The sequence below is a fragment of the Salvelinus fontinalis genome, chromosome 25, assembly GCF_029448725.1.
Source record: "Salvelinus fontinalis isolate EN_2023a chromosome 25, ASM2944872v1, whole genome shotgun sequence".
In the NCBI taxonomy this organism is placed as follows: Eukaryota; Metazoa; Chordata; class Actinopteri; order Salmoniformes; family Salmonidae; genus Salvelinus; species Salvelinus fontinalis.
Genome location: NC_074689.1, coordinates 23,940,170 through 24,063,702, shown reverse-complemented (window position 1 = coordinate 24,063,702; position 123,533 = coordinate 23,940,170). Strand labels below are relative to the sequence as shown.

The 123,533-nt window shown below is 44.4% G+C and overlaps 1 protein-coding gene across 2 annotated transcripts; it reads left to right on the top strand.

Annotated features, from left to right (window-relative positions):
* Positions 1–2,007: 2,007 nt before the first annotated feature.
* Positions 2,008–83,827, top strand: LOC129823004 (TGF-beta receptor type-1-like). 2 transcript variants are annotated; one of them, XM_055881656.1, is made up of 9 exons: positions 2,008–2,150; positions 33,336–33,584; positions 45,697–45,933; positions 49,685–49,915; positions 50,955–51,122; positions 60,519–60,675; positions 72,743–72,867; positions 73,677–73,795; positions 78,942–83,827. In XM_055881656.1, exons 1-9 carry the CDS (start codon positions 2,081–2,083, stop codon positions 79,065–79,067), a joined length of 1,482 nt encoding a protein of 493 aa, XP_055737631.1. In that variant the 5' UTR covers positions 2,008–2,080; the 3' UTR covers positions 79,068–83,827. The 2 variants fall into 2 exon arrangements, with proteins under 2 accessions (XP_055737631.1, XP_055737630.1); XM_055881655.1 differs by having other exon boundaries at positions 2,010–2,150; positions 73,665–73,795.
* The last annotated feature ends 39,706 nt before the right edge of the window (positions 83,828–123,533 follow it).

Sequence of the window (123,533 nt, the reverse complement as noted above, 5' to 3'; positions counted from 1 at the left end):
TGTAAATTCTGCGTTTCTTCAGTTTGGGTAAACTGTGAGCAAGAATCAATAAAGCTTAAGCAGCATGCTCCTTAATTCTATAGAAAATGTAAATGTGACCTAAAAATAGGATATAATGACAATGGTTCAATACATGTCCCAAAACAAATTCTGATTTAGGACAGACACTTCAGAACAAGTTCCTTTAGATTTTTGGGGGGGACTATCTGTTTTTCCATGTAGTGAATCTGTTGTTCAATGTGTTTGTATGGGCTAATAGCAGTAAGGACTATCTGTTGTTCAATGTGTTTGTATGGGCTAATAGCAGTAAGGACTATCTGTTGGTCCATGTGTTTGTATGGGCTAATAGCAGTAAGGCCAAAAATATGTTTTTATCAAATCATTTTTTTAAATATACGTCACAGGGTCTTAAAATTCTAAATCATATAGCAAAATGATGTTGGGCAATTAGGCCTGGCTCGCAATCGACGTTCCAATTAATCTCAAAGGTGTTAGATGGGGTTGAGGTCAGGGCTCTGTGCAGACCAGTCAAGTTCTTCCACACCAATCTTGACAAACCATTTCTGTATGGACCTCGCTTTGTGCACGGGGGCATTGTCATGCTGAAACAGGAAAGGGCATTTCCTAAACTGTTGCCACAAAGTTGGAAGCACAGAATTGTCTAGAATGTCATTGTATTCTCTAGCTTTAAGACTTCCCTTCACTGGAACTAAGGGGCCTGGCCCGAACCATGAAAAACAGCCCCAGACCATTATTCCTCCCCCACCAAACTTTACAGTTGGCACTAGTGCAATGGGGAAGGTATTGTTCTCCTGGCATCCACCAAACCCAGATTCATCCGTGCTCCAGAGTCCAATGGCCTAAGCTTTACACCACTCCAGCTGGAGCTTGGCATTGCGCATGGTGAGCTTAAGCTTGCAATCACGAGACTCTGGAGGCATGCAGAAGCCAAATCGAGCACCATACCGCATCGCGGTGCCCCTCTCAAGTGTTTTATGGCTATTCTCTGTATAGCTCCGCATGCACATGATTGGTTGACGGTAGGTGGGGGCGGGAGGTTTTGTATAAACACAAACTCACTTCCTTGACAACTTCTTTCAAGACAGCTCTGCACTGTTCCGGCCAAGCGCAATAAGTATGAAAATGCTCTAACATCTGCAGACGCCATATCACCGTAAATGCTGCACGGCCAAGGCATTGACCATGCAGCGCCTTTTAGTAGAGCAATAGAGTATTTTTCACATGGTTTGACAAACTAGTCTTGCCACAGGTTAGGAACGTCCATCGCTATTTTCCCTGAAAACTCCATTGACAGCAGAGTGAAACAGGGGAGAGAGAGCTTTACCGAGGCGAACAAAACACGCCACGATACACCACGCAATTTTGAAGAGATACTTTCCTTAATATACAAACCAACAAAAAGATGACCGTTGATTAGATACCCACAGGGGACCAGTTCGGGAAATGTATGCACTCACTACTGCAAGTTTCTCTGGATAAGAACGTCTGCTAAATGACTCAAATGTAAGTGCGTTTTGCCTATAAAGACAAGCAAGCTGTAAATGGGCTTGTAAAAGGCCATTTTAGCATGTAAATCTTTGTGAGGCAAAAAAAAAATGTTTTAGATGCATGCCAACAAAGCCACAACACAACACTAAGCAATACATTAATTCCATTATAACGGTGACAATCGGTGCCCACAAACTATTAAGGCCTACATAAAACTGTCCCAACAGCAGAGCTTTATTTTCAGCACCATGGAGTGAATCCTTACATCACTGCTACACCTTGCTATCAGCAGAACATTGTTTGGCAGGGTAACAGTTAATTTTGCTTAATTTGCTGCCTTTTAGCTGATATGGCTGACTTGCTTAAACAAATGTGGTTTCTACTGACAATTGAGATGAACAAATGGATAATTCTGTAAACTGTCAGGAAATGTTTACAACTACACAAGAAGGCTTGCTTGGTCTGGGCGGGGTGTGGTACTAGCGGTCCCAGCCAATCAGACGTTTTTTTTCTCAACCATGCACTAGCGAGAGAAGTTGAGACAGTCAGTCTGGAGTAAGTCTGAACTACGATGGATGCAGTACCCTATTCTCTCGTGTTTATAGTCCTGTTCTTTGGGACTATGATTCAAGAAAATGATGGTAAGTGAGCGAGGCTATGTCTGGGCAGTTTTTCTTTATTTCAATATGTTGTGGCCACGAAGTTGATTTCGGGGCGTCGGTTGTTGCTCTTTGTTTCAAGAAGCGGTAGCCTAAAGACGTCTCAAAGATGGCGCAGGTCAGACTCGGAGCAAGCCGCGCTGTCAGAGCCAATGTTTATTTTTGAGGGGAACGTCTTTGCGAGAGAAAAGAGCTAAAAGTCACATGCACCTTTTTGAGGACTTCGGCTTTAGTCCAGGATCAATGCGCGAAGTCATTTGTAACATGATGTTTTCGAGCTCTGACTGATTAACTAGTAACTGTTTTTCCTCAGTTGAGAAAATACTTTAGTTTGCATCACTCACAGCTGTTTTTTAAAATATTTTTTTTTTTATCGGCCTTAATCGTTCATTTCTCGTGCTGGACACTGACCGAGGAGTGGACTGGGCTGAAGAAAGCCCCATGGCAGAAATGTCCAGGCAATGGTTATGTTTCGCATTTGTGTCCGTGTAGCTAAATAGTCACTGTTAATAAACTGCCTGCTACTGTTGGCTGTCTATTTTGAGGGAGGATTCCCCTTAGTTAACTAGCAAATACTTGTTCAATCGAAAGAGATGGGTTTGGTTGAACTTGACACCGTAATAGCTATACAGTTGGCTATAATTCATCTATTTAGCCAGTCTTTTTTTGTTGTTGCCACAGTATGCAGTTGCTCGTCACTCGTGCTTTTTTTTTTGTAAAACAAGGTTTCAACGCTGTTGACAAAAGTTAAACGGCAAACTAACGTTAGCTTGCGCTAGTGACTGATCTGAGGGGCTATTCAAAGTCATACTCATTGTACGAGCTAGTCGCTGTGCTGTCATGCGAGATTCGCTGGGAGCTGAACTGGCAACATTTCGTTTCATTTGTCTTGCATCTCACTCGTGGAGATTTCAAAATAGCCCATATTTCCTTGACACACCGATTGCTGGTAACATTGTGGCTGAAAGGTTACTCGGACACCCCCTAGATAGTAATGTGAGCTAACCCGAGTTAGCTAATTGTCAGCCTTTGACCAAGTAAGTCTTATGTAACTAGCTAGTCGTTTATCAGTTTGATGAATTTTGCTTGAAATTGAGCGGAGCTGCTACTAAAGTGTAGAGCTGGGCAGCTTAAAGTTCTCGTTCAACATTTATCCAACCAATTAAACATCGTGAGACAATCCCCTAACAAGGACTTGGATCCCCCCTCTCTATGTTTTCTAAATCCCTAATGTCGATTATTGTACATTTCATTACAGCTATGTGGCTGACAATGTGCATTCACACGTTTCACGAGCCTTGATTTCCTTCATCCTAAATCCCATTATTGTTTAATTAATTAAACAAACAAAAAAATATTTGTTAATACGGTCAGCCTGTGATTACCACAACCTAACTTAATTATTAACTAGAATATAGAATAATTCTGCTGGTTTGGAACCTCACAATATTCCGTTGTGTGACATTCCTTTGTGTGGACGGAGAGATGGAGAGTCGATGGAAACATGATGAATAGAGTCCCAGCTCACAGGGCTTGTATTTTGATGACATAAAGGGAACCGTTCCCATACGTTTTAACCAGTGTCCTTAAAGAATGTTATTAAATAAAACTAAACTGTTATGTTGACCTGCAGAGAGTATTTTTGTCCATTTTTGAAATATGATTGACATGCTTCGGTGACGTGGGAGCTTAAACAAGACAGGAGTATTTGCATCAGAATGAAATCCGTATGCTTGATGCATATAATCCTACGGAGAAAGGAGCAGACCACTTTCTCAGATTGAAGGTGCTGGACAATTTTTTAAAATTACATTTATTTATTTTTACACCAATAAGAAGCTTAGCATCTAGGCTATCTGCATTTCTGGGAAGCTGTTGTGTGTATAATAGGGGGGGATGAATCTGTACATCCCCAGTTTCCCTCCCCTAGAATATTTGATGCTATCACCGCTGTCATAAATAATGCACAGCTTCAAGATAGACAGGATATGAAATAGTTAATGTAAACACACCTTTACGTGTCCTCATATCAGCTGTTGGTGATAGTAGTGCTCACCATGCAGTCGTAACATGCATGACACTCTTCCCTCTGAAATCGGACAATTGTCAGTTAGATTGGACCTCCTACCAATGCTGTTTAGGCTTCATCATGGTACTTCTCTAAACGGACTTGGAACAATTCCATCACCTTTAGCTGCGTTGGATGGGACATTTGGTGACAATAGCAGTTCATTTCACATTATCTGTTGAGACAGCTGGTGTTTGACCTTTGCATCCTCCAGTGACCTTTTGCAAACCTCATTACTGTCCAGCGTAGAGCTCCCGTGGTGTTCAACAATCCTGTGTGCCGGCTCAGAGCCCCCTTTAATTTGCGATCTGCCTAAAACTTGCGTTGCTTGCTCCCTGCATACTGCAAGTAAACAGCGCATGTTCATCAGGGAAATAAAAATATGTGCAGCTTAGTTTAAGTGCAATCTCCATGTCACCGATAAGACCACATCAAAAGCTTTAATCGCCTGTGCTGCCGTGTCGATTCGGCATCAGAATATCAAAAAGGGGAAGAACTCCAGGCCGCAGCGGCACAGTGCAGAGCAAGACTTTTGAATTCAGTCACATCCATAACCTCTCCCCTGGAGCGACCCCCCCCCCCCCCCCCAACTAGTCAAAAAGGGGTGTTTGCTATGGTCAATACAGTAAATCTGCCTTTTGGTCAGAGGAATGTGAAACGTTTGAGTGACCGACCCCAAACTGCCTCTTGTCCTTGGAGTAAGGAACCACAACTAATTTGAGAAGTTGTATTTGTGCCCAGCTGTGATTGGATTCAGGGGTTGTGATGCATTCAAACGGCCCCCGCTTTCGCCCGGAATCGAGAATTCTGCTGCGACTGTAGTTTTTTTTTTTTTTTTACCTTTTCACGTATGAGCTCCAAATATCTCCTCAGCGTGAGTTGTTTTATGAACGTGATGTCACAATGCACTCACTGTTCCAATATGTGATTTGTTACGCAACAGTACAGTTAACGCATGCTGCCTGATAATTATCTAGGCTATGTTTCGTCTTGTCAATTTCAAATTATTTTCGGAACAAGTTTTATTTCCTAACAGTTTAAATTGAGGTGTGTTCCGCCCTCCTCATTAATTCATGTAGAAGTAGCCCATTTCAGTATTGAGGACAATTTTATTTTTGAGGCTTTACTGAGTCTGACAAACTTCTCTCTTTTGAGGAGAGCCCAAGCACTTCCCTAGTTTTTCCGCAGATCAAGTATGCAGACATTTGCGCAGTCTTGCACGAACTGGTACATTTTCTGGCTGGAATTTGCAGTTTTATTCACATGTTTTCAAGTACTGGTGACATCTAATGCATTCTAATTATTGCGTAGATTGTAATGGACACATGATGTGTGTAAAATACACTTTTGAAGGTTGTACTGATTTACAATGAGCTAATGCTGTACTGTTTGCCAGCTATGTGCGGAGCCATGTTTGTTGACATTATACAATGCATTCTGGGTGTCACGTAAACGTCTGTCAGACCAAAGACGTTCTACTGAGGGTGAAGGAATGGCAACTCATCTTTCGAGTAAACTACCGGAAGTGAATGATCATAGATGACACCCCCGCCCCCTTCAACATGCGTACTGCAAACATACCAAACTCATCTGGTCTCCTCTTTTCTATCTCTGGTTGACGCGAAAAAACAAACATGACGGCGCCCACAAACTACCCGTCATCGGATTACTTTACTTCACTAGAAAGTGTTTTACGTAGTTTCGATCAATGGTGAGCTCACCCGTGATGTGATTTAATTATAAATAGTAATTGCTATTAGCTAATTCATATTGTGGTTTCTGTCAGCCGAGAGTTATCTAAATACTTGTGTTACCTCAGTCTTTCCTCAGTTTGCGCTAGGACAAATGTAGCCTACATTTTCACGGTCTGGATGATTGTGTGATGCTGTCGCTACTTCTGTGAATGTCTGAACATTGCATCCAAAGATATAAACTGGTTACATTCGGGAAATAACTTTTGTAAAGACTGTTTGTGCAGGAAAAAAATCGGAGGAAACAGTGTGGACAGCTCAAATGTGCGACTGTTGCGTCAGTCGAAACTGGACATTCTAAATAATCTTTCTAGTCATACCTGTTTGAACGTACGCTGCATGGACCACTGTAGAATGATCACACCCGTTTCAACGTACGCTGCATGGATCACTGTAGAATGATCACACCCGTTTGAGCGTACGCTGCATGGACCACTGTAGAATGATCACACCCGTTTGAGCGTACGCTGCATGGACCACTGTAGAATGATCACACCCGTTTGAGCGTACGCTGCATGGACCACTGTAGAATGATCACACCCGTTTGAGCGTACGCTGCATGGACCACTGTAGAATGATCACACCCGTTTGAGCGTACGCTGCATGGACCACTGTAGAATGATCACACCCGTTTCAACGTACACTGCATGGATCACTGTAGAATGATCACACCCGTTTGAGCGTACGCTGCATGGACCACTGTAGAATGATCACACCCGTTTCAACGTACACTGCATGGATCACTGTAGAATGATCACACCCGTTTGAACGTACGCTGCATGGACCACTGTAGAATGATCACACCCGTTTGAACGTACGCTGCATGGACCACTGTAGAATGATCACACCCGTTTGAGCGTACGCTGTATGGAACACTGTAGAATGATCACACCCGTTTGAGCGTACGCTGCATGGACCACTGTAGAATGATCACACCCGTTTCAACGTACACTGCATGGATCACTGTAGAATGATCACACCCGTTTGAGCGTACGCTGCATGGACCACTGTAGAATGATCACACCCGTTTCAACGTACACTGCATGGATCACTGTAGAATGATCACACCCGTTTGAACGTACGCTGCATGGACCACTGTAGAATGATCACACCCGTTTGAACGTACGCTGCATGGACCACTGTAGAATGATCACACCCGTTTGAGCGTACGCTGTATGGAACACTGTAGAATGATCACACCCGTTTGAACGTACGCTGCATGGACCACTGTAGAATGATCACACCCGTTTGAGCGTACGCTGCATGGACCACTGTAGAATGATCACACCTGTTTGAGCGTACGCTGCATGGACCACTGTAGAATGATCACACCCGTTTGAGCGTACGCTGCATGGACCACTGTAGAATGATCACACCCGTTTGAGCGTACGCTGTATGGAACACTGTAGAATGATCACACCCGTTTGAACGTACGCTGCATGGAACACTGTAGAATGATCACACCCGTTTGAACGTACGCTGCATGGACCACTGTAGAATGATCACACCCGTTTGAGCGTACGCTGCATGGACCACTGTAGAATGATCACACCTGTTTGAGCGTACGCTGCATGGACCACTGTAGAATGATCACACCTGTTTGTTGGTACATGAAGAAAGGAGAGACAGAATGCTGCCAGAGAAGAAGTACATTGATCATTCTCTTCTGTTACATTGGAAATAGTGAAGGACTACCTGTTTTGCAATCTGTTTTAATCAGTCGCTGACTTTCTGTCCCCCAAATGCTCTACAGACACTCGTATTAAGCCACCGGGTGAATTGCTTTTGTCATTATCCTTTTATCTGGAGGATATTTCCAAAAGCAATTTTGGCTAAGTGCCTTTCTCAAGGGCATAACAAAAAGCGGAAAAACGGTACCTCTACCCCTCCCCATCCCCTATTAGTATGAACTTGACCCATCTAGCCCATAAAACTCCTGGCCATCATGAAGGAATGACGTGCTGTTCACTGCACATACATCCATACAGCCGGAACTACTTTCCTGCATCGAGGTGTGTGTGTTGCGCTCCCCCCCCCCCCCCGCTCCCACTTCAGACCTTCCAATCACCTCAGCTGACACATGCTTTGAATAGCCTACCTGCTATGAACTCACTTTTTTGGGGGGGGGGGGGGGGGGGGGAGGGGGGGGGATCAGTTTACGTAACAGTATACAGCCCACTTGAGTCGGTGCTTTTGAACACTTCCTGACATATGCAATTTTTGAAACCGTCAACTGTGTACATAACCACACGGCACAGTAGCTCCACCGCACTGAGTAGTTCAATGTGTATCGGATTTATTTGCCTCTGCGCTGATAGGAAAAAGCCTCCCGACAAATAAATGTGCTGCTAAGATTGTCCCCCCCCCCCCGTCTAGCAGTGTTACAGCAGAAGTGCTGCTAAGATTGTCTCCCGTCCCCCGTCCCCCCCCCCGTCTAGCAGTGTTACAGCAGAATTATTTTGTCTTATGGTTTCTTCAACTTTCATCAGTCTTTTCTGTTTTTATCCTACAGTAATCTTCTTTGTGAATTCTCCAGCCCCATGGAGAAATGTGTGTCCAGTTCAGTGTGTGTGTGTGTGTGTGTGTGTGTGTGTGTGTGTGTGTGTGTGTGGGGCAACGTCTATTTGGTTAATGGCTGAATGTGGATGCTGGCTTTGTTTGGGTTTTTACTACTGCAGCCCACTCTCGGGCTGCATCAAACAGAAAATGTGCCCTCTCAGGGCTCCCTCCTTCCCCTCTAGCAGCAAAGGGGAAGGTTTTACGACTCCTCGGTGTGCCACTGAGGCAGCTTGGTGAGCTGGGTATTTATAAAGAACACTCAGTCATGTGCTCTGACATGCCAGCAATTAGTAAGGTCTATGCAAAGAGAGGGGTGGAAAAAGTTGCACTTAAAGGGGCAATCTGCGATTTTGTTACATCGATTTTTTTTTTATTTGACTTTTAAATGAATGACTCATAGCCATTTGATTCTTGAGCATAAATGCGTCACAAGCTTAGTTCAACTGTCTAACCTAATCGGAACCCAAAATTATAAGCTTGTAAACAAACACTGTATAGCCTCAACATGGTTAAAACTGTAATGTTGATATCATGGATGGTCAGTCCTTGGATCCATAGCCCTGAATTTGAGAGTGGTTACATTTCTCCAGCCCTATCCCATAGCTGTTTACCAGAAACAGTGGCAGCAAGGACATTTTTTTTGTTTTTGTTTGAATTGCAGATGGCCCCTTTTACGCATTGACTGGTACTCACTGTGCGACTTACTGCTCTCTGAAGTGTTATTAGCAGGTCAGGATAGTGGCAAACACCAGTAGAAATGCAATGTACAGACCAGGCATACACAGACTGTTCACATGGCTGTGAAGTATCCTTGCATATCTTGAACACTCGTGAGCTATAGTCTCCCACAAACCCATTGCAGTATTGATAGTTGAAAATTTGGCTTTGTTGTTACATTTTTGTTTGGGTGAATAAATGTTCAACCGTTTTGGCAGGAGTTTCGCTTTTTGAACACACTAAAGACATTGGCCGACTTGATGAGACTAGATGGTGTTTTTCTGTCCAATGTTATGGTTGAGATTCGTGCCTTTTAAGCTCCATGCTCAACAATTTGAGGAGGCAGGCAGCAGCAAAAAAACACATCTAATCCTGAGCACATTTTGAATGAAAGGCTGTGTGAGAGATATATAAATAAATAGTTTTCATTTTTTGCAGATATTACTACCTTGAGGTATTTTGTGGGCTCTTTTGCGAAAACATCTGTTGCTAACCGACTCGCATCCCAGTGAGTCAGTGGAGCATCTGCTCTGGTGGAGCTGAAGGTCTCTGCTGAGCAGCTGGCATCAACGGGAGACTTTCTCTTAAATCAACCTGATGCATATTCATTAGAGGGCTCGTTCAGCCCTCACCATGTTTATATTGAATGTCTGCTCGCTGGGAATTGGCCGTCAACAGTATTTAAACTCACTGCTCCCTCAATGCACCTGTGAAGAACGATATTGGCCATTTTTAAAAATGTATTTAGACTTTCTGTTTTAACCTACAAAGAATAACTTACAAATATTATCATAGACAGTTATTTGTGACACGTAGGGCCTAATTGAGATATCAGTTAGTTATGCTTCCTTTTTGCCACCAGTTCCTTTTTGAGAGTCCTAAACCCTGAGCTTGTGCTTTGTTTCTGCTTGAGCAGACGGACAGTGTTTTTGGCCGTGAGGTTTTGGTCTGAGAGGACGGTCCACATCGCCCATCCCCACATCTGGTGTGGACAAAAGCACTGCCGTAATAGAGGGAAGGACGGGGAGCGGCTCAGGTCCTGCCATAATGAGGCGGACCGGGGGAGCGCAAGGGAGCGGGGCAGGCCCTGCCATAGTGGGGTGGGGGGGGGGGGGGGGGGGGCTGCCATAATGGAGGGGGAGGGGGCAGGCTCTGCCATAATGGGGCGGACCGGGGGAGCGCAAGGGAGCGGCTCAGGAGGGGGAGGGGGGCGGGCCCTGCCATAATGGAGAGGGCTGCCATAATGGAGGGGGCAGGTGCTGCCATAATGGAGGGGGAGGGCCGGGGAGTGGGGCAGGCCGTGACAAGGGATGTTAACCGTTAATCGGTTGGCACTTAGCAGCCAAAAATACATTTGACCAGTCATTCTTATCGGACTATAGGGTAATTTGCATAATTTTGTGCAATTAAATTGGCGCGTGAACTAGAGGCAGCGTAACGCAATGTGAACTGGAGGTCGGCGGCGTAACGCAATGTGAACTGGAGGTCGGCGGCGTAACGCAATGTGAACTGGAGGTCGGCGGCGTAACGCAATGTGAACTGGAGGTCGGCGACGTAACGCAATGTGAACTGGAGGTCGGCGACGTAACGCAATGTGAACTGGAGGTCGGCGGCGTAATTGTTTGAAATCTGAATGTTTTGCTTTACTTCAAATAATGAGGCATGCCTTGCTTAGTCATAGCAACCCATCATAGTTGTTGATATTAGATTCCCCCTCTTTCTAAGTTTCTAACAGAGATTTTAATCTCAACTGCTTGCATTAGGTTTGAACTGTGTTTTCTGCGAATTGGATTTTGGCATATGTTTGAAAATGAGGTTTTTATTAGCTACTTCATTACAGGAGTTGCATGTACTATATAGCCTCTTGAACTGGAAGATGATAGGCTTGTTATTGTTGCATGTTTCCATTAAGCTCTTCAATAAAAATGTCAGGTCCTTGAATGTCAGGTCCTAGGTCTGTCCAACCTTTCTGAATTCTTAAATCTTTTAGCTAGGCTTTTAGGATTGTGTAAATATCAAACATATATGTTTATTTTGAATGTGTATATAAACTATGTAAATAATACAAATTATTTGATTTATGTAAATTCTCTGAATACTGTATATGTCTATTTTGAGTTCATATGTTATAATATGTTATAACTTATAAACTCAACTTATTTGATACATATAAACTCAAAATAGACATACAGTATTCATGGAATTTACATAAATCAAATAATTTGTATTATTTACATAGTTTATATACACATTATTCAAAATAAACATATGTTTGATATTTACACATAATTACACAATTCTAAAAGCTTAGCTAAAAGATTTAATAGTATCAGAGAGGAAGAGGCAAAGCAAGAGGTTTCACTCTCACTAGAATCTGTCCAAAATAAGCCCAATGTGTTTCTATGGGTTATTTTGGACCTAAGCTTGTCGCCTTCCTTCCCGCCTTGGGCCGACTCCCATTGTCAGGGTGGAAACATAAGTATCTCGTCATTATATACAGATCTCTAGTAGTATTTTGCTGGTCACGTCATTTTACTGTTTGGAAATAATTTAACCGTTTGTTGACTGGTTGATGAGGGTTAGTTTTGTCGGTAGCAAAAGTGACCGAACTTTGCATCCCTAGCCATGACTGAGAAGCTCCGCTTATTAGTGGTGAGTTAAGACCATCAGAAATCAGACATCCCCAAATTAGCACTTTGCTACATTTGTGCGCAGCAGGTCAGGTACTCAACATTATCAGGACAAAGAAACCAGAGACATTCTCATTTCTCACTTTTTATTTATATTTTTTTACCTTTATTTAACTAGGCAAGTCAGTTAAGAACACATTCTTATTTACAGTGACGGCCTAGAAACAGTAGATGAACTGCCTTGTTCAGGGGCAGAACGGCAGATTTTTACCTTGGAAACTTGGGGATTCGAACTTGAAACCTTTCGGGTACTGGCCCAATGCTCTAACCACTAGGCTACCTGCTAGGCTACCTGCTAGGCTACCTGCTAGGCTACCTGCTAGGCTACCTGCTAGGCTACCTGCTAGGCTACCTGCTAGGCTACCTGCCACTCCACATGGACCACTCCAAACCAAAAGACAATAAAAAAATAAAAAAAATTGACAACTCATAAATAATGATTATGAAATATACCAGAAACAAGTGTAGCAGCTTGTGATCTCTGGAAACCACGTTTCCACTCAGAATGAGAACGGTAAATTACTGTAATTTTTTACGGACGTTAACAGAAATGAGTGTAACCAAATGACAGGGATTAACGGTACATTTACTAATGGTGACATGCCGTACCAGTCAAAAGTTTGGACACACCTACTCATTCCAGGGTGTTTAGAAAGAAAAAAAAGTTCCAAATTGTAGAATAATAGTGAAAACATCAACTCTTGGAAGCATGTAGTAACCAAAAAAGTGTTAAACAAGTCACAATATATTTGAGATTCTTCAATGTAGCCACCCTTTGCCTTGATGACAGCTTTGCACACTCTTGGCATTCTCTCAACCATCTTCACCTGGAATACTTTTCCAACAGTCTTGAAGGAGTTCCCACATATGCTGAGCACTTGTTGGCTGCTTTTCCAGTATGTATTTACTTTCAGAATTTAGATATGAGCTAGCAGACTGGTTTAGACCACTGTGACACCACATCCCTCCTGTCTTGCTGCCACTTCTCTCAGCCTGGTCTAGTCAGAGAGATAATGAGAGTTCTGCTACCCGAAGGCTGATTGAGTGGTGCAAAGCACACAGACTACCCCAGTCATAGGCTAAGCTCTGGAGCAAAGCAGGTTACATATTTATTTATTTATTATCTTTTTATTTTATACCTTTTTTATTTTGACAGGTAGGTTTTATACTGAGACTAAGGTCTCTCTTTCAGTTGAGCCCTGCATAAATAACTCAAACATTTATTTAGAGATATACGTATTAAGAAAAATACATTTATTAACAGAGGTCTCTGATCATTTATCTGAACAGACCAATGGGGGCCAGAACATCTCATTTCATTGTAAGATCTCTGTTGTTCCACATTTCAAAGCCCGTGTGTCTGTAACATCTCTGTCAGTTGTTCCACATTCGAAGCATGTGTCTGTAAGGTTTCTAAGTTGCTCTACATTCAACGTGTGTGTGTGTGTGTGTGTGTGTGTGTGTAAGGAAAGGCAGCGACTCAGACAATTTGCATAGTAGTGTAGAGGGGATGAGGTCACACCAATTTGGCAAAGAGAATGTGATACTCACATTTGTGTGATTTATTAGCAAGAGAGAACTCTCAGCCCCAGGTGAACATTGTTTCAAGTATAGTGTGCTAAATCGAAGTAGGCCATCCGTTATTTCAGTGTTCGTGGCGGTGGCTGGCTGTGTCTTGTTGCCCTCGGCAGGAGAGGACCAACGCCTGACCCGGTTGGTCTGAGTGGATGACGCAGAAAGTTATCAGTGGATTGTCATAAACTCTTGAGATTTTAAAGAAGAGCATTGGTACAAGATAAAACTGTAATTAGCGGCTGTCGCCGAATTAAAGGCAATGTCCTAAAAGAGTTTTATAGCCACACACTCGAAGATGGAATGCATGTTATCAGTGGGCTATCAACAACAAAAAATATAGCCAGTGTCATGTTCACGTTCCAATAGTTCTTGATTTACATGATATGCTGCGCCCATCAAGGAATCATATTCCACTTGAACAAGATTACCTTTTTCTAGAGGAGTTATACTTCTGTAATTCGTTTTAGTCTCATGCCTGTAAATCGTACTGTGCTTTTTAATGAATGAAATTCTAACGAAGAGATAAATTAGGCCTACCCACCATTTTACTGTGAGAGAACGCACACATGCTATCAATTGGCGCAGTCGTCTATACACCACAAAGAAACGAGCAAGGACTCCTTTCTCTTCTCTCTCTCTCTCCGCTGCTGCATAGCAATTGAACGGGTCGCTCTGCTATTGAATGCGAGATAATTCAATTACCTCATTAGAGGTTGCAGCCACAGGCTCCAAAGATGTGAAAATCCAATTGCCATTGATTTCTGAAATCTGAGGCTGTTGTCTTTTGCTTCTCTTTTTGCAGTGAACCGGGTATTAGATGAAACTTTATACCGTCCTTTTCATTTGCAGCCTCTCTGGGGGCTCTTCGGTGCAGCAGGCACTTGAAGCTTGGTCTTAGCAAACTCCACCTCCCCCCTAACGCTGTTAGAAAATGGCTTATTTAGTCGTAATCAGATTGTGCGCTATGGAATGAAGTTAATTGGAGGTATTGGAGGACTTCAATGACTCCAATGACTCTCTCAAATGCCTGTGTAAATCACAAAGGTCTCGCTGTTGCTGAAATGTATTATTGACGACTGCTGAATGTTTCATTCAGATAAATGTGGCGTCGCACTCCGAAACAAGTTTAACCCCGTGGACCCTTATCGGCGTGAAGTCGGCCACGTTCTCTGCTTTGTATGTGATAATGCTTTGTCAGTTGTGTTTGCATAGGGGGCAAAGAGGAGAAATCTCTTGATTTTGGTTCTGAAAGTTAACTGATAGGTCCAATCGTCTAAACAGCCTTGCTTTCAATCAGTACAGCTTCTTTGAACCTGGAGAGACCAGACTTTTCCTTGGTGCCTTCTAGCAGCAGTTCCCACTAGATGGCCAAGCTGCTAAGTCAAATTTGGTGATATACGGTGCATTTGGAAAGTATTCAGACCCCTTGACTTTTTCCACATGTTGTTATGTTACAGCCTTATTATAAAATGGATAATCGTTTTTTACCCTTTTATATCTTCTCATAATGACAAAGCAGAAACAGGTTTTTAGAAATTTTTGCAAATGTATTAAAAATACAAACCTGAAATATCACATTTACAATAAGTATTCAGACCCTTTACTCAGTACTTTGTTGAAGCACCTTTGGCAGCAATTACAGCCTCGAGTGTTCTTAGGTATGATGATACAAGCTTGGCACACTTGTATTTGGGGAGTTTCTCCCATTCTTCTCTGCAGATCCTCTCAAGCTCTGTTAGGTTGGATGGGGAGCGTCGCTGCACAGCTGTTTTCAGGTCTCTCCAGAGATGTTCGATCAAGGTTCAAGTCTGGGTTCTGTCTGGGCCACTCAAGGACATTCAGAGACTTGTCCCGAAACCACTCCTGCCTTGTTTTGGCTGTGTGCTTAGGGTTGTTGTCCTGTTGGAAGGTGAACCTTCGCCCCAGTCTGAGGTCCTGAGCACCCTTAAGCAGGTTTTCATCATGGATCTCTCTGTACTTTGCTCCGTTCATCTTTCCCTCAATCCTGACTAGTCTCCCAGTCCCTGCCGCTGAAAAACTTCCCCACAGCATGATGCTGCCACCACCATGCTTCACTGTAGGGATGGTGACAGGTTTCCTCCCAGACATGATATGTCATACAGGCCAAAGAATTCAATCCTGGTTTCATCAGACCAGAGAATCTTGTTTCTCATGGTCTGAAAGTTCTTTAGGTGCTTTTTTGGCAAACTCCAAGTCGGCTGTCGTGCCTTTGAAGCCACTCCTCAGTAAGTCTACCTAATGTTCCAGGCAGCCTGTAACCAGCCGCTCGCTCTCTCTCGGTCAAGGCCAGCATTCTTTTAGCCTCAAATCTCTTCGTCCACCTGCCTATGTTCTGGCCTAGTTGCCTTAGTGGTATTAAGGCATGGTGGATGTCCGTTCCGTCTACCCAGTAGTGACAGCTGAGACAGTGAGCTGTACCCTGTGTGCCAGCAGCCTCTCTAAGTATGCTGTTTTAAAGATTCACTTTTTTTCCCCCTCCACCCAGAACCAGAGTCTGTCTCCTCTCTTGGGATAGAGGATGTGAGCCCTCGCTTCCTTATTGGGATGCAAAACTACATTTCCGCTGGAGCATCCATAAGTGATTAGGTGTGATATGCCTGGGCTGGTACACAGTGTCCCTGATCTGGAGGGCAGGCGGTGGGCTGATTCGTAGAGCAACGCACCGCCATGCCCCAATGGGCACTCTGTTGCTACTACCCCTTCCCAGCGTACCTACCGAATCCTTAACGCACCTATCCAATCAGGGTTGTGTGAAGCCCCCAGTGCTCTGAGCACATTTATTTTGTTGTTTTGGGTAATTCCGCAGTAATGGAATTACGCTTTGACTCTGATTTTTCACTTTAAAATGTCTGCCAAACAAAAAACACAATGGGAATTACACAATGGGTTCTTGATAGATAGGGCGACAGGTAGCCTAGTGGTTAGAGCGTTGGGTCAGTAACCGAAAGGTCGCCGGTTCGAATACCTGAGCCGTCAACGGGAAAAATCTCTCTGTGCCATTTGAGCAAGGCACTTAGCCCTAATTTGCTACAGGGGTGCCATACTACTATGGCTGAATCTGTAAAACACATTTTTCTGCACCTATCCGGTGTATGGCACAATATATTTTTTATCTGTACTTTATAGAAATGCATAATTATGGATATCATTCTCCTTGGTGATGTATCCTGAATAGGTACACAAAGGTAGAAATATGCAATTATCCTTCTTTTGCATATTTGGATATTTGGACAAATATTGATCCAGGAGGGGGTTCTCTGCGGTTACTAAGCGATGCTTGATTTTGGAAGAAGCTAACCTACTTAGCTAGATAGCTAACTAGCTACAAAATTAGCAAACCAAATGCAGAACTGCAGAGCTTTTTAGCACATTTTAGTCAGATAACTTAATAGTTGTTATAAGATATCTAGCTGGCAAATATTTTACTTGTTAATTCCATACTGTAATCTATGCAACATAGATTCTATGCAAATCTATGCAACATAGATTTGGGGAGCTAACATGATGCATCCCAGACTCCCAGTGCAGGCTAAGTGGAGCAGGCATGGTGTGCGCTATACTAGGTGGTTGGCTGTGCTGATACAGGCTTGATCCGTGAGACACATTTGACAGAAGTACCGAAAGTAAAAATTCTAGTACCGAACTGTTTTTCATGTTTTAGAAGTCCGAAGTTTTGGTATACCGTGCAAACTATTCTGCGGTAACATAGACTCTTTACAACGTGATAAAACTTAGTTGCACCTTGCTAACACAACCAAGGTGTTGTATCAAACAAGTCTTTGGTTGTCTAGGAACCCCCCCCCCCCCCCCCCCCCCCTTCCCTGCAGCAGTACATGCAGTCAGAAGCTGTCACAGCCCTAGGTAGTAGTGTGAATTACTCATCAGCCCAGATGTGCCTTCTATACAGATTCATGCTGAGCGGATGCCCTGTCTGTTGATCTCAACGTAATCCCAACCAGCCATGCATGTTCACAACACAGCCTTCCTCGTGTCCATCTGGCAGTTGTTAATTTGATTCCGCTAAATACTTTCCCAGACTGTTGCCTCTGCTAATGATTAGCAGTGCTTGTCTTTTTAACTGGAGGTTCCTGAAGGCGGGATAAGGGGGCCCTGGGACACAGAAGGATGTGGGGGGAACATAGAACGACGTACCTTCTCTACTTTTTACGCATCAGTTTCTCATAGTTGTTCTGTTGTACCCTGAAACAGTCTATGCACACGCTGCTGCCCCTGACAACGTGGTTTTACCAATCAGAATGGGATATTAAATCCTGGCCTCGGTGCAAATGTAAATTATGCGTCGGAACTTCAGACTTAGATTAGACCAAATTCATTTCATGCCCCCCTCCGCTAGAGTGTTGACCCGAGCGCCCGGGCTTGTCGCTAGTTCTAGCCTATTTGTTCCCCACTCTTGTTACTTTGTCACACTGTTACAAGAGGCAAGGGGGTGAGATTTTACCTCCCTAACTGCATACTGACAGCTATGCAATGTTCGTGCGTTGCCTGGTTACGGCATGCTGGTGAAAATTGTGTAGTGTTTAATGGATTAAAGGCTGTGGCTCGAGGCTCTGTGTGCTCTAGGCGCTTGGCACTGGACTAGTGTGGGTAGTAGCGTGGCTGGGGCACACGGGGCAGGGCAGCGTGTCACCAGACCTCAACCTCCCTCACCTCTTTCCTCCTCTTGGGTTAGGATGAGACCCCACTGGAATACTGGAGGCTGATAGCTGAAAACAACCTCTTCTTCTCCTCAAATCCCCCCCCCCCCCTGCTCCTCTTCTACCCTCTTCCTCCTCCCTCTCTATCTATCTCCCTTTCTATGTTGGTCCCAGAAAGCCTTCTCTTGGCACCGCCTCCATGCCAGGATGGCCTCAGTGACATAACGTGGATATACACATTTACACTCTTCTGGTCTCCTGCTCTTTCTCCGTCTTCCTCTCCTTCAAACCCTAGCTCGGCAGTCAATCAGATGTGGATTGTGGAAGGCCCTCTTCCAACTCCCTCTCTCTCTGCTCTGGTTAAGGCTGTGTGATATGGCCTAAAAGGATATCTAGATTTTATTTATTACTTTTCTAAATAAGCTTTGTTGCACAATTTAAAGGTCAATGCACTACATTTCAAACAGTCAGTAATCTATTGAATACAGGGCTTGTAAAATTATACCTAAGCTGAATATAAGCCTTTTAACCATAAAACCCACTAATAATATAACTATTTTATCAAAATAGGTTCACCTGCTTTTTTTTTGCAATAATACATGAAGTTTGTTGATAAAAATGGCCTTTTTTTTTACAGATGTAACCAGAACCATTAGTGCTAAGTGAATAGTGCTTTAAAAAAAAAGTATGTTCGGTTTCATTTCAATTATTAAAAATTAATCAATAATAATCAATCGATTTGCAGTTTAGATATTTTTTTATTTTATTAAACATTAAATTCACTATGCATTATGTAGGTTGAATGTATTAACACAGAATAAAAGTCCCATGATGGTATTGACTGCCCATGACTGCTGATCACTTAACCATCATTTATTCATATTACTTTACGATTTCATTCCAAGTCATCACATCTTTGTAGAGCTGCTGCCTGACAAAATCACTATTTTAGTAGTTCTTCAAGGTAAATAAGACCTTGTTTTATGACTGCTGAATACCAACTATCAGTCACTTAGATCGTGTATTTTCAGTTTCAAGATACATCGGGGAGAAACTGCTATTTATCCCGTCTTGATCACTCATTCTTCTGTCTCTTACATCGCAGGCGTAAAAGAAACACATGCCGGACATGTTTAGACGCGCAATGGATTATGGTCATTGTAGTTAACTACGTAGAACATTGGCCTGTTGGAAATTTAACACCCTACTACATCGCACAGTTCGGGCATATGATCTGATTGCGCTACATTTTCTCTAGAGATCAATGTGTGCATTGAGCTCACGGAAAACAAAACTGAACAAAATGGAATTCAAATAATTGAACAGACATATGTCAATTCGAAAAAAGAAAAAAAAACTGAAATAGAACAAACATTTCGGTTAATCGCTCAGCATTAAGAACCATGCACAATGCATATCCACTGATAATGACAAACTTCTGGTAGCAGGCATTCTAGAATATGAACACAGGTCTCATAAACAATCTCTCAAGCACAAGTCCACGTGAGTAGCCAGCTAAACTTTGTATTTAAAGTCTAGCCAATGTTAGCAGTTGATGTTACTCTTCAATCAACACAAACCCCAAATCAAATCAGGGTGGAGGCAAATTAGGTTTATTCAAAGCAGACAAATCATCCTTGGAAGTAGATGGTAGATGTTCATGCTCCCCTGTCCTCTGTGATTCTCTCCAGTGAACAAAGGGACAGGATGTAGTTTATAACCAAGCCCTAGCCTGTGGTTGACCAATTAGAATTCCGTGCAATAAAACTGGGCCAATGGCCAAATAACAAGTATCCTATTTCAGGCTCAATGTATAGACAAATTCCTCTCATGGCTCTGACTCATCGCTCATTTAATTCCCTATTGCAGAAAAATCTCTATTTTCATTGATCGTTAGTACTCCATTGACTATTAATCCTCTTGACCTTTAGTCCTGTATTGACCTCTCGTCCTCTGTCTCTGCGTTGTGTATTTATCTTCAAAATATTCTTATACCAACTTGGATCTATATGCTTGCTAACAAGGTAGAACAGTTGAACTGTTATGAATACACCCTCCTGCCCGTCTTCAACTGTTTGGAACAACACGGCCTGTTCATTTGGTTTAGATGTTGAAATCCAAGTGGCCTACCTGGATAAGATTATGCTTATTTCTCAGAATGAGAACGAGTTGTCAATTCCTTATGTAAATTGATATTTTTATGCTTTCTTGCACATTTTATGAAACACAGGCTAAACAGTCTGGGGGCTAAAATGCTGCTAGCAACATTAATAATCCACAGTGATGTTCATTGATACTCCCGTTTTAGTAGGCTCTGTTCTAAATGTTGGGAGTTAAGAAAGGTTACGGTCTCCTCTATTACAGTAAAATAATGTGTCCATATAACCACTTTTTTAAATGTCGGACCAAACCTCAAATGTAAATAGCGAGTTGAAACTGCTTGTTGTCCGAGAGGAAGAAGTGATCTGTCATCTCGTTGTTGTTGTGAGTGGCAGGGGGAGGGGCTTGGTGTCTGTGCGAATGGTAGGCGTGGGCGGTATACAGTCCATTCGGAAGGTATTCAGACCCCTTGACTTTTTCCATATTTTGTTACGGTACAGCCTTATTTTTAAATAAATGAGGGGGACATTTTTTTTTTTACATCTACACACAAGTATTAAAAATGAACTGATATCACATTTCCATATAGGCCGTCATTGTAAATAAGAATTTGTTCTTAACTGACTTGCCTAGATAAACAAAGGTTGCACATAAGTATTCAGACCCTTTTACTCAGTACTTGAAGCATTTTTGGCAGCGATTTACAGCTCTGAGTCTTCTTGGGTATTAAGCTACAAGCTTGGCAAACCTGTATTTGGGAGTTTCTCTCATTCTCTGCAGATCCTCTCAAGTTCTGTCAGGTTGGATGGGGAGCGTTGCTGCACAGCTATTTTCAGGTCTCTCTCTCGAGATGTTCCATCGGGTTCAAGTCCTGGCCCTGGCTGGGCCACTCAAGGACATTCAGAGACTTGTTCAGAAGCCACTTCTGCATTGTCTTGGCTGTGTGCTTAGGTTTGTTGTTTGGTTGGAAGGTGAACCTTTGCCCCAGTCTGAGGTCCTGAGCTCTCTGGAGCAGGTTTTCATCAAGGGTCTCTGTACTTTGCTCCGCTCATCTTTCCCTCAATCCTGACTAGTCTCCCATTCCCTGCCGCTGAAAAACATCCCCACGGCAGGTGAGTCCAGCTGTGTATTGACGGGTCGCAGTTTATATTGAAAGTCAAGTCTTTTTTGTTGTTGTTGTTTCAATTAGTGATCAAGGACGTGCAACTATAGTTTTCCTTCACAAAAAAATACATTAGTGCAACAAATTCGGCAGAAAATAGCTTCATTTTCATCAGATGACAACAGAAGTGCAACGCTATTTGGCTAACAGCCACACAAGTAAATTAGCTTACAATGAAAGGCAAGATCTTTTCTTGCAAAAACAACACATGGCCACCATATTTCTGTTTAATCATATAAAGAATTTAGCCAACTAAATTTCCTAATGTTTTGCTTAAAATGAATCTTGCATTTTACTAGAGAAAAGTAGTCTGGCTACACCGAGAAAAGTACAGGGAAAAAGTAGCTACACATCAGTTAGAACGCTGTCTGCTGATAGAATGGCTGTTTGAATTTTCATCTGAGTGGAGAACTTCAACTGAGGCACAAAATGTGTCTGATGCCGAGCAGAAATTACATTAAGAAGCATTTCAGATCTGTGTTTACAAATCGCATTAAGATATTTCTTTATGAGTTCGTCTTTTTTTCCGACGTGAGAAATTACGAATTCTGCTTTAACGCGACACCTACGTTTAAGATGCTACTTATCTTAGTAAGTGGCTGAATTAATAAGGTGACGGGGCATCATATTGTGTTTAGCTTTCTGCTGTGTTTGAGAAGTCAAAGCCCTTTTGGATGAGTTATTTTTTACCGCTGCCACTTCTATCTTATGATTTCCTTGCAGTTTTTCTCCTCTCCGTTCTCGGCCCGTCTGCTCCTCCCCCATCTTCTGCGAGCAGAGCAGGCAGATCCGTTGCCCTAGCGACTCCAGACTCCACACAGACACAGTGTATACACATGTTGCTCCAGAGCCAGTACTGTTCTTCCTCAGACAAGCATGTGTCAAGACTTTGTTCATTTGTAAAATGTCTCTCATTCACATTCACTTGTAAATGTCCAAACTCACCAAAAATTACTTTTGATAGCTCCTACCTAATATATTTATAACTTTATGAGCTGGATTGCCTGTCTTTGCAATTTGTTTTATTTTTGTTTGAAGGATGGTATGACGATATTAAAATCTGCATTCCGCCCAACCCTAGCGAGTGGAATGTTGCACACCGCCCTTACGGAGGCGAGACCAAAAAGACAGTCATAAGAACTGAAAAAATATAAACTGCTCGGTTCTTGCGATACGGGCATTTGGAACGTCGCGCTAAGACATGAATGCAAATGAATTCTATATACCACCCTAATATGGTCTGTGTTCTTTGCCTCTGAAGTCTTCTCTCCCCCTTGTTTTCTTCTACGCTGAGGTTCTCTCAGACTCCCCCTGGTTCCCGCCCCTTTCTGTTCCCTTGTAGTGAATCATCTTGGAAGATGTTTGATGCTATTGTCATTGACCATGTGCCTGTTGTCTCGGGTCATTACACATCTGGCATAGTTTATTATCATTTTTTGTTGATTTGGTGATCTTAAATATGTTAACATTTTAGTTATTGACATTGAATACATTTGGAAGGGCTTTCTTTGTGAAAGTGACAATGTCCTAACCTTATTTTCAGAAAAAAAAAAAGAGATGTAAACAAAAAAACAACAACATTTTCTCTGATCTGTCTTCGAGACTAGTTGGCACAGTATCTAGCTTCCATGTTGCAGCCCTGTTCTGTTCCTCTGACATGCTGCCTGGTCCATTAGCGACACAACGAGGGAGGGACAATTTGACCCGTCAGCACAAAAGCCAACCCCCCCCCCCCCCCCCCTCCTAAGGAAATATAAATAACATGTGGCTGGCCACTGCACCATACACAGCTAAGGGTGGGAGGAAAAAAGGGAGCGAGATGGAGAGGCCACTGCCCGGCATACAGCCAAGAGGCCGCCACGACTGAGGGCAAGGAGACGAGGAAGGAAGAGCAAGGAGACGAGGATGAAGAGAGGATATCAGTCGAAGGGATTGCTGCCTGCCAGGTGGCGGGTCGAGCAGGGCTCAGTCAGGCATGAATGAGTCCCTGCCTGGCAGGCCCAAGCTGCTCTACTCTACTCTGTCAGTGCAGCTAAGGACCTAGAGTGGTGCTGTAGTGGAAGAATGAGAGGGGATACTCGCGACTTGGCAAGCGTGGGAGCCTGGCGTGTTGATTCAATTTTGGCATTGTCTGGATGGATGGCTATATATTTGCTTCTCACAAGAGAGAGTCACGTCTTCCCTGTGGCGATCTCCAGGTTGAAGCATTCTCACAGAAGTCACTGGGATCACTGACGCCAGGAGAGGTGTGACGACGAATGAAAACTTTAATTGACTAAATGGATGTTACTGTGTGAGTTAAAATGGTCATGTTTGGATTGTTTCAAGAGTTCATGAAGAGCTATGAATGTTGATGTGTTTCATTGTACTGGATGGATGGATGTATTTTTTTTCTTTTTCCGTGTCAAATCGCCAATTGGCATCCCATCCCTTATGCGATTAATTGACACAAAGTGAATTATTGTAATGTTTGTTTATCTGTGTTTTTGTCCGGTTAATCATGAGTCTCCGTCTTTTACACCAACAGACTTCACATAATAACATGTTCTGCAGGTCTTGTTCAGTTTCTGCCATCATAATAATATCATCAGTATATAAAAGGATACTTAGCATATCATCATATCTTACTCCAGTATTGAACTGTTTAATTTATTTAGCTATGGATGTTGTGTTTCATTGCACTGTAAGTGCTATGGATGTTGTGTTTCATTGCAATGTAAGTGCTATGGATGTGCTACAGAGACAATATAAGTGCTATGGATGTTGTGTTTCATTGCAATGTAAGTGCTATGGATGTGCTACAGAGACAATATAAGTGCTATGGATGTTGTGTTTCATTGCAATATAAGTGCTATGGATGTGCTACAGAGACAATATAAGTGCTATGGATGTTGTGCTACAATATAAGTGCTATGGATGTTGTGCTACAATGTAAGTCCTATGGATGTTGTGCTACAATGTAAGTCCTATGGATGTTTTGTTAGAGACGCTGTGTTATTATTTTCGTCAGACATGGCTTGCTTTATTATTCAGTGGAATGTCCAATGGTAAAATGTTATTCACAATATACATATCCTATATTTATAGGTCTCTAACTGTGCATCTTTGATTGAACTTAATCATTTAATGCTAAGACATCGGTTGCAAGATATTAGCTCCTTGTCCCTTTTCCTCTTAATAACGGTAAACTTAGACGTGTGCATCTTATAATATTTGGAGTAGTGACGCAAGCCTCGCTCCCTAGGCTGTACCCACAGGATACGATTATGGGCCTGTAGCATTCACATAGTAATGGATTCGGATGGATAGAATGTAGTTTATTATTATTATTCAACATTTTTCACACATCTACATAATGGAGACCTCTCATCCTCAGTCAATGGGAATTTCCACCAACCTACATAATGGTTGGATAATATCCACCAAAACTATAAATGGTCAATTATCCAGTTGATGGGGATTTTACGCTACAGTGCTGCCCAGACCTCGGAGACTGGGCTAAATGTGGGCCCGGCCCTTAGTACCCCATCCAGACCAAGGGACTAGGCTATATCTGGGCCATGCCCTTACTACCTTACCCAGACCTAGTGGACTAGGCTATATGTGGGTCCTTACTACCTTACCCAGACCTAGGGGACTAGGCTATATGTGGGCCCTGCACTTATTACCTTACCCCTAACACCTACCCCTCTGTGTATTTTTATTTAGTGTGACTGGGACTGCCTCATTGCCACATATCCGCTGAGTGGTTTATTTTCTTTTCTCTCGACACGATTGTGATTAACAGTAGAGGGAGCCATTTTAAGAAATTAATTAGGAAATAATTCCAATTATACCTCAAGAGTTATTATTTTGTCATGAGAGCTGTTTTTACCGGCAGCTGTTGTATCTACGCAAGCCAGCAGGCGGTTGGAAGAAGTGACAGAGAGCAGGGTTTTATATATTTATTTAAATGTTTCTCCCTACTGAATTTAGTTGAATGCATTGACTGTAATTCCCTCTGTATGAGAACGTCTGCTAAACCACTTCAATGTAAATGTAGTCATCTACTTGGGTGTAGTTTGTACATGTAGCTTGTTTTATCCAGCCCAGCTCTTATATACGTGATTCAGCTGATCAAGGTCCAAGTGGTCAGGTGATGAGCTGACACACGTAATCCTCTTTAGGAACAGAAACAGACCCCCCCCCCTTCAGCCACTGTGTGTTGTTTTCACGTAGCCCTAGTCACTGTGTGTCTGATTCATTTTCCAAGCAGGCGGTGAGTCACTCCCCCCAGATCCAGAATAGGACCAGGCTGTGACTGAGACAACTTGTCCCAACCCTGACTGTCTCTGTCTGTCACACCCATCCTGCTGTTCTGGCAGACATGACAGACTAGTCTCGTCTCAACACTGTTAGCCTAAATGATTTAATCTCTCTCCTCAGTTTACCTTCTCTTCAATGATCACTGATAGGCGAACCTAGATTTCCATCGTAGTGCCTTGACATGCCATGTTGGTTCAGAGCAGTGCTGTTTAACTTCATTACAACATTTCTCATGTTTTCTGATAGGAGGGGAAGCAAGGAAGTTGAGGTCTATTGGGCTCTAGAGCCAAGGTGTCTTTCCCATGACCACAAATCTACACAAGTTGCTTACCAAGACAACAATGAATGTTCCGGAGTGGCCTAGTTACTGTTTTGACTTAAAATCTGCTTGAAAATTGTCTAGAAATGATCAACAACCAACTATACAGAAATTGAAGAATTTGTATAATAATATTGTACAATCCAGGTTTGCAAAGATCTTACATGCTGATCTGTTCTACGTGTGCAAGCATGGCAAAATACATTTACACATGCTATTTAATCATTTCATCCAAACTGCTTGCGAGGGTCTGCGTAGCCAGAGGCTAAAATAGAACTTGGTTCTATTGTTATTATATTTATCGTGGTACTTTTTACCCCCTTTTCTCCCCAATTTTGTGATCTCCAATTGGTAGTAAGTCTTGTCCCATCGCTGCAACTCCTGTACGGTCTCGGGAACGGTGAAGATCGAGAGCCAAGCGTCCTCCGAAACACGACACTGCTCGCTTAACCCAAAAGCCAGCCGCACCAATGTATTGGCGAAACACCGTGTCAGCGTGCATGTGCACGGAGTTGCTAGAGTGCGATGGGACAAGGACGTCCCGGCCGGCTCCCCTAACCTGGACGACACTGGGCCAATTGTGCGCTGCATCATGGGTCTCCCCGTCGCTGGATCTTTGTACATAAAAAAATCGACAAAGTTCCCAAAAAAAGTACCTTGTTCATTTCAGGTAAAATAACAACCAAATGTTTAATATCCCAGGATAAATTAGCTAGCAACAGCAAGCGAGATACAGTTGAAGTCGGAAGTTTACATACACTTAGGTTGGAGTCGTTAAAACTCGTTTTATCAACCACTCTACAAATTTCTTGTTAAATAAACAGTGTCTTGGCAAGTCGATTAGGACATCTACTTTGTGCATGACACAAGTCATTTTTCCAACAATTGTTTACAGACAGATTATTCACAATCACAATTCCAGTGGGTCAGAAGTTTACATACATTAAGTTGACTATGCCTTTATACTTAATGGAAAATTCCAGATAATGATGTCATGGCTTTAGAAGCTTTTGATAGGCTAATTGACATCATTTGAGTCAGTTGGAGGTGTACCTGTGGATGTATTTCAAGGCCTACCTTCAAACTCAGTGCCTCTTTGCTTGACATCATGGGGAAATCAAAAGAAATCAGCCAAGACCTCATAAAAAATATTGGAGACCTCAAGTCTGGTTCATCCTTGGGAGCAATTTCCAAACGCCTGAAGGTACCACATTCATCTGTACAAACAATAGTACGCAGGTATAAACACATGGGGCCACACAGCCGTCATACCGCTCAGGAAGGAGATGTGTTCTTTCTCCTAGAGATGAACGTACTTTGGTGCGAAATGTGCAAATCAATCCCAGAACAACAGCAAAGGAGAGGAAACAGCAAGATGCTGGAGGAAACCGGTACAAAAGTATCAATATCTACAGTTAAACGAGTCCTATATCGAAATAACCTGAAAGGCCGCGCGGCAAGGAAGAAGCCACTGCTCCAAAACCGCCATTAAAAAAATCCAGACTACAGTTTGCAACTGTACATGGAGACAAAGATTGTACTTTTTGGAGAAATGTCCTCTGGTCTGATGAAACAAAAATAGAACTGTTTGGCCATAATGCCCATCTTCATGTTTGGAGGAAAAAGGGGGAAGCTTGCAAGCCGAAGAACACCATCCCAACCCTGAAGCACGGGGGTGGCAGCAACTTGTTGTGGAAGGCCACCCTCCGTGTCCTGATCGCGTCAGCAAACTTTGTGGAAATTAATATTTGTGTCATTCTCAAAACTTATGGCCACGACTGTATTGTAACAGGCCCACTACGGTTACTGAAGTCTAATTTGGAGATATATTACATATGGCCTTTCCAGCCACCGTGCTTCTACACCTGCATTGCTTGCTGTTTGGGGTTTTAGGCTGGGTTTCGGTAGAGCACTTTTGAGATATCAGCTGATGTAAGAAGGGCTTTATAAATATATTTGATTTGATATTTGGTTGTTTTTGCTGCACAACATTTTTGAAGTTGTCCCTTTTCAGGTTTAGTATTTGTGACTGCTAAATGCTAACTCCCATTTGTATAAGCTGGTAGCATATAGCTAGCATCGAGAAATCAGTGGGGGGTGGTAAGGTTGTTTTTAACTAATGCAGTTGATTGGTGACGATGACAGTAACATTTTTGGGGTATTTACTATGGGTCCACATTAGCTGTTGCCAAGGCAGCAGCTACTCTTCCTGGGGTCCAAACACATTAAGGCACGTTCATTGTTTTATATGTTATGTTTTTAAAATTGAATAAACTGCCTTCATTTTGCTGGACCCCAGGAAGAGAAGCTGCTGCCTTGGCAACAGCTAATGGGGAGCCATAGTAAATACAAAATATAAAACAGTAATCATATAACACTATTACACCCCTACATATCTACAATACAAAATGTATAATTAAAATATCATTTTACTCATATTTTTACCTCAACATATAGTGTGAAACAATAGCTTAAATATAGACTTGTTTTCCTGGGGTGCAATGAGGAGACTCGGGATCTTTCCCCCACACATTTCCATGGCATTTCTATTGTTTTGGTTGAGTTTCCTTGACCACTGTACCGCAACTGCACTGAGAGTGGAAAAACATGAGGAACACCTGCTCTTTCCATGACACAGACTGACCATGTGAATTCAGGTCAAAGACATGATCCCTTATTGGTGTCACCTGTTAAATCCACTTTAATCAAGTTAAAAGTTTTTAATGTCGCATGCACAAGTACAGTGAAATGACTTTCTTGCAATCAGTGATTGGGGAGGAGACCGGTTAAATGACTGTATAGATCCCCCCCCCCCCCCCTTTCGACTGACAACCATACCATTAGACTAGGAATAAAAGACGGTAGGAGTAGACTCTATGACTCTATGTAAACTGGAAATCATATATCCTGAGGCTGTGTTTGTTGTAGCTGGGGATTTTAACAAGGCATATTTGAGAACCAGGCTACATAAATTCTATCAGCATATTGATTGCACGGCACATAGGGGTGATACTCTTGACCACTGCTACTCTAACTTCTGCGATGTATACAATACCCTCCCTTCGGAAAATCCGACCACGGCGCCATCTTACTCCTACCGTCTTTATAGGCAGAAACTCAAACAGGAGGTAGCAGCGACGAGAACCATTCAACGCTGGTTTGAGCAATCGGAAGCCACACTTCGCGATTGTTTTGATCACGCGGACTGGAATATGTTCCGGTGAGCCTCCGAGAATAACATCGACCTATACACTGACTCGGTGAGTGAGTTTATAAAGAAGTGCATTGGAGATGTTGTACCCACTGTGACTAAAACCTACCCTAACCAGAAACCGTGGATGAATGGTGGTATTCGAGCAAAACTGAAAGTGCGAAACACCACATTTAACCATGGAAAGGGGTCTAGAAATTTGGCTGAATATGAACAGTGTAGTTATGCCCTCTGCAAGGCAATCAAAGAAGCGAAATGCAGGTACACGGACAAGGTGGAGTCGCAATTCGACGGCTCAGACACGAGACGTATGTGGCAGGGTCTACAGGAAATCACAAACTACAAAAAGAAAACCAGCCACGTCACGGATACTGACGACTTGCTTCCAGACAAACTAAACACCTTTGCCTGCTTTGAGGATAATACAGTGCCACCGTCGTGGCTCGCTAACAAGGACTGCACACACCCCTCTCCTTCTCAGTGGCTGACGCGAATAAAACATCTAAACGTGTTAACCCTCGCAAGTCTGCTGGCCCAGACGGTATCCCTAGCCACGTCCTCAGAGTATGCGCAGACCAGCTGGCTGGTGTGTATACAGACCTATTCAATTGCTCCCTATCCCAGTCCCCACATGTTTCAAGATGGCTACCATTGTTCCTGTACCCAAGAAGGCAAAGATAACTGAACTAAATGACTACCGCCTCGTAGCCATGGACACTAACAGCTTACAGACGGTAGGCAAGGTCACAGTTATGACAATTGGGACACTAAAGAGGCCATTCTACTGACTCTGAAAAACACAAAAAGAAAGATGCCCAGGGTCCCTGCTCATCTGCGTGAACGTGACTTCGGCATGCTGCAAGGAGGCATGAGGACTGCAGATGATGCCAGGGCAATAAATGGCAATGTCCGTACTGTGAGACGCCTAAGACCCGCGCTACAGGGAGAGAGGACGGACAGCTGATCGTCCTCGCAGTGGTAGAAAACATGTAACAACACCCGCACAGGATCGGTACATCCGAATATCACACCTGCAGGACAAGTACAGGATGGCAACAACACCTGAGTTACACCAGGAACGCACGAGAGTTGAAAGAGGCTGGACTGAAGGCTTGTAGGCCTGTCTTAAGGCAGGTCCTCACCAGACATCACCGGCAACAACGTTGCATATGGGCACAAACCCTGGCAAAAAGTGCTCTTCACTGACGAGTCACGATTTTGTCTCACCAGAGGTCATGGTCGGATTCATGTTTATCATCGAAGGAATGAGCGTTACACCGAGGCCTGTTCTCTGGAGCGGGATCGATTTGGAGGGTCCGTCATGGTCTTGGGGCAGTGTGTCACAGCATCATCGGATTGAGCTTGTCATTGCAGGCGATCTCAAGGCTGTGCGTTACAGGAAAGACGTCCTCCTACCTCGTGGTACCCTTCCTGCAGGCTCATCTTGACATGACACTCCAGAATGACAATACCACCAGCCATACTGCTCGTTCTGTGCGTGATTTCCTGCAAGATAGGAATGTCATTGTTCTGCCATGGCCAGCGAAGAGCACGGATCTCAATCCCATTGAGCACGCCTGGGACCTGTTGGATCGGAGGGTGAGGGCTAATACCATTCCCCCCAGAAATGTCTGGCAAATCTGTTGCAGTCCATGAGGAGGAGATACACTTCAGTACTTAATGCAGCTGGTGGCCACACCAGATACTGACTTACTTTTGATTTTGACCCCCCCCCCCCATTTGTTCAGGGACACATTATTCAATTTCTGTTAGTCACATGTCTGTGGAACCTGTTGTTTGTCTCAGTTGTGGAATCTTGTTTTGTTCATACAAATATTTACACGTTAAATTTGCTGAAAATAAACGCAGTTGACAGTGAGGATGTTTCTTTTTTTGCGGAGTTTACATATTTGTACATATTCTCATTCACCCCTTTTTAGATTTGTTTGTATTAGGTAGTTGTTGGGGAATTGTTAGATATTACTGCACTGTTGGAACTAGAAGCACAATCATTTCGCTACACTCGCATTAACATCTGCTAACCATGTGTATGTGACCAATAAAGTTTGATTTTTGAACCTTTAGCGGAGGTGAAGAGACGTTTTTCATCTGCAAGTGCCCTGGCTGCAAAAAGGCTGAGCAAGAAGGAAGCTGGCTTAGAGGCAGTGAGACCACAGGTGGTGAGGTGGATCACCTTGGAGACGAACTAGCGTTGTTGTTGACTTGTTGTTTATTGTTGTTTTTGTGTTGCACTGTAGCTATTCATCTGTTGCTTTTAGCCTAACTCACTCGGAACACGCATCGTACACACACACACACACGCTGTTATGTGAAATTGCAATCTGGTATTTTATCAAGTGCTTTGTTGAGTTTCTTTTTGTGGGGAAGAAATCATTCCGGAGTAATTTTTTGGTTGGTATTAATTAGAGGTCGACCGATTTTATGATTTTAGATCGCCGATACCGATTATTGGAGGACCAAAGAAAGACGATTTACCAATTTTATATATATATATTTAAAAAAATATATTTTATATACATTTGTAATAATGACAATTACAACAATACTGAATGAACAATGAACACTTTAATTTTAACTTAATACATAAATAAAATCTATTTAGTCTCAAATAAATAATGGAACATGTTCAATTTGGTTTAAATTATGCAAAAACACAGTGCTGGAGAAGAAAGTAAAAGTGCAATATGTGCCATGTAAAAAAGCTAATGTTTAAGTTCCTTGCTCAGAACATGAGAAGATATGAAAGCTGGTGGTTCCTTTTAACATGAGTCTTCAATATTCCCAGTTAAGAAGTTTTAGGTTGTAGTTATTATAGGACTATTTCTCTCTATTCCATTTGTATTTCATATTCCTTTGACTATTGGATGTTCTTATCGGCACTATAGTATTGACAGCCTAATCTCCGGAGTTGATAGGCTTGAAGTCATAAACAGAGCTGTGCTTCAAGCATTACTAAGAGCTGCTGGCAAATGCAGGAAAGTGCTGTTTGAATGAATGCTTACGAGCTTGCTGCTGCCCACCATTGCTCAGTCAGATTGCTCTATCAAATCATAGACCTAATTATAATATAATAAACACACAGAAATACGAGCCTTTGGTCATTAATATGGTCAAATCCAGAAACTATAATTTCAAAAACTAAACGTTTATTCTTTTAGTGAAATATGGAGCCGCTCCGTATTTTATCGAACGGGCGGCAACCCTAAGTCTAAATATTGCTGTTACATTGCACAACCTTCAATGTTATGTCATAAGTATGTAAAATTCTGGCAAATTAATTACGGTCTTTGTTAGGAAGAAATGGTCTTCACACAGTTCGCAACGAGCCAGGCGGCCCAAACTGCTGCATATACCCTGACTCTGCTTGCACTGAACGCAAGACAAGTGACACAATTTCCCTAGTTAATATTGCCTGCTAACATGAAATTCTGTAAACTAAATATGCAGGTTTAAAAAAATATATATACTTGTGTATTGATTTTAAGAAAGGCATGGTGTTTATGGTTAGGTTAGCAACGATTGTGCAGTTTTTTTCGCGAATGTGCTTTTGTTAAATCATCACCCGTTTGGCGAAGTAGGCTGTGATTTGATGATAAATTAACAGGCACCGCATTGATTATATGCAACGCAGGACAAGCTAGTTAACCTAGTAATATCATCAACCATGTGTAGTTAACTAGTGATTGTGAAGATTTATTGTTTTAAATAAGATAAGTTTAATGCTAGCTAGCAATTTACCTTGGCTCTTTGATGCACTCGTGTAGCAGGTGGTCAGCTTGCCATGCAGTCTCCTCGTGGACTGCAATGTAATCGGCGTCCAAAAATGGCGATGACCGATTTTGTTATGAAAACTTGAAATCGGCCCTAATTAATCGTTCATTACGATTAATCGGTTGACCTCTAGTATTAATCTCTCTCCTTTGTCCTCTCTCTTGTTCCCTCCACTGCTTTCTCTATCTCTCGCTCTTTCTCTCTCTACCTGAATCTCTGTTCCATCACTCTTCTCCCTCCAGCCCTGCAGTGCTATTGCCAGCGCTGCGCCAACTCTACGTGCACCACGGACGGCCTGTGCTTTGTAACGGTCATGAAGTCTGGCAGCCGGCTCACCACCGAGCGCAGCATGTGCGTGCACGAGAGCGAGCTGATCCCGCGCGACCGCCCCTTCATCTGCGCGCCCTCCACCAAGGACGACACGGGCATCTACCCAATGTGCTGCGCCTCCGACTGGTGCAACAAGAACCCCAACCTCAGCGTCTTCCCAGGTCTGTCCCCATTTCTCACTGTCAGTCAGTCCCTTTTCTCATGGTTGCATCTCAATAGAGCAGAGAGCTGACCCCTAATAAGTAACTTAGTGCAGTTAGCCAGTCCCTGTACCAACGTAATGCAGTTAGCCAGTCCCTGTACCAACGTAGTGCAGTTAGCCAGTCCCTGTACCAACGTAATGCAGTTAGCCAGTCCCTGTACCAACGTAGTGCAGTTAGCCAGTCCCTGTACCAACGTAGTGCAGTTAGCCAGTCCCTATACCAACGTAGTGCAGTTTGCCTGTCCCTATACCAACGTAGTGCAGTTAGCCAGTCCCTGTACCAACGTAGTGCAGTTAGCCAGTCCCTATACCAACGTAGTGCAGTTAGCCTGTCCCTGTACCAACGTAATGCAGTTAGCCAGTCCCTGTACCAACGTAGTGCAGTTAGCCAGTCCCTGTACCAACGCAGTGCAGTTAGCCAGTCCCTATACCAACGCAGTGCAGTTTGCCAGTCCCTGTACCAACGTAGTGCAGTTAGCCAGTCCCTGTACCAACGTAGTGCAGTTAGCCAGTCCCTGTACCAACGTAGTGCAGTTAGCCAGTCCCTGTACCAACGTAGTGCAGTTTGACAGTCCTTATACCAACGTAGTGCAGTTTGCCAGTCCCTATACCAACGTAGTGCAGTTTGCCAGTCCCTATACCAACGTAGTGCAGTTTGCCAGTCCCTATACCAACGTAGTGCGGTTTGACAGTCCCTGTACCAACGTAGTGCGGTTTGCCTGTCCCTATACCAACGTAGTGCAGTTTGCCTGTCCCTATACCAACGTAGTGCGGTTTGACAGTCCCTATACCAACGTAGTGCGGTTAGCCAGTCCCTGTACCAACGTAGTGCAGTTTGCCTGTCCCTATACCAACGTAGTGCAGTTAGCCTGTCCCTGTACCAACGTAGTGCAGTTTGCCAGTCCCTGTACCAACGTAGTGCAGTTTGCCTGTCCCTATACCAACGTAATGCAGTTTGCCAGTCCCTATTACGAATGCATTATCTGTTGTATTCTGGTCCAGCTAAGTTGCTGCAGTTATCAGGAGTGGCCTGCTATCTATGGCAATTCAATGACGATAGAAACAACCGATTGGAATGATGTTCATTGCTCTTTGAGAGTAGTCTGAGTGAGGTGCTTTATGGTTACCTAACTGCTCCATTACTGGAATGATCTCTGCATCCTTATCCCTGATTGGTGTATCTATAAATATTGAGCTAATTTCGTCACGAATGTTCATGTTCAAGGTTGATTCATTTGGTTTTAGATTCACTTTTGTATTCAAGCCACGGGACAATTGTGTGGTTCAGTTGGGAGGCAGATATATTAACCGTCCTATAAGACTGTTAATAACCCCCCCCCCCCCCCTTCGAGCATCATATACACACACACACACACACACACACACACACACACACACACACACACACACACACACACACACACACACACACACACACACACACACACACACACACACACACACACACATCCCTTATTATGTATGTAATTTCCTTGCCAGTCTTGAGTAGCCTTACCTATCAATTATAATAATCGTAGCACCCTTCTGTCTAGCCATTCCCAACTACCAGCACGATGACGACTCCATCAAAACACATCTTTTCAACTGCCCTCGGCACTGAAATCCTAGTATTAGAATTTTCACAGAAATAACCGTCTGAGAATTAGGGATATGCACGGTTATTTGTATAGCCGAACTGACGTTAGTATTCGAACACTTGTGTGAGTATTTATTTTTGTTTATTTTGACACTGAAAAGGCTTCTTTTAAAAAATATATATATATTCAAGGTATTTTAACTTTATTTAAGCAGGGAGTCACCATTGAGACCAGGGTCTCTTTCACAAGGGAGCACTACGTAAACAATTAAATACCATATTAAAACAAGTAAAATACAGCACGACCCAAATGTTCAAGAAAAATGATGACGTTCCTCAATTAGAAGGTGCCCAAACAATATATAAATAATAAAAATAATAATAAAAAATTGCCCAAATTGTACTGGAACATCCTGTTGTTGGTTCCAGCAATGAGGTGTTTTAAATTAAAACATGTATTTACCTAGTTTCGGTGGAGAACGAAGTAACCTCAAGTGTTTGTGAACGGGTTTGTGAACGGGTTGGTTAAAACAGAAATCATGCATTGTGTCGTATCTGACAGATAATTCGCAAACCACTTGCAAAGAGGCCTGATCCAGGCGTATTTCAGTCAGCCTTTGAATGAGAATGTAATGGTCAACTGTCTTGAAGGCCTTGGAAAGGTCTATCAATAAGGCAGCGCAATGTTTAAAAAATATATCCCCAGATAAGACATGAAATGTTGCTCATTAAAATTCCTAAAATTGTCGCAACGGTCTAAGGTACTGCATCGCAGTGCTTGAGGCGTCACTACAGACCAGGTTTGATCGCAGCCGACCGCGACCGGGAGACCCATGAGGCGGCGCACAATTGGCCCAGCGTCGTCCGGGTTAGGGGAGGGTTTGGCCGGCCGGGATGTCCTTCTCCCATCGCGCTCTAGCGACTCCTGTGGCGTGTCGGGCCCATGCACACTGACACGGTCACCATTTATACTGTGTTTCCTCCTACACATTGGTGCTTTGTGCGGCTGGCTTCCGGGTTAAGCGAGCAGAATGTCAAGAAGCAGTGCGGTTTGGCAGGGTTGTGTTTCGGAGGACGCATGGCTTTCGACCTTCACCTCTCCCGAGTCCCTTACAGGAGTAGCAGCGATGGGATAAGACACTAACAACCAATTGGAAACTGGGGTAAGCTTAGCATCTCTTATGCAGGCACTGGGATAATGGTCACTGAGCTTATTAAAAAGGTTTCCATTGGCAGTATACTAATGAGGGGCATTTGTTGGAATGCTATGTAAAAGGGGAGATTTATCTGGGTGTCTTAAAGTTGGGGTGAGTTGGTTTAGGTCAAATCAAACTTTATTTGACACATGCGCCGAATACAACAAGTGTAGACTTTACCGTGAAATGCTTACTTACAAGCCCTTAACTCTTCTTGAACTGCACTGTTGGTTAAGAAAATATTTACCATGCAGACTAAAATAAAAAGTAACACAATAACAATAACAATATCAAGGCTATATACAGTGGGCACCGGTACCGAGTCAGTGTGCAGGGGTACAGGCTAGTTGACGTAATCTGTACATGTAGGTGGGGGCGAAGGGACTATGCATAGGTAACAAACAAACAGTGAATAGCAGCAGTGTACCAACGGGAGGGGGGTGGTGTGTGTCAACATAAATTGTCCTGTGGGGATTTTATTAATTGTTCAGCAGTCTTATGGCTTGGGGGTAGAAGCTGTTGAGGAGCCTTTTGGTCCTAGACTTGGCGCTCCAGTACCACTTGCCGTGCGGTAGCAGAGAGAACAGACTAGGTGACTTTAGAGTCTCTGACAATTTGATGGGCTTTCCTCTATAGTTATCAGTTAGATTTGTTTCAGTATAAATATCTCATTACTTGTTTAGTGCATGTGTAATGTTAGTACACTGCATTTTCCTTCCTATTCTGTTCGGATGCAAGCTGTCCCTTTTTCAAGAACCTGAGGTCGCTCCCAAAAACAAATCTAAGTTATCAATGAAGTCCAACGCGGGGAGAGTTAAATTTTAATTTTTTTATCCAAGAGTCCAGTGCATATAGCCTGGAGAAGTGATCAACTCTAAGACCATATGTTAAGATCAGACCAATCCGCTTGCCATCAGCCTGTCTCAACTTCCTCGATTTGCCGGCAGCTTGATGTCATTAGTACCGGCATGCAGGCACCACCATTTGCTGCTCAGAGTTTTAATCTAGAATGATCTTTTAAGCTCACAAGTAATATCTCGCACCAGGAAAGCAGAATGCCTTTGCTCCGGCAACCACCACATCCCATACAATAGAACTCCCTACAATGGCCACACTAAGAGGGGGAGTTCATGGATTTTCCATGCTGTGCGGGAGCCGCGGTCTGGCTTGCGCTGGGTACTGTGGTGGGGGGAGCGTTCGGAGGGCCCTGGTGAAGGGCCGTGACGCTGCTTGATGGTCACAGGTCTTGATGAGAGGGCAGGGGGTGGGTGCGTTGGAGTGGATATCATCTCCTACCTCTAATTCTCTGGTTCTTGTCGGAGGGAAGTGTCAATACTGGACACTGGTACATATCCATGTTAGAATCACCAGCAGCCACTGCTGAGGGACTCCAGTCTCCTGGTCTATATCCATGTTAGTATTCCTAGCAGCCACTGCAGAGGGACTCCAGTCTCCTGGTCTATATCCATGTTAGAATCACCAGCAGCCACTGCAGAGGGACTCCAGTCTCGACGAGCACCTGGGATGATCCCCTTGATCGTTTAGCAGTGTGGCATCTAAATCGGCGTTCGGCTTTGAAGTGTCCTTGTTCAGAGCGAGGTGCTCATCGAGAAGCTCAATTTACTCATAGTTCTGTGGTCTGTTAGAGTTGTCTACACTTATTACAAGGTCTGTAAAATCTTCCTCTTTTTACTACCGTCGACATGTTGCAGGTCTCTAAGGTGTCCAGTGGACCCATGGAACACCCAAAATAAAACAATTAAAACAAAAGTATTACGTATATAAACAACAAACGTTCCCGAAGTGACAAGTCATGGAAGTATGTAACATTGTTACATATGAGTGTATACAGGTATCCCTCGTTTATCGCGGGGGTTACGTTCCGAAAATGACCCGCGATAAGTGAAATCCGCGAAATAGAAAACTTTTTTTTTTTTTACAATTAGCAACTATTACATGTATACAAATACAGTGACTCACGTGTAGGCCGTTTCACTGCTCTTCAGAGCGTTTCGTCGACATTATGGGTTTAGGAGATGTTCGAAATTACAAGATAATTTGGCCAACTTAATGTAAATTTGCCAAGCTGTTTTATGTACGTACACATAACTGCACGAGACGACAAAATGATAGCACAATTCGTAGCATGTTTTGATACAAGAAGCGGGAGTGAGTTTTTAGCGAATCAGAATGCAGAGCACAATGCACCAAAAAAAAAAAAAAAATGCATTATGAAAATCCGCGAAATAGCGAATCCGCGATAAGTGAACCGCGAAGTGGCGAGGGATCACTGTATACACATTTCAAATGATTCATTTAATGAAACAATCAACTTTTCAATGTAGTTTTTGTCATGTGCGCCCTATAAAAAGACGGGTAGCCGACAGGTAGCCTTAACGTGTCTATCTTGTTGTTTATTTTGGCCAATCAAAGCGGCACAAAGCTACAATGTGTAGCAAGTTAAGCGAATTGAAAGTTAGCGAAATGAGACAAGAGTAGGCTACAACAAGCAACCATCAGCTGTTTTTGTCTGAATGTGGTTGGGGAGAAAGTGCATCATGTAGCCACACTTAGCCTAGCTAGCTACCGTATAGCTACAGTATAGCTAGTTAATCTAGGCTACTCCAGTCAAGACAGGAACTGTTATATGGGATGATAAATAACATTGTGTGGGCTACAAGTCAGATAGCCGAGTTGCCTTGGCTACTGGATCTCTCTCTTCCTCCGTCGACCCGCTCCAATCTCATAGCGACCCATCTGCAGCAATAGAGCACCAGCCCCTCTCCCTCGCGCAGCAGCTCTCAGGTTAAAAATGTACGTTTAAAAAAAAAAAAAAAACACGTCTTTACAGTGAACTATTTGGTTAACTATTTAACTAACTACACTGAATAAAAAATATAAATGCAACATGTTAAGTGTTGGTTTCATGAGCTGAAATTAAAGATCCCAGTAATTTTCTATACGCACAAAAAGCTTATTTCTCAACTTTTAGCCTCAAATGTGTTTACATCCCTGTTAGTGAGCATTTCTCCTTTGGCAAGCTAATCCATCCACCTGACAGGTGTGAAATATCAAGAAGCTGATTTAAACAGCATGCTCATTACTAGGGCTGTCCCTGACAAAAAAAAAAATATATATCTTTGTCGACCAACAGACTGTTCTTTCGACCAATCAATTGGTAGAAATGTTTAGACGTGTATTTTTCCATATGTAGACATATCCTATGTATTTTAATCAAATCAACTATATTAAATGAGTTTGTCTGATGCTTTAAGCGAACTGTTTGATGAAATAACTAAGACACACACAAATGACTAGAGGGAGTAAGCCCGCAATTGATTCTATTCTGCTGGGCCTGACTTGGACTTGCTGCACTGTGTTAAAATAATACAGCGATTGACTGTGACTAGCAACCGTTCATTCTCTCTCTCTCCTCCCTGCTGCTGCGTCCACCACTGAACATTAACGTGTATCGTGCTGTCCGTGTTGCTGAAACATAATTACAGACATTTCTGACTGAAGTTCTGTTACCTTAATCCCTCCATTTGGTTTAGGATAAACATTTCCTATTCGCTCAACCCGTGGCTCCTATTTCCTATTTCCTATTCACTCTCTTTACGTGACACATGTATGTAGGGCTGACCCCATTAGGCGTTTGGTCGATTGGCTGTTGGTCGACATGAGATTTATTTTAGTTGAGCAGTGGCAAATATATATATATTTTAAATTATGGCATACGAGACACCTGTCTCATTCACGCCTCTGAATGGACTAGTCCACTGCGGAGGCCGCGGGGGCACACCAGTAGTACCTTTTATCCTTAATTACCATCATTTCTCATCTACAAAGTTTATTTGGTTATGGGAATTTGTCATTTCTGTTAATGAGTTCAATATATTATTATTATTATTATTATTACAGTCTTCATTGTAGAAGTGGACACATTATTTGCAGAGCGTACAACCTAGGGGACACTTGGTTTATTTCATTCTATTTAAGAGTTGCCCATTTATTCATTGTCTTCTGTTTGGAGCGCTCCTGTCAATCTTGTGAATGACAAGCACCTGATTTTACGCATAGAAGTAGGCCAAGGCTACCTGGACTGTGTGTAAACGTAGGCCTATAAATGTTATGATTGTCTTAACTTTCCATCACTGTGGAGCTTCTCAAAGTCATTTTTCTTCACCTCAAAAAGTAAGTAAACTAAGTCTGTTTTTTACATCCATTGAGAATGACAATAGTTCCTCAACGTAGCCCATTTGAAAAAATCTTTCCAGCTCTTTCCCTTTCGATAACCACTCAGCATGAAAGGGGAAAACATGTCATGCTCTGATCAGGTGGAAATGTCATAAAAGAGGCCTGCCTGATTTACTTGTTTTCCCTTTTGCGCAAATAGCCTTCGGTTGTGTCTGTCTGTTCGGAGCTCAGTGGCGCAGGAAACTCTGAGGGCCCAGAATATTTTCTACAATGTCGCAAGTTTGCTAGTGTGAGTTTCACGCCCGACCCAAGTCGATACAATGTTTGAAGTTCCGTGCAGACTGGCTATGCATAGCTTATGTGAGTTATAGTATATTTATTTTCTTCAGCATATTTTCTAACTGCTGGCTGCAATGGATTTATTTGTTGGCTTTATGTAAATTTACTTTTACATAATGACAATAGATGTAAAAGTTATACAAATACTTTTAGATTTGTATCAATTTCATTTAGACTTTTATTAACTACATGACATTGATTTTGAGAGATTAAAACTTTATTATAAATTAAATGAAACTGTTCCACCAAAATCATAACTGACACACAGATCAGTAGAAATGGTAGGATAACCTGGCACTCCACATGGAAAAGGTTACCGACCGCTAGTGTAGCCTATTACCGGTACCTTCAGGAGCCTAATGGCAGAATCTGTAAATGCCAGCAGCAGAGGGCCCGTGGGAGGGGCAGAGTCTAGGTTTTTTTCCCCTCTTCTGGTTAGGCTTTATGGATCTCTGGCTCTCTCTTTAGTAATTTGTGTGTCTTAATTTTTTACCGCGGTGCTTAAAGCATCAGACAAGCTCAGTAGCCTACATATAATCATTTTTTTTTTGTGTCTATATATCAGAAAAATACAGGTTTTAAAATTTTCGACCAGTCGATTGGTCAAAAGAACAGACGAGTCTTGATCGACCAATTATTTATTTTTGGTCGTGGACAGCCCTACCAATATACATCGCATGCACGTGACCAATAGGGCCTGACCTATTGCATATTATAATCACATCAATAAATTGGTTATACCAAACTCTGAACATCGTAACACGCGACAGCAAAATGGATGCAGAGGATTTGACAAATTAACTCAAACGGGGGAATGTTTACTGGTTACTCAGGAAGAGGAAGTCAGATGTGTGGACTGAATTTGACTTGTTGTGGAAAAAAACTGGAAATCCAAGAAAAAGAATGTAAGGAACAAATGCTGCATGCATATTAGGTGTGACTAACAGGTGCTATTAGATTAGAATATCATTGTTCTGACCGTTTAGAACAATGTAAACAACACTAAATACATGATAGTCGGACCAGAGAGTCTGTTGTAGCATTTTCTTTTGTGAAGCCTTTATTACAGCAAAGACTAAAAACAGTCGCATTCATTCGAGAATGCAATTTCCTGAAATGGAACGGTTTAGGCCCATGTAATTGTTTTATGCAAATTATTCAATGGTCGCTTTTTTATTTTATTTTGAAACTATATAAAATGCATTGATTGCATTTCAAATCATGAATGACTCCTATGCTGTGATGACATGAACAAAATAAATGATTGATTTGATTCAGTAGCCCATATAAGTATTGAAGTATAGGCCTAAGTTGAGGTTTAGAGACTAAACAGGATGCGCTCTCAGACCTACAGCTTAATGGTGGTTATACAAGGCTGCTATACTAAGCCTTACTAATGGTAATGACATTACTGATTTATTATAATGTGGATCATAATAATAAGAAGGAGATCAAGGATAAAGGAGGGTTATCATTATAAATCTATATTTGTCTGACGATTTGGAATAGTGTAAACAATACTAAATCAATTCTGAATAACACCAGACAAGCTGGTCTAATGAGGAAAAGTATAAAGTCTTAATTACAGCATAGCAAAGATTTTGACATTTTGTGAAATTGTTTATTCGACATGTTGTGGTTGCCTGAGGGCATTGTCGCTCACGAAATCAGTAGACTATTAAACAAACACTCAAACAGGCAACAGAGGCAGGATCTGTCTTCTTTCTGTAGATATTTATGGATTTATTATAGCTAATGAAACCGGCTTTGCACAACGGTAGATTTTTTTCCGCCAACTGTCAGAAAGCGTCTCAGGGAAGCTCATCTGCGTGCTCGTCGTCCTCACCAGGGTCTTGACCTGACTGCGGTTCAGTGTTGTAGCCGATTTCTCCAGTGGGCTGTAACCGTCGTAACTGACTCCCCTTCGATGGCCACTGGCACGTTGGATAAGTGTGTTCTTCACGGATCAATCCCGGTTTCAACTGTACCGGGCAGATGGCAGACAGCGTGTACTGTATTGAGTGGGTTGCTGATTTCACCATTGTGAACAGAGTTCCCCATGGTGGCAGTGGGATAATGATATGGGCAGGCATAAGCTATGGACAACGAACACAATTGCATTTTATTGATGGCAATTTGAATTCCGAGATACCGTGACGAGATCCTGAGGCCCATTGTCGCGCCATTCGTCCGCCACCATCCCCTCATGTTTCAGCATGATAATGCACGGCCTCATGTCGCAAGGATCTGTACACAATTCCTGGAAGTTGAAAATGTCCCAGTTCTTCTATGGCCTGCATACTCAGCAGACATGTCACCCATTGAGCATGTTTGGGATGCTCTGGATCGTTGTGTACGACAGCGTGTTCCAGTTCCTGACAACATTGCACTGCCATTGAAGAGGAGTGGCACAACATTCTACAGGCCACAATCAATAGCCTGATCAACTCTATACGAAGGAGATGTGTCACACTGTCTGAGGCAAATGGTTTTCTGATCCATGCCCCTACTTTTTTAAGGTATCTGTAACCAACCGATGCATATCTGTATTCCCAGTCATGTGAAATCCATAGATTAGGGCCTAATGAATGTATTTTAATTGACAGATTTTCCTTTACATATGAACTGTTGTTCATTAAAATCTTAAATTGTTGCATGTTGCCATTTTTATATTTTCTTGTTCAGTGTAGAAAATAACCGGATATTCAACAAAAATTAATGATACTATTCAAATAGTGGAAATATTTCAAACCCTCATCTCTACTGAGAATGCACTATATAGGTGGAGGAGGCCCAGAAGCCTGTTTTTAAAGGATCATCCTAGGTTAGCCGATACCCGTTTTTCAGTGGAGGTGTTTGAATGAACGTATTCCAGCTACACGAAGCATTTAGTTCTGGCATTGCGGTCTGTATAGGGACATGTAAATGTTGTCGACAACAGATGGCTTTTAGCCCACACAGTGTAGTGGCACTGTTTTCACCAAACTCCCAACAATTCTCTGCCGTTGCACAATGTAAGCCCACCTCTGACTTGGCAAAAACTTTTTTTTTTTTCTTTTTTTTTTATGGCCTTGTGCTAGGAAGCACACTGTTCCAGGTACATTAATACAAGGCAGTGGCTCTCAAACAGCTCAATGAGGACCACCAGACGTTTCACAATGTTGTTGTAGCTCTGAACTAGCTCACCTGATTGATCTAGTCAAGGGCTTGATGATTAGTTGACCAGTTGAATCAGGTGTGCTAGCTCTGGAATAGATGAAGTACATGGAATGGGTGAGGGTCCCTGAGGAGAGGTTAGAGAACCACTGCACCAAGTTACTGTGTGCTAGCTCTCAAACACATGGAATGGCTGAGGGTCCCTGAGGAGAGGTTTGAGAACCACTGCACCAAGTTACTGTGTGCTAGCTCTCAAACACATGGAATGGCTGAGGGTCCCTGAGGAGAGGTTTGAGAACCACTGCACCAAGTTACTGTGTGCTAGCTCTCAAACACATGGAATGGCTGAGGGTCCCCGAGGAGAGGTTTGAGAACCACTGCACCAAGTTACTGTGTGCTAGCTCTCAAACACATGGAATGGCTGAGGGTCCCCGAGGAGAGGTTTGAGAACCACTGCACCAAGTTACTGTGTGCTAGCTCTCAAACACATGGAATGGCTGAGGGTCCCCGAGGAGAGGTTTGAGAACCACTGCACCAAGTTACTGTGTGCTAGCTCTCAAACACATGGAATGGCTGAGGGTCCCCGAGGAGAGGTTTGAGAACCACTGCACCAAGTTACTGTGTGCTAGCTCTCAAACACATGGAATGGCTGAGGGTCCCTGAGGAGAGGTTAGAGAACCACTGCACCAAGTTACTGTGTGCTAGCTCTCAAACACATGGAATGGCTGAGGTTCCCCGAGGAGAGGTTTGAGAACCACTAGACCAGTGAGCGTGCTGTTCTAGGACTTTAATACACTTCTTCAGCGCACCCCGAACTTGATTTATTTTTTCCCTAGCTTCCCCAAGCGATGTTTACAAAGATGGCCACCCCTTGTGAGTCATGTTTTTTTCTTCTAACTATTACAGATAATGTATAGCCTATTGAGTGGCCAACACAGTAGGAGCCTTTTATCAGTCTTGTGATCAAAACAAGATTTTCCAGCAGCTTGGGGTTTTGAGAAGCTTCTCTTCCATTACTATTGCTGTAGCTAGAGACTTCCTGTCACCATGGGTCATCCTTTAGGCATGTACTGTAACGACTTATGAATGCGTATTAACCAGTGACTTGGTGAAGACACTCGTGACACAGACAAGCGTATGAGTCATGCGATTCAGAACTTTCATTATATTGGCTGCCTTTCGACGACAAGGACCAAAGAGCCAAGACCAGGTAATGGTTCGACATTTTTGGGGAACACTGGCGTGTGGGAATTCTGGGTATTGTAGGTTACCTGTCCTTTTGTACCCAGCACTTAATGGGTGTACAATTGGACGCACTCGATGCTCTCTCAACCAACAGCCCATTCACCCACTCTTATCCTGGAATCGTCTCCACATACAGCTGCTTGGGAGTTATCTGATAGTTACATATTCAGATGGAACAATTTGTAAATAATCAATGATGTTGATAGTTGCCAAAAAAAGATGAACTCCTATGAATAGTTCCTGTCTATTGTGGCGTGTCTGGCCAGAGTGGATTTTTGTTGTTATTGTGTCTAACTCTTAAAATCCTTTAATACTCTCCCCTCCCTTTCACCCTCCCGCAGTGCCGACGGTGAAGCCGGTTCCTCTGGGGCCTGTGGCTCTGGCGGCAGTGATCGCGGGGCCCGTGTGCGTGCTGTGCTTCGTGCTGGTGCTGGTCTTCTACGTTTGCCACAGCCGGGTGGGTGTGCATCACCGCGTGCCCAACGAGGAGGATCCCTCCATGGATCACCCCTTCCTCAACGTGGGTTCCACCCTCAAAGACCTCATCTACGACATGACCACCTCTGGCTCCGGCTCTGGTGGGTTAGGGAGCCGTGGGGTGTGTGGGGTTTTGGGCAGGGATGTGGGTAAAGCGTGTGACTATGTTCGTGTGACTGTGTGTAGAGTGTGGGACAGTGTGTGACTGTGTGTGTAGAGTGTGTGTGTGTGGGACAGTGTGTGACTGTGTGCGCGTGACTGTGTAGAGTGTGTGCGTGTAGAGTGTTCTCTGCTCATGCAGGACCGCAAATGGTTTATATTATTTAGGTTTGTGTGTTGTATTAGTAACACGGCCTGACGGTGCGTCGTGTTGGTAACACGGCCTGACGGTGCGTCGTGTTGGTAACACAGCCTGACGGTGCGTCGTGTTGGTAACACGGCCTGACGGTGCGTCGTGTTGGTAACACAGCCTGACGGTGCGTCGTGTTGGTAACACAGCCTGACGGTGCGTCGTGTTGGTAACGGTGCGTCGTGTTGGTAACACGGCATGACGGTGCGTCGTGTTGGTAACACGGCATGACGGTGCGTCGTGTTGGTAACTCGGCCTGACGGTGCGTCGTGTTGGTAACGCGGCCTGACGGTGCGTCGTGTTGGTAACGGTGCGTCATGTTAGTAACACGGCCTGACGGTGCGTCGTGTTGGTAACACGGCCTGACGGTGCGTCGTGTTGGTAACACGGCCTGACGGTGCGTCGTGTTGGTAACACGGCCTGACGGTGCGTCGTGTTGGTAACACGGCCTGACGGTGCGTCATGTTAGTAACACGGCCTGACGGTGCGTCGTGTTGGTAACACGGCCTGACGGTGCGTCGTGTTGGTAACACGGCCTGACGGTGCGTCGTGTTGGTAGCACGGCCTGACGGTGCGTCGTGTTGGTAGCACGGCCTGACGGTGCGTCGTGTTGGTAACACGGCCTGACGGTGCGTCGTGTTGATAACACGGCCTGACGGTGCGTCGTATCTGTTAAGGTGTGGCTTCTTGTGTTGATTCTCTTCTTCGTTTGCCCTTTGTGTGTGAAATTGTATCAGAGTACTATTGTTCAGTGCGTGTGCTTACCAGCATGCGTCTCTGTGTGAGTGTGTGAATGACTCTGCCAGTGAGTGTAGCCATAGAACAGCTCTTAGGGAGGCACCCTGCTGTGACATGGTGGGGCAGACTGAGCCACTGACTCTCTCTCTCCCTCTGTGAGGTGAGTGTGTAGTGAAAGCAGCAGTTATCTTATCGGTCCATCTCTGGCTCAGATGGGCTCAGCCTTAACCACGGCGTAATGGGAGCAGAGTTGTGTAGGGCTCTAATGACAGGGTGGTGTTATTGGAGTGGTGTAGGGCTCTAATGACAGGGTGGCGTTATTGGAGTGGTGTAGGGCTCTAATGACAGGGTGGCGTTATTGGACTGGTGTAGGGCTCTAATGACAGGGTGGTGTTATTGGAGTGGTGTAGGGCTCTGATGACAGGGTGGTGTTAGGCTCTAATGACAGGGTGGTGTTGGAGTGGGGTGGTGTTATTGGAGTGGGTGGTGTTATTGCAGTGGTGTAGGCCTCTAATGACAGGGTGGTGTTATTGGAGTGGTGTAGGGCTCTAATGACAGGGTGGTGTTATTGGAGTGGTGTAGGGCTCTAATGACAGGGTGGTGTTATTGGAGTGGTGTAGGGCTCTAATGACAGAGTGGTGTTATTGGAGTGGTGTAGGGCTCTAATGACAGGGTGGTGTTATTGGAGTGGTGTAGGGCTCTAATGACAGGGTGGTGGTGTTGGAGTGGTGTAGGGCTCTAATGACAGGGTGGTGTTGGAGTGGGGTGGTGTTATTGGAGTGGTGTAGGGCTCTAATGACAGGGTGGTGTTGGTGTGGGGTGGTGTTATTGGAGTGGTGTAGGGCTCTAATGACAGGGTGGTGTTGGAGTGGGGTGATGTTATTGGAGTGGTGTAGGGCTCTAATGACAGGGTGGTGTTATTGGAGTGGTGTAGGGCTCTAATGACAGGGTGGTGTTATTGGAGTGGTGTAGGGCTCTAATGACAGGGTGGTGTTGGAGCGGGGTGGTGTAGGGCTCTAATGACAGGGTGGTGTTGTTGGAGTGGTGTAGGGCTCTAATGACAGGGTGGTGGTGTTGGAGTGGTGTAGGGCTCTAATGACAGGGTGGTGTTATTGGAGTGGTGTAGGGCTCTAATGACAGGGTGGTGTTATTGGAGTGGTGTAGGGCTCTAATGACAGGGTGGTGTTATTGGAGTGGTGTAGGGCTCTAATGACAGGGTGGTGTTGGAGCGGGGTGGTGTAGGGCTCTAATGACAGGGTGGTGTTGTTGGAGTGGTGTAGGGCTCTAATGACAGGGTGGTGGTGTTGGAGTGGTGTAGGGCTCTAATGACAGGGTGGTGTTATTGGAGTGGTGTAGGGCTCTAATGACAGGGTGGTGTTATTGGAGTGGTGTAGGGCTCTAATGACAGGGTGGTGTTATTGGAGTGGTGTAGGGCTCTAATGACAGGGTGGTGTTATTGGAGTGGTGTATGGCTCTAATGACAGGGTGGTGTTATTGGACTGGTGTAGGGCTCTAATGACAGGGTGGTGTTGTTGGAGTGGGGTGGTGTTATTGGAGTGGTGTAGGGCTCTAATGACAGGGTGGTGTTATTGGAGTGGTGTAGGGCTCTAATGACAGGGTGGTGTTATTGGAGTGGTGTAGGGCTCTAATGACAGGGTGGTGGTGTTGGAGTGGTGTAGGGCTCTAATGACAGGGTGGTGTTATTGGAGTGGTGTAGGGCTCTAATGACAGGGTGGTGTTGGAGTGGTGTAGGGCTCTAATGACAGGGTGGTGTTATTGGAGTGGTGTAGGGCTCTAATGACAGGGTGGTGTTATTGGAGTGGGGTAGGGCTCTAATGACAGGGTGCTGTTGTAGTAGGGTGGTGTTATTGGAGTGGTGTAGGGCTCTAATGACAGGGTGGTGTTATTGGAGTGGTGTAGGGCTCTAATGACAGGGTGGTGTTATTGGAGTGGTGTAGGGCTCTAATGACAGGGTGCTGTTGTAGTAGGGTGGTGTAGGGCTCTGATGACGGGGGGTGTTGACAGAGCTGCTGTAAACTGCTCCCCCCCCCCCCCCCCCCAGCTCTGCTGGCCAGGAGACGTGGTGTGAGAACTGGCAAGCGGACAGGACACAGTGTCATCTCGTTCCGACCAGAAATGAACAGCTTGCCATCAGTACCGGCATAGGAATCCAAACATTTAGAATACCTGGATTTAATTCTGAATCATCTTCCTTGGTTATTTTAGTTGGGACGAGTGAGAATCAATATTTATGTAGGATTTTTTAAATATGGGGCAAAGTGAATTTTTTACTTTTTTTCTGTGCGGTACCAAGACAGTCGCATCTGGCAGACTGGCTAAGTCCACAGTCAAGTTTTATTTGATGTCCACACCAACCCTATCTAAGTTTCCTTGTTTCAGGCTTTTAGAATGGGATTTCATTGTGACAATAGGGTCATGAATGATGACCCAGCTCAATGTTTTGCTCTTTATCGAGGCAAGTAGATCAATCCACAGTCTGCCTGGAATTTGTACACATTAAGGTGGAGAGTGAGTGGGTTTAAGGTTTAAATATCTTTAAATTGTCTCAAAAGCCATAGCACAGCCAGTTCGTTTGATAACTTTTTAAACTGACGTTTAGTCCCGGTAATTTTCATGTCTTCCTTTGAATTGAGTCTTTGCTAGTGTTAAGCAACTGTTACTATGTATTGTACATTGCGGTGAGAGACCAGGCCCTTTTGTAGTGTTTTTCTGAAATACCTTCCTCCTCCTCTTCTTCCTCCCAGGTCTGCCCCTACTGGTACAGAGGACCATAGCCCGGACCATCATCCTCCAGGAGAGCATCGGGAAGGGCCGCTTCGGCGAGGTGTGGCGGGGCAAGTGGCGAGGTGAGGAGGTGGCGGTCAAGATATTCTCCTCCCGTGAGGAGCGTTCGTGGTTCCGTGAGGCCGAGATCTACCAGACGGTCATGCTGCGTCACGAGAACATCCTGGGCTTTATCGCCGCCGACAACAAAGGTACAAACAATCACAGCTCACCTCTAAAGCGTCAAATCACTTTTGTAAAGGTGCATTTATTGACTAGGGCCTCTTTTCCTTAAGGTCTGTAGTACCCTTATATCAGTGATCTAGGTAGGGGTTCAGGTCTGTACTACCCTTCTATCAGTGATCTAGGTAGGGGTTCTGGTCTGTAGTACCCTTATATCAGTGATCTAGGTAGGGGTTCTGGTCTGTAGTACCCTTCTATCAGTGATCTAGGTAGGGGCTCTGGTCTGTAGTACCCTTCTATCAGTGATCTAGGTAGGAGCTCTGGTATGTAGTATCCTTCTATCAGTGATCTAGGTAGGGGCTCTGGTCTGTAGTATCCTTCTATCAGTGATCTAGGTAGTCGGTTCTGGTCTGCCGCGTCAGTAAGGTGGACTGGACTGATGTGGGCTTGTAAGGTGGACTGGACTGTTGTGGGCTTGTAAGGTGGACTGGATTGCCGCGTCAGTAAGGTGGACTGGACTGCAGCGGCAGTAAGGTGGACTGGACTGGTGTGGGCTTGTAAGGTGGACTGGACTGGTGTGGGCTTGTAAGGTGGACTGGACTGTTGTGGGCTTGTAAGGTGGACTGGACTGCCGCGTCAGTAAGGTAGACTGGTGTGGGCTTGTAAGGTGGACTGGACTGCCGCGTCAGTAAGGTAGACTGGACTGCAGCGGCAGTAAGGTGGAGTGGACTGGTTTGAGCTTGTAAGAATATTTGGATGATCTCTGTGCACAAACCCTGCTCGAGGTGTGTTTGTTTTTATGGAGCCGGGCCAATGTTTGTCTAGCTGCTCTGAGCTCTCTGGCTATCTGTAGGTAACATCACATTGCTCTGAGCTCTCTGGCTATCTGTAGGTAACATCACATTGCTCTGAGCTCTCTGGCTATCTGTAGGTAACATCACATTGCTCCGAGGAGAACCGACTCACTGTGGTCATTAACCTCTCCTCTCCTTCTGTTTTTCTCTCCATCGTTCCAATTACTCAACTTGTTTTGTCTTTGTACATCTCTCACCCTTTGCTCTTTGTCAGATAACGGGACATGGACCCAGCTGTGGCTGGTGTCAGACTTCCACGAGCACGGCTCTCTGTTTGACTATCTGAACCGCTACACAGTCACCGTGGAGGGCATGATCAAACTGTCACTGTCCACCGCCAGCGGCCTGGCCCACCTCCACATGGAGATCGTTGGCACGCAAGGTGAGTGACAGCCACGTTGACCAATCAGTCAGAGGGGACAGCAACTCCCACCGTGGAGTATTCCTTTTGGTTTCATGTATAATATTTATGTTATAAAATCCTATGTTATAAACTGTGTGGGTGACACGCATATAATGCATACTGTTAACTGCTATTGCATACCTTGGAGAACTATTTATAACTTGTCAGCTAATGTTTTCAGCTCATGTCAGCTGTTTTTTTTAGCCCATAGATTTTGTTCGTGTCACTCAAATATCACATGAATGCACGTTAGACATGGCAAAATGTATAGAATTGCAGGAAAATGCACTTGCTCATGCAGGGGGGTGCGGGATGTTCTCCAATGCAGGAAGGGGGACCTGAGTGGAAAAAGTTTGGGAACCCCTGCCTTAGAGAGCAAGGTAAACGCCAATAAATACAGAGCCATTCTGAGTCATGACGTTCAACCTGTGGTGAATCGTTTCTATCCTGATGGAAGCGGATGACAATGCCCCCATCCGCAGGGCACTGTATGGTTTGATGAGCATGAAAACGATGTAAACCATATGCCATGGCCGTCTCAGTCAGCAGATCTCAACCCAATTGAAGACTTACGGGAGATTCTGGAGCAGCTGAGACGGAGTTTTCCAACACCGTCAACAAAACACCAAATGATGGAATTTGTCCTGGAAGAAATGGTGTCCCATCCCTCCAGTAGAGATCCAGACACTTAGAATCTATAGGTGCATTGAAGCTGTTCTGATTAGTGGAGGCCCAACGTCCTATTAAGACACTATATGTTGGGGTTTCCTTTATTTTGGCAGTTACCTGTATATTTTCACTCTAATCGCATTGAAGTATTTCTATCTGCACATATTAGGTTTGCGTCATATGTCGGGCTGACCCCATTTAGTTGATTGCTTGGTCGATAGGCTGGTTGACCAACAGGTTGACCAATAGGTCAACGGAGATTATTTTAGTCGAGCAGTGGCAATTATCTAAAAAGAATTTATGGCACACGAGATACCTGTCTGAATGGAATAATCCATTGCGGCGGTCTCGGGGGTGGCACACCAGTATCACCAGCAGTACTTTTACTGTTAATTACCATCATTTCTAATCTACAATGTTTGTTTGGTTATGGTAGTTTCTGTTAATGTGTAATAATATATTTAAATTAGTCTTACTGTTGTCATTTGTAGGAGTGGCCACGTTGTTTGCAGAGCGTACAACACAACCTAGGATACACTTGGTTTATTCCATTTACGAGTTGTCCATTTATTCATTGTCTTCTATTTGAATCGCTCTGGGTCAATATTTGACTAAGGACAAGCACCTGATTACGCATAGAACTAGGTCTAGGCTACCTGGACTGTGTGCAAATGTAGGCCTATAAATGTTCCCATTTGGGGATCTGATACTGTTTCTGGTTGTCTTAACTCACCACCACTGGTGTAACATATTACCGGCGACTTGAGGAGCTTAACGCCAGAATCTGTGATGGCCAGCAGCAGGAGGAGGGTCAGAAACAGTTTTTTTCCCTGTTTGTCTGAATTTTAAATCGCAGTGCTTAAAGCATCAGACAAGCTCAGTAGCTTACATATAGTCGATTTTATTAACACATAGGGTGTGTCTATATATGGAAAAATACACGTTTTAAAATGTTTGCCAATCGATTGGTCGAAGAACAGATGACTCTGTCGACCAAGATTTGTTTTTTTGTTGTAACTTGACAGTATGACTCATTCAACTAGGTCACATGTCTTGTCCACACATAGTTCCTCCACAGAACAGTAGGGAAGCTTCTACAGGAGTCTAGACTGTTATAGGAATCTACTTTCCTCATTGTACAGTTCTGTACATTGGGTTTTGCCTTCTTGCCCAGGATACACGCTATAGGCCATGTCCACGAGGCAGTGGCGCAGTATTTGGGGAATAAACAAAACTGTTTATTTAGCTAGTGGAGCCTCCGAGCAGAACATCAGTAAAGCAGAGCGTTCCGTAGAGACTATGTGAAATCCCCATCCCCCAGCAGTATCTGTAAATGGATGTTAAATCATCCCTGTCAGGCCTCTGTAGTTTCTCTTCTAATTATACACTATTACCCCCTATATGCCTAGTTATTACCCCCTACCTGCCTAGTTATTACCCCCTACCTGCCTAGTTATTACCCCCTACCTGCCTAGTTATTATCCCCTACCTGCCTAGTTATAATCCCCTACCTGCCTAGTTATTACCCCCTACCTGCCTAGTTATTACCCCCTACCTGCCTAGTTATTACCCCCTACCTGCCTAGTTATTACCCTCTACCTGCCTAGTTATTACCTGCCTAGTTATTACCCCCCTACCTGCCTAGTTATTACCCCCCTACCTGCCTAGTTATTACCCCCCTACCTGCCTAGTTATTATCCCCTACCTGTCTAGTTATTACCCCCTACCTGCCTAGGTATTACCCCCTACCTGCCTAGGTATTACCCCCTACCTGCCTAGGTATTACCCCCTACCTGCCTAGTTATTATCCCCTACCTGCCTAGTTATTACCCCCTACCTGCCTAGTTATTACCTGCCTAGTTATTACCCCCCTACCTGCCTAGTTATTATCCCCTACCTGCCTAGTTATTACCTGCCTAGTTATTACCCCCTACCTGCCTAGTTATTACCCTCTACCTGCCTAGTTATTACCTGCCTAGTTATTACCCCCTACCTGCCTAGTTATTACCCCCTACCTGCCTAGTTATAATCCCCTACCTGCCTAGTTATTACCCCCCTACCTGCCTAGTTATAATCCCCTACCTGCCTAGTTATTACCCCCTACCTGCCTAGTTATTACCCCCTACCTGCCTAGTTATTACCCTCTACCTGCCTAGTTATTACCTGCCTAGTTATTACCCCCTACCTGCCTAGTTATTACCCCCTACCTGCCTAGTAATTACCCCCTACCTGCCTAGTTATAATCCCCTACCTGCCTAGTTATTACCCCCCTACCTGCCTAGTTATAATCCCCTACCTGCCTAGTTATTACCCTCTACCTGCCTAGTTATTACCTGCCTACCTGCCTAGTTATTACCCCCTACCTGCCTAGTTATTACCCTCTACCTGCCTAGTTATTACCTGCCTAGTTATAATCCCCTACCTGCCTAGTTATAATCCCCTACCTGCCTAGTTATTACCCCCCTACCTGCCTAGTTATAATCCCCTACCTGCCTAGTTATTACCCTCTACCTGCCTAGTTATTACCTGCCTAGTTATTACCCTCAACCTGCCTAGTTATTATCCCCTACCTGCCTAGTTATTACCCTCTACCTGCCTAGTTATTACCTGCCTAGTTATTACCCCCTACCTGCCTAGTTATTACCCCCTACCTGCCTAGTTATTACCCCCTACCTGCCTAGTTATTACCCCCTACCTGCCTAGTTATTACCCCCTACCTGCCTAGTTATTACCCCCTACCTGCCTAGTTATTACCCCCTACCTGCCTAGTTATTACCCCCTACCTGCCTAGTTATTACCCCCTACCTGCCTAGTTATTACCCCCTACCTGCCTAGTTATTACCTGCCTAGTTATTACCCCCTACCTGCCTAGTTATTATCCCCTACCTGCCTAGTTATTACCCCCTACCTGCCTAGTTATTACCCCCTACCTGCCCAGTTATTCCCCCCTACCTGCCCAGTTATTACCCCCTACCTGCCTAGTTATTATCCCCTACCTGCCTAGTTATTACCCCCTACCTGCCTAGTTATTACCCCCTACCTGCCTAGTTATTACCCCCTACCTGCCTAGTTATTACCCCCTACCTGCCTAGTTATTATCCCCTACCTGCCTAGTTATTATCCCCTACCTGCCTAGTTATTACCCCCTACCTGCCTAGTTATTACCCCCTACCTGCCTAGTTATTACCCCCCTACCTGCCTAGTTATTACCCCCCTACCTGCCTAGTTATAATCCCCTACCTGCCTAGTTATAATCCCCTACCTGCCTAGTTATTACCCTCTACCTGCCTAGTTATTACCTGCCTAGTTATTACCTGCCTAGTTATTACCTGCCTAGTTATTACCTGCCTAGTTATTACCTGCCTAGTTATTACCCCCTACCTGCCTAGTTATTACCCCCTACCTGCCTAGTTATTACCCGCTACCTGCCTAGTTATTATCCCCTACCTGCCTAGTTATAATCCCCTACCTGCCTAGTTATTATCCCCTACCTGCCTAGTTATTACCCTCTACCTGCCTAGTTATAATCCCCTACCTGCCTAGTTATAATCCCCTACCTGCCTAGTTATTACCCCCTACCTGCCTAGTTATTACCCCTTACCTGCCTAGTTATTATCCCCTACCTGCCTAGTTATTACCCCCTACCTGCCTAGTTATTACCCCCTACCTGCCTAGTAATTATCCCCTACCTGCCTAGTTATTACCCCCTACCTGCCTAGTTATAATCCCCTACCTGCCTAGTTATTACCCCCTACCTGCCTAGTTATTACCCCCTACCTGCCTAGTTATTACCCCCTACCTGCCTAGTTATTACCCCCTACCTGCCTAGTTATTACCCCCTACCTGCCTAGTTATTACCCCCTACCTGCCTAGTTATTACCCCCTACCTGCCTAGTTATTACCCCCTACCTGCCTAGTAATTACCCCCTACCTGCCTAGTAATTACCCCCTACCTGCCTAGTTATTACCCCCTACCTGCCTAGTTATTACCCCCTACCTGCCTAGTTATTACCCCCTACCTGCCTAGTTATTACCCCCTACCTGCCTAGTTATTACCCCTCTTGGGTCCCACAGACTTCAGCCCTTTTCGAACGGGATCCGTTTTACTGGGGGAGGTTGAGTAATGTAATGTAATTATGTGCATGAGCACGAAACACCACATCTGTAATTTTACTCTTGTCCTAATCTGCCATGGCAGTAATTTTTACTTTTCCAGCCAGAATAACCTACTGTTTTTTTGGCAAACTCCAAGGTCAATTGATACTACTAGCCCTGTGTGTATCGACAACCCTGTGTTTTGAGAGAAATGTCTGAGTATGACAGGTGTTGCTCATGTTTTGAGCAAGAAAACAATAACTGTTTGATAAATTTAACAAAGTGCTGCGCATAAGCAATACAGTGCTTTCGGAAAGTATTCAGACCCCTTGACTTTTTCCACACAACAGACTTATTCTAAAATGGATTCAAACGTTTTTTAATCTAGAAACAATACCCCATAATGACAAAGCAAAAACTGAAATATCACATTTACAAAGTATTCAAACTCTTTACTCAGTACTTTGTTGAAGCATCTTTGGCAGTTATTACAGCCTCGAGTCTTCTTGGGTATGACGCTACAAGCTTGGCACACCTGTATTTGGGGAGTTTCTCCCATTCTTCTCTGCAGATCCTCTCAAGCTCTGTCAAGTCGGACGGGGAGCGTCGCTTCACAGCTATTTTCACGTCTCTCCAGAGATGTTTGGTCCGTTCATCTTTCTCTCGATCCTGACTAGTCTCCAGTCCCTACCGCTGAAAAACATCCCCACACCATGATGCTGCCACCACCATGCTTCACCGTAGGGATGGTGCCAGGTTTCCTCCAGATGTGACGCTTGGCATACAGGCCAAAGTGTTCAATCTTTGTTTCATCACACCAGAGCAAACTCCAAGCAGGCATTCATGTGCCTTTTCCTGAGGAGTGGCTTCCGGCTGGTCAGAAGAACTCTGGAGCTCTGTCAGAGTGACCATCAGGTTCTTGGTCACCGCCCTGACCAAGGCCCTTCTCCCCCGATTGCTCAGTTTGGCCGGGCGGCCAACTCTAGGAAGAGTCTTGGTGGTTCCAAATTTCTAACATTTAAGAATGATGGAGGCCACTGTGTTCTTGGACCAGCAGACTTTTTTTGGTACCCTTCCCCAGATCTGTGCCTCAACACAATCCTGTCTCGGAGCTCTACGGACAATTCCTTCGACCTCATGGCTTGGTTTTTGCTCTGACATGCATTGTCAACTGTGGAACCTTTTATATAGACAGGTGTGTGCCTTTCCAATTCATGTCCAATCAATTGAATTTACCACAGGTGGACTCCAATCAAGTTGTAGAAACATCTCAAGGATGATCAATGGAAACAGGATGCACATGAGCTCAATTTTGAGTCTCATCGCAAAGGGTCTGAATACTTATGTAAACAAGGTATTTCAGTTTCTTATTTTTAATACATTTGCAAAATGTCTGAACCTGTTTTTCACATGTTAAATAAGGAGGAAGGGGTCTGAATACTTTCCGAATGCGTATGAATGGCCTGCATATAGGGATGCACCGATATTACAGTTTTGGTCGATACCGATAACCGATATTTAACTATACTAGCGTTCTAGTATAGTTAAATTGTTTGAAACACACACACACACACTGACCAAAAAGTTATCTTGTTGGTATTTACGTATGTCCCCCATTACCAGTAAAATTTCATCAAAAAACTTTATTTCTTTCACTTACTTGCTGTGCGGTTTTCGTTGTTCAGTCGTTTCATTCTCATCCAGGATTTCATCATACATGTCAAGCAGTGAAGTTTCAGCTCTGTCTGTCCGTAGCCTCTCTTCCTCAGTGCGCACTGTCACTGTGTCCGTTTCCATCTTGTCCAGCTGTGTCTGGAACATTTCACGAAATCCCTGTTCCTTGTCTGCATTGAAGTAGCGGTCCTTGTACCTAGCATCGAGCATGGTTGAGACAGTAGAGGCTCAGAGAGAACGCCACCGAATCGCTTGTTCACCGCCTCTAGTAGAGTACATTTCCAAGTTAACCCGACGGTCTGTGTTGACTTTTTTGTTGAGCAGGTGTTTCAATGCCATGACAGGGTATCACATCTGCTGCAGACACAGTTGAGCTTATTTCTCCAGTCAGTTGTTCGAATGGATCTAGGAGTGTGTTCATGTTTCAAACATGTTCTCAAATGCCGCCATTGAAATGGCAGCAGCGGTATGAGAACCAGCACATTAATGAGCAACGCAATACGGCTATCCTCAGTACGAAATCCTCGTCGACCCACTGTGCTGTCAGACTCACCATGCTCATAGGGCTGATAATGCTGGTCCAAATGTCATTCGTGCAGCTAATAGCAGTGACGCCCATAGCAAGTAGCTCATGGATATGTTTCAACAATACTGTGTAACTCCGGGAGTGGAACATCCTGAAAAACAGCGCCTACTTGGTAGTGTGTACCGGTGCTCGACCAGTCGGCGAAAGCCAACATCCACGACCGAGAACGGTTGATTGAAATCGATTATCTTGGTGGTAATGGATTTCGCCTTTTTTAGCTGTCTCGCTGAAATTTCCTTACTCTTTCAAATGACTGCTGGACTTGTTGACTGCTCGATCCACACAGCAGACATTGTGGGCTAGATTCGGAATGCTGTGTTGCACGTGTAGCACTATATTTTACGTGGCGTCATTACGTCATCTACCTACGTTATATAGGTATGCATGTCAGCTTTGACATCGGTTTTGGACATCGGCGTTAAACTAGACATCATGCCGATGTTGGCATTTTTAGCTAAATATCGTCCGATTCCGAGATATATGATGTTATATATATATATATAGTGCATCCCTACCTCCCATGTATCAACTTTCACAGAGAATGCTTTTGTTTATATGTTTGGTGCGTATGAATTGAATATTGCCAATTGCATCAGTAAAAAAGATTTGCGCCTATTTAATGCTATTAATAAATCGAAAAGCAGCATACCACTGGCCTAAAGGTTTGGGAATGATAAGTTAACGTCCTCATCTATCCATCAGCCTTAAAACACATCTCAGGTGCACCTGCACTGTTTTGGACGTGCAGCGGATCAATAAAATATTCTAATAATTGTAATCGCACTTCCTCAATTAAAATATTATGGCGACACTATCCCAAAGATGGTTTATTGATCCGCCCTGTTTTAAATACGCTTCAATCGGTTTAGAAGAGGGGGAGGAGACGGGTTAAAGAAGGATTTTTAAGCTTTCAGACAATTTTAAACATGGATTGTGTTTGTGCCATTGAGGGGGGGGGGGGGGGGTGGACAAGACGAACGATTTAAGTGCCGTTTCGAACGGGGTATGGTAGTAGGTGCCAGGCGCACCGTTTTGTGTCAAGAACTGTAACGCTGCTGGGCTTTTCCACACTCAACCGTTTCCCGTGTGTATCAAGTACTGGTCTGTCTGCCCAATATAAAGGATCAAAGCTGGCGGTGGAATATAAATAGGAAAATAAACCAATTTCATTTGAAGACCAGGATGTTGACAGCTGTGTCATACAGATTGCAAAATAGTTGGGAAGAGATTTTTGCTGTACCGATTCCATGGTACAGGGTGTATGAGTTGATGTATAAAACAATGCAAGATTCATGATGTTGTTTTTGCTAAAAATCACGATTGTACAGAGTTCTTGCCACCGACAAAATGTTGAATATTTGGGGCATACAATCACCACAGCTCTGCAGATTTTGTTGTGAGGATACAGAATCAATAGACCATTTATGTTGGTATTGCCCTCAGGTAGCCTGTTTCTGGTCTCAGGTTCAGAAAAGGCTGAAAATGCATAGCATTGATCTAAAATTGACACTACAAATAGTATTGTTAGGAGGTCTGGAGAGACCAGGTCAGTCAGTTACTAATACCCTTAGGGAAAGTATTTATCTTCAACTCGCAATCTGTAGATTTTATTCGATTTAGATTCAAATTGAATGTTAAACGTCACAGCATAGTTGAAAGATAGACTGTGTGGGGAGGGTTCTCGAATGTTTGAGTGGCAGCTCTTGGGGAACTGTGGGGGGGTGGGGGGGGGGCATCTTAGAGGGCTGGCGGTTGGGAGTTTGGGTTGGTGGCTGATGCGTCGCTGTTTCAGGTCCCTGTTTTTTTTCCCCCTACCTTGTGGGAGATCTGTCGCCGTGCCTTTGAGCAGGGCGTTGACCCTGGTTGCGTCTGTGGGTCGTGCTCTGGATGGGAATCTGTTAGATGACTGAATGGGACGTAGATGTTGAGCGCCTTCACTGCACGTAGATTCTATGTTGTATATATTCAATAAAATGGTCCACCACCCAAAGGGGGAGAGATTCAAGTCAATATTAGGAAGGATGTTCCTAATGTTTAGTATATGACATCTACCGGACCATATTATGGACTCCATTTTCTTTTCATATGAAGAAGACGCAGCATGATTTAAAAGCTAAAAATGTTCTTTCAGACGTCCAGTTGTTTCACATCAGTGTCTACGGGAGGAGTAAGAAGAGACTGCTGAGAGGCTCCTCCCTGCCCCCCATTCTCCCTCTCCAACATGTCAAATACAATCACGTTCTTTTGAATCAGTGAGCTCTCATCTAATGCTTTTCCTCTCTCCTCTCCTCTTTTCTTCTCTCTCGCTCGCTCTCTCTCTCTTCCTCAACGCCATATGTCATAAATTCCAGGGAAGCCGGCCATCGCCCACAGGGATCTGAAATCTAAGAACATCCTGGTGAAGAAGAACGGGACGTGCTGCATTGCCGACCTGGGCTTGGCCGTGCGCCACGACTCAGCCACCGACACCATCGACATCGCCCCCAACCACAGAGTGGGGACCAAAAGGTAACTGGATCCCCCATTCGGGCTCTGTTAGGACTATTATTTGGGATGGTAATTTGATAAGAGTGAGCCGCCATGCCGCCTCTTTGATGTGGTTAGTGGCAACTTCAAACTACTCCACCTCGACCATTGAGCAGGAATCAAAAGGTAACAGGTGGGAGCATACCTGCTCCGCAAGCTGTCATTTGCTGTAATGATGTGATGGGAGATGCCATTCTGGCTCCCACAGCTCATTGTAATGGCTGGAGGTGCCTTGAAACTGGTTGTCCATTCTGGTTCTAGAGTGCTGCCGAGCTCCCAACCACAGAGTGGGAAACTCAAAGATAACTGGAGCCCCACGGGGCTGTCATTCCGCCTCCTTTGAGCCGTCATTTGTAGTGACGGGAGCCGCCATCTTGGCTCTCACAGCTGCCACTCGCCATCATAGGTTAAAGGTGATGGGTGCAGTGAAACCGGGCATCTTCTCCGGCCCTCCAGAGAGGTGTAGTAGGTAGGTAGGGAGGGGAGGAGGAACACACGGCGTGCGTCATGCCATGGAAAGACGGCGCTCATACCCTGCAGCAGCATTGATGACATTTCCCCCTTTTCCACAAGACAAGCCTGTGTGGTTGGAAAAACACACAGGGGGATGATGGCCACCGCACAAAGCCGTTCCTACCAGATGAAGCCAGGCGGTTACTAGCAACGTGTGTCGACTCTTCTATAATTCAACTCCAATAGGACGAGGAGAAAATTGTCTTGACAACCGTAATCGCTGATTTTGCTTTCTTCTTGAATTTCACCGTTTTGATTCAGGCTTGATATACACCGCAGAAGACTATCAACTCTATTCCGACTGCTGTTATTGACTGGCCGGCTGCCACACGGAGCAGCTGCGTTACAACACTCTGCCGACTACGGAGCATAATGTGTTGTGTAACACAGCTCTGCTGGTATAGAACTGAGGCACAGCTCATTAATATCTCATGGTATTATTCATAGTTCACATCAGTTGTTGTTGCACTTGTTGGTATCGTGGTCGGCTCCAGGACACGACAACATGTAAAATAACACGCTCAAATGGTAGCAGATTGAATCCTGCCTCCCTTGTCTAAGTGCCCTCGACAAGCATCTGGGAACCTGCTAGCCATTAGCCTAGAGGTGGAACCCTGTGTGACTTGCTTTCTCTGCCTTCATGTCCCCTCTTCCCTTCCTTACTTCTCTTGTTCTCCTCCTCCCATTCTTTCTCTCACTTGCTCCCCTTCCCATCCCTCTCTCTTGCCCTCCTCCCCCTCTCTCTTCTCCCTTCTCCCTATTCTCTTCTCCCCCCTCTCATCCTCCCCTCCTCTCCCCTCCCTCCTCTCTTCCCTCCCTCTCTTGCTCTCCTCCTCTCCCTCTTGCACTTCTATCCCCTCTTTCTCTTGCTCTTCTCCCCTCCCTCCCTCTCTTGTTCTCCTCCTCTCCCTCCCCCTCTTGTTCTTCTCCTCTCCCTCCTCTCTTGCTCTCCTCCTCTCCCTCCCTCTCTTGCTCTCCCCCTCCCCTCTTTCTCTTGCTCTCCTCCTCTCCCTCCCTCCTTCTCTTGTTCTCCTCTCCTCCCCTCCCTCCTTCTTTTGTTCTCCTTCCCTCCCTCCTTCTCTTGTTCTCCTCTCCTTCCCTCCCTCCTTCTCTTGCTCTCCTCTCCTCCCTCCCTTTCTTGCTCTCCTCCCTTCTCTCTTGCTCTCCTTTCCCTCCCTCTCTTGCTCTCCGACTCTCTATCCCTCCCTCCTTCTCTTGCCCTCCTCCCCCTCTCTCTTCTCCCTTCTCCCTATTCTCTTCTCCCCCCTCTCATCCTCCCCTCCTCTCCCCTCCCTCCTCTCTTCCCTCCCTCTCTTGCTCTCCTCCTCTCCCTCTTGCACTTCTATCCCCTCTTTCTCTTGCTCTCCTCCCCTCCCTCCCTCTCTTGTTCTCCTCCTCTCCCTCCCCCTCTTGCTCTTCTCCTCTCCCTCCTCTCTTGCTCTCCTCCTCTCCCTCCCTCTCTTGCTCTCCCCCTCCCCTCTTTCTCTTGCTCTCCTCCTCTCCCTCCCTCCTCTTGTTCTCCTCTCCTCCCCTCCCTCCTTCTCTTGTTCTCCTCTCCTCCCCTCCCTCCTTCTCTTGCTCTCCTCTCCTCCCTCCCTTTCTTGCTCTCCTCCCTTCTCTCTTGCTCTCCTTTCCCTCCCTCTCTTGCTCTCTGACTCTCTATCCCTCCCTCCTTCTCTTGCTCTCCTCCCCTCCCTCCTTCTCTTGCTCTCCTCCCCTCCCTCCTTCTCTTGCTCTCCTCCCCTCCCTCCCTTTCTTGCTCTCCTCCCTTCTCCCTGCTCTCCTCCTCTCCCTCCCTTTGCCCTCCTCCTCTCCCTCCCTCCTTGCTCTCCTCCTCTCCCTCCCTCCCTCTTGCTCTCCTCTCCTCCCCTCCCTCCTTATCTTGCTCTCCTCCCCTCCTTCCCTTTCTTGCTCTCCTCCCCTCTCTCTCTTGCTCTCCTCTCCTCCCCTCTCTCTCTTGCTCTCCTCCCCTCTCTCTCTTGCTCTCCTCCCCTCTCTCTCTTGCTCTCCTCCCCTCTCTCTCTTGCTCTCCTCCCCTCTCTCTCTTGCTCTCCTCCCCTCTCTCTCTTGCTCTCCTCCCCTCTCTCTCTTGCTCTCCTCCCCTCCCTCTCTTGCTCTCCTCCTCTCTACCCCTCCCTCCTTCTCTTGCTCTCCTCTCCTCCCCTCCCTCCTTCTCTTGCTCTCCTCCCTCCCTCTTGCTCTCCTCCCTCCCTCTTGCTCTCCTCCTCTCCCTCCCTCTCTCTTGCTCTCCTCCCTCTCTCTTGCTCTCCTCCTCTCCCTCCCTCCCTCTTGCTCTCCTCTCCTCCCCTCCCTCTTGCTCTCCTCCCCTCCCTCCTTATCTTGCTCTCCTCTCCTCCCCTCCCTCCTTATCTTGCTCTCCTCCCCTCCTTCCCTTTCTTGCTCTCCTCCCTTCTCTCTCTCTTGCTCTCCTTCCCCTCTCTCTCTCTTGCTCTCCTTCCCCTCTCTCTCTTGTTCTTCTCCCCTCTCTCTCTCTTGCTCTCCTCTCCTACCCTCTCCTCCCTACTTTCTCTTGCTCTCCTCTCTCTCTTGCTCTCTCCTCTCTCTCTTGCTCTCTCCTCTCTCTCTTGCTCTCCTCTCCCCTCTCTCTCTTGTGCTCCCCCCTTTCTCTCTCTTGCGCTCCCCCTCTTTCTCTCTCTTGCTCTCCTCTCCTCCCTTCTCTCTTGCACTTCTCTCCTCCCCCTCTCTCTTGCTCTCCTCTCCTCCCCCTCTCTCTTGTGCTCCCCCTCACCTTCTCTCTTGCTCTCCTCTCCTCCTCCTCTCCTCCCTTTCTCTCTTGCTCTCCTCCCCTCTCTCTCTTGCTTTCATCTCCTCCCATTCTCTCTTGTGCTCCCCCTCCCATTCTCTCTTGTACTCCTCCTCCCCAACCTCTCTTGCTCTCCCTCTCTCTCTCAATTCAAAGGGCTTAATTGGCATGGGAAACATATGTTTACATTGCCAAAGCAAATGGAATAGACAGTAAACAAAAGTGAAATAAACAGGGTAAACGTTAAACATTACACTCATTATACAAACGTTTTAAAATAATATTGACATTTCAAATGTTATATTATTGGCTATGTACAGTGTCGTAACAGGTAGTTGAAGTATGAAAGGGAAAATAAACAGATAAATATGGGTTATATTTACATTGTTTGTTCACCACTGTATATCCTTTCTCGTGGCAATGGGCCACACATCTTTCTGCTGTGACGGCCCACTGCGATATTTACCCTAACAGATATGGGAGTTTTTCAATCTTTTGATTTCTTTTCAAATTCTGTGTTGGTCTATGGGAAATTTGTGTCTCTAATGTGTTTATACATTTGGCAGGAGGTTAGGAAGTGTAGTTTAGTTTCCACCTCCGTTTTGTGGGCCGTGGGCACATAGCCTGTCTGCCTATGGCGGCCTCTCTCAATAACATGGCTATGCTCACAGAGTGTACATTTTGGTCTCTCTATTGCTCTCCATGGGCCAGGTGGGTGGTTGTGTGTTTTGGTCCAGGCTGACTGTGTGTCTGTCTACCTGGCTGGCCCACTGGAATCTGTGGGGCTTAATTAAGCGGAAGTCTCAGGGACTTTACCCCCCTCTGGAACCGTGGAGGGAGATTAGGCCCAGCGCCGCTAACACCCTTCCTTCCTGTGGCTCCAACTTTCCAGAGGAGAGGGGAGCCACCTTCCCAAAAACATTACCCCCCCCCCTATCATCTCCCGCTAGGAATCTGGAATTTCCCCCCTTTACGGAACAAAATGGCCACTAACAGGATTAGAGATGTTGCCCCTGGAGACTGATTTAAGGTCAGTCTAATGATGCAGGTTAGGATCTGGAGGGGAAACTGATCCTAAATCTGTGCCTAAAGGCTGGGAAACTTCCAAACTGTGATAGATTAGCTGGCTTCATCTCCAAATGTTAAGGGTGGATAGTGTTTCATGGCTCTCTGAGATACTGTGTTGGGTAATTGCGCCTGACTGAGGATGCAATCAGTTTTATTGTAGTTTCTTTTAAAATATTTTTTTAAATTAAAAACCGAGAAACGGTTGCATTTATTAATGCTTTGGCGTGTTGGGCAAATATTGATTAACTACATTTAGTGTTCTGAATTATAGGACACATCACTGCACTCTATACTCCTCTGTAAACTGGTCATCTCTGTATACCTGTCGCAAGACTCACTGGTTGATGTTTATTTATAAAACCCTCTTAGGCCTCACTCCCCCCTATCTGAGATATCTACTGCAGCCCTCATCCTCCACATACAACACCCGTTCTGCCAGTCACATTCTGTTAAAGGTCCCCAAAGCACACACATCCCTGGGTTGCTCCTCTTTTCAGTTTGCTGCAGCTAGCGACTGGAACGAGCTGCAACAAACACTCAAACTGGACAGTTTTATCTCCAACTCTTCATTCAAAGACTCAATTATGGACACACTTACTGACAGTTGTGGCTGCGGAATTCAGACATCTTTTCCCCTCCAGTGTAGAAGGTTGTGATTGGGCTTGTGAAATGAACGCTTGTAAATTGTTTATGGTTTTTACCCTTGTGGGGAACAGGGGCTTCATTTTTCAAAGGTGCCTTAACCTAAACCCTTAACCTAACCCCTAAACCCTTAACCTAACCCCTTAACCTAACCCCTTAACCCTTAACCTAACCCCTAAACCCTTAACCTAAACCCTTAACCTAAACCCTAAACCCTTAAACTAAACCCTTAACCTAACCCCTAAACCCTTAAACTAAACCCTTAACCTAACCCCTAAACCCTTAACCTAACCCCTAAACCCTTAACCTAACCCCTAAACCCTTAACCTAACCCTTAACCTAACCCCTTAACCTAACCCCTTAACCTAAGTTAAGGGGTTAGGTTAAGGGGTTAGGTTACCCCTTAACCTAACCCCTTAACCCAACCCCTTAACCTTAACCCAACCCCTAAACCTAAACCCAACCCCTAAACCTAAACCCAACCCCTAAACCTAAACCCAACCCCTAAACCCAAACCCTTAACCTAAACCCTTAACCTAAACCCTTAACCTAAACCCTTAACCTAAACCCTTAACCTAAACCCTTAACCTAAACCCTTAACCTAAACCCTTAACCTAAACCCTTAACCTAAACCCTTAACCTAAACCCTTAACCTAACCCCTTAACCTAACCCCTTAACCTAACCCCTTAACCTAACCCCTTAACCTAACCCCTTAACCTAACCCCTTAACCTAAAGCCCCTTAACCTAAAGCCCCTTAACCTAAAGCCCCTTAACCTAAAGCCCCTTAACCTAAAGCCCCTTAACCTGTCTAGGATCAGGGTGGCGCTAGCGGCACCCCCCCCCCCCCCCCACTGAAAAACCAGTGCCGCGAAATTCAAAAAAAATATTTTTTTTAAATATTTAACTTTCACACATTAAAGTCCAATACAGCTAATGAAAGACACAGATCTTGTGAATCCAGTCAACATTTCCGATTTTTAAAATGTTTTACAGGGAAGACACAACATGTAAAGATGTACATCTATTACCTAAAAACACATTAGCATAATCCACCATCTTTTATTTGTCCACCAACACCAGTAGCCATCACCAATTCGGCTAAACTAAGATATTTATAGCCCCTAACCAACAAAAAAACTCATTAGATGACAGTCTGATAACATATTTATGGTATGGGATAGGTTTTGTTAGAAAAAAGTGCATATTTCAGGTAGATGGCATAGTTTACAATTGCACCCACCATCACAAATGGACTAGAATAATTACAATGAGCAACGTGTTTACCTAACTACTAATCATCAAACATTTCGTAAAAATACACAGCATACACGAATCGAAAGACACAGATCCTGTGAATACAGACAATATTTCAGATTTTCTAAGTGTCTTACAGCGAAAACACAATAAATCGTTATATTAGCTTAGCACATAGCAATTAGCAGCCCAGCATTGATTCTAGCCAAAGTGAGCGATAAAAGTCAACATCGCCAAAAGATATTAATTTTTTCACTAACCTTCTCAGAATTCTTCCGATGACACTCCTGTAACATCACATTACAACATGCATATACAGTTTGATCGAAAATGTTTATATTTAGCCCCCAAAATCATGGTTAGACAATGTGAAATGTAGCTCAGTTGGTCAGAAAATGTCCTTGCGCCACTTAGACAGTGATCTACTCTTATACATAAATACTCATAAACGTGACTAAAAAATACAGGGTGGACAGGGATTGATAGACAATTTAATTCTTAATACAATTGCGTTATTACATTTTTTAATTTATCCTTACTTTTCAATACAGTTTGCGCCAAGCGAAGCTACGTCAAAAAACATGGCGTCCTAAGCCACTAAAATGTTTCGACAGAAACACGATTTATCATAATAAAAATGTCCTACCTTGAGCTGTTCTTCCATCAGTATCTTGGGCAAAGGATCCTTTCTTGGGAGAAATCGTCTTTTGGTGGAAAGCTGTCCTCTTGCCATGTGGAAATGTCAACTGCGTTCGGGATGAACTGAAAAGCGTGCCCAACTTTTCACATCGTTGCAAAAATAAATGTCCCAAAATCGCACTAAACGGATATAAATTGCTATAAAACGCTTTAAATTAACTACCTTATGATGTTTTTAACTCCTATAACGAGTGAAAAGATGACCGGAGAAATATAACAGGCTAAACTAACGCTTGGAACAGGTGCGCGCCGGTGTCTTCTTGGCTCATGACGCAGCTCCCAAAGAATGACTAGCTTCAGGGTTTTTTCATTTGTAGGGCCTGTGAACGCGCAATCGACCCCGTTGGAATCGTCATCACGTAAAGGCATCCAGGGGAAGACGTAAGAAGTGTCCGTATAGTCATAGCAACGACAGTGCCCTTTTAAATGACTTCAGAACAGTGGCCAACATTTCTCAAATCTGACTCCATGTCAGGGAAATTGCTGTAGAATGGGCTCTGTTCCACTTAGAGACAAAATTTCAACTCCTATAGAAACTATAGACTGTTTTCTATCCAATAATAATAATAATATGCATATTGTACGATCAAGGATTTTGTGGGAAGCCGTTTAAAAAATTAGCCAAATTAGCATAAGTAGTCTAAACAGCGCCCCCATCCCCAACAGGTTAACCTAAAGCCCCTTAACCTAAAGCCCCTTAACCTAAAGCCCCTTAACCTAAAGCCCCTTAACCTAAAGCCCCTTAACCTAAAGCCCCTTAACCTAAAGCCCCTTAACCTAAAACCCCTTAACCTAACCCCTTAACCTAACCCCTAACCCCTTAACCTAACCCCTTAACCTAACCCCTTAACCTAACCCCTTAACCTAACCCCTTAACCTAACCCCTTAACCTAACCCCTTAACCTAACCCCTTAACTAACCTAACCCCTTAACTAACCTAACCCCTTAACTAACCTAACCCCTTAACTAACCTAACCCCTTAACTAACCTAACCCCTTAACCTAACCCCTTAACCTAACCCCTTAACCTAACCCCTTAACCTAACCCCTTAACCTAACCCCTTAACCTAACCCCTTAACCTAACCCCTTAACCTAACCCCTTAACCTAACCCCTTAACCTAACCCCTTAACCTAACCCCTTAACCTAAACCCTTAACCTAAAGCCCCTTAACCTAAACCCTTAACCTAAAGCCCCTTAACCTAAAGCCCCTTAACCTAACCCCTTAACCTAACCCCTAACCCCTTAACCTAAACCCTAACCCTTAACCCTAAACCTAACCCTTAACCCTAAACCTAACCCCTAACCCCTTAACCCAACCCCTAAACCTAAACCCAACCCCTAAACCCAACCCCTAAACCCAAACCCTTAACCTAAACCCTTAACCTAAACCCTTAACCTAAACCCTTAACCTAAACCCTTAACCTAAACCCTTAACCTAAACCCTTAACCTAAACCCTTAACCTAAACCCTTAACCTAAACCCTTAACCTAAACCCTTAACCTAACCCCTTAACCTAACCCCTTAACCTAACCCCTTAACCTAACCCCTTAACCTAACCCCTTAACCTAACCCCTTAACCTAAAGCCCCTTAACCTAAAGCCCCTTAACCTAAAGCCCCTTAACCTAAAGCCCCTTAACCTAAAGCCCCTTAACCTGTCTAGGATCAGCGTGGCGCTAGCGGCACCCCCCCCCCCCCCCCCACTGAAAAACCAGTGCCGCGAAATTCAAAAAAAATATTTTTTTTAAATATTTAACTTTCACACATTAAAGTCCAATACAGCTAATGAAAGACACAGATCTTGTGAATCCAGTCAACATTTCCGATTTTTAAAATGTTTTACAGGGAAGACACAACATGTAAAGATGTACATCTATTACCTAAAAACACATTAGCATAATCCACCATCTTTTATTTGTCCACCAACACCAGTAGCCATCACCAATTCGGCTAAACTAAGATATTTATAGCCCCTAACCAACAAAAAAACTCATTAGATGACAGTCTGATAACATATTTATGGTATGGGATAGGTTTTGTTAGAAAAAAGTGCATATTTCAGGTAGATGGCATAGTTTACAATTGCACCCACCATCACAAATGGACTAGAATAATTACAATGAGCAACGTGTTTACCTAACTACTAATCATCAAACATTTCGTAAAAATACACAGCATACACGAATCGAAAGACACAGATCCTGTGAATACAGACAATATTTCAGATTTTCTAAGTGTCTTACAGCGAAAACACAATAAATCGTTATATTAGCTTAGCACATAGCAATTAGCAGCCCAGCATTGATTCTAGCCAAAGTGAGCGATAAAAGTCAACATCGCCAAAAGATATTAATTTTTTCACTAACCTTCTCAGAATTCTTCCGATGACACTCCTGTAACATCACATTACAACATGCATATACAGTTTGATCGAAAATGTTTATATTTAGCCCCCAAAATCATGGTTAGACAATGTGAAATGTAGCTCAGTTGGTCAGAAAATGTCCTTGCGCCACTTAGACAGTGATCTACTCTTATACATAAATACTCATAAACGTGACTAAAAAATACAGGGTGGACAGGGATTGATAGACAATTTAATTCTTAATACAATTGCGTTATTACATTTTTTAATTTATCCTTACTTTTCAATACAGTTTGCGCCAAGCGAAGCTACGTCAAAAAACATGGCGTCCTAAGCCACTAAAATGTTTCGACAGAAACACGATTTATCATAATAAAAATGTCCTACCTTGAGCTGTTCTTCCATCAGTATCTTGGGCAAAGGATCCTTTCTTGGGAGAAATCGTCTTTTGGTGGAAAGCTGTCCTCTTGCCATGTGGAAATGTCAACTGCGTTCGGGATGAACTGAAAAGCGTGCCCAACTTTTCACATCGTTGCAAAAATAAATGTCCCAAAATCGCACTAAACGGATATAAATTGCTATAAAACGCTTTAAATTAACTACCTTATGATGTTTTTAACTCCTATAACGAGTGAAAAGATGACCGGAGAAATATAACAGGCTAAACTAACGCTTGGAACAGGTGCGCGCCGGTGTCTTCTTGGCTCATGACGCAGCTCCCAAAGAATGACTAGCTTCAGGGTTTTTTCATTTGTAGGGCCTGTGAACGCGCAATCGACCCCGTTGGAATCGTCATCACGTAAAGGCATCCAGGGGAAGACGTAAGAAGTGTCCGTATAGTCATAGCAACGACAGTGCCCTTTTAAATGACTTCAGAACAGTGGCCAACATTTCTCAAATCTGACTCCATGTCAGGGAAATTGCTGTAGAATGGGCTCTGTTCCACTTAGAGACAAAATTTCAACTCCTATAGAAACTATAGACTGTTTTCTATCCAATAATAATAATAATATGCATATTGTACGATCAAGGATTTTGTGGGAAGCCGTTTAAAAAATTAGCCAAATTAGCATAAGTAGTCTAAACAGCGCCCCCATCCCCAACAGGTTAACCTAAAGCCCCTTAACCTAAAGCCCCTTAACCTAAAGCCCCTTAACCTAAAGCCCCTTAACCTAAAGCCCCTTAACCTAAAGCCCCTTAACCTAAAGCCCCTTAACCTAAAACCCCTTAACCTAACCCCTTAACCTAACCCCTAACCCCTTAACCTAACCCCTTAACCTAACCCCTTAACCTAACCCCTTAACCTAACCCCTTAACCTAACCCCTTAACCTAACCCCTTAACCTAACCCCTTAACTAACCTAACCCCTTAACTAACCTAACCCCTTAACTAACCTAACCCCTTAACTAACCTAACCCCTTAACTAACCTAACCCCTTAACCTAACCCCTTAACCTAACCCCTTAACCTAACCCCTTAACCTAACCCCTTAACCTAACCCCTTAACCTAACCCCTTAACCTAACCCCTTAACCTAACCCCTTAACCTAACCCCTTAACCTAACCCCTTAACCTAACCCCTTAACCTAAACCCTTAACCTAAAGCCCCTTAACCTAAACCCTTAACCTAAAGCCCCTTAACCTAAAGCCCCTTAACCTAACCCCTTAACCTAACCCCTAACCCCTTAACCTAAACCCTAACCCTTAACCCTAAACCTAACCCTTAACCCTAAACCTAACCCCTAACCCCTTAACCTAACCCCTTAACCTAAACCCTAAACCTAACCCCTAAACCCTTAACCCCCAAAAAACTGCCAGTTTTACTGCAAAGGTCGGTATTTATAAATGTTGAACTTGACGGGAAAGTGTGCGTATGTCCAGGCAAATCTCAAACCGTACGTGTGCACAACTTCTGGAAGGTTGATCAATTGTAATTGCAAGCAAATAGGCTTATTGATCATTTTGGTGAACTAGGTGTTTGATGCACGGGAATTATAATAATGGTATTAAAAAAAACGTTGGCCATGTGTATATGTTGCGTACGACAATCCCAATAAATCCTAGAATCTCCACATCCGGCAGAATTTAGTAACAAATGTATGCGTTGTTGATAAGAGGCCCCAGGAGTCCTCAAGGATAGTAAAACAAGGAAAATTCAAACAAGGGGATATTTTACGGGTCCCCAGACTCCCCACGAGGATAAAGGCTATTTTAGGTTTACGTTTAGCTGTACAATTAGGGTTTGGGGTACAATTAGGGGTTAAGGGATACAATTAGGGGTACAATTAGGGGTTAGGGGTGCAATTAGGGGTTAGGGGTGCAATTAGGGGTTAGGGGTGCAATTAGGGGTTAGGGGTACAATTAGGGGTTAGGGGTGCAACTAGGGGTTAGGGGTACAATTAGGGTTTAGGGGTTAGGTTAGGGGTTTGGGGTTAGGTTAAGGGTTAGGTTAAGGGTTTAGGGGTTAAAGGGTTAGGGTTTAAGGCAAATACGATTTTGAATTGGAATCAATTGTTTGGTCCCCACAAGGATAGTAAAACAAATGTGTGTGTGTGTCTACTGTCGTATCTAACCGACATTACGGTCTCTCCCTCCAGGTATATCTAACCAACATTACGGTCTCTCTCCCTCCAGGTATATCTAACCAACATTACGGTCTCTCTCCCTCCAGGTATATCTAACCAACATTACGGTCTCTCTCCCTCCAGGTATATCTAACCAACATTACGGTCTCTCTCCCTCCAGGTATATGGCACCAGAGGTGCTAGATGACTCGATAAACATGAAGCATTTTGAGTCGTTTAAGAGGGCAGATATCTACGCCATGGGCTTGGTGTTCTGGGAGATAGCCAGTCGATGCTCTCTGGCAGGTATGTGTGTTGCCCCCCCCCCCCCTATAGTCACTCAGTTATCCAGTCGATGCTCTCTGGCAGGTATGTGTGTTGCCCCCCCCATAGTCACTCAGTTATCCAGTAGATGTTCTGACAGGTATGTGTGTTGCCCCCCCCCCCCCTCTATAGTCACTCAGTTATCCAGTAGATGCTCTCTGGCAGGTATGTGTTGCCCCCTCTATAGTCACTCAGTTATCCAGTCGATGCTCTCTGGCAGGTATGTGTGTTGCCCCCCCCCCCCCTATAGTCACTCAGTTATCCAGTCGATGCTCTCTGGCAGGTATGTGTGTTGCCCCCCCCATAGTCACTCAGTTATCCAGTAGATGTTCTGACAGGTATGTGTGTTGCCCCCCCCCCCCCCTATAGTCACTCAGTTATCCAGTAGATGTTCTGACAGGTATGTGTGTTGCCCCCCCCCCCCCCCCCCCCCCCCCATAGTCACTCAGTTATCCAGTAGATGTTCTGACAGGTATGTGTGTTGGTGTCCCCCCCCCCCCCCCCATATAGTCACTCAGTCATCCAGTAGATGTTCTGACAGGTATGTGTGTTGGTGTCGTCCCCCCCCCCCCCCCCCATATAGTCACTCAGTTATCCAGTAGATGATAGAGTCCGGATGTGAAAGTCCTGGGCTGGCATGGTTACACATGGTCTGTATGTATATTAAGCAGAGGGAAAACACAATTTTCCATTGAGGAACAATAAAGTTATTTTTATTTGTATTGCACTCTGTCAGCTATTGTTATGTATTTTAATGCTTCTGACGTGTTTTGCGTCAGGCATCGTTGAAGACTACCAGCTGCCATACCATGACCTGGTGCAGTCAGACCCTTCTGTGGAGGAAATGAGGCGGGTGGTGTGTGATCAGAAGCTACGACCCAACATTCCAAACAGGTGGCAGAGCTGTGAGGTAGGTGACGCGTGTACACATATTTATCTTTGGTTTTTAAACCTTTCACATTCCTAGTTCTGAAGTGGGAATCACCTCGTGGGAATGTGTAGCGTCTTCTCTTTGATGCGGCTATAATAACTTGCCAATTTCCTCAACTGAAAATCCACACGAGAGGATTTCTCTCCAGATAGTCTTTCCGAGCTACTGTCTGCCTCACGGTGCGTTTTAAACCAAGAAAGATCACAGCCCACAAACATGAGACTCTCCAATGTGTCCATCTATCTCAGTAAGACTCACGTGTCACATAAGAGGCGCACAATTGGCCCAGCGTTGTCCGGTTTAGGGGAGTGTTTGTCCGGGGCAGGCCGTCATTGTAAAATAAGATTTTTTTCTTAATTGACTTGTCTAGTTAGATAAAGGTTACTTCCCACCCTAGGGGAAGTAAGTGTGAAGCAACTCTCCCTCTCTCGCCGTCTCAACTTTTCCCGCTTCACACTCTCATTTTACTTGACACCCTCTCTCTTTCGGTCTCTCTGTCTCCTCCTCTCTCTGTCTCCTCCTCTCTCTGTCTCCTCCCCTCTCTGTCTCCTCCCCTCTCTGTCTCCTCCCCTCTCTGTCTCCTCCCCTCTCTGTCTCCTCCCCTCTCTGTCCCCCCCCCCCCCCCCCTTGTTTATTGGTGTCCCTGTTTATTGACTGTAAAAACTGATACATTAGATTAGAGTCAATCCACAAGTAATAAAATCCTGTAATCTTATCTGGCAGCTATGACCTGGCCTAAATGGCCGCCAAGATGTTAGGACTGAGCTGAATCTGTTATTAACACATCACCGTGACAAGACCCTGAGAACTCTGTCCCTGATAACCAAAATGACAGTCTAATTGGCATAAATAGTGCTTCTACCCCTGCATTGCTTGCTGTTTGGGGTTTAAGGCTGGGTTTCTGTACAGCACTTTGATATATCAGCTGATGTAAGAAGGGCTATATAAAAACATTTAGATTTGAAGATATATTTATGGTTTGGCCAGAAAATGCATTTGAGAATCTTGATCTCAGACATCACTGTTGCCCCCCCTCCCCCATACCAATTTTTTTTTTTTTTTGGTAGATAACACAAATATTAAGCATGGTAACAAATCAATGCCAATTGATCACACTCATACTTACAATACAGCTAACACACGATGTCAAGACATTCAACCTGCTTAAACTGTATCTGGTTAACCTCCCTTTATATGTATATAGAAACAGTAGGTCTATCTATCTACAGTGCATTTGGGAATGTATTCAGACCCCTTGACTTTTTCCACATTTTGTTACGTTACAGCCTTATTCTAAAATTGATCAATCTACACACAATACCCTATAATGATAAAGCAAAAACTGTTTTTTTGATTTCACATTTCCATAAGTATTCAGACCCTTTACTCAATATTTTGTGGAAGCACCTTTGGCAGCGATTACAGCCTTTAGTCTTCTTGGGTATGACTCTGCAGATCCTCTCAAGCTCTGTCAGGCTGGATGGGGAGCGTCGCTGCACAGCTATTTTCAGGTCTCTCTAGAGATGTTCGATCGGATTCAAGTCCGGGTTCTGAGGTTCACTCAAGTACATTCAGAGACTCGTCCCGAATCCACTCCTGTGTTGTCTTGGCTGTGTGCTAAGGGTTGTTGTCCTGTTGGAAGGTTAGCCTTTGCCTCAGTCTGAGGTCCTGAGCAGGTTTTCATCAAGGATCTCTCTGTACTTTGCTCCTTTCATCTTTCCCTCAATCCTGGTAGTCTCCCAGTCCCTGCCGCTGAAAAACATCCCCACAGCATGATGCTGCCACCACCATGCTTCACCGTAGGGATGGTGACCGGTTTCCTTTGGAATTCAGGCCAAAGTGTTCAATCTTTGTTTCGTCAGACCAGAGAATCTTGTTTCTCATGGCTAGAGTCCTTTAGGTACCTTTAGGCAAACTCCAAGCGGGCTGTCGTGCCTTTTCCTGAGGAGTGGCTTCTGTCTGGCCACTCTACCATGAAGGCCTGATTTTGGTGGAGTGCTGCAGAGATGGTTGTCCTTCTGGATGGTTCTCCCATCTCCACAGAGGAACTCTGGAGCTCCTTCAGTGTGACCACCACCTTGACCAAGGCACTTCTCCCCTGATTGCTCAGTTTGGCCGGGCGGCCAGCTCTAGGAAGAGTCTTGGTGGTTCCAAACTTCTTCCATTTAAAATTGATGAAGGCCACTGTGTTCTTGGGGACCTTCAATGCTGCAGGAATTTTTTGGTATCCTTCCCCAGATCTGTGCCTCAACACAATCCTGTCTCAGAGCTCTACGGACAATTCCTTCGACATCATGGCTTGGTTTTTGCTCTGACGTGCACTGTCAACTGTGGGACCTTATATAGACAGGTGTGTGTGCCTTTCCAAGTCATGTCTAATTGAATTTACGGTAGGTGGACTCCAAGTTGTAGAAACATCTCAAGGATGATCATTGGAAACAGGATGCATCTGAGCTTAATTTCGAGTCTCATAGCAAAGGGTCTGAATACTGGTCTGAATACTTGTGTAAATAAGGTATTTCTGTTTTTTATTGTAATACATTTGCAAAAATGTATGGGCTATTGTGTAGGAGAGAATTATTTATTTATTGAATCCATTTTAGAATAAGGCTGTAATGTAACAGATTGTGGAAAAAGTCAAGGGTTCTGAATGCTGTGTGTGTGTGTGTGTGCACGCGCGCGCACACACACATTTTTACAGTTGAAGTCAGAAGTTTACATACATACACCTTAGCCAAATACAGTCCAGCCCTTTTGGCATTCTCTCAACCAGCTTCATGATGTAGTCACCTGGAACGAATTTCAATTAACAGGTGTGCCTTGTTAAAAATGTATTTGTGAAATTTCTTTCCTTCTTAATGCGTTTGAGCCAAATCAGTTGTGCTGTGACAAGGTAGGGGTGGTATACAGAAGATAGCACTATTTGGGGTGGCAGGTAGCCTAGTGGTTAGAGCGTTGGACTAGTAACCGAAAGGTTGCAAGATCGAATCCCCGAGCTGACAAGGTAAAAATCTGTCGTTCTGCCCCTGAACAAGGCAGTTAACCCACTGTTCTTAGGCCGTCATTGAAAATTAGAATTTGTTCTTAACTGACTTGCCTAGTTAAATAAAGGTTAAAAATAAATGTTTTAAAGACGAAGCTGTCATCAAGGCAAAGGGTGGCTACTTTGAAGAATCTCAAATATAATATATATTTTGATTTTTTTTTAGCACTTTTTTGGTTACTACATGATTCCATACGTGTTATTTCATAGTGTTGATGTCTTCACTATTATTCTACAATGTAGAAAATAATAAAAATCCTTGAATGAGTAGGCGTGTCCAAACTTATGACTGGTACTGTAAATATTTCAGTCATTTTACGACTCCTCTTCTCTCATGGCTGTCATTGAAGCTATCTACGGCTGAGGTGGTTTAATGTGCGAATGGGCAGATGGTGTCTCAGCATCCACCGCTCCTTCACAGGTCAGGCCGTAAACACAGATGGGGGGGGCCCACCTTGGGGCCCAGTCTCCAAACAGACAGTGTTGGTGGGGGGGGCCAGTGTCCAAACAGACAGTGTTGGTGGGGGGGCCCAGTGTCCAAACAGACAGTGTTGGTGGGGGGGGGGGGGGGCCCAGTCTCCAAACAGACAGTGGTGTAGTGTTTAGCATGATCTCCAGGCGCATGGCCAGAGGTACAGATTACTATCGTAAGGACTTCTCAGAGGACTTCCTTTGCAGACAGACCATACAGGAAGTGGGCCTGCTAGGGCAGTTTTGGTATTCTGAGAGAGAGACTTTTTTTCAAACCCAGATTCGTCAGTCGAACTGCCAGATGGTGAAGTGTAATTCATCACTCCAGAGAACGCGTTTCAAATGCTCCCTAGTCCAATGGAGGCAAGTTTTACACCACTCCAGCTGACGCTTGGCATTGCGCATGGTGATCTTAGGCTTGTGTGCGGCTGCTCGGCCATGGAAACCCATTTTATGAAGCTCCCGACGAACAGTTCTGTGCTAATGTTGCTTCCAGACGCAGTTTGGAACTCGGTATTGGTACATCCAAGGACAGAGGATTTTTACGCTCTATGTGCTTCAGCACTCGGCGGTCCCGTTCTGTGAGCTTGTGTGGCCTACCACTATGCGACTGAGCCGTTGTTGCTCCTAAACGTTTCCACTTCACAATAACAGCACTTACAGTTGACCGGGGCAGCTCTAGCAAGGCAGACATTGGACTAATTGATGGTGCCACTTAGAAAGTCACTGAGCTCTTCAGTAAAGCCATTCTACTGCTAATGTTTGTCTATGGAGATTGCGTGGCTGTGTGCTCGATTTTATACACCTGTCAGCAACGGGTGTGGCTGAAATAGCCGAATCCACAAGTTTGAACGGGTGTCCACATTAAATAAAGGTAAAAAAAAAAATATATAGATATATTTTTTAAAATAAACGTTGTGTTTATGCAAATGCTTGAGTAATAATGTTGAACAGTTACACACAACAGGAGCACATACGAGAGACTCTGACGTGGACTGTACTGTAGGAGATGCTGTACTGTAGGAGATGTGTCAGAGAGGCCTACTTGTCAGAAGGCTACGGAGTGGTATTTGTCACAGTTAGTTCAAATGAGTGCACTCTGTCTTAATAAGCACTGGTGGAAATCCCCAAGATGACGTCCTCGACAGGCCTCTGAGAAATGTAGACAAATGATGGGCTGAACACAGATGCTGTTTACAAGGCTGGCAGGAAAATGATTCCACCCCCCCCCCCCCCCCCCCAAAACAAACTGTTACCTTCTTAAACAAGCTTTAGAGGATTGAGCAATTAGCAGTGGAGAGGTCCTGGTTTTGAGGAGGTAGGTATTGGGTAACCTTGTCTGCCCAGTGGTCACATTCTCTCAGGAGTCTAAAAGTGGAAACGATTAAAAAAGCCCTGGCGACTCTGCGTTTGATTGAGGGTGTGTGGGTGTGTGTGACACACACTGGTACATTGCCTCGCTCTGTGGTGCTGGAAATACAAAACCTCACTGTTTTTTAAATGTAATGTCATATCCATGATTAAAAGAACTCCTACACATTACCGCTACAGTCTTTTTAGTGATGTTTTATCAAGTCATCCTTAACTCCCTTACTCTCTCCTTCCCTCCAGGCTCTGCGGGTGATGGCTAAGATCATGAGGGAGTGTTGGTACGCCAACGGAGCCGCCCGCCTCACAGCGCTGCGCATCAAGAAGACCCTGTCCCAGCTCAGCCAATCAGAGGGCATCAAGATGTAGATATTATTATTTTCATCACCATCATTCGTTCTCTCCAGGCTGCTCCTCCTCTTGGTTTGAAAGGGGAGGCGATGCAGCATGGTGAAGTTTTACTCTGATACCCCCGCCCCCCCTCCCCCCCCACCCCTCTCTAAACGCGGTCATCCTTATATTTGTCGCCGTGCCGACCGCCGCGATTTTGTGTCTCACAGAGGTGGATGGATCTGATGGAGGGATGTTGTCAGAGAGTGTGTTGGGAGAGAAGTGGTATGGCTGGATGCTAAAGCTGTCCCCCACTACACACCACCACCAACCTGTGTCAGTTCAGACCCCACCACCTGTCCTGACGATTGGTGGGATCTCCCTCACCCAGTGCTCGTGAAGGACCTATAACAGTGATTACAGACAGCCGTAGTCCCGCCCTGCCACAGACCCATCTGTAAACCGGAGGAAGAGATGATCAAAACACCACCAATGCCTCCATTCAAAACAACAAGTCTGTTACATTCTGTCACTGGCTGCGGTGGCTCGGACTCGACGAGAACCGCCCTTGAAAAAGACTGAACCAACCAACTTTACTTTTATTTAGGACCACCTGGTACTTTATTAACAATCATTTTATTGTAATTATTTGTGTGTGTTTCCATGGAGAGATGCTGGTGTGCTGTGGACTCGTCTCTCCAGAGCATGTTGCACTGTGTGTTTCTCCCTCTTTTCTCGATGTATCACTGTACTGAGGGACTACAGGTCTGTTTAACTTATTTGCTTAGATTGTTTGCAAAAAACCCAAACAGGACATGACCTCATTCAGTCTCCAACCAACAGGACACGACCTCATTCAGTCTGCAACCAACCGGACATGACCTCATTCAGTCTCCAACCAACAGGACATGACCTCATTCAGTCTCCAACCAACAGGACATGACCTCATTCAGTCTCCAACCAACCGGACATGACCTCATTCAGTCTCCAACCAACCGGACATGACCTCATTCAGTCTCCAACCAACCGGACATGACCTCATTCAGTCTCCAACCAACCGGACATGACCTCATTCAGTCTCCAACCAACCGGACATGACCTCATTCAGTCTGCAACCAACAGGACATGACCTCATTCAGTCTGCAACCAACAGGACATGACCTCATTCAGTCTGCAACCAACAGGACATGACCTCATTCAGTCTCCAACCAACCGGACACGACCTCATTCAGTCTGCAACCAACAGGACACGACCTCATTCAGTCTCCAACCAACCGGACATGACCTCATTCAGTCTCCAACCAACCGGACATGACCTCATTCAGTCTCCAACCAACCGGGCACGACCTCATTCAGTCTCCAATCTGTTTACACGATCTGTTTAACTTATTTGCTTAGATTGTTTGCAAAAAAAAACTAACAGGACATGACCTCATTCAGTCTGCAACCAACAGGACATGACCTCATTCAGTCTGCAACCAACAGGACATGACCTCATTCAGTCTGCAACCAACCGAACATGACCTCATTCAGTCTGCAACCAACCGAACATGACCTCATTCAGTCTGCAACCAACCGAACATGACCTCATTCAGTCTCCAACCAACAGGACATGACCTCATTCAGTCTTGGCAAACATGCTATGACATATGCAATATAGATAGTGTATCTATTTTATATACTCTGTTCTGCTGCTACAACAACGTCAACTACAACAGCTCGACAGTCGCCACCATGCCTTCCAAGCCAGGTGTTAACTGGTGCCACTGCTTTAAACCTACCCCTTCAACCCTCATGTTGGTTTGTGCCTGTGTGAGATTCTATGAACTATTGACAGAAGCCCTCAGCTGGAGGAGAAGCATGGAGTAAACCCTCTCAGAGCTGAAGGAGCAGCATGGAGTAAACCCTCTCAGAGCTGAAGGAGCAGCATGGAGTAAACCCTCTCAGAGCTGAAGGAGCAGCATGGAGTAAACCCTCTCAGAGCTGAAGGAGCAGCATGGAGTAAACCCTCTCAGAGCTGAAGGAGCAGCATGGAGTAAACCCTCTCAGAGCTGAAGGAGCAGCATGAAGTAAACCCTCTCAGAGCTGAAGGAGCAGCATGGAGTAAACCCTCTCAGAGCTGAAGGAGCAGCATGGAGTAAACCCTCTCCGAGCTGAAGGAGCAGCATGGAGTAAACCCTCTCCGAGCTGAAGGAGCAGCATGGAGTAAACCCTCTCCGAGCTGGAGGAGCAGCATGGAGTAAACCCTCTCAGAGCTGAAGGAGCAGCATGGAGTAAACCCTCTCAGAGCTGAAGGAGCAGCATGGAGTAAACCCTCTCAGAGCTGGAGGAGCAGCATGGAGTAAACCCTCTCAGAGCTGGAGGAGCAGCATGGAGTAAACCCTCTCAGAGCTGGAGGAGCAGCATGGAGTAAACCCTCTCAGAGCTGGAGGAGCAGCATGGAGTAAACCCTCTCAGAGCTGGAGGAGCAGCATGGAGTAAACCCTCTCAGAGCTGGAGGAGCAGCATGGAGTAAATCCTCTCAGAGCTGGAGGAGCAGCATGGAGTAAACCCTCTCAGAGCTGGAGGAGCAGCATGGAGTAAACCCTCTCAGAGCTGGAGGAGCAGCATGGAGTAAACCCTCTCAGAGCTGGAGGAGCAGCATGGAGTAAACCCTCAGAGCTGAAGGAGCAGCATGGAGTAAACCCTCTCAGAGCTGAAGGAGCAGCATGGAGTAAACCCTCAGAGCTGAAGGAGCAGCATGGAGTAAACCCTCTCAGAGCTGGAGGAGCAGCATGGAGTAAACCCTCAGAGCTGAAGGAGCAGCATGGAGTAAACCCTCTCAGAGCTGAAGGAGCAGCATGGAGTAAACCCTCTCAGAGCTGGAGGAGCAGCATGGAGTAAACCCTCTCAGAGCTGGAGGAGCAGCATGGAGTAAACCCTCTCAGAGCTGGAGGAGCAGCATGGAGTAAACCCTCTCAGAGCTGGAGGAGCAGCATGGAGTAAACCCTCTCAGAGCTGGAGGAGCAGCATGGAGTAAACCCTCTCAGAGCTGGAGGAGCAGCATGGAGTAAACCCTCTCAGAGCTGGAGGAGCAGTATGGAGTAAACCCTCTCAGAGCTGGAGGAGCAGCATGGAGTAAACCCTCTCAGAGCTGAAGGGGCAGCATGGAGTAAACCCTCTCAGAGCTGAAGGAGCAGCATGGAGTAAACCCTCCTATGCAAATGGTAGGACGTGACCTCACCACGCTGCCAAGGGCAACCACAACGGCAGCAACAACACCAGCTTGTTGGTGCCATCTACTCAAGGGATGTCTCTCTCCCTTCCCGTCTTCTCTCTGTATCTCTCTCTCTGCTCTGTATGGGAAAGTTCTAATGACTCACTGAATACCAGACTGATAGAGGTGCTAGTACTACCCACTGGACTACACTAAACCCCCTCCAAGGAAGAAGGAAACAACTACTCATTACTGGAGTTGTTCTATAATCATGCATTGTTGGATTTCACTTTTTGTCTTTCTTTGTGTTGTTTCAAAGTGTCTTTTAAAGACTAAACAAGGTGAGGTACATTCATTTAAATATAGAAAATGAATTTTTACTAAGCCATAAGTTTCCAATGTTTTTGTTGTTGTTGTTGTGGCAACTTTTTCTACTACAATAAGAATGTATGTTTACGGAGGAAAAACAACAAAGTATCACTGTGTGAACTGCTTGACATTTCAGCTTAGCAAGCTTTATGGGACCAATGGAGAGAGTCAGAATCTTATGTAAAAAGTCAGATTTATAAATAATTACTATTATAAAGTAGGGTCAATGTTCTATAAAAAGGAATACAAGTCAATGTAGCAGCAGATTTAATAAGTAATGTTTTGTGTTTTGTATTTGTAAGATATCCTATTGCCACACGCCTAAACCTGCAAGCTGCCTATTTATACCAATTTGGATTGTGTTCGTTTTGGTATGTTTCACAGTCTTGATGTCATTCGAGTTTCTTGCTCTATTTCAGCATGTTTTTGAAATACAGTACCGCAACCATTACAATAGAAAGACAATGGAGCCCCAAAAGAAATCTGATTGTAGTGTACCTCTCCTGACCTACGTGCAGGTTTACCTGTGTGGCCATCAGGCTGTTTTGGACTTTTTTCTTTTTATTGTATTCTTCTTTTCAATGCCTTTTGAACAGTCTGCTGTTTGGATGCATTGTATTTATCCATCTGTGTTACTACAAAACGTCTGACTCTGTTCTGAAACCAGACGAGGCCAGAGACACTCTGTTCTGAAACCAGACGAGGCCAGAGACACTCTGTTCTGAAACCAGACGAGGCCAGAGACACTCTGTTCTGAAACCAGACGAGGCCAGAGACACTCTGTTCTGTTCTGAAACCAGACGAGGCCAGAGACACTCTGTTCTGTTCTGAAACCAGACGAGGTCAGAGACACTCTGTTCTGAAACCAGACGAGGTCAGAGACACTCTGTTCTGAAACCAGACGAGGCCAGAGACACTCTGTTCTGATACCAGACGAGGTCAGAGACACTCTGTTCTGAAACCAGACGAGGCCAGAGACACTCTGTTCTGTTCTGAAACCAGACGAGGCCAGAGACACTCTGTTCTGTTCTGAAACCAGACGAGGCCAGAGACACTCTGTTCTGTTCTGAAACCAGACGAGGCCAGAGACACTCTGTTCTGTTCTGAAACCAGACGAGGCCAGAGACACTCTGTTCTGAAACCAGACGAGGTCAGAGACACTCTGTTCTGAAACCAGACGAGGTCATAACATTACAACATATCACATGCCTCTTATTAAATATGTACCATGATGCTTTTGTCTCTACATGACTATTCACTGTTGGTGTTCCCCAAGGGTAAGTGCAGGGACTTCTGTCTCTCTGCCTCTCTCTCTCTTTCTGCCTCTCTGCCTCTCTCTGTTTCTCTCTCTCTCTCTCTCTGCCTATGTCTCTGCCTCTCTCTCTGCCTCTCTCCCTCTCTTTCTGCCTCTCTCGCTCTTTCTGCCTCTCGCTCTCCCTCTCTCTCTGTGTGTTTCTCTCTGCCTCTCTCTCTCCCTCTCTCTCTCTGTGTGTTTCTCTGCCTCTCTCCCTCTCTCCCTCTCTCTCTCTCTCTCTCTCCCTCTCTCCCTCTCTCTCTCTCTCTCTGTGTGTGTGTGCATCAGGTCAGTCTTCATCTGGTAACCCTCCTCCTCTAGATAAGTGCAGAAGTAGTCCTTTAAGTGTTTCCTTGTTATGTCTGATTAGCTTCAGGAACGGAAGATCATCTTTACATTGAGTTGAACAGAAAGAAAACCGCCTCTTTTGATACTGAATGATTATATGCTGTGTCACACACTGGTGTGAATGGTTCCTTGGTACATGTAAATATCTAGATATATCTCTTGTATTATTGGCTGGAAGCTCTGTCTTGCACAGTTGGTCAGCAAAAAAAAAGAGTGAAATTTATCATAATATTAAGAGAGACTAACGGATATTGCTGCTATGATACATGGCGAACAAAACGAGAAAGAAAAATAGCTGAAATTTCATCATGCTGAATTTGGTGTGTGGGGGGGATAATAGGCTGAATTTGGTGCGTGGGGGGGATAATAGGCTGAATTTGGTGTGTGGGGGGGATAATAGGCTGAATTTGGTGTGTGTGGGGGGGAGGGATAATATGCTCAATTTGGTGTGTGTGGGGGGGAGGGATAATATGCTGAATTTGGTGTGTGTGTGGGGGGAGGGATAATATGCTGAATTTGGTGTGTGTGTGTGGGGGGGGGGTAATATGCTGAATTTGGTGTGTGTGTGGGGGGATAATATGCTGAATTTGGTGTGTTTGTGGAGGGGGGGATAATATGCTGAATTTGGTGTGTTTGTGGAGGGGTATGCTGAATTTGGTGGGTGGGTGGGTGGGGGGGGGATAATATGCTGAATTTGGTATGTGTGGGGGGGGGGATAATATGCTGAATTTGGTGTGTGTGTGTGGGGGGGGGGGATAATATGCTGAATTTGGTGTGTGTGTGGGGGGGGGGGATAATATGCTGGATCTCGGACAGTGTGATACTGGTAAGATCATTCTCTGGGACATTACAGCCACAACACTCAACAACGACAGCAGTTCAGCTGACTCTGTCTATGCCTCTGTCGTCAACACTGGGCCAACGTTCATTCTGTATCCGACCAACATCTCTCTTAATCACCAGCAGCCTTTCTTTTGGTTTTCAAAATCAAAGGTGACTTCTTCTTGCAGTGTCTGTAAAAAAACACATTACACGTGTATTCCTGTTTCTCAGTGATATGCAGGGCAATTTTCCCTTGAAACAAAGTTCACGCTACAGGTTAACAGAAAAAACAACCATATCTTTTGCTCCTCTGGTTTCATCAACAATGGGTTGACACAATTAGTCGCGGCTTTCCAAACCTTTCTGTGCCTTCATTCTGCTCAAGTTCCACACAGACATTGTAATAGAAACACTAGCCAGGAGGCGCCAGGTAGCAGACAGCCGGGAGGCGCCAGGCAGGCAGACAGCCGGGAGGCGCCAGGCAGGCAGACAGCCGGGAGGCGCCAGGTAGCAGACAGCCGGGAGGCGACAGGCAGGCAGACAGCCGGGAGGTGAAGGCAGCAGACAGCCAGGAGGTGAAGGCAGCAGACAGCCGGGAGGTGAAGGCAGCAGACAGCCGGGAGGTGAAGGCAGCAGACAGCCGGGAGGCGCCAGGCAGCAGACAGCCGGGAGGCGCCAGGCAGCAGACAGCCGGGAGGCGCCAGGCAGCAGACAGCCGGGAGGCGCCAGGTAGCAGACAGCCGGGAGGCGCCAGGTAGCAGACAGCCGGGAGGCGCCAGGTAGCAGACAGCCGGGAGGCGCCAGGCAGGCAGACAGCCGGGAGGCGCCAGGCAGGCAGACAGCCGGGAGGCGCCAGGCAGGCAGACAGCCGGGAGGCGCCAGGCAGGCAGACAGCCGGGAGGCGCCAGGCAGGCAGACAGCCGGGAGGCGCCAGGCAGGCAGACAGCCGGGAGGCGCCAGGCAGGCAGACAGCCGGGAGGCGCCAGGCAGGCAGACAGCCGGGAGGCGCCAGGCAGGCAGACAGCCGGGAGGCGCCAGGCAGGCAGACAGCCGGGAGGCGCCAGGCAGGCAGACAGCCGGGAGGCGCCAGGCAGGCAGACAGCCGGGAGGCGCCAGGCAGGCAGACAGCCGGGAGGCGCCAGGCAGGCAGACAGCCGGGAGGCGCCAGGCAGGCAGACAGCCGGGAGGCGCCAGGCAGGCAGACAGCCGGGAGGCGCCAGGCAGGCAGACAGCCGGGAGGCGCCAGGCAGGCAGACAGCCGGGAGGCGCCAGGCAGGCAGACAGCCGGGAGGCGCCAGGCAGGGGGGGGGTAGTAGTAGTGTCAGAAAGAGCAGGCATTATCATTCTAGAGATACTTTACGACTGCCAATTAATCTCCAGAGAAAGGAAAACAATGGTTGGTGTCACGAAAGGGCCCTGCTTGCTAAATGACCAGCCCACCGCTCTACTCCTGTTCTGTGTGCGCCTACTGTACTGAGACCATTTGTGCTTTATCCTGTTTTATACGATGCCTGCAGTTGGTTGGACTCTCTTATTGGTTCTTACAAGCTGCATGTGATTTGTGTTCCAATGTCAGCATCACTTTCTTTAGAAATATTAAAAAGATGAAGGGGGGGGGGGGGGGGCTGTAGTTAACAGGATATAACAAGGTCGTAACCTAAGGAAAATACCTCCTAAAGAGCAATGTGTTTTTACCTCGGTGTGTGTGTATAGTCGATTTGTTTACTCCAAAGTTTGCCATTTTTGTTTCTATGAAATGCTAAATTGAAGAATACACATCTGTAAATGGTATTGTGTTTTGTGTTGTTCCCAAGTAGTATATTCCTCTAGTTACCATTATCTGTATTTTGGTTGTTTGTCTGTCCCAAATGTAAATGCTTTACCAATGTCAAAACTAGCCTTCTTTCCAAGCCCCATCTGAGCTGTGTTGAAGATGTCTTTTTATTTTTTTTTGCTATTCAAAAAGCAGGAAGCTACGAGGAGAGATGTCGAAGACCCTCTAAACCATTACAGAATCGCCTGTGTCCCCTTCTGGTTATTTCTAATCCATATGTATTAGAATTGTTTCATAACGTGTTACAGGAGAATGAACGCTCAACATAGGAAAGTAGCGTATTGACGTTTCAGTTCTAACATAGTTGGAGTAGAAAATGGTGTGAATAAAATACAAGTTTTGGTAAAACCATGGTCTTGTTTTTTTGTTTGTGGAGTTGGATTTCACATTCACAGCCTGTGAATGAACTGTGTATTTCATTCCAGTACACAGGACTGAGACCATGCTATCAACGAGAGTGAACTGGATTGTTGGTTTTGGCTGTAGGCTAGTATAACACTAACAACAATGGGCCCAAGGTAGCATGTTTTTCTACATGCATAGGCTTTGTCTCATGTCTAAAATAGATTTCCTTGTCTCTTTTTGGCTTAATTTACACCGATTTTATAGATGAACTGGGTTACTGTAATTTGTGTGGCTGTTTTTTACTGATGTGCCAGTACACAGGATTGAGACCTTGCTATCAGAGAGAATGTAATAGATACTCTATTGGTTTTGGCTGTAGTCTATGGCCTCACCAGTGACCATGTACAAGACGATGCTGGCTGGGTCAGAGTACAATTCTCTCTACCTTGAAAACATTGCTTGGAATGTTTTAGGTGATTTTGTTTTCTCTGGTATTAATACCATGGTATTTCATTGGAGATTATGTGCTATCAATGGGTACTTTCTGGTACTTTAAATAATTCAACACAATAGCGGATGGCAGCCCTAGGGCTGTTGCGGTGACCATATTACCGCCACATCGGCTGATTGCAGTAAAATTCCACTTGACAGTCACACTAATCTCCTGTGATGCACTCTGGACATGCTTTGTTATTACCCAACGTGCTAACGACCATCAGATTCTAATGACCTGGTACTCAGGGCTCTATTGTCCCTCCATCAGGTCCTAATGACCTGGTACTCAGGGCTCTATTGTCCCTCCATCAGGTCCTAATGGCCTGGTACTCAGGACTCTATTGTTCCTCCATCAGGTCCTAATGGCCTGGTACGCGGGGCTCTATTGTCCCTCCATCAGGTCCTAATGACCTGGTACTCAGGGCTCTATTGTCCCTCCATCAGGTCCTAATGACCTGGTACTCAGGGCTCTATTGTCCCTCCATCAGGTCCTAATGGCCTGGTACGCGGGGCTCTATTGTCCCTCCATCAGGTCCTAATGACCTGGTACTCAGGGCTCTATTGTCCCTCCATCAGGTCCTAATGACCTGGTACTCAGGGCTCTATTGTCCCTCCATCAGGTCCTAATGGCCTGGTACGCGGGGCTCTATTGTCCCTCCATCAGGTCCTAATGACCTGGTACTCAGGGCTCTATTGTCCCTCCATCAGGTCCTAATGACCTGGTACTCAGGGCTCTATTGTCCCTCCATCAGGTCCTAATGGCCTGGTACTCAGGGCTCTATTGTCCCTCTAACCACTCTGACATCAATACAAATTCGATCTAAAATCACATCAAACACTTATCATCAAAACAGTATAGTGCTTTTAAAACTCACCTCACTGTGATCATTTGAATGAAGAAGTGACGCAGCAGGTTGAAAACAGTGTAGAACGTGGTTGTTGTGCTAGGTTTCCTCCTAGCACAATGAAATTGCCAGTGCTTTCTAAGGTGATGGTTAATTAAAAACATCCATACAGCATTTTAGAGTTTACGCATAGTCTTATTACCATAAGACCAAGAAAAATAAAGCCTCAATTAAAATCATTGTGCCGTTATACAATACATAGCCTACCGCATATTACACATGGCAGAAACACATCAAAATGGGAGTGATTTAAGATATCTTTGGTACATAATTCGTCTAGCCTATATTCCAAAATGTTATAGATTTGACTAATCGCCTTTGAGTGTGGACTGTTATTATATGCACTGGTTGGCTGCTTTATGCTACCGTCTAAAATGTCTATCCATGAGTTTGTGAGAGAACGTTTAGCCCTTTAGCGACGTATAGCGATGCTGTTGGTTCATGATTGTGCAGGGCGGCTTACTTTTAGTGAATTTGATTTTGAAAAGCCTAGTAATATGGCATTTTTTTATATTTTCATAATTAATTGGTTGACATTTACTGTTAGCTACAGAATATCTCACCACCGTGCGTTTCAATCTCTTCCTCTCTGCTTTATTCCTTTCTAGAGCGCGCAGACTGGCTGTCAACAGTTAAGTGAAATATATTTTTTAAATGCAAAAAACATGTTATTAGCAATTTTCCCGAACAGATTTCACTTGGTTTCCCAAATGAAGCACTGGATATCTGCAGGAACAGGGTTGGAGAGGCCATGACATAGAGTTTGGGCCGAATATCACCTGTTGCGCAGCTACAGCATGCTCTTCCGTAGGTGATGCTTGCAGTGACATAACCGGAGTAGCCTACCTTAAATGATTGGAAAAACAAACTGGCGTGAAAGCGGCCTCCGTTCATCAATAGAGTACATACAGATTATTTTTTGGTGTCGTCATTAGCGCAGTATACATGATCCCAATTCTAGCTCCAGGACGGCAACAATTTGAAAACCCCAACCAGTATAATGTGCTGGTTTATTGGCGATGGGACCGTGTTGTTTACAAACTCTGGATAGTGGTTAAACGATGTCATATCTGAATTCTGAAATCTTTATGCACCTTCTACATTGGTAACCACCATGTGATTTTCTGTACTGTACATTATTATATGAACAGAGATCTGCAGGTATTTTTTAGGCACCCTCAGAAAGCCACAAGCTTCCTTCTGTAAGCACTTGTTGTGACGATGAATTCAGGAACCCGTCTATAGTCTACCACTTTGTTCAATACAAAATGGGAACTATCTTTCTCATTAGCAATTGAGTGAAAATATAAATGTGTGTACTTACTGAGGTGTTACTGAGGTGTATGTTTATCTTTAACTGGGATATACAGTGCATTCAGAAAGTATTCAGACCCCCTTGACTTTTCCCACATTTTGTTACGTTACAGCCTTATTATAAAATTAATTAAGTGTTTTTTTTTTCTTTTTTCTCATCAATCTACACACAATACCCCATAATAACAAAGCAAGGACATTTTAGCACATTTTTTAAAAATAAACTGAAATATCACATTTCCATAAGTCTTCAGACCCTTTACTCAGTACTTTGTTGAAGCATCTTTGGCAGCGATTACAACTTCGAGTCTTCTTGGGTATGACGCTACAAGCTTGGCACGCCTGTATTTGGGGAGTTTCTCCCATTTGTCTCTGCAGATCCTCTCAAGCTCTGTCAAGTTGGATGGGGAGTGTTGCTGCACAGCTATTTTCAGGTCTCCAGAGCTGTCCGGGCTCTGGCTGGGCAATTCAAGGACATTCAGAGAATTTTCCCGAAGCCACTCCTGCATTGTCTTGGCTGTGTGCTTAGGGTTGTTGTCCTGTTGGAAGGTTGAGTGCTCGGGAGCAGGTTTTCTTCATGGATCTCTGTACTTTGCTACGTTCATCTTTGCCTCGATCCTGCCTAGTCTCCCTGCCCAATGCCGCTTAAAAACATCTCCACAGCATGCTGCTGCCATCGCCATGATTCACCGTAGAGTTTGTGCCAGATTTACTCCAGATGTGACGCTTGGCATTCAGGCCAAAGAGTTCAATCTTTGTTTCATCAGACCAGAGAATCTTGTTTCTCATGGTCTGAGAGTCCTTTAGGTGCCTTTTGGCAAACTGAAGAGTGGTTTCCGTCTGGCCGCTCTACCATAAAGGCCTGATTGGTGGAGTGCTGCAGAGATCGGAGAACCTTCCAGAAGGACAACCATCTCCACAGAGGAACTCTAGAGTTCTGTCAGGGACCATCGAGTTCTTGGTCACCTCCCAAACCAAGGCCATTCTCCCATGACTTCTCAGTTTGGCCAGCAGTTTCTGAAGGCACTGTATGTTGTTTTATTCAAAAAATGCAAGCAGGTGTCATGTCTCACCATCAATGGAAACCACCAAAGGAGGGAGCTGTTGCCCACCAATTCTGAGACACTGCTGTGTACAGTGGTTTGGTTAGTTTCCCTCTTCGTTCCCAATCTTCTGCATCACTCCCACTGAGATTACTTCACACATATCTTATCCATAAATGTGGCTGATAAAACCACTGTTGGTTTAAAAAAAAAAAGAGAATTGAAATGGGTATTTTAACAGGAAAGGTTGTGTCTGGTGGGCCTACGAATTGATCCAGGGTTATACACGTCTGGTGGGCCAACAAACTGAACCATGCATAACCCAGGGTATACACATCTGGTGGGTCAACAAGCTGAACCATGCATAACCCAGAGTATACACATCTGGTGGGTCAACAAGCTGAACCATGCATAACCCAGAGTATACACATCTGGTGGGTCAACAAGCTGAACCATGCATAACCCAAGGTATAAACATCTGGGGGGCTACAAGCTGGACCATGCATAACCCAAGGTATAAACATCTGGGTGGGCATGTTAGTACATATTGGAATGTTGTGCTGCCTGATCTGCCATGCAGTGGTGGAAAAAGTAACCAATTTACATAAGTCTAAAAGTATTTGCTAATAAGCAATCCAGAGGGCACCATTTTCTTGTTTTTATTTTATTGACAGATAGCCAGGGGCACACTCCAACACTCAGACATAATTTACAGACAAAGCATTTGTGTTCAGTGAGTCTGCCAGATCATAGGCAGTAGGGATGAGTGCGTGAATTGGACAATTTTCCTCTCCTGCTAAGCATTCAAAAATGTAACAAGTTCTTTTGGGTGTCTGAAAATGTATGGAGTAAAAAGTACATTATTTTATTTAGGAGAGTAGTAAAACATATAAATAATAAAGTACAGATACCCCCAAAAAACAACTGAAGTTCAAATACTTTAAAGTACTACTTAAGTCCTTTACACCACTGCTGGCAAGCTTGCCAAATATCTTATTAATTGTAAAGCAAGCAATAAGGGTGTCTATCAGTGTCAGCACCTGTGCAGTCTGGAGATGGAAAAACTAATTAAAATGTTTGGATCAGAGGAGCACAAAGATGCAGACTGTCCTTGCTCTGCTGTCTGACTGGATATATGATTGAGGACATTTGATTGAGATGTTTTCAAAGTACATTTATATTTTCTGCAGTTATATTGGCTCATAATATTGTCTGGCTTCTCAGCCGCAAAATCACTTTTTATTTAACCTTTATTTAACTAGGTAAGTCATTTAAGAAAAAATACTTAGTTACAATGACGGGCCTACCCCTGCCAAACGCTAACTCGGACAAACTCGGACAACGCTGGGCCAATTGTGCGTCACCCTATGGGACTCTCAATCACAGCCGGTTGTGATACAGCCTGGATTTGAACCAGGGTCTGTAGTGATGCCTCTAGCACTGAGATGCAGTGCCTAGACCACTGCGCCACTCGGGAGCCCCGACGTTACAGAACTTACATTTGTATAAGACAATGTTGGTGATATAATTTCATGTTAAATGTATTTGGTCTGTTGTGTTTTGTCTTCAGTACAAGTATACTTTTCAGGGCCCAATGTAGCCTACCGTTTTCTACAGTTTAGGAGTGTTTAACATTAAGTCAACCATAGGTGTGACTAATTTCCCCTTGAATAAATAACTTGAGTGTGAAATACGTGCACAAAGGATAGTCAGATCTCCATGAATAGAATCTGGAATTAGCCAATCCCTTTTTAGTAATAACTTCCTTCCTTGATCAATGACTGATCTGAAAGCACTGATCAGGTGAGAGGAATGTGGGAGATGAGATTCAACCACGTTTGCTTTCATCTATTCAGCCTATTCAGATCAGTGCTGCTGAGCCTGAAATAGACAGGGTGGGCTGAATAGGCACCGTAGGAGCATTAAGACAGAGCCTGTGTCCTTTTGGTGTGGCCCAGAGAGAATGCCCCCCCCCCCCTGGTGTTCCAATCATAGATTTACTCTGTAATCCACATCAAATGTTGTTAGGCATTTGAGGGTAATTAAATATAATGAATTTAACTTGGCGGCAACATGTGCCCATTTAGCAAGTCGTCCTTTGAATTAGCACCCATTTGTACACACATGAGGATGGTATGAGGAATTAAACCTGCACAACCCTTATGATAATAGCTCCCTGTTGTTAGCGCTCCTCCGTTGCCAGGCTTTGATATTTCCCTAATTAAAGTGAGATCCACAAGAGACGAATGATTGGGTTTACCTCAGAGGAAACTTCCAATGAATATGATTATTTTGCTGGTTGTTTACTGCTGGGAAAAATAGATAAATTGAGACACGTTGTGACATTCCTATCAAACAGCTTCATTCGGTCACACTTTAATTGCCCCACAGGTGTGTGTGTGTGTGCGCGCGCTCACGCAGCATGTGCGCTTGCAATGATGTAACACTAATCAATTAAATCCAAGCAGAACACACTGGTACCAACCAAACAGCAATCACTGGCTCAGAGAGGCTGCTGCTGCCTACACTGAGACCCAATCACTGGCCACTTTAATAAATGGATCACTAATCACTTTATACAATGCCACTCTAAATAATACCACGTTAACAATGTTTACATATCTCGTCCTCCGTAGTGGTCAAACAGCCTCGTCCTCTGTAGTGGTCAAACGGCCTCGTCCTCCGTAGTGGTCAAACGGCCTCGTCCTCCGTAGTGGTCAAATGGCCTCGTCCTCTGTAGTGGTCAAACGGCCTCGTCCTCCGTAGTGGTCAAACAGCCTCGTCCTCCGTAGTGGTCAAACGGCCTCGTCCTCCGTAGTGGTCAAACAGCCTCGTCCTCCGTAGTGGTCAAACAGCCTCGTCCTCCGTAGTGGTCAAACGGCCTCGTCCTTCGTAGTGGTCAAACGGCCTCGTCCTCTGTAGTGGTCAAACGGCCTCGTCCTCTGTAGTGGTCAAACGGCCTCGTCCTCTGTAGTGGTCAAACGGCCTCGTCCTCTGTAGTGGTCAAACAGCCTCGTCCTTCGTAGTGGTCAAACGGCCTCGTCCTCTGTAGTGGTCAAACGGCCTCGTCCTCCGTACTGGTCAAACGGCCTCGTCCTCTGTAGTGGTCAAACGGCCTCGTCCTCCGTACTGGTCAAACGGCCTCGTCCTCCGTAGTGGTCAAACAGCATCACAATGGGCGTCAGGCACTATGTGGCACCATGGACATTACACTAACCTGTGACATTAATAAAATCCTACAGGTATATGTTTCAGCTAATATCACGAGGCTACAATATTCACTGCAAAGAGTCAATGCAAAGAGTCCAGGTAACCATTTGATTAGCTGTTCAGGAGTCTTATGTCTTGTGGGGTAGAAGCTGTTAAGAAGCCTTTTGGACCTAGACTTGGCGCTCCGGTACCGCTTGCCGTGCGGTAGTAGGGAGAACAGTCTATGATTAAGGTGGCTGAAGTCTTTGGCAATTTTTAGATCCTTCTTCTGCCCCCTGCCTGGTGTAGAGGTCCTGGATGGCAGGCAGCTTAACCCCAGTGATGTACTGGGCCGTACGCACTATCCTCTGTAGTGCCTTGCGGTCAGAGGCCGAGCAGTTGCCATACCAGGTGGTGATGCAACCAGTCAGGATGCTCTCGATGGTGCGGCTGTAGAACTTTTTGAGGATCTGAGGACCCCATGCCAAATCTATAATAGCAGCTATGTGAAAGTTATCTTCATATAAGTGACCCTGGAGCAGGCGTTTGTCTTTATGTGACCTATATTCCATCCCCTCTCTCTGATTTAATTGTGTGTGTGTGTGTGTGTGTGTGTGTGTGTGTGTGTGTGTGTGTGTGTGTGTGTGTGTGTGTGTGTGTGTGTGTGTGTGTGTGTGTGTGTGTGTGTGTGGTTAGCTGTTCAATCTGCTAGTACATTTCCTACATTTCCTCACAGAGCGCTGCATCACCATGGTAGTCCTGTTACCACGGAGTTAATCTCCCCCATCTCTCGCCTCCTGGGCTGGGTGTTGCCCGGGCAGGAAATCACCGAATCAGATGTGGAGCACTGTGCAAACTGTTGGTAATCCTCTGATGCCAGCTGAGTGATGTGTGGTGCTGCACAGCATGACTGTCCGTTTGTAGCGGAGTCACATTACACTATTGGCTGTTGATAAGGGCTGTGGTGGGAGTCACATTACCCTATTGGCTGTTGATAAGGGCTGTGATGGGAGTCACATTACCCTATTGGCTGTTAAGGGCTGTGGCAGGAGGCATGCTGCAGCCCTACCACCCTGCACCCACTGCTCGTCTTCCTCTGAAGCTAAGCAGGGTTGAGTCTGGTTGATCCTTGTATTGAAGACCAAGATGCTGCTAGAAGTGGTGTTGGAGGGCCAGTAAGGGGGCACTCTTCCCTTTGGTCTATGGATACCACAATTCAACAGGGAAGTGTTGCAGATACTGTCCTGTAGAGCAGTGGTTCCTATCTCCAGTCCTCCAGTACTCCCAACAAAAATGTGTGCAGGTGGGGGTACTGGAGGACTAAAGTTGGGCTGGAGTTTTGGTGTTAGGGGTACTGGAGGAGTTGGACTGTTGGGGGTACTGGAGTTGGGTTGTTGGGGGTACTGGAGGACTGGAGTTGGGCTGTTGGGGGTACTGGAGAACAAGTTAGGCTGTTGGGGGTACTGGAGGACTGGAATTGAGCTGTTGGGGGTACTGGAGGACTGGAATTGAGCTGTTGGGGGTACTGGAGGACTGGAATTGAGCTGTTGGGGGTACTGGAGGACTGGAATTGGGTTGTTGGGGGTACTGGAGGACAGGTTGGGTTGTTTGGGGTACTGGAGGACTGGATTTGGGCTGTTGGGGGTACTGGAGGACTGGAGTTGGGCTGTTGGGGGTACTGGAGGACTGGAATTGAGCTGTTGGGGGTACTGGAGGACTGGAATTGGGTTGTTGGGGGTACTGGAGGACAGGTTGGGTTGTTTGGGGTACTGGAGGACTGGATTTGGGCTGTTGGGGGTACTGGAGGACTGGAATTGGGCTGTTGGGGGTACTGGAGGACTGGAGTTGGGCTGTTGGGGATACTGGAGGACTGGAGTTGGGAACCACTGATGTAGAGGGTTACAATGGCAGAATTATCCCATCTGCCTGAGACTGATAGACCATTAGGGAGCGATGAGTTGGTGACCTGGTTACAGCCTTGTGATTAATACAGTAGACCAAGGTGTGCTTTGGAAAGGGTAGTCTTATGCTAGGATTGCCCAAGGCTAGCAGGGTTGGGTAGTGGTGATGGTGGTAGCAGAGCTCACAATGTCTAAACTTGTCAGTGAAAGCCATGGCAATGTCTACCTTGGGAACTTCAACTGTGGCTCTAGCGTCAGGCTGCATCCCCTTCCTCTAACCAGGTGTATTTTGATTTATGTCCCTGGACTAGATCTTTAATAACACTTCATTCAATAATGTCTCTGGCAACCACAGGATGCCCCTGGTTGTTAATGGGAAACGATTAGACGCCATATTGGATTTATACAACTGCAGTCGCCTATGGAGACCGACTCTTCAGTGTTACAAATTTGTTGGGTTTACCACAACCCTCCAAGCGACATTGTTTTTAAAAAGAGGGCTCCTTTGAGGTGTAATGTTGGTTAGGAGGCAGGAGAGAGTTCACAGTTTTCTAGTTTTGTGCTCTGTGTGGTGCGTCATTGAAGGCCGCTGACATTGGGCCCCCCAGAGCTCCACAGAATCTTATTAAGATGGGACTCCGAATACGGAAAGACGCAATTCCACTGTGTGTGTGACTAAGAGGTCGGACAAGGTTGTGCTGTGCCTGCGTAATAAGACTCAAAGAAATGAGTCTGAAAATGAACAAATTTAAGAGCTCCCATATTTGTTAGCGGGCTGCCATTGATTGGCAAATTGCAGAGGGCACGATTGGTCGATCGAATGATCAATTTGTGACCGGCTCACAAAGTGCAATAATAACTGAAAGAGCACTTTCCTATGCAGTGCAATATCATCTTCACCCTGAAATATGAGAACATGGTTTATTTGAAAGTGGCGAGACAGCTTGTAGTCAAAGCATTCTCCCCGTGGAAACGCCTCTCCATTGTCATGTACAGTACCGGTCTACAGTTTGGACACACCTACTCATTCCAGGGTTTTTCTTTATTTGTACTATTTTCTACATTGTAGAATAATAGTGATTACATTAAAACTATGAAATAACATATATGGAATCATGTAGTAACCAAAAAAAGTGTTAAACCACTCAAAATATATTTGAGATTCTTCAAATTTAGCCACCTTTTGCCTTGATGACAGCTTTGCACACTCTTGGCATTCTCTCAACCAGCTTCATGAGGTAGTCACCTGGAATGCATTTCAATTAGCAGGTGTGCCTTGTTAAGTTAATTTGCGTTTGAGCCAATCAGTTGTGACGTGACAAGGTAGGGGTGGTATACAGAAGATAGCCCTATTTGATAAGAGACCAAGTCCATATTATTGCAAGAACAGCTCAAATAAGCAAAGAGAAATGACAGTCCATCATTACTTTAAGACATCAATCTGGAACATTTCAAGAAATTTGAAAGTTTCTTAAAGTTCAGTCGCAAAAACCATCAAGAGTTATGATGAAACTGGCTCTCATGAGGACCGCCTCTGGAAGACCCAGAGTTACCTCTGCTGCAGAGGATAAGTTCATTAGAATTACCAGCCTCAGAAATTACAGACCAAATAAATGCCTCACAGAGTTCAAGTAACAAGACACATCTCAACATCAACTGTTCAGAGATGACTGCGTGAATCAGGCCTTCATGGTCAAATTGCTGAAAAGAAACCACTACTAAAGGACACCAACAAGAAGAAGAGACTTGCTTGAATGAGTAGGTGTGTCTAAACTTTTGACTGGTACTGAAGGTCTAAGGCAAATTCAGTCCATTAAAAATAGAGACATCCCAACGCTCCATCTGAGTTGATAACTTTGAACTTTGGGGTGGTAGAGAATCGACATACTGATTTCTTGCAGGAATCATAGAAAAAATAGCATGTTAAAACCCCCAAAGAGTTCAATTTAAAAACCTGCTTCACTTTGTCATTATGGGGTATTGTGTGTAGATTGATGAGGGGGGGGAAAACTATTTCATCACTTTTAGAATAAGGCTGTAATGTAACTAAATGTGGAAAAAGTCTAGGGGTCTGAATACTTTCCAAATGTACTGTATTATGAAGTATCCTACATTTTAAAATGTTTCCTTATTTTTCCTTTGTTTTTCAACATTTTTCCTGTTTCTCCCTTCTCCCCCCCTTAACATCATATTGTTCCCCAGCTTTGGCGCTTGCAACGTTAGGATAAAAGCTAAATAACATATCATATTATTGGTATTAATAGAGTAATAGAGTTTTTGGTTATGGGTCTGTGCTAGACTACAATCCAAACTGCAACACTCCGTTTGTATTCCAGGCTAGGTCTGAAGAGTACACCTACCTTTACTAGCGTATGGATAGCGTATGGGTAGCGTATGAGAGAGGAAGGTCATGGGCAGATGAGCTCCCACATTTTTTCAGCATGTTTAAAAAAAAAAATGGATAGATTTAGAGTTAAACAACCTTTTTTGGCGGGGACATATACAGGATTCTACCCTCTACAACATGACCTTCACTATGTCACCAGGACATATACAGGATGCTACCCTAAACAACATGACCTTCACTATGTCACCAGGACATATACAGGATTCTACCCTCTACAACATGACCTTCACTATGTCACCAGGACATATACAGGATGCTACCCTAAACAACATGACCTTCACTATGTCACCAGGACATAGACAGGATGCTACCCTAAACAACATGACCTTCACTATGTCACCAGGACATATACAGGATGCTACCCTAAACAACATGACCTTCACTATGTCACCAGGACATATACAGGATGCTACCCTCTACAACATGACCTTCACTATGTCACCAGGACATATACAGGATGCTACCCTCTACAACATGACCTTCACTATGTCACCAGGACATATACAGGATGCTACCCTAAACAACATGGCCTTCACTATGTCACCAGGACATATACAGGATGCTACCCTAAACAACATGGCCTTCACTATGTCACCAGGACATATACAGGATGCTACCCTAAACAACATGACCTTCACTATGTCACCAGGACATATACAGGATGCTACGCTCTACAACATGACCTTCACTATGTCACCAGGACATATACAGGATGCTACCCTAAACAACATGACCTTCACTATGTCACCAGGACATATACAGGATGCTACCCTAAACAACATAACCTTCACTATGTCACCAGGACATAGACAGGATGCTACGCTCTACAACATGACCTTCACTATGTCACCAGGACATATACAGGATGCTACCCTAAACAACATGACCTTCACTATGTCACCAGGACATTTACAGGATGCTACGCTCTACAACAGGACCTTCACTATGTCACCTGGACATATACAGGATGCTACCCTAAACAACATGACCTTCACTATGTCACCAGGACATATACAGGATTCTACCCTCTACAACATGACCTTCACTATGTCACCAGGACATATACAGGATGCTACCCTCTACAACATGACCTTCACTATGTCACCAGGACATATACAGGATGCTACCCTAAACAACATGACCTTCACTATGTCACCAGGACATATACAGGATTCTACCCTCTACAACATGACCTTCACTATGTCACCAGGACATATACAGGATGCTACCCTCTACAACATGACCTTCACTATGTCACCAGGACATATACAGGATGCTACCCTCTACAACATTACCTTCACTATGTCACCAGGACATATACAGGATGCTACCCTCTACAACATTACCTTCACTATGTCACCAGGACATATACAGGATGCTACCCTAAACAACATGACCTTCACTATGTCACCAGGACATATACAGGATGCTACCCTAAACAACATTACCTTCACTATGTCACCAGGACATATACAGGATGCTACCCTAAACAACATGACCTTCACTATGTCACCAGGACATATACAGGATGCTACCCTAAACAACATTACCTTCACTATGTCACCAGGACATATACAGGATGCTACCCTCTACAACATGACCTTCACTATGTCACCAGGACATATACAGGATGCTACCCTAAACAACGTGACCTTCACTATGTCACCAGGACATATACAGGATGCTACCCTCTACAACATGACCTTCACTATGTCACCAGGACATATACAGGATGCTACCCTAAACAACATGACCTTCACTATGTCACCAGGACATATACAGGATGCTACCCTAAACAACATTACCTTCACTATGTCACCAGGACATATACATGATGCTACCCTCTACAACACGACCTTCACTATGTCACCAGGACATATACAGGATGCTACCCTCTACAACATGACCTTCACTATGTCACCAGGACATATACAGGATGCTACCCTCTACAACATGACCTTCACTATGTCACCAGGACATATACAGGATGCTACCCTAAACAACGTGACCTTCACTATGTCACCAGGACATATACAGGATGCTACCCTAAACAACGTGACCTTCACTATGTCACCAGGACATATACAGGATGCTACCCTCTACATGACCTTCACTATGTCACCAGGACATAGTCCTGGTGACAAAACAAAGGTCATGTGGTTTGGTAAGAAGAATGCCCCTCTCCCCACAGGTGTGATTACTTCCTCTGAGGGTTTAGAGTTTGAGGTAGTCACCTCATACAAGTACTTGGGAGTATGGCTAGACGGTACACTGTCCTTCTCTCAGCACATATCAAAGCTGCAGGCTAAAGTTAAATCTAGACTTGGTTTCCTCTATCGTAATCGCTCCTCTTTCACCCCAGCTGCTAAACTTAACCTGATTCAGATGACCATCCTACCCATGCTAGATTACGGAGACATCATTTATAGATCGGCAGGTAAGGATGCTCTCGAGTGACTAGATGTTCTTTACCATTCGGCCATCAGATTTGCCACTAACGCTCCTTATAGGACACATCACTGCACTCTATACTCCTCTGTAAACTGGTCATCTCTGTATACCTGTCGCAAGACCCACTGGTTGATGCTTATTTATAAAACCTTCTTAGGCCTCACTCCCCCCTATCTGAGATATCTACTGCAGCCCTCATCCTCCACATACAACACCCGTTCTGCCAGTCACATTCTGTTAAAGGTCCCCAAAGCACACACATCCCTGGGTCGCTCCTCTTTTCAGTTTGCGGCTACCATGTTGTGTTGCTACCATGTTGTTATCATGTTGTGTTTCTACCATGCTGTGTTGTCATGTGGTGCTGCCTTGCTATGTTGTCTCATGTCGTGATGTGTGTTTTGTCCTATATATATATTTTTTATTTTTTATTTTTTTTTTAAATCCCAGGAGCCATTCCAGGAGCCACCCGCAGGAGCCATTTTTGCCTTTTGGTAGGCCGTCATTGTAAATAAGAATTTGTTCTTAACTGATTTGCCTAGTTAAATAAAGGTTCAATAAGTAAAAATAAATTGAAGGAGCTGGCACGGTGTGATATGAGCATTCTGTGTGTTTGTCACATCAAAAGTTTATTTGTCACGTGCGCCGAATACAACAGGTGTACTAGACCTTACAGTGAAATGCTGAATACAACAGGTGTAGTAGACCTTACAGTGAAATGCTGAATACAACAGGTGTAGTAGACCTTACAGTGAAATGCTGAATACAACAGGTGTAGTAGACCTTACAGTGAAATGCTGAATACAACAGGTGTAATAGACCTTACAGTGAAATGCTGAATACAACAGGTGTAGTAGACCTTACAGTGAAATGCTGAATACAACAGGTGTAGTAGACCTTACAGTGAAATGCTGAATACAACAGGTGTAGTAGACCTTACAGTGAAATGCTGAATACAACAGGTGTAGTAGACCTTACAGTGAAAAGCTGAATACAACAGGTGTAGTAGACCTTACAGTGAAATGCTGAATACAACAGGTGTAGTAGACCTCACAGTGAAATGCTGAATACAACAGGTGTAGTAGACCTTACAGTGAAATGCTGAATACAACAGGTGTAGTAGACCTTACAGTGAAATGCTGAATACAACAGGTGTAGTAGACCTTACAGTGAAATGCTGAATACAACAGGTGTAGTAGACCTCACAGTGAAATGCTGAATACAACAGGTGTAGGTAGACCTTACAGTGAAATGCTGAATACAACAGGTGTAGGTAGACCTTACAGTGAAATGCTGAATACAACAGGTGTAGTAGACCTTACAGTGAAATGCTGAATACAACAGGTGTAGTAGACCTTACAGTGAAATGCTGAATACAACAGGTGTAGTAGACCTTACAGTGAAATGCTGAATACAACAGGTGTAACGTTCGTCTGGTGGTGTATGAATGGACCAAGGCGCAGCGGGTTGTGACTACATAATGATTTATTAAGGCAAACGACTAAACACGAAAACAAACACTTGGAAGGATTACAAAATAACAAAACAACGTAGACTGACCTGAACATGCAAACTACATATAACGAAGCACGCATGAACAGGAAAGAACGAACGAGACAGTACCGTGTGGTGCAATAAACACAGACACAGCGACAATCACCCACAAACAAACAGTGAGAACAACCTACCTTAATATGACTCTCAATCAGAGGAAACGTCAAACACCTGCCTCTAATTGAGAGCCATACCAGGCAACCCAAAACCAACATAGAAACAGAAAACATAGACTGCCAGTCCAAAACTCACGCCCTGACCAATAAACACATACCAAACAACAGAAAACAGGTCAGGAACGTGACAACAGGCTCTAACCAATAGTGCAAAAAAGGTATTAGGTGAACAATAGGTTGGTAAAGAAATAAAACAACAGTAAAAATACAGGCTATAAAAGTAGCGAGGCTACATACAGACACCAGTTAGTCAGGCTGATATGGTTAAAGTGACTGCATACATATTTTGTTACCTTTATTTAAAACTAGGCAACTCAGTTAAGAACAAATGCTTATGTTCAATGACAGCCTAGGAACAGTGCGTTAACTGCCTTGTTCAGGGGCAGAACAACAGATTTGTACCTTGTCAGCTCGGGGATTCGCACTTGCAACCTTGCGGTTACTGGTCCAACGCTCTAACCACTAGACTACCCTGCTGCCCCAATGATGAACAGCCAGCGGTTTAACTCAGTTTTTATTTGTCCGTTTTTATTTGTCAGTTTTAGTTCCTGACAGAAGAAGAAGAAATACTTGGATTTATGCAAATGCTAGTCTTCTTGGAAAGTAGAATTTTCCATCCTAGAAAATACTCTGTTACTCTGCCAGCAGCATACCACCCTGCATACCACTACTGGCTTGCTTCTGAAGCTAAGCAGGGTTGGTCCTGGTCAGTCCCTGGATGGGAGACCAGATGCTGCTGGAAGTGGTGTTGGAGGGCCAGTAGGAGGCACTCTTTCCTCTGGTCTAAAAAAAATATCCCAATGCCCCAGGGCAGTGATTGGGGACACTGCCCTGTGTAGGGTGCCGTCTTTCGGATGGGACGTTAAAACGGGTGTCCTGACTCTCTGAGGTCATTAAAGATCCCATGGCACTTATCGTAAGAGTAGGGGTGTTAACCCCGGTGTCCTGGCTAAATTCCCAATCTGTCTCTCAAACCATCATGGTCACCTAATAATCCCCAGTTTACAATTGGCTCATTCATCCCCCTCCTCTCCCCTGTAACTATTCCCCAGGTCGTTGCTGCAAATGAGAACGTGTTCTCAGTCAACTTACCTGGTTAAATAAATAAATAAACTCTGTTGTTTATGCAATAGGTACATTTTAAAGGCCAAGTTCAGGGATGGGCAACATTAATGGGGGTGGAAGCCACTAACAATCTTACCTCCTCATGAGGGGCTGCAGTTGTACTGCCAGAGTTAAATTCTACACATTTTGCCATGGGGTGTAGAGAACATCTTGCTGTTTTAAAGCAAATTTGCTGCAATTCTACACATTTTACAATGGGGTGGAGAGAGGTTTACCATTTTTTTTTCTTTTCTAGTTTTTTTATTGTTCCGCACTGCAAAGACATCAAAATGTTTTATGTTAAGTATGACCAATAGCTACATGAATTTCGAGATCAGAAAAAGGCTAAACGCAATGTCATTAATGTCAGCGAGCCATCTATTATATAATCCACATCCCTCATGACCAAGTTGGCATTCCAGCTGACACATGTCATATTGTCATCGTAATGACGATAATTCCTACACGTGTGAGCGAGCGGTCTGCCAAGAGATTAGACTCGTGCCAGAGCTGCCTATCATGATTGATTCAACAACGTCCCATTGCACCGAGCGAGCAGGAGATTGAGCAGAAAATAAAAACCACTCAAAGGTAATCAAAGCTACTATAACCAAGCACCCCTCAGGCCCACAGGGTGGAGAACAGGGACAATGGAAATGGAAGCCAAACATTAGACAGCACCCCTGAGAGCTGAGACGGACCAGGACCGTGAATGGGAGATGCTGACACAGAAAATGAACCAGTACCACTAGTCACCACAACACATGAACCAGTACTACTAGTCACCACAGCACATGAACCAGTACTACTAGTCACCACAACACATGAACCAGTACTACTAGTCACCACAACACATGAACCAGTACTACTAGTCACCACAACACATGAACCAGTACTACTAGTCACCACAACACATGAACCAGTACTACTAGTCACCACAACACATGAACCAGTACTACTAGTCACCACAACACATGAACCAGTACTACTAGTCACCACAACACATGAACCAGTACTACTAGTCACCACAGCACATGAACCAGTACTACTAGTCACCACAACACATGAACCAGTACTACTAGTCACCACAACACATGAACCAGTACTACTAGTCACCAGAACACATGAACCAGTACTACTAGTCACCACAACACATGAACCAGTACTACTAGTCACCACAACACATGAACCAGTACTACTATTCACCACAACACATGAACCAGTACTACTAGACACCACAACACATGAACCAGTACTACTAGTCACCACAACACATGAACCAGTACTACTAGTCACCACAACACATGAACCAGTACTACTAGTCACCACAACACATGAACCAGTACTACTAGTCACCACAACACATGAACCAGTACTACTAGTCACCACAACACATGAACCAGTACTACTAGTCACCACAACACATGAACCAGTACTACTAGTCACCACAACACATGAACCAGTACTACTAGTCACCACAACACATGAACCAGTACTACTAGTCACCACAGCACATGAACCAGTACTAGTTACTACCTTGCCAAGCTATAGAGGACAGAAACACAGCTCTATTGTAACAGAGTTGTTAAGCGTTGTATTTTCATGGTACCGTCCATTTGGTGCTCGCCTCTACACCGTAAGAGCTATGATTCGAGTCCCTGTTGCATCTCCCCTTCTCTCTCTTGCTACAACGGTGGCAGCAGTGGGCTCATCCCTGTGATCCATTGTGTTGTTGGCGAAGTGTGCCAGTTGGTATGTGGGGCTTGAAGCACAATAAGGGTTCTTGAGAGAAGTAGAATAGGCCTACTGTAACATGCCGTATGTGAGCGTATGCGCCTCTGCCCAGGGACGCTTGCCTCTGGACCATATGATGTATATACTTAATGTATCAACAGTTAGTAGGGGAGTATTTGAGCCTTTCCTTTCCAGACTTCTTGCTTCCTGGATAAGCCTATTCTCAATTATCTTCAGAGATTCCCACAATGGTGTGATGTCGCTGTCCGATACCCAGGTGCTGAACTCCAAAAGGATGTCGCTGTCCGATACCCAGGTGCTGAACTCCAAAAGGATGTCGCTGTCCGATACCCAGGTGCTGAACTCCAAAAGGATGTCGCTGTCCGATACCCAGGTGCTGAATTGCTGCTATTAGCATCTTTGTTTGTTGCATTGTTGCATCGGTTATTAAAGCAGAAAAACACATATTGGTGCTTTTAAAAGAACAAGTCTAGTTTGTTCTTTAGTTGTTTTTCTTCTCTGGAATGGCTGTCTAAACTAACATGTTGACCTGATTGGCATTGAATTCTCAGTTTCAATTTGTCTTGTGTTGCCCCCTTTTATCCAGAAATACTATTTCTGACCACAAACATGACATTTTCATTTACATATAAGACACCCACCTACACAGACCAACTGTACCATGTTAATTATTCTCACTTTGTAACGGGTGTCGTCGGAAGGATGAGACCAAAGCGCAGCGTGGTAAGTGTTCATAATTATTTATTTAACCTGAACACTGAGACAAAATAACAAAATGGAACAACACAAAACAGTTCTGTCTGGTGCAGACACAAAACAGAAAACAACTACCCACAAAACACAAATGGGAAAAAGATGCCTAAGTATGATTCTCAATCAGAGACAACGATAAACAGCTGCCTCTGATTGAGAACCACACCCGGCCAAACACAAAGAAATACAAAACATAGAAAATGAACATAGAATGCCCAGCCAAATCACACCCTGACCAAACCAAAATAGAGACATAAAAAGCTCTACGGTCAGGGAGTGACACACATCTACAGTACAGTGCCTTCGGAAAGTTTTCAGACCCCTTGACCTTTTCAAAATGTTGATAGGTTACAGCCTTATTCTAAAATTATATATATATATTTTAAATTCCCTCATCAATCTACACACAATATCCCATAATGACAAGCAAAAAACAGGATTTTTAAAAATATTTTACTAATTTATACAAAAAAAAACGATAAACTGAAACATCACATTTATATAAGTATTCAGACCTTTTACTCAGTACTTTGTTGAAGCACCTTTGGTGTCGATTACAGTCTCGAGTCTTCTTCGGTATGACGCTACAAGCCTGGCACACCTGTTTTGGGGAGTTTTCCCCCATTCTTCTCTGCAGATCCTCTCAGGTTGGATGGGGAGCGTTGCTGCACAGCTATTTTCAGGTCCTTCCAGAGATGTTCGATCGGGTTCAAGTACAGGCTCTGGCTGGGCCACTCAAAGACATTCAGAGACTTGTCCCGAAGCCAATCCTACGTTGTCTTGGCTGTGTGTAGATTGATTCGGAAACAAATTCATTTAATCAATTTTACAATAAGTCTGTAAAGTAACAAAATGTGGAAAAAGGGAAGGGTTCTGAATACTTTCCGAATTAACTGTATTACATACTTTTAAGCATACATTCATAAGCCCTCGGACAGAATGCTTGTTAATCTACATCCCTACATTCCTAGTTGTATTTACAGTATGTGTAGGTCTGTTACTAGCCTATTCCAATCCCTCTGCTGGTTGATAGCTATGTGAAGGGGGAAGAACCATCAGCTGGTGGAGATATGGAGTACTTGAGATCTAGGGACAAGTTGATTGATAGCGTCTTTAGGTGTGAGTGGACAAATTGCTGAAATTGTATTTCACTCTGTTATTAATGTGCTCATTTTAAGTAATATTGCAGAGGTACAGGCAAGGTGAAATAAACATAGTGAAATGAAATGTCGTTAGTGTGTTCACTCTTAATTCGTTTTAATGTTAACCCATTCTGCAATGGCTTTGGTGATGAATGGCTTTGGTGATGAGATAATAAACCAAACAGGTGAAGCCGAGCCTACTCAATCCTCACAGAGAATTGCCCGACTCATTTTTTGTATAGCCTGAGAGAAAATGTATAAACAAAGCAGGCCTAATCTCTTTTGGTTGAGAAAGGCACAGAGGATGCAGAAGAGAATAGAATGGCATTGTTATTTCTCCAGCAGAATCACTTGCCCCTGTCAATGAAAACTAATGCCGAGAGTTAAAAGTATGAGAGAACGAGCGTAATGGATATATTTGCTGTAGTATAATCCATGCGGGTGCGGGAAATCGGTACACAGCAGAAACCTCATCTGTTTCCTCCGATGCTCGGACTCAAATTTGGTCACACAAGATCTGCACGAAGAGGGCTCCATAATGCAGAACTGGTGGGCTGTAGCTTGTCAACCGGTTTCCCGAATTAAAAACCACTCTCACCGACTGCGAAAGATAAAGTGGGAGCCCAAACATGATGAGAATTAATATCGTGGAGAGAGTAATTGTGTGAGTGTATTTAGGTTTTGAGCTGTATCCTATACGCCTAATTGGTTAAATTTCCCGAAAATAGATAACGATTTACAGGACTGATTCGGATGAGGATATCAAATAACTGCAGTCGTGTGTTAATGAATTGAATGTGAGACTGTGTCGGTTAATGCTGATTCAACCTGGATGTGTTGAAGGCTTCGAGTCGTCGCCCCCCCCCCCCCCCCCCCCTCCCTCCCTCCTGCATCGATGAAGCGCTTGCAACTGTGCAGACAAAACTAAATAAATTGTATGGTCATTATTGGATACCAAACATTGGTGAGACTGAAGAGTTTGTATGTTCATTAATAGGCTATGTGTTGAATTGTGGGTTGGATTTTGTCAATTGAGAATGCCCTTTGCAGTAGGCTATAGCTTTATGTGACCACTCATGTCTGATCACTTTTCATTTAGGCATACATGGCTTCCATGTTTGCTTTAGTCATTAGCCTAATTCTCTGCCCGTTTTATGATTTCATTATAAACATTTTGCAACTTTTTTTTAATCTATTAGTTGCCCTGATTCAGATTAACTAAACTTTTTGATTGAGGAACTACGTTTTATTGCTATTTGCGCTCTGAGAATACATTCCTTGTCATTAATAGAGAGCCACCATTAATTCATTTTTAGTATCCTCCTTTTCCACAGGTGTTTGGACCAAATCGGTTTCTCTTTTTTTTTGTCCTTTTAAAAAAAAGGGGTCCTATATTTCACTACTCGTAAGCTATTGACAAACTAGACTGATTTATTCAGAGACCCGTTCCACAAGCGAAATCTATTGGTAATCTGTTTCCTCATTTTAAAACGCGCTTTCCTGTATACCAACAGGGCGTCCGTATACATTTTGACCTTGACGAGCTGCGGTTGAAATGGGAGACGATGTGTCCAAAATATTGAAATTGGTGTCGGCTACTGAAGCGAGGATGGAGGAAAGATCTTTTATCAACACCTACCCCGACTGGGACCAAGCAGTCTTCACATTTTCCAACTCAGGAACGGACAGTGACTGCAACGAGCCGTTCGACGGAAATGGAAAAGTAAGAGCCTTGACTTGTGCTTTTAACATTGCCATAACTTTGACACGCCGCACTGTTGGCGATTCACTAGCACATGCCATAATCTTATTTTGGTCATTTTAAAGATCTCCACCTCTGACAAAGTACAGTTTAGCTCCAAAGTAGACTGCTATTATTAGTCAGTAAATAGACACTCTTACTTAGTAATAGCAGCCATTCCTGAACAGAGCCTACACAACTAGACACACAGGTATGCTGAATCTTCTCATTTCCAGCTGGGAGGTGGGTTTGGTGCTGTTCAGTGGCCATGGTGCTGAAATGGTTGACCTCGCTGACTGTGGTGCTGTCCATGGTTCTGAAACATTGTTGACTTGTGTGCAACTTGGAGTTAGCGCAGGTTCCTTCGGGCGTCTTTATTTTACCTGCAGCCTTTCCCATATAACAGATGGCCTCATGGTAGCGTCATCCCACTTCTGACACCAGTGCAGCACATTTGTCCCTGGCCTCGTAGTGGAGAGAGTGGTCTGGAGAAAACAGTTTTTGGAGACTGTCAAGACGATTAGCAAGGCTGCTGCAAGGACAATGGTCTTTATCCAGTGATGGATTGAATTGTGACATTTGAAACTGCAGGTCCCCCTAGGAAAAGTCATCGAATCTAGCTGCTAATAAGGTTATTTCGTGTGAATCGGTCTGGCCAAGTTTTCTCTAATGGCACTGGGGCACAATTATGATTATCAAGAAACTGTAGTAATGGCCAGCTCCAAACATTCTCGCCAGCATTGTGTAATCATTTAATGCCCTCTCAGCCTTTAATTACAGGGCTATACATACGCTCTCTCCCCAATTCTATGACATGATGGTCATCACACATCATGCAGTCACGTGACATTGACTTAGAGACTACAATTGCTGACCTTCCTCCTGATGCATGCCATTTGATCTCCTTCTCTTTGGTACTTTAATCAATACCCAGACCAGTGGGTTCCAGAACCATGTTGTGTTGTGACCCCTCCCCTTAAAGCCTTTTAGATTTCCCTGTGGCCCCTCCCCTTAAAGCCTTTTAGATTTCCCTGTGGCCCCTCCCCTTAAAGCCTTTTAGATTTCCCTGTGGCCCCTCCCCTTAAAGCCTTTTAGATTTCCCTGTGGCCCCTCCCCTTAAAGCCTTTTGGATTTCCCTGTGGCCCCTCCCCTTAAAGCCTTTTGGATTTCCCTGTGGCCCCTCCCCTTAAAGCCTTTTAGATTTCCCTGTGGCCCCTCCCCTTAAAGCCTTTTAGATTTCCCTGTGGCCCCTCCCCTTAAAGCCTTTTAGATTTTCCCTGTAAACAAATCAAATGTTATTAGTCACATACACATATTTAGCAGATGTTATTGGTGGTGTAGTGAAATGCTTGTGTTCCTAGCTCCAATCATGGAGTAGTATTTAATAATACACAAATCTCAAAGTTAAATTGCCCTTGGTGTACGAACAAAGGATCCAATTCGGGAAAGTTGTAATTCTGGTCGTAATGCTGGTGAGTTACTGCCGCTCTGATATCCAAAAGTTATTTCCGGCTTTATGTAATAACACTAAAAATGTTCTGGGCTAATAATGTAAGAAATAACACATATATATATATATACTGCAAATATGTTTTGGAGTTAGAAGCAGAGCTGCCGTGTCTGTCAGCCATCTTCTACAGTGTATCCTGTCACAGCCATCCAGTCATAAGCCATGACCACCACAATGAATTTAGAGAAACTGGCCTATTCCATAGATGTGATGTGAAGATATGATGTAGCTAGCAGACTGCCTCAAACCTACCTGTCTCATGACATGATCTTCAGGCTGCTGCTAGACTAGAGGTCTGCCCGGGTCTGATTTATTCATCCCACCCACACCTGCAGCTTTTCATCCTGCTGGCGTTCTGTCTGACTCCCACCCACTGTCGCAAAAACTGATCCCGAACCCAACCGCAGTCCCCCATTGTTATTTTAGGTGTATGTGATGCAGCTTTCATGCCAACCATGGTTCCAGAAATGTTGCGCCCTATAGGCAATATCAAAATGTGCAGAAATAGCCTAGGTTTGATTAGCAGAGTTTCTCACGTGGCCCATTGCATTAAGGTGTCTGTATTACTGGGCAATATCAGACAATATGCTAGACCTAGTTTGAAGAGAGCAGTTGGAGAGAATTTCTCTTGATCTATTTTTATAGACTACCTTTTTAGGAGTGAGCCGATTTTCAGACGGAGACAAATATGGGTGATCAATATTTATTTATTTCTAGGCAATGTAGTAAAACTATAGCCATATTTAGGAAGTAAATAACTGCCAGTGATTCTCCGCTCAGCATAGGCAGCCTACTCTATATCAATGAGACCACACACACGTATGACGCACACTTGATCTCACATGCCCAACTAGGAGAGGAGAAGTAGGCTGCTGATGTTGAAGCAGTGAATTCTGAGTGTGTGAATAATTCGACCAAAGATGTCCTTTTAATACAGGTAGGGCTAACGCATACAAAGCAGAAAGATGACCGGTTCCAAATAATCTGCACGACAACACAAATATTTTCATCCCAAAGTTGTCTGTCTGACCGCTCGCTCCCACCTCGCATTCCGCCTGCACTGATCGGTTGAGGGACGAGTGTCCCATAGGAGTGACGTCATCTTATGCGAGACTTATGGGTCATTGTCATCTTTCTGAACACTCATCCCTCAACCGATGGGCTATTCATTACATTAATACTGGTTGAGTTCTTACCTCTCAACCTTGATGCTGTTATGGCGATTGAAAAATAGCTTCTGCACTTTGAGTGGATAGCTTGCCCTGAATATACTTAGGCTAGGCCTGACACAATATCTTTGTTTTCATGCTCCTGAGCGGCTTGGCTAGGCTGGTAAAGAAATGTAGTTTGGCTACATCAGTCAAACGGAGAGGGGGGGGATAAGTTATGTTGTCAACTGAATTTGTGAGTTGGTGTCGAGTGATTCTTCACCATCAGCTGCAGTACTACAGAACCCCTGTGGGAGGAAACGGCAGAATAACCCAATAAACCAGAATCACTATTTAACACTGCCACAAAGTTAGAATTAGGGCTCAAACCCCACCCATCTTTACAATTCCTCTACATAAAATCGGATTTTAAACCTATCCTTAACCTTAACCACACTGCTAAACCTTAAATACATTTTTTGGAGCTAATTTTGACTTTGTGGTTGTGGGTGGAGATTTGGATCATATTGAGGGGGCACCCAGGGAACGATGGAAGCTCCCACTGCCATAGAGAACTCAGTTTTTATTTAGTAAGAAAGGTATAGCCTAAATGTCATGGAAAAATTGGCGCTAACATGGTATCTATGAAAAAGTAATGTCTGCATTATAAACTGAGTTTGATTAAACTCTTTATGGCTGTCCAGTGCCTCAGAGAGAGTAGCTTCAGATGTTTAGTGTCAGTCTTCGCATCGAGAAAGGCTCCTGCAGCCTGGGTGTCTGGAAAGAAAGATGTGTTTGTATTTTATAAAAGTGAACCGCTTCCAAACGCTAAGATCTTTAGCTGTGATTTGTGACCAAACACCCTCCTACTATCAATCTTCTGGAGAAGATTCAAAACCTTTCTGGGCAACTTACTTGCCTCTTAACAATCTTTTGGAGAATTTGACTAAATAGTTCTCCTTAGTTGTATGTTAACCCTCCTTCATAAAGTATGTATGTATATAAATATATATGTATATAGTACATCTATTGATCACCTCAAATGTTTTCTGGGGCTGTATCCTGAATCCTAGTTGCAGATAGTCACTGAAATTACAATAACCTTTACTTCTAGTAAGGATATGGAGAAGTGAACTATCCCTAGAACATGTACACACAGTTGAAGTCAGAAGTTTACACGCACCTTAGCCAAATACATTTAAAGTCAGTTTTTCACAATTCCTGACATTTAATCTTAGTAAAAAATTTCCAGTCTTATGTCGGTTAGGATCACCACTTTATTTTAAGAATGTGAAATGTCAGAATAATAGTAGAGAAAATGATTTATTTCAGCTTTTATTTCATCCCATTCCCAGTGGGTCAGAGGTTTACATACACTCAATTCGTATTTGATAGCATTGCCTTTAAATTGTTTAACTTGGGTCAAATGTTTCAGGTAGCCATCCACAAGCTTCCCACAATAAGTTGGATGCATTTTGGCCCATTCCTCCTGACAGAGCTGGTGTAACTGTCAGGTTTGTAGGTCTCCTTGCTCGCACCAATGTTCTATGGGATTGAGGTCAGGGCTTTGTGATGGCCACAGCAATAACTTGACTTTGTTGTCCTTAAGCCATTTTGTCACAACTTGAAGTATGCTTGGGGTCATTGTCCATTTGGAAGACCCATTTGCGACCAAGCTTTAACTTCCTGACTGATGTCTTGAGATGTTGCTTCAATATATCCACATAATTTTACTCCCTCATGATGCCATCTATTTTGTGAAGTGCACCAGTCCCTTCTGCAGCAAAGCACCCCAACAACATGATGCTGCCACCCCCGTGCTTCACGGTTGGGATGGTGTTTTTCGGCTTGCAAGCCTCCCCCTTTTTCCTCCGAACATAACAATGGTCATTATGGCCAACAGTTCTATTTTTGTTTCATCAGACCAGAGGACATTTCTCCAAAAAGTACGATCTTTGTCCCCATGTGCAGTTGCAAACCGTAGTCTGGCTTTTTGATGACGGTTTGGAGCAGTGGCTTCTTCCTTGATGAGCGGCCTTTCAGGTTATGTCAATATAGGACTCATTTAACTGTGGATATCGATACCTTTGTACCTGTTTCCTCCAGCATCTTCACAAGGTCCTTTGCTGTTGTTCTGGGATTGATTTGCACTTTTCGCACCAAAGTACGTTCATTTCTAGGAGAGAGAACGTGTCTCCTTCCTGAGCGGTATGACGGCTGCGTGGTCCCATGGTGTTTATACTTGCGTACTATTGTTTGTACAGATGAACGTGGTACCTTCAGGAGTTTGTAAATTGCTCCCAAGGATGTACTAGACTTGTGGAGGTCTACAATTGGCAGATTTTTGGGGGGGATTTTCCCATGATGTCAAGCAAAGAGGCATTGAGTTTGAAGGTAGGACTTGAAATACATCCACATGTACACCTCCAATTGACTCAAATGATGTCAATTAATCTATCAGAAGCTTCTAAAGCCATGACATAATTTTCTGGAATTTCCCAAGCTGTTTAAAGGCACAGTCAAAATAGTGTATGTAAACCTCTGACCCACTGGAGTTGTGATACAGTGAATTATGTGAAATGATCTGTCTGTAAACAATTGTTGGAAAATTTACTTGTGTCATCCACAAAGTAGATGTCCTAACCGACTTGCCAAAACTATAGTTTGTTAACAAGATATTTGTGGAGTGGTTGAGAAATTAGTTTTATTGACTCCAACCTGAGTGTATGTAAACTTCCGACTTCAACTGTACATACCAGTGTTCTCTCTCTCTCTTTCTCTTGCTGTCGCTCTCTCTGTGTATCTTGCTCTCTCTCTCTCCCTGTGTCTCTTGCTTTCTTTCTGTCAGTCGCTCTCTCTCTCACTCTCTCTGTCTATGCCTCTCTCACTCTTTCTACGCATTGGGGCAGGTAGCGTTCTCCCGGCATCTGCCAAACCCAGATTCATCTGTCGGACTGCCAGATGGTGAAGCATGATTCATCACTCCAGAGAATGCGTTTCCTCTCTGAACGAGAGCCATTGGCGGTGAGCTTTACACCACTCCAGCTGACGCCACTCCAGCTGACACCACTCCAGCTGACGCTTGGCATTGCACATGTTGATCTTAGGCTCGGGCCGTGGAAACCCATTTCATGGCGCTCTCAACGAACAGTTCTTGTGCTGGTGTTGCTTCCAGGGGCAGTTTGGAACTTGGTGGTGAGTGTTGAAACTGAGGATATTCTCTCCCTCTTCAGCACTCCACGGTCCCGTTCTGTGAGCTTGGGTGGCCTACCACTTCGCTGCTGAGCCGTTGTTGCTCCTAGACGTTTCCACTTCACAATAACAGCACTTACAGTTGACCGGGACAGCTCTAGCAGGGCAGAAATTTTACAAACTGACTCGTTGGAAAGGAGGCATCCTATGAAGGTGCCACGTTTAAAGTCACTGAGCTCTTCAGTAAGGCAATTCTACTGCCAATGTTTGTCAATGGAGATTGCATGGCTGTGTGCTCAATTTTATACACCTGTCAGCAACTGGTGTGACTGAAATAGCCGAATCCACTAATTTGAAGGGGTGTCCGCTTATTTTTGTATATATATTGTATGTAGACCTAGTCATTGTTATGACTCTGTCCATGGTACTAACAGCATTGGGCTATAATATGTAGACTGAGGCTATAACTACACAGTCAGATGACGCTTTGGCCCTCTGTGGTATTGCCCCTGAATAAGATACGAACTCTAAAGGTGCTGATACAGTAAATGTTGTGGTGGTTCTTGGCTGTGTCTGTGGTCTGTCTGGTGTCTGTCCCTCTCTGGCTCAGTCCTCATGGCTTCTGTGTCTTCTCCGAGGCCTCACCCTCCCTCTATCCGGTTCTCCCTGGATCTCTCCTCTTCAGAGATGGAGCCAGCTCTCTCACTGTCTTGTCTGCTTCTAGACCCATGTCTCTTCCTGCCTGCACCCCCTGCTTCTCAAGCTCTGTGGATGTCACAGTTTGGGTTCAGAATGAGCGTTGTGGCAGCAGCAGCCTACAGCTTTTTTGATTGGACCAGTATTGATGCTTGCTCGATGTTTCAAACAGCTGAAACATCTTCAAACAGCTGAAACATCTTCAAACAGCTGAAACATCTTCAAACAGCTGAAACAACAATATTTATGGTTATGGAAAATGTATTTCACAGTGGTTTAGATGGTACAATGATTCTCTATATTATCTTATTTTGGCACATAAACTCAAATGAGGCTACTGTTAGAGTTTTAGCAACCAGGAAATGGCGTTGCAACTTTAAGATTCTGTCTTTGTCTTTCAACTTTTAATATGAATGATTTCGGGTGTTTTTTATGCTGTAAATACATAAAGAATGTCATGTTTTTGATTGGAGTAGAGTATTGATTCTGATTGGTTGACGTTTGGTGCTCTGTCTCAAGCTTCAGTTCATCAAGGATTTCCTTCTTTCAGAAGTCAATATTGATGCCTTAGCGGCCATTTACACTATACTACACTATTTTTATTTTATTTTTTTATTTAACCTTTATTTAACCAGGTAGGCAAATTGAGAACACGTTCTCATTTACAATTGCGACCTGGCCAAGATAAAGCGAAGCAGTTCGACACATACAACAACACATAGTTACACATGGAGTAAAAACAAACATATAGTCAATAATACAGTGAAAAAAATAAAAAAATAAGTCTATATACAATGTGAGCAAGTGAGGTGAGATAAGGGAGGTGAAGGCAAACAGATATATGTATAAATAAATAAAAATATAAAAAGGCCATGGAGGCGAAGTGAGTACAACACAGCAAGTAAAATAAAAACTAAAAAAAACACTGGAATGGTTGGTTTGCATTGGAAGAAAGTGCAAAGTAGAGACAGAAATAATGGGGTGCAAAGGAGCAAAATAAATTAATAAATAAATACAGTAGGTAAAGAGGTAGTTGTTTGGGCTAAATTGTAGATGGGTTATGTACAGGTGCAGTAATCTATGAGCTGCTCTGACAGCTGGTGCTTAAAGCTAGTGAGGGAGATAGGTGTTTCCAGTTTCAGAGATTTTTGTAGTTCGTTCCAGTCATTGGCAGCAGAGAACTGGAAGGAGAGGCGTCCAAAGGAAGAATTGGTTTTGGAGGTGACTAGAGAGATATACCTGCTGGAGCGCGTGCTACGGGTAGGTGCTGCTATGGTGACCAGCGAGCTGAGATAAGGGGGGACTTTACCTAGCAGGGTCTTGTAGATGACCTGGAACCAATGGGTTTGGCGACGAGTATGAAGCGAGGGCCAGCCAACGAGAGTGTACAGGTCGCAGTGGTGGGTAGTATATGGGGCTTTGGTGACAAAACGGATGGCACTGTGATAGACTGCATCCAATTTATTGAGTAGGGTTTTGGAGGCTATTTTGTAAATGACATCACCGAAGTCGAGGATTGGTAGGATGGTCAGTTTTACAAGGGTATGTTTGGCAGCATGAGTAAAGGATGCTTTGTTGCGGAATAGGAAGCCAATTCTAGATTTGACTTTGGATTGGAGATGTTTGATGTGGGTCTGGAAGGAGAGTTTACAGTCTAACCAGACACCTAGGTATTTGTAGTTGTCCACATATTCTAAGTCAGAGCCGTCCAAAGTAGTGATGTTGGACAGGCGGGCAGGAGCAGGCAGCGATCGGTTGAAGAGCATGCATTTGGTTTTACTTGTATTTAAGAGCAGTTGGAGGCCACGGAAGGAGAGTTGTATGGCATTGAAGCTCGCCTGGAGGGTTGTTAACACAGTGTCAAAAGAAGGGCCAGAAGTATACAGAATAGTGTCGTCTGCGTAGAGATGGATAACTATCAGCTAGCCATGCTAGCCTTGCCCTGATGTGGGTGCTGAAAAGCTAGCGCAACGCATCGACAGTCATTGTCAGCCAATCCAGTCGAGTTTGAAAGCTTTGGTGAGTTTTGATTGGTCACTCACGTCGTGATATCGTCCCCAACTTTAGTCCCGCCCTGTTCAGTTCCCTCGCCCATGCTCGCATCGCTCAATGCTCCCCACGCCCACTCGGCTTCTCTCGCTTTCCTTCCGTTGAAAGAGAATGACTCGATGCTGCTTCCTAATGCAAACGCAGAGTTAGAGTTATTTTTATACCGTAAGTCCATTAAAATCATCTAATTTGACATCCAAAATAATGATAATTAATATAATGAGCTTAGTTAAGAGAGAGTCCATTTATTACAGCATCTTGCACATAGCCAAGCATGTCAAACTGGGACGGCTGTGTGGTCCTCTTTAGCTCAGTTACTAGAGCATAGGCTTGCTCTTGCAATGACAGCATAGTGGGTTCGATTCCCGGGACCACCCATATGTTTCTATGGATAAGTGTCTGATAAACGAGATATATTATTTGAGGCGTTAGCATAATACTGATGTGGTTGATGCCCTTGATTCAACGCTAACAGAGACGCTCCTGAATGAACACAAGATTAAGAGTCTGATCCTGATTTAATCAGTATAAACCCATTTTTATAGAGGTTTAGGCAAAATGCTAAACCCAAATGATATCAATGGAGGCTGAATAGGGAGGCTGTATAGCCTACATTGGGTGAAGTCTCCTGTGAAATAGCTTGCCTCTTGCTAAATGAATAGACAACATTTTTAAATGGACCTTGATTCTCTAAAAGGCATTTTCACTGTTTGCGTCATAGATGGGTCTAATCTGTGCAATGCAATCGCAATTGTTTTATCCCAGATTTATTTCTTACATTTTGCACACTGACAGAGCAATTTCATACCAAAGATGTCATGTCATCCTTGACTCTTTTTTTTTTTAAAGGGTTCACGTAGAATACTAATATCAGGAAGCTGTTTGAATGCACTTATTTTATAGTAAATTAGTCTAGATAAGAGTGTAACAGTATAACTTTAAACCGTCCCCTCGCCCCGACACGGGCACGAACCAGGGACCCTCTGCCCACATCAACAACTGACGCCCACGAAGCATCGTTACCCATCACTCCACAAAGGCCACGGCCCTTGCAGAGCAAGGTGCAACACTACTTCTAGGTTTCAGAGCAAGTGACGTAACTGATTGAAACGCTAGTAGCGCGTACCCGCTAACTAGCTAGCCATTTCACATCCGTTACAAGAGCGTCTGCTAATAGAATGTCATGTAAAGCTGTAATCCAGGACATGTTTCTAAGTGATGCTTACTACGCCAGGGTTGTGGGTTCGATTCTCACGGGGGACCAGTATGAAAAAGTATGCACTCACTAAATCTCTCTGGATAAGAGTGCCTGCTAAATGATTCACTACTGTAGTGTCTATAGATAAGAGTCTGCTAAATGATTCACTAACTGTAGTGTCTATAGATAAGAGAGTCTGCTAAATGACTCACTACTGTAGTGTCTATGGATAAGAGAGTCTGCTAAATGACTCACTACTGTAGTGTCTCTGGATAAGAGAGTCTGCTAAATGACTCACTACTGTAGTATCTCTGGATTAGAGAGTCTGCTAAATGACTCACTACTGTAGTATCTATGGATCAGAGTGTCTGCTAAATGACTCACTACTGTAGTATCTATGGATAAGAGTGTCTGCTAAATGACTCACTACTGTAGTATCTATGGATAAGAGTGTCTGCTAAATGACTCACTACTGTAGTATCTCTGGATAAGAGAGTCTGCTAAATGACTCACTACTGTAGTGTCTATGGATCAGAGAGTCTGCTAAATGACTCACTACTGTAGTGTCTATGGATCAGAGAGTCTGCTAAATGACTCACTACTGTAGTATCTCTGGATAAGAGAGTCTGCTAAATGACTCACTACTGTAGTGTCTATGGATCAGAGAGTCTGCTAAATGACTCACTACTGTAGTGTCTATGGATCAGAGAGTCTGCTAAATGACTCACTACTGTAGTGTCTATGGATAAGAGTGTATCTCTGTATCTCCTGTTGAGTTATCAGTATAGTGGGCTTTGGGGAAGGGCCACACTGTTTGTCAGTGTGGTGGAGCAGGAAACATCCTCTCAGTTCTCTGTGCTTCCCAATTATTTAATTTTTGAGATTTGTACTTATTAGGGATCCCTGTTAGTTCCTGCCAAGGCAGCAGCTACTTTTCCTGGGGTCCAAACACATTATGGCATTTACATTACATATAAAACAGTACATCATATAACCTTATTACACCACTACATATCTACAAAACAAAATGTTTAATACCACCATACACCGTGAAGGTGTCTGCGTTTGTGTGCACGTCTCCCACCCTAAGCCCCGTTCAGTAGAGCAGAACAGAGCTGTACTGTGTGTGTGTGTGTGTGTGTGTGTGTGTGTGTGTGTGTGTGTGTGTGTGTGTGTGTGTGTGTGTGTGTGTGTGTGTGTGTGTGTGTGTGTGTGTGTGTGTGTGTGTGTGTGTGTGTGTGTGTGTGTGTGTGTGCGCGCGCGCGCTCTGGTTCAAAGCAAAGGTGTGGGTCTCATCAACACACACACACCTGCCACAGAAGATGAGAATCACTATGGCAGGGCCCCTCCTCCCCTAATGCCTGTAGGATCCCACTGCTGTGACTCTGACTCTTACAGAGCTCCTGTCTGAATCCAGTCTTCTCGCAGGGCTGCTCTATACTTTCGGCCCTATAAAATCAGATGTCTTTTTTTGCCTGTTTCTGTTTAGTTCTTTCCCAAATTCCATTTTTGTTTTTCCCAGTTTTTTTAAATTTCACTCTCAAAATCACACTTTAATTTTTTCAAATAATAATTGAAAAACAACAACACTTAAACCACATCAGGACACCACTTTTGAGGTCTGGGATAAAAAATTAAGAAAAGTAGATTTTTGGGTGTGGTTATCCTTTAATTCAACTGGGCACCAGCCAGCCACTATCTCACTAACTATGTTTCTGAAGCGCTCATGTGATTGCAGAGTGTGCAAAACGAATGGCCACTGGATTGACGCAAATAATCCTGATGTCATTCTACCAGGTAATCAAGAGGCTACTTTGTAATTAACATTTATTTGAGAAGGTATTTTGAGAGAGCCTTTCCATCTACCAACAGACGGATATCGTTAGCATCATCGCTAACAGCAACACAAAGTGTAGACTAGACATGTGCGCGCCACAGAGCACACAGAGAAGGGCATTCCTGCACCCTTTCAGAAAGTGTCAGGAAAATACCAATGTCTGATGATTAACTTGGGAAAATTAATTCATTTTAGTTGATTTCCTACTAAGTTCAATACATTGTTGAATTCCTTTTTAATGTCTGGATTCCGTGATTCCGTCCCGAGTTTTCTGCAGTGCAGATTTTATACCCTACTGGTGGGGTGACTGTCTGTCTGTTTCTGTCTGCCTCTGTCTGTCTTTCCCTCTGTCTCTGGCTCTCTCTGGCTCTGCCATTTTCAGGAGCTGCAGAATCTCACTCAGTTAGACTTCACCTACTTATCTCTTCACAGCCACTACCCAACTTGAGTGCTTTGTATTGGGGACCACTTGTGGAAAGCCAAGCTGTAAGGGCAAAGTGCATATCTTTTCACAATTCCCTTTCAAGACTATAAACCTGGCTCTGGCTTGCAAGCTCTTTTCAAAACTCCAGTTTGACCTTAAACCCCTTTTCACACCCTAGTGGGGGCTGTGATTACTGTAAGCCTACCTGGCTTTAGGTGAGAGCTTTAAGTCAGGTCTTTCATAGCCTAGTCTGCTTTCAGAGTGTACTGAGGCTGTCAGAGCTCTGTCTGAGAGAGGTATGTTTATCAAAGGGATGTCTGTACCATTGTGTTCCCCTTGTACATGGTTTCAGAGACTGGAGCTGAAATACACAAGATATGGTATGATTCTCCTTTGTTCTCTTACCTTCCTCCTCTACCTCTACCTCTCTACAGATACATTCTCTTACCTTCCTCCCCTACCTCTATCTCTCTACAGATACATTCCCTTACCTTCCTCCTCTACCTCTATCTCTCTACAGATACATTCTCTTACCTTCCTCCTCTACCTCTATCTCTCTTCAGATACATTCTCTTACCTTCCTCCTCTATCCCTCTACAGATCAGTTCTGTTACCCTCCTCTACCTCTATAACTCCACAGAGCAGTTATGTTACCCTCCTCTACCTCTATAACTCTACAGAGCAGTTCTGTTACCCTCCTCTACCTCTATCCCTCTACAGATCAGTTCTGTTACCCTCCTCTACCTCTATCCCTCTACAGAGCAGTTCTGTTACCCTCCTCTACCTCTATCCCTCTACAGATCAGTTCTGTTACCCTCCTCTACCTCTATAACTCTACAGATCAGTTATGTTACCCTCCTCTACCTCTATAACTCTACAGATCAGTTCTTTTACCCTCCTCTACCTCTATAACTCTACAGATCAGTTCTGTTACCCTCCTCTACCTCTATAACTCTACAGATCAGTTCTGTTACCCTCCTCTACCTCTATAACTCTACAGATCAGTTCTGTTACCCTCCTCTACCTCTATAACTCTACAGAGCAGTTCTGTTACCCTCCTCTACCTCTATAACTCTACAGATCAGTTCTGTTACCCTCCTCTACCTCTATAACTCTACAGAGCAGTTCTGTTACCCTCCTCTACCTCTATAACTCTACAGAGCAGTTCTGTTACCCTCCTCTACCTCTATAACTCTACAGATCAGTTCTGTTAACCTCCTCTACCTCTATAACTCTACAGAGCAGTTCTGTTACCCTCCTCTACCTCTATAACTCTACAGATCAGTTCTGTTACCCTCCTCTACCTCTATCCCTCTACAGATCAGTTCTGTTACCCTCCTCTACCTCTATAACTCTACAGATCAGTTCTGTTACCCTCCTCTACCTCTATCCCTCTACAGATCAGTTCTGTTACCCTCCTCTACCTCTAACTCTACAGAGCAGTTCTGTTACCCTCCTCTACCTCTATAACTCTACAGATCAGTTCTGTTACCCTCCTCTACCTCTATAACTCTACAGATCAGTTATGTTACCTTCCTCTACCTCTATAACTCTACAGATCAGGTCTGTTACCCTCCTCTACCTCTATCCCTCTACAGATCAGTTCTGTTACCCTCCTCTACCTCTATAACTCTACAGATCAGTTCTGTTACCCTCCTCTACCTCTAACTCTACAGATCAGTTCTGTTGCCCTCTACCTCTATCCCTCTACAGATCAGTTCTGTTACCCTCCTCTACCTTTATAATTCTACAGATCAGTTCTGTTACCCTCCTCTACCTCTATAACTCTACAGTATACTATTTACATGTGAAGTCCCGTGTAGCTCAGTTGGTAGAGCATGGCGCTTGCAACGCCAGGGTTGTGGGTTCAATTCCCACGGGGGACCAGGATGAATATGTATGAACTTTCCAATTTGTAAGTCGCTCTGGATAAGAGCGTCTGCTAAATGACTTAAATGTAAATGTAAGTCGGAAGTTTACATACACCTTAGCCAAATATATTTAAACTCAGTTTTTCACAATTCCTGATATTTAATCCTAGTAAAAATTCCCTGTCTTAGGTCAGTTAGGATCACCACTTTATTTTAAGAATAAAGTGGTTCTGTAACGGTAGTCCTCTTCCTCTTCATCCGAAGAGGAGGAGCATGGATTGAACCAAAACGCAGCTTCTGAAGTTGACATATTTATTTACAGAAAAGACGAAAACACGAACTTCACTATAACCTAACAAAACAACAAAACGGAGTAGACAGACCTGGACATGCGAACTTACATACAACGCAGAACTCACGAACAGGAAAATGACTACACAAAAGA

Bases quoted from the DNA above. Each gene is read 5' to 3' on its own strand.
- LOC129823004 (XM_055881655.1), top strand. From the start codon at position 2,081: ATGGATGCAGTACCCTATTCTCTCGTGTTTATAGTCCTGTTCTTTGGG. The intron at 2,151-33,335 runs GTAAGTGAGCGA...TTCTCCCTCCAG, and splicing joins TATGATTCAAGAAAATGATG to CCCTGCAGTGCTATTGCCAG. The intron at 45,934-49,684 runs GTGGGTTAGGGA...TCTTCCTCCCAG, and splicing joins CACCTCTGGCTCCGGCTCTG to GTCTGCCCCTACTGGTACAG.